At 39.3% G+C, this 141673-nt stretch overlaps 10 protein-coding genes, 6 long non-coding RNA genes and 2 pseudogenes across 23 annotated transcripts in view; 7 read left to right on the top strand and 11 right to left on the bottom strand.

Annotated features, from left to right (window-relative positions):
- Window positions 1–3389: 3389 nt before the first annotated feature.
- On the bottom strand, window positions 3390–4018 carry LOC131316389 (transcription factor MYC4-like). Its single transcript, XM_058345735.1, has one exon. It carries the CDS (start codon window positions 3976–3978, stop codon window positions 3421–3423), a length of 558 nt encoding a protein of 185 aa, XP_058201718.1. The 5' UTR covers window positions 3979–4018; the 3' UTR covers window positions 3390–3420.
- A 7105-nt stretch (window positions 4019–11123) lies between these two features.
- On the top strand, window positions 11124–14130 carry LOC131316706 (small ribosomal subunit protein uS2-like; annotated as a pseudogene).
- A 2539-nt stretch (window positions 14131–16669) lies between these two features.
- On the bottom strand, window positions 16670–19850 carry LOC131316705 (small ribosomal subunit protein uS2-like). The gene is made up of 5 exons (XM_058346141.1): window positions 19575–19850; window positions 18217–18479; window positions 17816–18013; window positions 17297–17492; window positions 16670–17030 (listed from the first exon to the last, which is right to left on the bottom strand). Exons 1-5 carry the CDS (start codon window positions 19711–19713, stop codon window positions 16939–16941), a joined length of 888 nt encoding a protein of 295 aa, XP_058202124.1. The 5' UTR covers window positions 19714–19850; the 3' UTR covers window positions 16670–16938.
- Window positions 19851–23309: 3459 nt separating this feature from the next.
- On the top strand, window positions 23310–25092 carry LOC131316707 (small ribosomal subunit protein uS2-like; annotated as a pseudogene).
- A 4954-nt stretch (window positions 25093–30046) lies between these two features.
- LOC131316702 (small ribosomal subunit protein uS2-like) lies at window positions 30047–33007 on the bottom strand. The gene is made up of 5 exons (XM_058346139.1): window positions 32774–33007; window positions 31407–31669; window positions 31006–31203; window positions 30678–30873; window positions 30047–30410 (listed from the first exon to the last, which is right to left on the bottom strand). The coding sequence occupies exons 1-5, from the start codon at window positions 32910–32912 to the stop codon at window positions 30319–30321; spliced, it is 888 nt and encodes a 295-aa protein (XP_058202122.1). The 5' UTR covers window positions 32913–33007; the 3' UTR covers window positions 30047–30318.
- Window positions 33008–34387: 1380 nt separating this feature from the next.
- Window positions 34388–35737, top strand: LOC131316704 (uncharacterized). Its single transcript, XR_009197236.1, has 2 exons — window positions 34388–34737; window positions 34987–35737. It is a non-coding gene; the product is annotated as an uncharacterized LOC131316704 (long non-coding RNA).
- A 3226-nt stretch (window positions 35738–38963) lies between these two features.
- On the bottom strand, window positions 38964–40889 carry LOC131316687 (uncharacterized). The gene is made up of 2 exons (XR_009197229.1): window positions 40460–40889; window positions 38964–40405 (listed from the first exon to the last, which is right to left on the bottom strand). It is a non-coding gene; the product is annotated as an uncharacterized LOC131316687 (long non-coding RNA).
- A 6324-nt stretch (window positions 40890–47213) lies between these two features.
- LOC131316448 (mediator of RNA polymerase II transcription subunit 10b-like) lies at window positions 47214–53430 on the bottom strand. Its single transcript, XM_058345818.1, has 5 exons — window positions 52910–53430; window positions 52241–52321; window positions 52022–52124; window positions 47888–47977; window positions 47214–47457 (listed from the first exon to the last, which is right to left on the bottom strand). The coding sequence occupies exons 1-5, from the start codon at window positions 53245–53247 to the stop codon at window positions 47386–47388; spliced, it is 684 nt and encodes a 227-aa protein (XP_058201801.1). The 5' UTR covers window positions 53248–53430; the 3' UTR covers window positions 47214–47385.
- Window positions 53431–55314: 1884 nt separating this feature from the next.
- LOC131316446 (methionine gamma-lyase) lies at window positions 55315–59672 on the bottom strand. The gene is made up of 2 exons (XM_058345814.1): window positions 58611–59672; window positions 55315–56052 (listed from the first exon to the last, which is right to left on the bottom strand). The coding sequence occupies exons 1-2, from the start codon at window positions 59386–59388 to the stop codon at window positions 55475–55477; spliced, it is 1356 nt and encodes a 451-aa protein (XP_058201797.1). The 5' UTR covers window positions 59389–59672; the 3' UTR covers window positions 55315–55474.
- A 5765-nt stretch (window positions 59673–65437) lies between these two features.
- On the top strand, window positions 65438–67100 carry LOC131316450 (uncharacterized). The gene is made up of 2 exons (XR_009197125.1): window positions 65438–66304; window positions 66396–67100. It is a non-coding gene; the product is annotated as an uncharacterized LOC131316450 (long non-coding RNA).
- On the bottom strand, window positions 66736–80588 carry LOC131316447 (embryogenesis-associated protein EMB8). Of its 2 annotated transcripts, XM_058345815.1 has the most exons (8): window positions 80148–80588; window positions 73958–74086; window positions 73413–73544; window positions 72461–72603; window positions 72259–72356; window positions 72086–72180; window positions 71093–71146; window positions 66736–67159 (listed from the first exon to the last, which is right to left on the bottom strand). In XM_058345815.1, the coding sequence occupies exons 1-8, from the start codon at window positions 80526–80528 to the stop codon at window positions 66944–66946; spliced, it is 1248 nt and encodes a 415-aa protein (XP_058201798.1). In that variant the 5' UTR covers window positions 80529–80588; the 3' UTR covers window positions 66736–66943. The 2 variants fall into 2 exon arrangements, with proteins under 2 accessions (XP_058201798.1, XP_058201800.1); XM_058345817.1 differs by lacking the exon at window positions 72461–72603 and having other exon boundaries at window positions 73408–73544; window positions 80148–80582.
- Window positions 80589–81620: 1032 nt separating this feature from the next.
- LOC131316449 (uncharacterized) lies at window positions 81621–82487 on the bottom strand. The gene has a single exon (XM_058345819.1). It carries the CDS (start codon window positions 82388–82390, stop codon window positions 81908–81910), a length of 483 nt encoding a protein of 160 aa, XP_058201802.1. The 5' UTR covers window positions 82391–82487; the 3' UTR covers window positions 81621–81907.
- Window positions 82488–85553: 3066 nt separating this feature from the next.
- On the bottom strand, window positions 85554–97367 carry LOC131316445 (allantoate deiminase 2). 4 transcript variants are annotated; one of them, XM_058345811.1, is made up of 12 exons: window positions 97047–97366; window positions 93238–93317; window positions 92174–92277; window positions 91746–91830; window positions 91519–91635; window positions 89273–89382; window positions 89093–89198; window positions 88896–88982; window positions 87762–88004; window positions 87024–87149; window positions 86787–86948; window positions 85554–85826 (listed from the first exon to the last, which is right to left on the bottom strand). In XM_058345811.1, the coding sequence occupies exons 1-12, from the start codon at window positions 97192–97194 to the stop codon at window positions 85704–85706; spliced, it is 1491 nt and encodes a 496-aa protein (XP_058201794.1). In that variant the 5' UTR covers window positions 97195–97366; the 3' UTR covers window positions 85554–85703. The 4 variants fall into 4 exon arrangements, with proteins under 4 accessions (XP_058201794.1, XP_058201793.1, XP_058201795.1 ...); XM_058345810.1 differs by having other exon boundaries at window positions 93238–93327; window positions 97048–97365; XM_058345812.1 differs by lacking the exon at window positions 97047–97366 and adding an exon at window positions 94278–94431.
- A 3724-nt stretch (window positions 97368–101091) lies between these two features.
- Window positions 101092–107621, top strand: LOC131316444 (rab GTPase-activating protein 22). 2 transcript variants are annotated; one of them, XM_058345808.1, is made up of 5 exons: window positions 101092–101524; window positions 102934–103069; window positions 103175–103224; window positions 105839–105892; window positions 105974–107621. In XM_058345808.1, the coding sequence occupies exons 1-5, from the start codon at window positions 101226–101228 to the stop codon at window positions 107277–107279; spliced, it is 1845 nt and encodes a 614-aa protein (XP_058201791.1). In that variant the 5' UTR covers window positions 101092–101225; the 3' UTR covers window positions 107280–107621. The 2 variants fall into 2 exon arrangements, with proteins under 2 accessions (XP_058201791.1, XP_058201792.1); XM_058345809.1 differs by having other exon boundaries at window positions 101117–101823.
- A 3431-nt stretch (window positions 107622–111052) lies between these two features.
- LOC131316198 (uncharacterized) lies at window positions 111053–115094 on the top strand. Its single transcript, XR_009197035.1, has 3 exons — window positions 111053–111577; window positions 111973–112149; window positions 114143–115094. It is a non-coding gene; the product is annotated as an uncharacterized LOC131316198 (long non-coding RNA).
- Window positions 115095–116019: 925 nt separating this feature from the next.
- On the bottom strand, window positions 116020–117238 carry LOC131316184 (uncharacterized). The gene is made up of 2 exons (XR_009197030.1): window positions 116493–117238; window positions 116020–116448 (listed from the first exon to the last, which is right to left on the bottom strand). It is a non-coding gene; the product is annotated as an uncharacterized LOC131316184 (long non-coding RNA).
- Window positions 117239–128843: 11605 nt separating this feature from the next.
- Window positions 128844–130841, bottom strand: LOC131316689 (uncharacterized). Of its 3 annotated transcripts, XR_009197232.1 has the most exons (5): window positions 130769–130841; window positions 130336–130650; window positions 130100–130227; window positions 129358–129435; window positions 128844–129111 (listed from the first exon to the last, which is right to left on the bottom strand). It is a non-coding gene; the product is annotated as an uncharacterized LOC131316689 (long non-coding RNA). The 3 variants fall into 3 exon arrangements; XR_009197231.1 differs by lacking the exon at window positions 130769–130841 and having other exon boundaries at window positions 130336–130752; XR_009197230.1 differs by lacking the exons at window positions 129358–129435; window positions 130769–130841 and having other exon boundaries at window positions 130336–130748.
- Window positions 130842–137074: 6233 nt separating this feature from the next.
- LOC131315957 (anaphase-promoting complex subunit 6-like) overlaps window positions 137075–141673 on the top strand; it is a 4997-nt gene continuing 398 nt past the window's right edge. Inside the window, exons 1-6 of the mRNA XM_058345210.1 lie at window positions 137075–137200; window positions 137326–137466; window positions 138828–138910; window positions 139473–139586; window positions 140238–140336; window positions 141422–141457. Coding sequence (XP_058201193.1) covers window positions 137401–137466; window positions 138828–138910; window positions 139473–139586; window positions 140238–140336; window positions 141422–141457 — 398 coding nt within the window. The 5' untranslated portion in view covers window positions 137075–137200; window positions 137326–137400. The remainder of the gene's footprint in view (window positions 137201–137325; window positions 137467–138827; window positions 138911–139472; window positions 139587–140237; window positions 140337–141421; window positions 141458–141673) is intronic.

Genomic DNA, 141673 nt, shown 5'->3' with positions numbered 1-141673 from the left:
CACTAAAAACACACCTTACGTGTAGTATCAAATAAAAGCTAGATAAATGCAAGTTAAAACAACATAAAATGGGACTAGTCGCATCAAATATCTACAATATTGGGTGCTCATCAGCTGCACAGCTACGTGCTGTGCAGTGTGTTGCGCGGTCACCGGTGCCGCCTTGCTGGCATCGGCCCGATGATCGGAGACGTCCACTGCGTAGAGCTCGTCGAGTACTACAAGTGTACCAAAAATCAACCCGATCAAATATCGTTAAGTGCCTCATCAGAACACATATAATTCAAAAAGAATGGATTCAGTGGTTTTTATCCAGTGTTTCGTATCCATTAGGATTCATTTTTTTCCAAGATATATGTGTTCCGATGAGGCACTTAACGATATTTGATCGGGTTGATTTTTGGTTCACTTGTAGTACTCGACGAGTTTTACGCAGTGAACGTCTCCGATCATCGGGCCGATGCCGGCAAGCGGCACTGGCAGCCACGCAGCACGCTGCACAACACATAGCTGTGCAACATGCTCCCAGCATCCGCTATATGGAGTACCACAAGTACATAAAGTGGATAGAATTTATTCTTTTTTTCAAATTGAGTAATTAACTTTGTGGTTATAAACAGTCTGCTGATACAGTGTGTGAATGAGCAATTCATAATGCAACAATTAAAACGTACGCAGAGAGGGTATGAAGTGATTATGATATATCTCTTCCACTCCTACAATTAATGATGGTTGGTAGAAGAAACAACCAAACAATACATTGCTAACCGTAGCCGAAAGGGTTGTTAAGAAATTAAATTTTCAGTTAATTTGTCAGTATCCTCTTTTCCAATTAATGCTTTGCCCAAATTTTTTATGAAATCCATCTGGGTAGAATTCCGAGTTGGAATAATGTGCATATTTGGTAGCTTCTCTTTTACATGAAATCTATGTGGGTACCACACACGGGGTATCGGGGTATCACGTGTGCGGTATCCGCTGGACACTCAAAATGTCACGACCCAAATTTGATGGATAAAAATTCGTGATATGGCCAGTGATTTAATAAAAATCACTCTAGGTCTGGATATCACACAAAAAAAAGAATATTATCATTATTATTATTATTTTATTCAAAACTACTAGAACCGTAAATTAAAAATTAATGAAACATTATATTCAGAGCTATCTAGCGTGCTTATCGATTACAACTTTAAAATTCTATAATTGTGGCTCGCACACACAAACGCCACTCATTAACACATTATTTTCTTATTTGCCCATGACAACTGATATCTTTCATACGTAACGGATAAGCCTTATTTAATTCTGATTTCCTGAAAAGGTTTTATGAAATACAAATTCAGTAAATTACGATATAAAAGGCCACATAATAAACATGAGATTAAGTATGATAAAAACATAGCATAATAATCCATCAGCTGGCAAAATCGTAAGAGAGAGAACGATCATATTCAAGTTGCAATCACCACAAACGAGACAAAGAGGATATATCATTATCATCATATTCATCATATTATCATCTTGATCATACTTATCATCTTGACCATCATGAGCGGTAATCCAGTAGCTCGGGAAGCGACCACAGCAAAACAATGGAATTGATATCAATCAAATGGATATCCGGCCGTATCCTTTCCACAATCCATAGGAGCCAATTCAAACATAGCTCGTCAGAGCTCTTCGCCTAGATGTTACACCAATATCCATTAAACTTCCTTTTAAGAAAATTATTCCATGTCTTTTTTATAAAAATCTTTTTCTTTTCACAATTTTACCTATATAATTTATTTTTATTCAACATAAGGTTTCATAAAACAATCGCAAAACAAGATTTAGAAAAATAATATGTAGTCAGAGTATATTCGTAATTAACCTTATCCGAGAAACACAATTTACCGTGCGAATACCTACTTATTAATTCCGGAACCTGTTGGACCAAATAATTATACACTCACGTTAATTCATTGATTATCAATTATTATTTTAATATTACTTTTCATTGCTATCCCTACATCTATTTTATTACTATTATCATTATAATCTCTCTCATAGACTGTGTTGAGTTTGTTTAGAAAACCAGTCCAAACTTGAGCTTGAGTTTGGTCAGACTACGAGTCGAGCCAAACCACAAATTATGTGCGAAGCTTGTTTCATTTTCTTTTAGCCTTAGACCATATCCACGAACATAAAGGAATAAATTATATATGATCCATATTTTTTTTTCAAACCTATAAAACGAATCAACCCCAAATTGGGTTGATCCTACGGAATCATTTATTGAAGGCCATTTTTCTACTTTTCTTTTTACTATGAATTTGTATAGGAAATTAGAGAAGAGATTATATAGATTTATACAAGTGCAAGTGTGAGTGCGTATTTACGGCAGTAGGGGAAGTGAAACTCACCTCATGTTTTAATTTATTTTTTTTCCTTCTCCTAGGGAAGGAGCCTATTTATACTAATGGAAGAAGAATCTAGATCATATATAGAAAATCCTAATCATATCTTATATAATCTAAGTAATATCTAGCAAAATCAATATAATATCTAATAAAATCCAATATTATCTCACAAAATCTAGGAGTGCTATCTAATTCGATTCTTTCTGAATTATTCATTGAACCTTACGGCTCTCCGCCTCTCAGGGACTCTTGCCTCACTTTTGTGTCGTGATACTGTTAATAGGGTTGGGGCGATATATGTAAAATAAAAATTGATAGATACATTGAAAATACTCTAATTTTTATAAATCTTGAATCACAACTTAGTATACTCTCTAAATTCTAATGGCAAGTGACTTGCTAAATGTTAGTTTCTTATTACTATTATTATTTTCTTCTAACTCTTTCTAGCGTCTTATTTGTTTATAAAAGTCGGAGTGTTACACAAAAACTTCTCCTGTCCAAGAGTGATTCAACACATTCGTCACTCCCGATGCTAAAGAAGTTAGAATCTCACAATACATTCACTGCATGAGCAGAAAAAAAAAAAACCTATCAATGACAACCAATCCTCAGAGTCCGTTTTTATGCATTTATCAGTTTTATTGCAGTCTGAACGTTAGAGTGGTTGCTCTATCAAAAGGGAGTTTCTCTTCCAAGAAACTAGAAACTACGGTAGTTTTCATCCCATTGGGAAATACTCCCACCGTTTTCATTTTTTTTTATCCCTTGTTTCATTCTAACCGTATAAAACATTGATTATAAATTTTAATTGATAATATTTTTTATATGTAATATAGATTTTATTTGATAGATCTCAATGAGCTCTTTTAAACAAAATTTTCAAAGCACCTAAAATATTATAGATTGAAAGATATACTATAATTAATTAAAAAATACCACGAACTCCCAAAAAGATCAAAAAGAATTGGGACGGTGGGACTAGGTTATTTGGTGCGCTAACTGAATTGAAAACTTAAATCTGAAATCTTCTTTGAATAGCAGTTGTCAAGGCCTCTTGATCACTTGTAAATCCTTTAGGAACCCTAACGACAACATCTTGAAGCATAATTTCCTTCACCTTCGTCATGCTGGCGTGATAAACTTCAATATCTAATCCTCTAAGAGCTTCCATCAACCTTGCACAAGGGTAATTCGCGTCCACGCACTGCACCCGAATCATCGCTTCTGATCCTACTATCATCACCTCCACTTCGCCCAACGATGGCACCGCATGATGACCGCCGGCGATTGATGTGCTCGCGACACACACCTTTGCTGCGGTTTGTGATTCGACTCGGACTTGGGCCCCCAGTTCCTCTCTCTGTGCTTTAAGTTGTTTGATGTAGGCAACTGCATCGGTGAGTACAGATGCTCTGTCCATCTTCGACACGTTCGGCACCACACTTCGGAGTTCGTTGAATCGACAGTTTAGCTTCTCCCTCCGTATCCTCTCCGCCTCAACGCGGCTTATTTGCGTTTCGCGTGCCGCGATCATTTGCTTCTTTCCTTCCTCTCCGGAACAAATGTTCATTATAGAGTTTGAGAATAATTTGTCAGTAGAAGCCGAATCCTACGATAACTGGCCGGCCTTTTAAATCCAGTTTTCAATCCGTATTCCTTGAAACCAAAACGAAGAATGTGCATGAATCATGTGGGCGGCTTCATGGGACAGCAATCATTGGAATTTTGGAAACCAATTATATTCATGCGGAACCTCTCACCACCTACCTTAAAGTCCTCCTTGATCGTACAAGAACAACAGTTTTCTCACACTTTAGGCGTGCATGAACGTCTTCTAGAAGTACAGTAATAATAGTATATATGCGTCCAAATTCCTCAAACGATGGCGTGAAGTGTGGACAATGGGCACATCCAGGTTGTGTATTGAAAGTTGAAATGCTAATCGAAAGAATTTGGGTTTGACTTCCATCTGTAATTTAGGTTGAAAGCTTGTCTTTTCACGTTTTTGTTTTGATAGTAAGTGTGGACTGACTTACGCGCACAAACCGGTTCTGAATTAAAATCTGTGTTGTGACCGCTTTAGGTCTTCAAAAAATTTGGATTTCGGAGACCTCTCAAACTTTTTTACCTCTTAGAGCATCCGCAGTGGTAATAATCAAAATGTGTCACGTTAACATTTAATTATCTATTTAGTCCATAATTAAACTTAACAATCTCTACTCCCACATTGGTTATTTTTGCATCTCTAACCAAAAAATCCCCCACAATACACAATACACATTTGTCCAATCGCAAATGAGTTCAATCACGCATCCGATCACACCAAATTATTCGTCTCGATAAGACAATTCCAATGTGGGGTGTTTTTTGAGTTATTGAGTTTTGAGTTTGGTTATTGAGTTTTGGTTATTGATAAAAGTTGTTAAGTTTGGTTATGGAATGTGTGGAATTTGATTATTTGCTAAAAAGCTTGTAACTTTGCTTATTATAATGTGAAGTATTTTTTGAGCATTATTGTTAAATTTGTTTATCCATGCCCATTTACTTATCATAATGGGATGCTCTTATAATAGTCCAAAAAAAAAACTCACTTTTTAATTTTCTTTTTAAGTCCCTGAAAAGTCAGGATCGATTCTGGCCCCGCTTCTTGGGTGTTTTTACTGGATTAACTCGAAACTTGTAAACAAAATGAGTGCTTTCAGCACCGCAATATCACCGCAATATCCTATATTTATCTGCTTTTGTAACTTAGTTTAATGGGGTCAAAATAAAAATTATCACCCAAAATTTATAAATGTTGCGTTGGCCTTGCTTCTATTTAGTCTTGTTTGTTGGGAACTGCCTTGTTTTAGGCAAGAAACTATTTTGTTTTGTTCCTTCGATTTCCTGTTTGTAGATGTTTGGTACCTTGCCGAGCCCTTGCAATTTTCCTTTTGTGCTGCCAGGTGTCATATGATCGTCGGTGTGTATATTTAAGTGTCAATGTAGTTGAGATTTAGGCACCCGTTGGTTTACCGTTTCCCTTAAGTTGTTTTTTTTGTCTTTTATCCTTGTACTTTCTATTCCTTTATCAATAGTATTTCTTTTGCCTATCCAATCAAGATTTTAGCACAATTTTCAGACATCCAACATATTGCTTTGATATAGTCCTAATATTTTCACTTTTTCGTACCATGTCCACTTAATTTTATGCTTGAAGAAGGCGTTTCATTTGTATTGTCCAACTTTGTTACATGACTTTTACAAGAGATATAATTGTGATTAACTTGCACAATCGATTACCGAAAAGATTATGTTGTGCAAGAATGAGCACATGGCATGGCGCGAAGCGTGATGTACTAATTAACACTAGCGGTTATATATTTCCAGGCACATTAATGTTAGCCACCATATATATTATATATGCATGTGGGTCTCATGTGTAGAAAATTTTAGAGTCAAACCAAATCGACTTGTTTATATCCTGTAGTAGCTAGTATCTGTTTTAAAAAGCTTAATTATTGAACTCAACTCTAACCTGCAAGCTACTCGAGCAACCAAGAAGAAGGAATTATGTTGTGGGGCCAGCTCATGCAGATTTTTTCCCCGACTTCTATCGGGTCATTCGTCGGTGGACGGAAAAATTAGTTCCTTGTGAGAATTTACTTAAGTTAGCCCAAACACACTGAGTAATCAAAAAGAAGAAACAAGGGTTCTTCCAAGCTGACCTCATTTTGTCTCCGCGTGCTCGTTCTACCCCACCCAATGTCAAACCCTATACCCCCAAAATCCTCGCCTCACCCGCAAACACGATATGCCAAACCAAATTCACAAACTAATTGGAGTTCAGATTCACAAACTCAAGTAGGAAAACCAAATTCTCTCCTTCGACTCTCTCTCTTCTCGCGTTTGTTGTTCGGATCTGAATTCCATGAATTTGAGCATGGTGTCGAAGTCGTTAGGGTCATGGTTCTCCGACGGCGGACACCAGTACGTTACTGAAAACTCTCGTTTTTGACACACGTACGCCAAGCAAGACGCGGATGCATTTGCAAGCATTGGTTGGTTGCGTGCGGACGTGCCAAGACTTGTAGCGCCTAACTTCGGATGACGATTGACGTGAATCGTGACTTTTAACTCGTAGAGCGATTATGTGTAATCCAAAGGATAATGATCACAAAGAGGTTCGTGGTTTGCCACACGGTCGAAGACTTAGAACTTCCTAGTCGTATAGGAAATTTGAAGATCGTAAAACGTAGACTTTATTACATTGTGATAATAAAGTTTGAGTAAAAATAAAAGTAAAAAGGAGTGACACGAGGGCCGATGAATACTAGATTTTCGATAATCTACTTTGGTGAAAATAGAAAATTGTTTTGAAGCACTAGGCTTTAATTGGTGTTGAACCCCTTTTTTAGTCGTGCAAACTAGTATTTATAGGTCAAATCTGCACTGATACAGGTCTGAATAAGGAAAAATTATACTATGCTCCAAGGGCATAGCCATGTGGTGCCCCGGGGCTTTCTGCACCACACATTTCAGTGGCCCCCCACTGAAATGTGTGGTGCAGAAAGCCCCGGGGCACCACGTGGCTATGCCCGGAGGCATGAAATAATCTCTCCTGAATAAGATTTCCCCTTTCACCACGAGTTGACAAATATCCCATGTTTGCTCCATGTGCTGCCAAGTGTCCGACTTCAACTTCCCACTAACAATACTTGGCGGTTTATGGCACTCGAAGAAAAACAACTTACCCATGAACTCCACTTCCTTTTTCTTGTAAAATCATGGGGTAATGGGACCCCATAACTTGATTTTCTTCTCCTCCACGTGTAAACTAAGCATAATAGAGCTATTTTGACAAAGTCAAATGGCATGGGCCAAGTGATAACCGAAAAATATAACATGGGCCAAATTTCTATGCTAAAATTAACTGGGTCTTGGTCCAAATTACAAAATTAATGTGACTCATTAATTTTTATCCCGAAAAAGTAATAGGCATGCCCAATTTAATCAATACTTAATTAAATGACCATCCATCGTTGATCTAAGGTTTGGTGCAAAAAAACAGCAACCTTGCTAGCATCACATACACTTACACACCCAAACACACATCCACACTCACATGAGTAGTGGGTTTCACACACACTAACACCTCAAGTGTGTGTGGGACCCACCACTCATGTGAGTGTGGATGTGTATTTGGGTGTGTAAGTGTACGTGGTACTAGAATTATTGAAAAAACAGATATAAACAGTTACGAGTTTTCGCTTCCACGTCGTTCCGAACAGGTTGTTGATGGCGAGCCATCTGGAGTGGTTGCTGGCCTGGACGATGTTCTCGACGCTGAATCAAGGGCAAGAACTGGTGGTTACTACCGGCGGCGTCGGAGTTCCGTTTGGGGAGCCGTTGAATATCAACTTCGTGATGATCAAGAGGCCCGATCTGATGTTCAACCTGAAGATGTTGGTTCATGGACCGTCGATTGAAGATCGCCATGGTCTTTGAGATGGATGTGAATCGACGGACAAAAGCTACTTTGTAGGTTCTTCTGTTTTTTTTTTTTTTTTTTTCGAATCTTTGGCCGATCCAATGCTTTTATCTCACCGTTCGTGCCTTATTTATTTAAGATAATAATAAAGATAGGAGAATGAGGGGATATCTCTATATGTACTATGTATATATGTTGATGCAGCGTATGGACGTGAATTCTGCAAATAGCGTAAAATCTTGGGATGTGAATTTTGTAAAAAAGAAGAAGTATGAATTGTGGTAATATGGGGTAAATTTTGCATTTAGGAGTGTGAATTATGTAGTTTTGGGGTGTGAATTAAGCAGATCGGGTGTAAATTCTACAAAAGGGTGCGAATTCTGCAAAATTCACACCAAGAATTCACATCTCAACCTCAAAAATTCACATCAAGGCTACAAAAAGGGTGGTGTGAATTCTTGCAAACGGGTGTGAATTTTATAAAGGGGTGTGAATTATCGGAAGTGTAAATTATTAAGGGTGTGAATTTTGGGAGGTAAATTCTTAGGGGTGTGAATTATTGGGGTATGAAAAGAAATAAGGGCAAAATAGTAAAAACATTTTTAAAAAGAGTCCAAATGGGATAACACTTTAAAAAAAAGTTTGCATAAAATCCCATGTAAAATATGGACCGGTCAGGAATTTTCCGAAGAAACAATTATGCTGTAAATGTTTTTACTATTTTGCCCTTATTACTTTTACCGTAAATGTAAATGATATAAAGTGAATATGTAGGTACAGTGGGAGAGAGTTGGTAGTGGGGCGGAAAAAGGCGAATGTGTAGCTACAGTGTTCGATGCATGAATCAAAGCCATGGTGAGTACTGGTACTGTTCATCCGGGTTGGAAGTAGAGGTGTCAAATGGGCCGTGCCAGCACGATACGACACGGGCACGGGATAGCACGGCACGTCACAGATACGGTATTGGCCTGACACGGCACGACACAGCACGATTGTAGTGGACTAGGGGCAAGGCACGGGTACTGAAGTGGGCGGCACGGCACAAAAGTTGGCCTGGCATAACAAAGCACGACACGGGCATGGGCACGAAAAATGGACAGGAACGGCACGGCACGGCACGGTTCTAGCAAGGCACGAGCACAGGCACTAGCATGGGCACCACAGGGCACGGCATGAGGCACGGGAAAAAAAAAAAATAAGCCAAATGGCTTCTTTTTTTTAATTTTTAAAAAATTAAACAATTTCTATTCCGTTAAAAATATTTGTTTACTTTTTTTTAAAGATAAACAACTAAGATATTTAATTTTTTTTAAAAAACAATTTATTAAAAAATCATGTTTTTAAAAAATCATTTTTTTACTTTTAAAAAACTATCAAATTTTATTCGGTAAAAATATTTGTTTTGTTTTTGTTAGTAAAATTAAATAGGCTTTGGACCTTTGGTTTGCAAATTTAACATTACAATACAAGATAACAAGTAAAATTAAAAAAACTTATCAAAATATTTGTGGTGCAAGAGTAATTTAATATGAAACCAAATGTTAGGGCAGACTAAAACGATATGACTTAAAACGGCCCGGCCCGGCCCGATTCGACACAACACGATTAAGTAAATAGGTCGGCACATCTTGACCTGATTGAAAATGGCATGGCACGACATGATTTAAGAACACGGGCTGGCACGACACGACACGATTTAAGAAAACGGACCGACACGACATGACACAATTGAAAATGGCACGACACGACTTAAGAAAATGGGCCGGCACGACACGACACGATTTCAGAAACGGATCGGCATGACACGAAACGACACGATTGACAAATGGCATGGCATGGCACGACATGATTTAAGTAAACGGGCCGGCACGGCACGACACGATTGACAAACGGCACGGCACGACACGATTTAAGTAAATAAAGTAAACGGGCCGGCACGGCATGGCATGAAGCACGGTTAGCATGAAGTTAAACGAGCATTTGACACCTCTAATTGGGAGGCGCCCAAACCTATTGGGAAAATTAGCCATAAGGACCGTAAAATAGTTTTCATTTAAGGGAAGAACACCAGCAAAATAGTTTTAATTGGAGGTCCTTCAACTTTTTGAATTTTTTAGCCATAAGGCCGAAATCTGTTTAGGCACTTCCATAGGGTTTTAGAGTGCACTTTCCTATTATAGAGTTTTAGTAGTTTAGGCACTTTCATATATAGGGTATCCTAGGGTTTAGGCACTTTTATAGGGTACCATAGGATTTTAGGTACTTTCATAGACACATTTGTCTTTATGTTTGATTGCAAATGTATTTGTCATTAAGCTCAAAAATAATGAATATGAGGGACTTTTGGCTAAGTCTCCCAAACTATTTATGAAAATATGCGAAAAAGAAGAGCTTTTGGTATTCAGAATTTTTTGAATTTTGTAAAAGTTTACAACTTTGAAGAAACAAAAACAGCAAACCAAATATGTTTCCTTTAAAAAATTACAAAAACAAGAAACAAAAAAAACTGAAAACAGATTTGAGGTATGACAATAGTCTCCAAGTCATGGGAAATGATACATGGGATAATGGCTACAGGATTCTTGGTATTTCCAAATCATGCTTCCTAAGAGTCTAAGACTCTAGTTTGTGTTTTGATAGAGGTTTATGGGGTAATAAGTGGAGAGCGATAGAGAGATGAGAGGAGGTGGTTCTACTGACCCGAAGCGAACACAATCTAAGGCTCTAAGGGAGGGCTGCACACAATACTCCTAAAAAGTGAAGGCTAGTTTTGCTTGCTTCACGTAAGCACAAATCAAGGGTGTGACAACTTATATGGGGAGAACCCATGTTGGTGTCAACCCTGTTTTCATTTGTGTATAATTTCATAGTGAAGTACTGTTGATTTGTGCTTGTATCATGTGTATCATGGATTTTGACATGTAGAGATTTCTTGCTATGTATGGCACAGTAAGATGCATTGGCTTCTTTTGCCATGTAATTTGACCAGATCTAGTAAACCAAGAAGAATCAAGTATAGGGTGGAGATGTATCTACCTTTGTAAGACTTGGATTTTAGGTTTTCTTAGTTGAAACTGACGACAGTATAAGGATGCATCCTTATGTTCACGATATGGGTATTGTTAGTTGATAGCAAATTACTTTCCTTATCTTGTTTTTGGAAGTTCAAGACCGTAATGACTTGCAGTTATGTTAACAATGCATCGTTTGGAGCAACTTGCTTCGGGTACTAAAGATTGAGATTATGTATAGAATTGATGATGTGGTGTAATAATGTGCCTGCAAATAGTCTCTGTGATTCTTCTAGCATCTGGGTAAGCCCAATTTTTTGCATCTTGCTGATTATATTAAGCAATGTCTTTATAATATTCTCAGGCATTTACATCATCAACCTTGGCAAAACATGGGAGAAGCTCTTAATGGCTGCCAGGGTTATTGTTGCAATTGAGAACCCTCAGGATATCATTGTTTAGTCTGCTAGACCATACGGTCAGAGGCCGGTCCTAAAGTTTGTGCAGTACACTGGAGCTCATGCTATAGCTAGTCGTCACACTCCCGGAACATTCACCAACCAGCTTAAGACCTTATTTAGCGAGCCTCGTCTTTTGATCCTTAATGACCCAAGAACTGACCATCAGGTCAATAGACTCGATACCTCTTTCAAATGTTTACTACTTCCACGGTATTGAATGTTAAGTGGGTTATTGTTTTGGTACGAAGTTTTCCCTTGGCCATAGTTACACATGATGGGCAGTGGGTATACTTTTGAAGGCTAAAGTTGAGGACCAAATACTTTTCACGTTGTGGTCAACTTATGTGTTGTTTTTTCCGTTTTAACCTGGTTGATCAGCATCCGATAATGCAATGTAGGGTGAGCTAGTTATCTAGTTTTATTTAATTTCGTCCTTAATTATGTTGTTTTTAGTTATTTTTGCATGTAAGGTAGTTTTGTTTTGTTTTGTAGGAATTTTCCTAATAACAGGAGTTGTGAGGCCTAAGGCATGTCACAAGACAAAGGCGACCCGACGGCTCGCCAAGGCAGAGAGCAAGACCAAGAGCTGAAGTTAGACCATTCGGCATCGATAAACCAGGAAATCCTCCATCGGTACCTAGCATCTCAGTGGCAACAGATAACCTGCTTCGGCATTGATGGGAGGAGGAAGTTTCAATCAGTACCGAGGACCTTAGCACTACGGCTTAAGGTGTTCTGCATCGTTACCGGAGGCATCAGAGGTGGATTTTTTGGATCTCCTGGAAAATATTCCGTGTGCGTATCTTGGAGAATATAAAAGGCGTGATGTCACATTGTACAAACAACTTTTATATTGCATAATTTAGATCTAGCCTAGATTTACTTGCTTTTTGAATTGTTCTTCATTTTCTAGCACTTTAAATTTAATTTTCTGCTTTAGTTAATTAGTTTTTATTATTGTAGTCTTCATTAAAGTTATAGCCACTACTCCGATCTATCGTTTAATCTAATTTTCTTCTAGCTTTGTTATTTCAATTATGCTAAGTAGATTTTTGCTTGCTCTTATCTTCATAGATATGTATGAGTAGTTTTTCAAAGTTAGGTCATGGGATGATTAGCACCTCATGGCTCAAGTAAAATTGCATTTTTCAGCATAAAGTAAACCTTTGGTTCAAAAATTGAAGTGGGGTTCGGGTTTATTTGTCAAATTGCTAAGGTGTTAATCTCCTTGATCATGTGTCGGTAAGATCATTGCCTACTTACCACACATGATGCTCGGAGCTCTGTCGCTCGAGGTGTTTGCTAAATAAATTCTAGAGCTAGCTTGGTAATCGAATCATTCTATCTTCCAGATTAAGAACCTTAATTGAGTATCTTAAACTGTGTAATTTGGTGAAAATGTGATTTAACTCGAGTCGTGGGTGTTAGTAATTCCTAGACTTAACCTGCTTTTTATCCTAATTTATTCGCTTTTAATTTAGTCTTTTTACTTTTCACCGTAAACGTAAAACAAAGTTGACTGTCTAAAAGCCGAAAACCCGTGCTTACTTCTACAAATCCAACCAAGCCGTACTAATTATTCTCGTGGGTACGATTCCGGTCTTCCGGATTATTATGCTTCAACTGACATATTAAACCCTACAAACCCTACGCTTGGGCATTATTCCTTATATCGGAGCGAACGAAGCACTGGTAACCCAAACTGTTTGCAGCCTATTAAAGAGGCAACCCTGGGGAACATTCCAACCATTGCTTTCTGTGACACTGATTCCCCAATGCGGTATGTTGACATTGGCATTCCCACCAATAACAAGGGTAAGAACATCATTGGCTGTCTGTTCTGGCTACTAGCAAAGATGGTTCTTCAGATGCGCAACTCAATTCCTCAAGGGCATAAATGGGATGTGATGGTAAATATCTCGTGGAAGTATTTGCATTTTTCTTCAAGTGGTGTGGAATTTCGTACTCTTGATATCTATTAGTTTTTTTTATATAAATATTTTTCCTAGTTGTATATTTCCTTCATATATACCTGCTTTCCTATTCTCAGGTGGACTTGTTTTTCTACCGCGAGCCTGAGGAATCAAAGGAGCAACAGGAAGAGGAAGCTCCTGTCCAAGATTATGCAGATTATGGTGCTCCAGCACTTGGTGCATTGGACGCTGGTAACTGGTGTGATGCCCAGTGGCAGGGTGAAACAGTTGCACCTGCCATTGCTAGTGCTGTTGCTCTTGCTTCTGGTTGGACTAAAGAAACAGGTGGGTAAATGTTCGAATAGAATGTTAGCTGATATCCTGTGTGAGCTTCTTTACTTTGGTCATTTTCCCTTGGCTAACTACTGTTTTGGTTTCACTAAAGGTGAACGTTCAGTATTGATGATTATGTTTTTATTTTTGTGCATGTATGTTTTACAAAGATATCCCTTTGTTGCTAATTTTGGTTGGCATCTTATAAACTGTGCAGTGCCACCTGCTGGTGGCGGGTGGGATGCTGCAACTGCACCACCGCTTGCAACAACAGAAGTGGCCTGGGAATGAGGAATTAGTAAGGACTTTTGCCTGAGACTGATTTTAACTTCTTTTTTTTCCCGTAGTTTTTCATGAAATTTTGTTCTTTCCTTGATGATATGTATTGTTTAAAGTTTAAACAAAAGACTATTGGAGAAGCTACATTTACGGTGCAGTGGGGGTGTCAGTTCTAGAGAATTTTGAGGATGTTGTTACCATAAGATTGAGCTGTCTTTTTCCTTATTAGAAGTTATTATTGTGGTAGTTTGCTTCTGTAGCTTTGTTCATATTACTTTTTTGGTTTAACTATTGTCCTGGAAAGAAAAAGGAAAAGGCCATGCAGCTTAGCTACTCTTCGCCATTAGCTAAAGTACCAAACTACTGTTCGTCCATTTTCAAGTATTAGTTTTGCTGCTGTTGCCTATGTGACATGATTTGAAATTTCATGGTTCAATTGCATTGATGTTGGTTGAAAGGAGTAGCGAAGCACGTTCTATTAGGGCACTTTTGTTGATGCTTTCAAATCCAGCCTCCAATATCCCTGTGTAATTTGAGGCAAATTTGATACATTCATGAGAGTTATCACCTAGTTGAACATAAGCTATTTCAGTTAATCAAGAGTTGTATTTTTGAATCACGTCAAAGTTGAGTTTGATTCATCGAATGATAGTGTTCAGCTCACACGATCTCTATCCCAAACCAAATTCAAGTAAAATTAGTCAGTGACCTTGCCCCATGCCCTTCTACCACTATATGTGTGATTTAATGGCTCCACATTGACATCATGAAGAAGAGGGGTCTGATGCACCAATATAATAGAAGAGGGATCTGGGGCACCATGTGACGATATCTAAGAGCACTAAATTAATAATCTTTTTCAAACTAGACTTGCCGAAATTCTAAGGGCAGAGACAAGATACCAGAAAAACAAAGTCACCACAATAGTTGTCGCATTGCAAAAATATATTCCTCTGACCACAATTTCTACCACGAAATATATACCACATTTGCCAAAACTTTCCCAAGATTCCTCTTTCAAAATTATTCAAAAACTTTACTTTTCCGCTTTGGCTTTTGCCTTTACCTTACCACTACGTTTTATCATTTAACATGAACACCTATAACCAACTTCCTAAAGAGAAATTAAATGTACAATATAAGGACTGAAGAGGAATCAAACGTACAGCATAAGGACACTCATTAACTTCATGGGCCTGGTAGTGAATTACTTTACACGATCCCCATACATGTGTTCAAATGAAAATAGCGAGGATCGGTAGTTTTTTCCCTACCCCTTCCGCTGTGTAAAAGTTGGGGATCCGTAGAATACTAATGTTCGCTCTTGTATGCAGTTGCCCATCGACTTATACCAACTAGATATACACAGCAATACTAATGTTTGCTTGTGTATACAGCTGTCAATGTTGGAGATCCGTAGAATACAAATGTTCCCTCGTGCTTCTTGCTTTCAGCATTCGTGTAATATTGTTGGCATTACTGTAGTACCGCTGCAGAGTTCTAAGGAACTCCTGGGACTAAATAGCTGCTTTCCAGTGACCCCTGCTCTGGGTGAATATGTCTGACAATATTCATTCAAACACACAAGGATGGCAGAAAGTGTTGCCAAATCTATGACTATGTGCACCAAGAAAGAGACATAACAGAACCCAAATGACTAAACATATGAAGCAAGCAAAGCATTCGTGGAGCTTAATACATGGGACGAAGACAAACTTTTAAGGAGTTAAAGAGATCTTCAAAAATAAGTAACAGAAAATTTTGATTAGGGTCTTGTTTGGGATTGTGGTGAAAAAGGAAAAACACAAAACGGATTTGTGAACCCAGATCCAATGAAGATCCTGCTGTGAGCTGATTACCCACTTTGTGTATCATAAGATGGTGGAGGTACGAGAAGGAAAATGAACTTACAAGCTAGGTTAGAAAGGTGGAAGTTTGATGACAGGACACAGTTGTAATTCTACTTACACTTGTGGGTATTCTTGTTCTCCGAAAACCATCATGTTTGTAGTTTGTACGTGGGTGTTCAGTGTTCTTCAGCCAAATAATTTTTAAGAACAATATAGCTATACAACAGTAGTTCTTAACCTTAAAAATTTGAAAATGAAAAATACGACACAATTCATGGCGAAATAATGAACACCATGTTGAATTCCAAGACTCTCGATTTTTGGCAAAAATCACCACTATCCAATGACAACGCTTCTACTGGGGTTGGGGAAAACGTTAACGCCACTTAACTTGAAAAGGGGCTCCATTAATTCAAGGCAACAAGGACGTACAGTTCACTGTCATTAAGCTAAGATGGCGACCTCTAATTGTTGGGAGTACCACATGAGTTGAGTGAGCTGGTACTCCGGAACTACTAAATAATTTCCCGACGAGGAGTGGGGAAGGATCTGAAGATACTATGCCCTTTCACTGTTCAAAATTGAAAGCAAAATCTAAGAGATTCTGACGTGTCATCAATAACATACAAATCACACATAAAGGTAATTTGTTAGTACAATCTAAAAATTTATTAACAAAAGCTTTCAAGGAAGCCACTCCCATTGCATTACCAGGAGACGTTTCGTTATATGTTGTTGCTGAGTCATGGCCCCTACGTGCATGTAGCATTGCATCTAACTTAACCAATAATCTATTGGCAACTGATGAATTGCTTCCGGGCTTTAAATCTACAATGAATGTATAGAATTTGCCTCAAATTAGACTGGGTTATTAGAGGCCGGATTTGGCGGCATGAACAAAAGCACCCTCGAAGAGGGTTCTTAGATCTATAAGCCGCTACTCATTTCAACCAACCAACATCAATACATAACAAATATGAAATTTCAAACCAAGTCGCACAGGCAACAGCAGGCAAAACTACAACATTGCCCAGAACTACTCGAACTAACATCCTCAAAATTCTTTAGAACTGGAACACCCACTGCACGTTAAATGCAGCTTTCACCAATAGTCTGTTGTTTAAACAAGAAATATCACAACTGCAAGAACAAATCACATGGAAACCTAAAAAAGGTTTAAAAACAGTCTCGGGCAAAAGTCGTAGCTGATTCCTCATTCCCAGCCTGTTGCTCCTCCTTCTGGGGTTGGAACCGGACCAACCGGTGGTGGAGCTGCAGCATCCCACCCATCCCCAGCAACTGGCACTGCACAATTTATAAGATGCATAGTACAACCAAAATTAGAAACAAAGGGACATCTTTGTAAAACATACGCACACATAAAAACATAATCATAAATACTAACGTATTAGCGAAACCAAAACAGTAGTCAGCTAAGGGAAAATGACCAGACTAATGAAGCTCATAAGGGCTATCAGCTAACCATGCTACTCGAACATATAACAATGAAAGCTAGACAGATATCCAGTTTACAGTATTCAATAATTCAAAGGCAGAAAGACAATACCCACCTGGTTCTTGAGTCCAACCAGGAGTAACAGCAATGGCAGGGGCACCTGTATCACCCTGCCACTGGGCATCACCCCAGGTATCAGCGGTCAATGCACCAAGTGCTGGAGCACCATAATCTGCATAATCTTGGACAGGAGCTTCCTCTTCCTGTTGCTCCTTTGATTCCTCAGGCTCACGGTAGAAAAACAAGTCCACCTGAGAAGAGGAAAGCAGGTATGAGGTAAATTTACTAGTGTTTTAAAACAAGAAATTAATCGGCGATTAATCGCTGGCGGAGCCTATCCGATTAGGTCCGACTAACCATTAATCGCCGATTACTAACGAATATGCACCAATTAATTGCCCGATTAATCCGATTAATAGCTCGAAGGTGGCCGACCGCCCAACTAGCGCCTAGCGACTTTTAGAACATTGAAATTTACAACTAGGAAAAATACTTGCAAAAAAAATAAAACATTAAGATTGAGAAATTCCACACCACTTGGAAGAGAAATGCAAATAATTGAACAAGATATTACCATCACATCCCATTTATGCCCTTGAGGAATTGAGTTGCGCATCTGAAGAACCATCCTTGCCAACAGCCAGAACAGACAGCCAATGCTGTGCTTACCCTTGTTATTGGCAGGAATGCCAATGTCAACATACCGCATTGGTGAATCAGTGTCACAGAAAGCAATGGTTGGAATGTTCCCCAGGGCTGCCTCTTTAATAGGCTGCAAACAGTTTGGGTTACCAAGTTAAAACAGAAAAAACAGAACATAAGACGAACACAATGTGGAAAGTATTTGGTAATCCACTTGAGCCTTTACAATTATACCGATCACCCATCGTTGGGACTGTAGCTAAGTGGAACTTCGTGCCAAAACAATAATCCACTCAACATTCAATACCATGGAAGTTGTAAAAATTTGTTGACCTGATGGTCAGTCCTTGGATCAGTGAGGATCAAAAGACGAGGCTCGCTAAATGAGGTCTGAAGCTGGTTGGTGAAGGTTCCGGGAGTGTGACGACCAGCTATAGCATGAGCACCAGTGTACTGCGCAAACTTCAGGACCGCTCTCTGCCCGTACGGTCTAGCAGACTGAACGATGATGTCCTGAGGGTTCTCAATTGCAACAATAACCCTGGCAGCCATTAAGAGCTTCTCCCATGTTTTGCCAAGGTTGATGATGTAAATGCCTGACAAAAATATAAATGACATTGCTTAATATCATTAGCAAGATGAAAAAAATTGGGCTAACATATATACTTAGAGAATCATGGAGACTATTTTATGCATAACTTTTAACTTGAAGTACCAGAAGCAAGTTGGTCAGAATTACTAATTCCAAGTCAATACGGTCTTGAACTTCCAAACAAAAGAAGAAAGCAATTTGCTATCAAATAACAAAACCCATATAGTGCACATAAGTATGCATTGTTATACTGTTTCAACTAAGAGAACCTTAAAATCCATAGTACATGAAAATAAGGATGTCGATGTCAAATATCTCCAAAAATGATGAATACCAAATTCATGATACATGCATAAATCAACAGTACATGAAATTATACACCAAAGAAAAGAGAGTCGACACCAGCATGGGTTCTCCCCACAAAAATCTTCACACCCTTGATTTGTGCCCTTGGATTTAGGAGCTTTATTTTTCGCTTATGTGAAGCATGCAAAACTAGCCTTCACTTATGTATGTAGGAGTATCGTTTGCACTTGGAAATACCAAGAACCCTTTAGCCTTTTTTTTTTTGATAGACAACCCTGTAGCCATTATCCCGTGACTTAGGTACTGCAGTCTCACCTTAAATCTGTTTATAGTTATTTGTTTTGGTTTCTGGAAATTTTCGAATAAAACATGTCTGGTGGCCGTTCTTGTTTCTTCAAAGTTGTTAACGTTTACAACATTTCCAAAATTTCGGAAACCCCAAAAACTCCGGTTTCAATTATTTCGTAAACAGGTTTCAGCACCTCCAAACACGGATGAACACTACCCACTACTTACCATGGCTTTGTTCACGCATCAAATCTCTGTAGCTACAGCCTACATATTCCCTATGAGTGTTTTACTAGCGTAAACAGAAACAAGCTTGATAAACTGATAAACAGAAACAAAAATTGACAACTTTACCAAACAGAGTTTAACTATTAGCACTGTCTCAGATCTCAAATGAAAAAAAAAACACAATAGGTAACACGATTATATAGATATATACATATGCATGTGTTAAAGTGAAGAAAATGATAGTGATATAAGGAAGAAAGAGGCTAGGATAGTTAACCATCGTTCCTCCGCTTGAATACGTATCGCTGCATCTGAAAATCGACACTCTTTGTCCCGAGATGGACTTCGGCAGCCAACATCATCTGAATGTCGGCTTCCTTCGTCGACAGAGACCTCGGTGCTGCAGCAGCCTCCATGATTTTGCCTCTCTCTCTCTCTCTAGATTTGTCTTCCGCTTGCCGTCGTAGGGTTTCTCAACAGGGGACTGCGGAATGAAGAAATGGGAGTGGAAGAGAAACCCTGTCTATTGTTTCAGATTGCTGATAAATTGGACACCATATGGGCTCTGGCTCAGTTCGTTTCCAAGCTATCTGACCCATTTCCAATTGGGCTTGATGACAAAGAAAGCGCAAAGTTTGTTTGGAAAATCAGCCCAAAAAGATGAGTATGTAATAGGGGTGTGAAAAAAACCGAGCCCCGACCCGATCCGAAGGGTTTCGGGCGGGGCCGAACATGTGGTTCGGTCGGGTACGGGTACATTTTTCCAAAAAAATCAATTTTCGGTTCGGGGCTCGGGGTGCCTGTTTTTCTTACCCGACCCGACCCGACAAAAGGGCAACGAATTCATATAGTTTACTTCGGTTTGGGTTGGACCCGACCGACCCGACCAAAAAAATTGGGCACGCGGACGGTTACCCCCCACTCCTTCGGTTCGGGTTCGGGGCCGAACCCGACTCGTCCACACCCCTAGTATGTAACAAGAAAGAAATTTCTTATGAAAATCTTAGTCCTAGTGTGAATGGGCTTGCATTTGACTGAATAGGGGAGGGAATTAGTTGATGGCACGTAAGCTAGTCCGGGCATCCCTGACTATCAAAACATGAGAGAGAGTCCGTAACTGCTTCCAAAATCTGGGCATCCGCCTGAACCACTGGAACAACCCATGTGTGTGTTTGAGCAACGTTTTAAGTAGCGATAACAGGAAGATAGTGGTAATACGGAATCATATGTTTAAATTTGGATCCATAATCTTTCAAAATTAAATCAAGTCATTCAAGTTTTATGGAACAGTTTGAAAAAAATGAAATTTTATTCGAGTATTGTTTCTATCATATCATTCGACGACACACAGTATCATTCACTATAATTTAGTGCGCTCAAAATAAAAATTGTTCTTAGTTTTTATCAACGGTTGAGATATTATGATTCTTTTTGTAAATATTTGTAAAATTTATGCAAACTAAACTCAAAAAAAAAAAAAAAATGGATGAGGCCGGGAATGCTTTTTGGCCCCACGATAGCTCCATGGACCAGCATTTGTTAATGTGTATACCCATCATATTACTAACCTCTAGCAAAGTTTATGATTTCTAATTTTCGACGAACCAAAAATTAAAAATGCAAAAATTGGTATATATTCAAAATTTTAAGTAATCGACCAATAAAATGTTGGTATTGAAAATTGGCTAATTAATCAGTTGATATACAAGAAATACAAAATCTGGTAACAAAAGATATTAGTCCAGAAATAGAATATGGTAGGTATGAATTTGTACCCTATGGAGCACATCACTTTTTTTTTAGGAATCATAAACTTTATGATCACATATGAATTGGTACCCTATAAAGCACAATAAATTTTTATTAGCACAAAAATGAAGCAAAATAAATTTGTGCCCTATAAAAATTTTAAAAACTAAAAAGTGGAGGGCCCGAGCCCCACTGAGCCCCCTTGGTCGTTCCGTCCTGGAGAACCGAAAAACTATATGCAACGGGCCTAATGGCAAAAATTGAAAAACTGATGTACGTATAGCAAATAGATTACGGGGCCATTCGGCTAAATAAGCCACTTAGCTTTTTTTTTTTTTTTATTTAAATTTTTTTTGCATTTATTTATTTTTTGTCAATTTTTTGAGGATTATTGCTTCTTCATGATAAGAGAAATTTGTTTAAAATGTTGATCTCTAATTAAATTTTCAAATGAGATTATATTCTTTCCGTTGGTGGTAAAAAATTCAATTTTTTCACCATTGTCTTTTTGTGTCCTACCATGTTTATTGTTTATATGAACCGTCCATCTTGTTAGGCCTTACATAATAGTGTAACTATAGAAAAAATAAACTCATTTGGGCATCGATAGGTGTATCGAAAATTGAATTTATTTTGTAAAATAGACAGTGTATCTTTATACAAAATTGGACCGTCCATTTTATAAATAAAAATTTAAATTTTGATATACCAATCGATATCCGATTAAGCTGATTTTTTGTAATTACTACGTACTACGCGGGTCTTATAATACAAACGGTTTATATTACAATAATAAATGCTAAATGGAACCCACAATAGGCGGTGGTTGAAAAGTGGGGTTTTTCACCCGCGAGAAATACAATTTTTATTCTCCTTTCAAATTGGGTAGGCTATATATACCACAAGTACATAGTGCTATATGGAGTACCACAAGTACATAAAGTGGATAGAATTTATTCTCTTTTTTCAAATTGAGTAATTAACTTTGTGGTTACAAGAGCATCTCCAACCCATACTTCATTTTTTTATTTTGGAGGAAAAATATTTTTCAACCCATCCTCTAAAACTCTCCTCTATTTGGGAGGATGAATTTTGATCCTCTAAATATAGAGGATGAAGGAAAAAATAGAGGATCTCCTCCAAATATGTGTTGGAGTTGAGAAATAGAGTATTGGGTTAGAGTTGAGATAAATAGTACAATCCTCTAAATCTACTGTTTAAATAAAATAGATTAATTTGATCATCTCAAATAGAGATTTGGAGGGTGTTGGATTGGAGATGCTCTAAACAGTCTGCTGATACAGTGTGTGAATGAGCAATTCATAATGCAACAATTAAAACGTACGCAGAGAGGGTATGAAGTGATTATGATATATCTCTTCCACTCCTACAATTAATGATGTTTGGTAGAAGAAACAACCAAACAATATCTTGCTAACCGTAGCCGAAAGAGTTGTTAAGAAATTAAATTTTCAGTTAATTTGTCAGTATCCTCTTTTCCAATTAATGCTTTGCCCAAATTTTCATGAAATCCATCTGGGTTGAATTCCGAGTTGGAATAATGTGCATATATATTTGCCAGCTTCTCTTTAACATGAAATCCATCTGGGTACAACACACTGGGTATCACGTGTGCGGTGCCTAGGGCTGTTAGTCGAGATCGGAAAATTGATTGAAACCAGAAAAACGGATCGAACCGAATTTTTTAAACCGGTTGAATAATTTCGATCCGGTTCCGGTTTATAAAATTACCGGAAAAATAATTTCGATCCGGTCTATGTGTTTTAAAAACCGATCGAAATCGGACTGGTTATATATATAAACATAGGGGAGGGGTTGAATTATGGGTTTTTGGTTGATATTTTGTGGTGTATATTGGTGTAAAAAATATATTTATTATATAAAATCGATCATATATATATATATATACACACACACACACAAACTACGAGTATTTTTATGGGCTTAATTATGTTTTTATGGGTTTTTTTTTTTTATGTATTGGGCTCAAAATTGATCGTTTTTTGTTAGGCAAAAAAAAAAGTGTTGAATGATGAATTTTTGGTTGACATTTTGTGGGTTGAATTGTGAATTTTTTGATGTGTTGGGCTCAAAATATGACCCATATATGAATGAAAATCGGATAAACCGGACCAAAACCGGTTGAGCCGGTCAATATTCCATCTAAGAAATACATAGAGATTTCTTTCTATGTATGGCACAGTAAGATGCATTGGCTTCTTTTGCCATGTAATTTGACCAGATCTAGTAAACCAAGAAGAATCAAGTATTGGGTGGAGATGTATCTACCTTTGTAAGACTTGGATTTTAGGTTTTCTTATTTGAAACCGACGACAGTATAAGGATGCATCCTTATGTTCACGATATGGGTTTTGTTAGTTGATAGCAAATTGCTTTCCTTATCTTGTTTTTGGAAGTTCAAGACCGTAATGACTTGCAGTTATGTTAATAATGCATCGTTTGGAGCAACTTGCTTCTGGCACTAAAGATTGTGATTATGCATAGAATTGATGATGTGGTGTAATAATGTGCCTCCAAATAGTCTCTGTGATTCTTCTAGCATCTAGGTAAGCCCAATTTTTTGCATCTTGCTGATTATATTAAGCAATGTCTTTATAATTTTCTTAGGCATTACATCATCAACCTTGGCAAAACATGGGAGAAGCTCTTAATGGCTGCCAGGGTTATTATTGCGATTGAGAACCCTCAGGATATCATTGTTCAGTCTGCTAGACCGTACGGTCAAAGGGCGGTCCTGAAGTTTGCGCAGTACATTGGAGCTCATGCTATAGCTAGTCGTCACACTCCCTGAACATTCACCAACCAGCTTCAGACCTCATTTAGCGAGCCTCGTCTTTTGATCCTTACTGACCCAAGAACTGACCATCAGGTCAATCGACTCGATACCTCTTTCAAATGTTAACTACTTCCACGGGATTGAATGTTAAGTGGATTATTGTTTTAGTACGAAGTTTCACTTAGCCATAGTTACACATGATGGGCGGTGGGTATACTTTTGAAGGCTAAAGTAGAGGACCAAATACGTTGTGGTCAACTTATGTGTTGTTTTTTCCGTTTTATCCTGGTAACCTAAACTGTTTGCAGCCTATTAAAGAGGCAGCCCTGGGGAACATTCCTACCATTGCTTTCTGTGACATTGATTCCCCAATGCAGTATGTTGACATTGGCATGCCTGCCAATAACAAGGGTAAGAACAACATTGGCTGTCTGTTCTGGCTGCTAGCAAGGATGATTCTTCAGATGCGCAACTCAATTCCTCAAGGGCATAAATGGGATGTGATGGTAAATATCTTGTGGAAGTATTTGCATTTTTCTTCAAGTGGTGTGGAATTTCGTACTCTTGATGTATATTAGTTTTTTTTTTATATAAATATTTTTTCGAGTTGTATATTTCCCACATACCTGCTTTCCTATTCTCAGGTGGACTTGTTTTTCTACCGCGAGCCTGAGGAATCAAAGGAGAAACAGGACGAAGAAGCTCCTGTCCAAGATTATGCAGATTATGGTGCTCCAGCACTTGGTGCATTGGACGCTGGTAACTGGGGTGATACCCAGTGGCAGGGTGAAACAGTTGCGCCTATTTTGGTTTCACTAAACGTTCAGTATTGATGATTATGTTTTAATTTTTGTGCACGCATGTTTTACAAAGATATCCCTTTGTTGCTAATTTTGGTTGGCATCTTATAAACTGTGCAGTGCCACCTGCTGGTGGTGGGTGGGATGCTGCAACTGCACCACCGCTTGCAACCACAGAAGGGGCTTGGGAATGAGGAATTAGCAAGGACTTTTGCCTGAGACTGATTTTAACTTCTTTTTTTTCCCGTAGTTTTTCATGAAATTTTGTTCTTTCCTTGATGATATGTATTGTTTAAAGTTTAAACAGAAGACTATTGGAGAAGCTGCATTTACGGTGCAGTGGGGATGTCAGTTCTAGAGAATTTTGAGGATGTTGTTACCATAAGATCGGGCCGTCTTTTTCCTTATTAGAAGTTATTATTGTGGTAGCTTGCTTCTGTAGTTTTGTTCGTATTACTTTTTTGGTTTAACTATTGTCCTGGAGTGAAAAAGGAAATGGCCATGCAGCTTAGCTACTCTTCGCCATTAGCTAAAGTACTGATGACCCCATTCGGTAGTCGTTGAAGTTTACCAAACGGCTGTCAAATTCAATTATTTATTAACCGGACTACAACTAAAGATTTGAATAGTATAGCGAGAAAGTCCGAGTCGATCCACATGAAGCTCGAATATAACTTGTTCGGATTGTAGATGTAAGGGTTTGCGGCGTTTAGGGCGGCCAACTTTTAGTTTTCCTTTGAAGTATGAGAAATACTCTTATGAAAAAGACTAGAAAAATGAGTTTGGATTAAGAATTAAAGGTGGCAAGGCAAATGAGTCACTAACGCCCGTAACTTTAGCCATTAACAATTCTCAACGAAAACACGATTAAATCTCACGGCATAGGCTATCAACCGGAAGATTTAGCTATGAAACCAATAAGGACTAGAAGTGTAGTATGGAAAACAAGCGAGTTCTTTTGTTTTCTTGGCAAACACGAACCGAGACATCGCTTCGGAACCATGTGAGCAAGCACATGATCACCAGATATTAACATCGGCAAATTTTGTTACATAAAAGGCGAACCCTTCTCATTTTCCATACCAAACCTCAAGCCATGAGTTGAGAAAGGCAAGATAAACATAAGTCACAAGGCGTTATTCACTCCGATGCCAAACCTAATCGACTACTCACACATAGTAAAAGAGCAAGACATAAAGCTAAAAAGAGACACAAGATTTAACCGTAGGAAACGGAAATAAACTTGATATTAGGAAAGATCTAGAGAGTAGCTACAACATTAACAAACGGAAAATTAAACAAGACCAAATACTTACTTGAGTTCTTAAGGAAATTAACTAAGAAAGCTTGGAGCAAGACAACAATGGAACTTAAAACCTAAGTTAGCTACTTACCCCTTTACAAGGGAGAGAGAGAAGAGTATTTATACAACTCGGCATTTTCTTTCCACAAAATATCCCTGAACTTGCCAAAAGTGGCAAGTATTCCATAAATGGAAAGTCTAAAAAGTAGTAAAAATATATGCAGGAGACCAATGTTATCGATACCTATCAAAAGGGTATCGATAACATCACTCAAATATTCCCCCGGAGAAGACTGGTATCGATACCTACACCAAAGGTTATCGATACCCTCAGGCCTGGACAGCTTCTGGACCAAGATGGAGCAAATGGTATTGATACTTCCTTCATGTTATCGATAACAATCTGCAAAACTGCAGATTTCAGGTTGGCTTCAGCTTCAGCAAACAGCTCCCAGCAACTTCACAGCTCCTCAGCATCTTATTTTCATTCTCTAAACTTAAGTAAAGACTATATTTTAAACCTTTCTTTTACTTTTTCTTTACTTTAATTTATTTAATGAAAATAAGAAAGTACCATCCATTTGGAAACAATGGTATTACCAGAATTTTAAGATTCCAATTAAATCAAAATGTCAACTCCCCACTTTTAGTACAAAATAGAAAATTGCACATTTTTCTTAAGAGAAAATGACTCAAAACATGACCTCGCTCTTCAAATAAAACCTTACAATTTTGTAGTTGCTCTTAGAAAAATTCAAGGATCAATTACCGTCATTTTTAATCTCGAAAATCGATACTTTTCCAGAAAGTCATTTTTTTATACTTAGACAGATTTTAAGAGGGCGACAGGGTCTTCGGGTACTTGGAAGCATCCGGAGCATTCCTTGGCATTCAAACGTGTCTTATTTATACGAATTACCTGAAATACACAAAAACCAACTTTACGTGCAATATCGCTATAAAAGTTAAATAAACGCAAGATAAAACAGCATAAAGTGAGACTAGTCGCACCAAATATCTACAACATTGGGTGCTCATCAAGTACCAAACCACTGTTCGTCCATTTTCAAGTAGTAGTTTTGCTACTGTTGCGTATGCGACATGATTTGAAATTTCATGGTTCAATTGTATTGATGTTGGTTGAAAGGAGTAGCGAAGCACGTTCTATTAGGGCGCTTTTGTTGATGCTTTCAAATCCAGCCTCCAATATCCCTGTGTAATTTGAGGCAAATTTGATACATTCATGAGAGTTATCACCCAGTTGAACATAAGCTATTTCAGTTAATCAAGAGTTGTATTTTTGGATCACGTCTAAGTTGAGTTTGATTCATCAAATGATAGTGTTCAGCTCACACGATCTCTATCCCAAACCAAATTCGGCTAAAATTAGAGTCAGTGACCTTGCCCCTTGACCTTCTACCACTGCACGTGTGATTTAATGGCTCCACATTGACATCATGAAGAAGAGGGGTCTGAGGCACCGATATAATAGAGGATGGATCTAAGGCACCATGTAGTGATACTTAAGAGCACTAAATAATCTTTTTCAAACCAAACTTGCTGAAATTCTAAGGATAGAGACTAGATACCAAAAAACAAAGTCATCACAATAGTTGTTGCACTGCAAAAGTATATTCCTCTGACCACACTTTCTAACACAAAACATATACCACATTTGCCAAAACTTCCCCAAGATTCCTTTTTCAAAATTATTCAAAAACTTTAATTTTCCGCTTTGGCTTTTGCCTATATTTTACCACTACGTTTTATCATCTAATATGGACACCTGTAACCCACTTTCTAAAGAGAAATCAAATGTACAATATAAGGACTAAAGAAGAATCAAACGTACAACATAAGGACACTCATTAACTTCCTGGGCCTGGGAGTGAATTACTTTACACGATCCCCATACACGTGTTCAAATGAAAATAGCGAGGATTGGCAGATTTTTCCCTACCCTTTGGCGATCCGTAGAATACTAATGTTCGCTTGTGTATGCAGTTGCCCGTCGACTTATACCAACTAGATATACACAGCAATACTAATGTTCACTCGTGTATGCAGTTGTCAATGTTGGGGATCCGTAGAATACTAATGTTCGCTCGTGCTTTTTGCTTTCAGCGTTCGTGTAATATTTTAGGCATTACTGTAGTGCGGCTGCAAAGTTCTAAGGAACTCCTGGGACTAAATTGCTGCTTTCCGGTGATCCCTGCTCTGGGAGAATGTCTTGACAGTATTCAAACACACAAGGATGGCAGAAAGTGTTGCCAAATATATGACTATGTCCACCAAGAAAGAGACATAACAGAACCCAAATGACTATACATATGAAGCAAAGCATTCATGGAGCTCAAAACATGGGGACGAAGACAACTTTAAGGAATTAAAAGATCTTCAAAAAAGAGTAACAGAAAATTTTGAATAGGGTCTTGTTTGGGGTTGTGGTGAAACAGGAAAAACACGTAATGGATTTGTGAACCCAGATCCAATGAAGATCCTGCTGTGAGCTGATTATCCACTTTGTATATCATAAGATGGTGGAGGTACGAGAAGGAAAATGAACTTACAAGCTAGGTTAGAAAGGTGGAAGTTTGATGACAGGACACAGTTGTAATTCTACTTACACTTGTCGGTATTCTTGTTCTCCGAAAACCATCATGTTTGTAGTTTGTACGGGGGTGTTCAGTGTTCTTCAGTCAAATGATTTTTAAGAACAATATAGCTATACAATGGTAGTGCTTAACCTTAAAATTTTGAAAATGGAAAATACAACACAATTCATGGCGAAATAATGAACACCATGTTGAATTCCAAGACTAAATTTTTGGCAAAAATCACCACTATCTAATGACAACGCTTCTATTGGGGTTGGGGAAAACGTTAACGCCACTTAACTTGAAAAGGGGCTCCGTTAATTCAAGGCAACAAAAACATATAGCTCATTGTCATTAAGTTGAGATGGCGACATCTGATTGTTGGGGAGTACCACATGGGTTGGTTGACTACCAAATAATTTCCTGACGAGGAGTGGGGAAGGATCTGAAGATACTATGCCCTTTCACTGTTCCAAATTCAAAGCAAAATCTAAGAGATTCTGACGTGTCATCAATAACATACAAATCACACATAAAGGTAATTTGTTACAATCTAAAAATTTATTAACAAAAGCTTTCAAGGAAGCCACTCCCATTGCAGTACCAGGAGATGTTTCGTTATATGTTGTTGAGTCATGGCCCCTACGTCTCAAAATTTTTAGTCCCTAATTAAACTGTGTTTTGTATGTTAAAAAGTTGAGCAATTTCGTTGATAGACATAATCTTTTTATTTATTTTATATCTAAACTTACATCACTTTTTGAAATGAACATTTTAAAACCTTCGATAGAGACGTAAGACCAAAAAAAATCAAAGAGAGAGGTTTTGGTAAATAGAATTGGATCACTTTTACGTAGAGAACCACCGGAAGTTCAATGAAATTTGCTTTGTAATGTGATCTTGCCAACTACAATTTGACCGTTACAGCTACAATTTTCTTCATGATAATTCAGGGAGAAATAAGCCTTTTTGTATATCTCTAGTTGGTATAAGTTGTTTGGAAACTATTTACACGAGGGAACTTTAGTATTCCGAGATCTTGGAAAAAATGAATCAATGCTCATAGGTATTGCCACGTGATGCCCTAGATCCCATCTCTCTACCACACTGGTGGCCCAGACCCCTCTTCTACCTAATGTCAATGCGAAGCCTATGGCCTTAAATCACACATAGTCACAGCCACGCAGCTTTAAAATACAACAAAAGACACGCTCCATTCAAAGTAGTTTATTGTATAAAGTCCATGTGCACCTAACGGCTTTGAAAACAGTCATCACCGTATCCGGAGTTGTTATAGAGACGTGCATGTAGCATTGCATCTAACTTGACCAATAATGTATTGGCAACTGATGAATTGCTTCCGGGCCTTAAATCTACAATGAATGTATAGAATTTGCCTCAAATTAGAAAGGGTTATCAGAGGCCGGATTTGGCGGCATGAACAAAAGCACCCTGAGGGTTCTTAGATCTATAAGCCGCTACTTATTTCAACCAACCAACATCAATACATAACAAATATGAAATTTCAAACCAAGTCGCACAGGCAACAGCAGGCAAAACTACAACATTGCCCAGAACTACTCGAACTAACATCCTCAAAATTCTTTAGAACTGGAACACCCACTGCACGTTAAATGCAGCTTTCACCAATAGTTTGTTGTTTAAACAAGAAATATCAAAACTGCAAGAACAAATCACATGGAAACCTAAAAAAGGTTTAAAAACAATCTTGGGCAAAAGTCGTAGCTGATTCCTCATTCCCAGCCTGTTGCTCCTCCTTCTGGGGTTGGAACCGGACCAACCGGTGGTGGAGCTGCAGCATCCCACCCATCACCAGCAACTGGCACTGCACAATTTATAAGATGCATAGTACAACCAAAATTAGAAACAAAGGGCCATCTTTGTAAAACATACGCGCACACAAAAACATAATCATAAATACTGAACGTATAAGCGAAACCAAAACAGTAGTCAGCTAAGGGAAAATGACCAGACTAATGAAGCTCATAAGGGCTATCAGCTAACCATGCTACACGAACATATACCAATGAAAACTAGACGGATATCCAGTTTAAAATATTCAATAATTCAAAGGCAGAAAGACAATGCCCACCTGGTTCTTGAGTCCAACCAGGAGTAACAGCAATGGCAGGTGCACCTGTATCACCCTGCCACTGGGCATCACCCCAGGTATCAGCGGTCAATGCACCAAGTGCTGGAGCACCATAATCTGCATAATCTTGGACAGGAGCTTCCTCTTCCTGTTGCTCCTTTGATTCCTCAGGCTCGCGGTAGAAAAACAAGTCCACCTGAGAAGAGGAAAGCAGGTATGAGGTAAATTTACAACTAGGAAAAATACTTGCAAAAAAACTAAAACATTAAGATTGAGAAATTCCACACCACTTGGAAGAGAAATGCAAATAATTGAACAAGATATTTACCATCACATCCCATTTATGCCCTTGAGGAATTGAATTGCGCATCTGAAGAACCATCCTTGCCAGCAACCAGAACAGACAGCCAATGCTGTGCTTACCCTTGTTATTGGCAGGAATGCCAATGTCAACATACCGCATTGGTGAATCAGTGTCACAGAAAGCAATGGTTGGAATGTTCCCCAGGGCTGCCTCTTTAATAGGCTGCAAACAGTTTGGGTTACCAAGTTAAAACAGAAAAAACAGAACATAAGACGACCACAATGTGGAAAGTATTCGGTAATCTACTGGAGCCTTTATAATTATACCCATCACCCATAGTTGGGACTGTAGCTAAGTGGAACTTCGTGCCAAAACAATAATCCACTCAACATTCAATACCATGGAAGTTGTAAAAATTTGTTGACCTGATGGTCAGTTCTTGGATCAGTGAGGATCAAAAGACGAGGCTCGCTAAATGAGGTCTGAAGCTGGTTGGTGAAGGTTCCGGGAGTGTGACGACCAGCTATAGCATGAGCACCAGTGTACTGCGCAAACTTCAGGACCGCTCTCTGCCCATAGGGTCTAGCAGACTGAACGATGATGTCCTGAGGGTTCTCAATTGCAACAATAACCCTGGCAGCCATTAAGAGCTTCTCCCATGTTTTGCCGAGGTTGATGATGTAAATGCCTGACAAAAATATAAATGACATTGCTTAATATCGTTAGCAAGATGAAAAAAATTCGGCTTACATATATACTAGGAGAATGACGGAGACTATTTTATGCATAACTTTTAACTTGAAGTACCAGAAGCAAGTTGGTCCCAATTACTAATTGCAAGTCAATACGGTCTTGAACTTCCAAACAAAAGAAGAAAGCAATTTGCTATCAAATAAGAAAACCCATATAGTGCACATAAGGATGCATTGTTCTACTGTTTCAAATAAGAGAACCTTAAAATCCATAGTACATGAAAATAAGGATGCCGATGTCAAATATCTCCAAAAATGATGAATACCAAATTCAGGATACATGCATAAATCAACAGTACATGAAATTATACACCAAAGAAAAGAGGGTTGATGGGTTCTCCCCACATAAATCGTCGCACCCTTGATTTGTGCCCTTGGATTTAGGAGCTTTATTTTTCGCTTATGTGAAGCATGCAAAACTAGCCTTCACTTATGTAGGAGTATCGTTTGCACTTGGAAATACCAAGAACCCTTTAGCCTGTTTTTTTTTTTTTTGATAGGCAACCCTGCAGCCATTATCCCATGACTTAGGTACTGCAGTCTCACCTTAAATCTGTTTATAGTTATTTGTTTTGGTTTCTGGAAATTTTCGAATAAAACATGTCTGATGTGCTGTTGTTGTTTCTTCAAAGTTGTTAACGTTTACGACATTTCCAAAATTTCGGAAACCCCAAAAACTCCGGTTTCACTTATTTCGGAAACAGGTTTCAGCGCCTCCAAACACGGATGAACACTACCCACTACTTACCATGGCTTTGTTCACGCATCAAATCTCTGTAGCTACAGCCTACATATTCCCTATGTGTGTTTTACTAGCGTAAACAGAAACAAGCTTTACAAACTGATAGACAGAAACAAAAATTGACAACTTTACCAAACAGAGTTTAACTATTAGCACTGTCTCAGATCTCAAATGAAAAAAAACAAAAAACAGAATCGAACACAATAGGTAACACGATTATATAGACATATACATATGCATGTGTTAAAGTGAAGAAAATGATAGTGATATAAGGAAGAAAGAGGCTAGGATAGTTAACCATCGTTCCTCCGCTTGAATACGTATCGTTGCATCTGAAAATCGACACTCTTTGTCCCGAGATGGACTTCGGCAGCCAACATCATCTGAATGTCGGCTTCCTTCGTCGACAGAGACCTCGGTGCTGCAGCAGCCTCCATGATTTTGCCTCTCTCTCTCTCTCTCTCTCTCTCTAGATTAGTCTTCTGCTTGCCGTCGTAGGGTTTCTCAACTGGGGACTGCGGAATGAAGAAATGGGAGTGGAAGAGAAACCCTAGGTGTATAATGGTCCGTTGGGCCGTGCCTGGAGTCCACAGTAATTGTTTCGTTGGGCTTTTTTCTATTGTTTCAGATGGGCTACTGGGCTTTCGTTGGGCTTTTTTTTTTGTATTGTTTCAGAGTGCTGATAAATTGGACTCCATATGGGCTCTGGCTCAGTTCGTTTCCAAGCTATCAGACCCATTTCCAATTGGACCCTGATGACAAAGAAAGCGTAAAGTTTGTTTGGCAAATCAGCCCAAAAAGATGAGTCTGTAACAAGAAAGAAATTTCTTATGAATCTAATAGTACTAGTGTCAATGGCTTGCATTTGACTGAATAGGGAAGGGAATTAGTTGAGAGAGCGTAAGCTGGTCCGGACATCCCTGACTATCGAAAAACGAGAGAGAGTCCATAATTGCTTACTATTTGTTTGAAACTGCTATAAGAATTGGCGTTATTATACAATTTGGCATCCATTTCCGTCATTAAAAGTTTCAAATCTAACAAAAGAGGGCATTTAGAAACAGAGGCGTAGTCAAGAATATGCATGTAGGGAAACTATGAAACAAAAATTCTGGTGACATCTAACGTTGTGGTTGTTCGACAACACTGATCATTGGCCCATGACTATATGATTGTTGATGATTCGATGGTGGTTTGTGTGCTACATCGATCATGAGAACAAATGGGAGTACGAAAACTCCGCCAATGATAGATTATTGCTACCACTACCATATCTTACCGTAGGAGAGCAACATGATTTTGCCTTGAGCTCCAAAAGTTTTGCTAAAAAACTGGACTCCAAAATTCAAAATGCATGTGCCCATTAAATTAGGGGAAAATGATAGTAATTCCCTCCTAATAAGCTTGTAAGAGGGAAAAAAAAACTTTGAGGTCTTATGTGGAGGACCGATTGGGTTGTATGCAAAATTTCTAGAGGATCATGTGGTGTTGTACGTAGCAACAAATCTAACGAATAGAATGTGACGCATTTTTATTACGTGAGTGAGAGACAAGTGGTGACTCACATACTACGTTTTTTTGTGATTTCTCATTTGTGGATGGCACCATGTAAACAACTCCCTCTGACATCTTGGTAGTGGATAGCTTCATAAGCAAAAGTCAGATAAAAATGCTATATATCATTGCCCATTTTAATCGGAAACCATGGCTTATTAGATGGTGATGCATGATTTAATTGGGCTTCTCCTACAAATAAATAGTGGAAATGGACCTCATGATTAATTGAGGTGTGCATAAACTGATCCAGCCACCTGAGTTATAGAAAAAGGTGTGTGTGTGTGTGTTGGGGGGGGGGGGGGGGGTTAAAAGGCCAGAAATGCTATTAGTAAAGAAGCTAGCAAAGAAGACCACAAAGAAGTACGTGTAAAGTACGTTGGTCCCCCCTCTCTCTCCTCAGTCCAAAAAATTGAAATGGTACCCATTTCTCCCTCAAAAGACCCTCCTCCCCCTGTTTTGAAAATTTTGAAATCCGAAATTTTGAAATCCCTCATCATCGTGCTCCTTTTCTCCCATCTGGAACAAAATAGCTCTCTCTCTCTCTCTCTCTCCTCCCAAACCGCGATTCCAACAACCACCAACACACCACTACCATCTTTCCTCTCCATTGACCTGATTTCTCCTCCTAAACCGGTACAATATCTCGTCCATCTCTCCTCCTAAACCACCATCGGACACCACAGGCCATCGATCTCTCTCCCACAGGTTTATCTTTCTCATTTTCCTGTCCACTAATCTACATTTATATAATTTTTTTTTTTAAAAAAAAAAAAAGGGTTCCCCCCGATTTCACAAAATTGGGGTCTTCTAAGCCTCTCCAATTAGGGGTTTTTTTTTTTTTTTTCAGATTTCGTAATTACCTTTTGATTTATACCAGTTGTGAGCAAATATGTTGTTTTATTTATTGTGGCTTCTTTTCGCTGTCCTGTTCTTAGTTTTGGTTATAATGTACAGATGTTGAAGAAATGTTGTTACAACAACCGAGTACCTGTTTGCATGTAATTTCAGTGGTCCAAGAAAGAAAAGTGGGTCCAGTTTGTTGAACGTTTGGATTTGTGGTTGTGGACAAGGTCATTTTGTGTGATGAGAATGTGTTCAATTGATATACGCCCAATGATAAATTTTGCAATTTACTAAGCTGTTGTCGTTGTGTATTTAAACTAATTATTAGTTTGCTAATCTGTTGCCATTGTGTATTCAAACGAATTAAGATTTAAAGAGAAATGGAGAAATAGATTTACTGATCTGTTGCCTTCGGTAGCAATTCAAGTTCCTTTGAATCAGGGTATGGCATGAACTCTGATGGGTTTATCTTTTCTTTGGGAAATTCAAGATTTGTTTTTCAAGGTCTATTCTCAAGCCAAGGCTCTAATGCTAGTGCCGCCCAACCGAAGTCAAGCTCCGAGCCGAGGGCCATCTACCATCCAAGGTCCTTAAACCAGCCAAGTATCACAGACCCAATGGGTCTTCCATTTGCATCCTAAGGGATAAACAAGATGAACTCAGACATCTCTTCTTCTTTTTTGCTGAAAGTGATGTATTTTTTTGTAGATGGTATATTAATGAACTTTGCCAACACTTTGGTTGAGAAAATTGCAATTGGTGTACTATGTAAGTGGAACATTGGTTGGAAAACCCCGCAATGAATTTTGGCTTTATCTATTGCATCATTTCGATGCTGTACATAAGGGATTGCATGAGGAAATCTTCATTTCATTACAACAGTCCAAAAATTGTTCATATTACCACGGCAAGTACTGAATTACACCATTTTCCCAGTCATGGTTTGTTGCTGCTCATGCACACTAAAACGCCAAGATCAGTAGTATTATAAGCAGGACAATGGATTTAACATACTCCAAAATTCATCCTTCTTGAATTTTGTTTGGTTGGCATGGTGATTTATTACTGGATTTTGAAAAAAGTTTAATCATTGGAATACTACTTTTTGGGTGGAACACTTGGTCCATTTTCTCTTTTACCAGATTATAATTTGAGTGCAAAAATTCAAGCTTTTCCACCATAATCCTTGTTGCCCCATTACAAAATATTGCCTCAACAAACAACATCCACATACCCAAATTATTTCTCCGTTTCCTAATTTCATGCCTCACAGCTAACAATGTAAGGTTTAGGGTTGGGACATCTCCAATTTTTTTCAAATCCATTCTCGTAGTCCATGCATTGAAACACCAAACAGTGAACTATATTACATCCCAACAAGAAATAGAGCAGGAAACCCCCCCCCCCCCCCTTTTGTTTTTGTATATGAGAGGAGAAACAAGCAATGCAAAATGTGACTAGAATCAAGAATTGCAGATAGCTAATTTGATATATGTACAAGAGTTACCCAAATCGAATTGTAGAGCAAGACCAACGAAACACTTAGATTAGGAATCAATTTAAGTTCAGGTAGTAGAGAATCTCATCGGACCCCAGCTCAAACCCGAGAAAGCACAAATGGAATCTGGACGGCATCACGGCTGTGGCAACAGATCAAACTCGCAAAAAAGTTTTGCACAGCAGAAAACTGACAGACATCAACAAAACGGAAACAAACTAAAAAAGGAAAAAAACAACTAGAGAGAAGCCCAATACACTGAGATACCCACTGAGTCGCAACACCGAGTTTCCGAGTGAGACCAAGTTTGCTGTCAAGCCGCTTCCCCGGTAGAGGAACCAAGCTCCATAGCCGCCGCCGCCGCCGGCCATTCTCATCCAATATCTCACATTTTGACCAGCAAAAAGAAAGGGCCAAAACAGACCCTACCCATCCAAAGGAGCAACCGGGGAAGCTAAAAGGCAAAGAGAGACTAGCATACCTATATCAACCTTCCAAAGAGACTCTGCTAAGTGAGATTCAGATTACGCACATGGGTAATATCGTAATGTTGCATTTTACAGAATAAATATTAAGCTAGTAGAAATACAAGGGGAAATCGATATGGGCGGAAATCGATCCGGATAGAAATCGATATGGGCAACCGGCTCAAGCGTGGACTGAGAATGGGACTCCTTAAGGGCCGCACGATGGGGTCGGTGGCATCCGTGGTACTATGTGGGGCGTCGGAAGCGTGAAGAGGGCACTGGATAAGCTTCGCAAGGGAGTGGAAAGATGGTGGTGGTGCGTCGGTGGTGGTTGGAATCGCGGTTTGGGAAGAGAGAGAGATATTTTGTTTCAGATGGGAGAAAAGGAGCCCGATGATGAGGGATTTCAAAATTTTCGGATTTTGAAAATTTTTTTTCAGAACAGGGGGAGGAGGGTCTTTTGAGGAAGAAATGGGTACCGTTCAATTTTTTGGACTGAGGAGAGAGGGGGACCCACGTACTTTACACGTACTTCTTTGTGGTCTTCTTTGCTTGCTTCTTTACTAATAGCATTTCTCTTAAAAGGCATTTAAGTGTTTGAAGTATGGAAATGACGCTTCTCTATCTTCTGAAAAATGAATTGAAGACACACCAAACCAATGAGGCTCTCAGCTCAACACACCACTCAAGACCAGGGCTTTGTCAGTTTTCTTGTCGACCTAGGCACTGACGCCCCTCCCTCTCTCACACTCACCTTTCCAAATCACCCTTCTCTCTCTCTCTCTCTCTCTCTCTCTCTCTCTCTCTCTCTCTCTCATTTCCAGTACTGATGATCATGTACTACTACTGCATGCCTTGTGCTGCAGAATAACCCGTATGGAATGGGGAAAGGATCAGTGTTAAGTGCATCCATTGCACACTATGATCACATGTACTAGTGGGACTTTTTACTATTTCACTCTTGCATTTCATCTACCAAATCTTTTTGGTGTTACCACCTCTTGTAGAGTCCGTCCGTATGGATTTTAATTTCTTCCGACTTAAATCAGACGTTCTCTTGGATTGGTCGTCTAAAGATTTATTGAGGTACACATGAGTTTGTCCGAAAGCACTAAGTTAAACCGATCATTGAAATGCTTGCATATTATTTTGTAGCCGGCCTTCCAATATTGTTACACCTATAAACCAATAGGCAGTAGTAGTACCAAAAATTTGGAAGAGAACCGGCCCAGTTCCCCATTCGTATCCAGATTTTTGTTCGCTCTTGGCGGTTGCTGACTTATACCACTTTTAAAATTCTAGCTACAAAAGATAACTTTTTAAGAATTCCAAACTGCTATATTCGTGCTATGTCTCATTAGATATTTTGATACAGATCGATATACTATATATGACCGATATTGTTACGCAAGCTGCTGCTGTTATTTAAAATCTTATTGGAAGGTGTTTAAGATTAATAATGGTAAAATTCTCAGAACTTCAATACATATTTCAACTCATGTTTTACACCTTAATCATTGTCCCAATGTGCTATGGTAAGCATTTTCAAACTTGAAAATCATGCTTGCATTCAAGTTTTGAAGATAAATGTGATCAGACAAAGTGTATAAGTAAAACTGAGTAAAGTACTTTTTCTATAGATAAGCTACTTGAGAGTCTTACAAGATATGAATTCACACCCAACTTCGGGCCCTTTTTCTTTTAGATGATTGCTTCGTCATGACGAAATGAATGTAAAAAAAAAAATTATACTCTATCGAAACTATTTTTTTGGAATAAAGAAAAAAAAAAAGCCAACAAGCCTATCTTTTTCATTTTTATTCAAAAAAATCTAAGTTTGGACCATAATTTTTTACTCTTCCAATTATTCTCATCAAGTCGAACTAATAATCCACAAAATTTTGACGTGAAACCTATAGTTCAATAGCCCCAATGATATGATAAGCAAACATTACATCAATAACACTTTTCTTGTCAGTATGTGAATGAAACTTCAATTGTTGATCTGTTCATGATAATGAGATCAACTTGTTCAGATGGAAACAGACAACAGTTCATATCTGCATCCTCTCAAATGACTCTTACAATGTCCACAGAGTTCTCAAGCTGAAACACAGTCCAAGTTTCAAGCCTTTCCCATCAATCCAAAGTCACTTATAGCTTAAGTAAGTACAGTCAATAAGCATTATAGCCCTAGCTATATGTAACCATATGGAAGCAGCCTTACAATAGACAAAAATGAAATCTAGAATCCCAACTAGTAGTAAATAACAAGAACTGATCAATGCTAAGTTCAGCTTTCCAAAACCGCTTGGTGGAGTTAAATACTCCCTCCGTCCCGGTTTGTTTGTCATCTTTCTGAGAGTGTTTGACCTCTCAAAGAATTGTCTATAATTTTTAATTCGTAATATTTTTAATATGTAATATGGATCTTATTTGATAGATCTCAATTAGTTTTATTATACAAAATCTTCAAAATCATAAAAAAATTATAAAATGTAAGATATAAGTATATTTTTGAAAGATACGAATTTCGACAATTGGACAAATAAATTGGAACGGAGGGAGTATACACATCAGCGCTCGCTTACAAAACGTCCCCGTGTTTTCGATGAGACTTCAGCTTTGACCCCAAAATCGATGCAGTAGAGTCTCCTGCAAAATAGTTTCTATGATCGTAAAATGGTATTACATACATACTAATTCTAAGCATTAAACAAACACTAAACTAGGAGTTTTGTTGATTAGACTGCTAACTATAAAATGCTAGAACATCTAATGTATATGGAGTAGTATCATTTTGCACATGTTGTGGAAGTTATGGCTGCTTCTAAATACAAGTTGCTCATCAAGGGGAGAACTAAACCCACTTATGGAACCCTGAAATGAAACCCTAGCTAGCTAGCTGGAAAAAACCTGCAGCTGATGGTAATCATGACTATAATCATAGGGTTTGTAAAGTCAATCAAGGGTGAAAGGCAGATCTGGGAATAACAGAAATAGACAGTACTGATTCTTGAAGCCATCATTACTAAATCATTGCGGCATAATTATTACTTAGGAAAACTTAACAGAATGACTGACAAAAAGAAAACACATACCAACAAACCCCTTTTAACAAAATCTTTCTTAAAAAGATCAGCAATGCTAGGTACTCCAAACAGGTATTTTTTATCGCTCATAAAAATCTATTAATGGTCATAAATACCTGAGGGATAATTTCAAAGTATTTTTTTTTTTAGGTACCTGGCAGTATTGTAAAAAGATACCCCCAGTTGAGCAATGATGAAAACTTTTCCCTTCCCCTCTTCTTTGCAGAGTCTAATAAGTCAAGATCCTTCATCATTACACCAATCTGGTCTTGCCCACCTACTTCAATTTCTCATCAACTACACCAAAAACCAAAAGAAAAAACTTGTTAGAAACCAGCAATATGTTTCTTGGAAAAAATAGCATACATAGACAATGGAGAGAAGAAAATAATGTCTCCGGATCGATTTCTGTATCCAAGGATGAACACGAAGCGGACAAAATCTGGAAGCAGGACAATTGGGGGGAATGAAGCCTGGTCCGACGACACTAACGCATGATCAGAGATCTCTCTGTGTTGTTAGATCACATGGTCCGACGACACTAACGCATGATCAGAGATCTCTCTGTGTTGTTAGATCACATGATCTGGTTGGTGGCCTCGAGCCAGACAACATTCCCCTCAAAAGATCAAAACTTCATATTCTTCTCCGCTTCTTGTGATACATATTCATGAACCTCGTCGCATGAGAGAGAGAGAGAGAGAGATGGGATTATGCGAAATTTCTGGATGAGAGATATTGAACCAAGGGGCTGTGTGAGGAAGAAGGGGATAGAGAGATGGAGATGATAAGTAATGAAGAGTGAGAAGAAAAGAAGGGTTTTTGTAGAGAGAAGGGACAAACAAAAAAGAGTCATAAAAGCAGAACAACAGACACCCACCACGACCCTACACATCTCTACACCCTACATCATGTTCTCTCTCTCTCTCTCTCTCTCTCTCTCTCTCTCTCTCTCTCTCTCTCCTTTGCCATTCATTCTACAAATTACCATGCTAACTCTATTTATAGAATGAATCCACCTCTCTGTACAAAACCCCGAGAATCATCATGACCTAATCACATTGTCATGACCTATATAGATTAGGCTCAATCCAGCACTTTAATTGTGACTACAGATTCTTAGAGTTTTGTTAAATTTATTAGCATTTGATTTTAAGCCCCACCCAAGACGGAAAAAGAATCAAAATGAAATGCACCACCGAAACGCCAAGATGACATGACTAAATATGTCGGAACCGCTACGTAAGGATCACCAAGAGAAATGGAATCCTGATTTTGTAGATGCACTTAAGAACAGTGATCTGCCATAGGAGAAAATTAATAATTTAATTTGATGGGGTTTTTTTTTTTTTTTTTTGCTCAGCATTTAATTTGATAGGTTGGGTCAACAAAAGCAATAATAAAACGAGTTCAAATAGAAAACCAATAAAATGCTAGTTGAAATTCTTTTTGGGTTAGAATTGTTGAGAGAACTCTAATATTGCTTTAAATTTAATCGCATGATTCATGAATTACTTCATGCTTGCAATATAGCTGAAGATTGATCATGACGAGATGAAAACGCAAATACAAGTGTAGGGTTTATATATTGATAAAGCATAAACTATATGGAACATCGCAACTATGCTAAAACAATATGAACGAGTCTTGTAATTAACTTAAGATTAATATTCATTACCATAATCCTAGAGAACAAGACCACCTTGTACGTGTTCCATCGAACAATCCCCTCAAATCCTCAAAAAAATAGTACGTATCTATAACGGTGTGTTTAAACATATTCAACCATTAAATAAAGCGAACTCTCTCGATAAATATAACAATTTTTGCGTGATTCAATAATAAATATTCATGATTAATTGATAAAAATGCAACCAAACACCACTATAGATATAATTTTGGTTCCAAATTTGAACTGCCAAACAAGTCAAAATCAGTTTTTGGCTCTTTCTTCCGGGGTGCAGTACTATTCCAGCAATAATAAATGTGTTACATGAAAAAGCAGCCCTCGTTCAATGCGTAACTTCTTTTTCTACGCTCCCCCGGGAAATAATATCGAGAGAGCTCCTGTCGGTTCACGGGTTTGTTCTTCACATAATTAATTATGGTTTGATTTTTAGAGTCAAATTGCACGAAAATAATTTTTTTTGAATTTTTTAATCTTGACATGAATGATCTATTTTTAACCAAACTGAGAAAAAAATTAGTTAAAGATGTGCGTAAACTGACCCGTCTTTTTTACTGTGGAATCAAAAGAAAATGTGTAGAGAGAGGAGAGAAGGCCACTCAGAGAGGACACAGATGTGGCAGAGGGTTCTCAGTGACACAGTCAGAATTCCTTCAAAAAGAACTCAGGTGCCATCAGGTCCACTGATACCAATATGGTCTTCCCTTTCTGCAACACACTTATTTTCATTTTTACGCATTCACCCTTTTTAAGGATTATAATTCTGAATTCTAATTTAAATATAATTCTGTAGTCTGATAGCCCTCTTTTTCTCCTTTTACTTGACGTGATTTGGAGTTTAGATTCTCAATTCAAGTTTCCTCACATTTGAAAAAGAGAGAGGAGGAAGTCGCTCACCAACAAATCCAAAAAAGATTGCAGAGTTTGAGAAGGTAATTCTAGCTGTTTATTTTTGTTTTGTTTGTAAAGTTTTTCGCGTTCGTATAAATTACATTGATTAAACACACCATACAAATCATGAAAAATATTGAACGGTTAGTATGATTGTGAGAATAAACTTCAAGACAAACTTAACGAAACTAAGTGGCTACTACTTACTAACATCCGACAAGTGATTTTTTTGCAAACATTATGCATATGTATTAGCGGAGCCAAACAAAATGCACGGTTCCGATTGGAGTATTTTTTTTTCAAGATGAAGTTTATACAAGAGGTATAGCAAATCTATTGTGCCCCAAGTGTGTGTGGGTCTTTCGTTTATTGTAGTTGTAATCTTTTCGTGTAATATAAATGAGATGATTTTTCGCAAAAAAAAGAGAGAAGATGTTTAGGTCCACACCCACGTGAGAGTAAGTGCTGGTGTGTTGGTGAAAAGTTTTCCATGGTTGAATTGTCACCAAGAAGATGCATACAAAATTTAATCTCTACCCAGAATGACTTTTCTGTTCAACTAGACAATGGTACGAAGACTGATTTCATTATATTAGGCCCCATTTTGCTAACTAAAATACTTATTTTTTGAATTAAAAATAATATATTATGAATAAATGTTCTGTCTCGTAAAACCAAAAAAATAAGTACTTAAAAAATAAAAATACTAGCAAAATGAGGCCTTAATATCATAGAAGTTTTGGCTACTTGAAGAGTGGCAATATATGTCCCTTTCAGCATGGTCACAGTGTTCTAAATTCCCAACTACTAAACAAGAATCAAATTGAATGTAGTAGTTCAACCAACTAATCTCATAAATTTGCACTTTTGAATATTTCCTCATAAGCGAATTGCAAATTAAACCAAACAAAAGATAATTGTGGAAACCCGGGTCACAAAATAATTTTCGCACTTCATGTTTTTATAAATGCATTCAATTTTTTTTAATTAAAAATACACAACATACTTTTAAAGCACACTCTTAGACTATAAGAGCCAGCTCCAGCTGACCTATTTAACCATTCGCCTAACCACGTGGCTGAAAAGAAAGCACACTGTTAGACTATAAGAGCATCTTCATTGTAATAAGCAAATAGGTGCGGATAAGCAAACTTAACAATAATGCTAAAAAAATACCTCACATTGTAATAAATAAGATTACAAGTTTTTTAGCAAATAACCAAATTTCACTCATTCCATAACCAAATTTAACAACTTTTATCAATAACCAAAACCAATAACCAAACTCAATAACTCAAAAACACCCCCACATTGGAATCATTTCATCGAGACGAATAATTTAGTGTGGTTGGGTACGTGATTGGAACTCGTTTGCGATTGGACATAGGTACATTGTGTATTTTGGGGTTTTTTTTTTTGTTAGGAATGCAAAAATATAATTTGGTGTGATCGGGTACGTGATTGGAACTCGTTTGCGATTGGATATAGGTTCATTATGTATTGTGGGGATTTTTTTTTTGTTAGGGATGCAAAAATTAACCAATGTAGAGGTTGTTAAGTTTAATTATGAACTAAATGTATAATCAAACGTTGATGTGGCATATTTTGGTTATTGATTTTGATTATTCCCGTTGCGGATGCTCTAACAACCCGCTTCAACTGACCTATTTAACCATTTGCCTAACCACATGGCTCAAAAGATTAACATCAAGTTATACAGTACGTAGTTGGTCGGAATCTCTTATAAATTAATTACTTTACTTTTTTCCATTTCTCCGATGTGGGACTTATGGGCTTGGGGTCTCGATCACAATCTCCCAACCTTATGGTGCAACGTCCTCATTGTATTAGCTCAACAATCTTCTCCTGTTGGTCATAGTGTGACACTTAGTTCTGTACAACACAATCAATGTGCTCGTATCAAATTCTAGAGGTAACTCCCACCATATGGACCAGAGTTGTACTCTGATACTAACTGTAACGACCCGCCTTAGTTGACCTACTTAATCATTCGCATAACCATGTGACTCAAAAGGTTAAGATGAAGTTAATAATAGCTGCCGATTCATCTTTGCTTATAAACATGTTTCTCTTATTCCCAATGTGAGACTCTTAGCCTTGGGTGGGCTCCCACATAGACTGAATTTACTTTTTATAGTACTTAAAAATACACATGTACACGACATGCATATTTAAGTTTTTACAACAATTAAGTTTATACTTTTACGTTATCGAGTGTTCAAATTAGTTAATATTGTCTTTAATTGGTTTGACTTTTTATAGTAGTGTTTTTTCTTGTTAAATCTTTTAATAACAAATCAAGAATCAAATCAACACATACTGATAATGAATTTTGATAGCCAAACCACTCCACAAAATTTATAGAACCAAACCAATTCAAACCGTCAAAATAGTTATCAATTTGGATTTTGAACCACGGTTTGCCTAAACTTCATAGATCCAAACCATCAAAACACTGTTTGATTTGGATTTTGAACCACAATTTGCTTAAACTTGAGATATCATCTTTATAAAGTACTTAATGTATTTAAAATTGCAGAGAGAAATTAAACCAAAACACTTGTATGAAAACCAATTTTACTTTGGTGTATATAAAATATAGCAAACTATTTTGAGAGAAAATAGAGGCTAGCAAAGAGTGCTTATTATTGCAGGGCAAGAGAGATATTTATGCAACTTAGGTTTATATAGAATAGGAATATGTTTTGATATATAAAACTTTTGGGTATTTAGTCTTGGCATCGAAGGAATAGGGCAGTAGAATATTGGATAATTAGATTAGGCAATGTATTAACTATGGCTCAGCCTCTTTTTATTAGATTACACAATTCGGATCGGATTTGAACCAAAACTATTAACATAAATCTGTATACCAAACCATTGAACACAGACTTTAATTTTTTTAAATCGGGACCAAACCACATTACCAAAAAATCAAACCAAACTATTCGGTTTGAAAATGACTCACGGTTAGACTGTTCTTTCTCACCCCTAGAGTGGTTGACACCGAGTCCAGTGACTTCCTTTAAAAGAGGGAGATCTCTCTCTCTCTCTCTCTCTCTCTCTCTCTCTCTCTCTCGTTTAAAGGGGGAGCAGTTGAAAAGTAGAAAAGGTGAGGGCCCTTTTGTGCTTAGCTTTTATCGCCAACAAGCAAGCAAGGGTGTTTTGATTTTTTTTTTTTTGAGGAAAAGAAGATTCGTTTGCCTACAAAAAAACAACCCAGAAAATTAGGACCAAATGCAAACGTTTTGCTATTAATTCACGTAAGAAACCTTCATGGTCACCCACACCCACACACAAAACACAAACACCACGACAAACTTGGTTTTCGTTTGCATTCAATTACTCAAATGGAAACAGCCACAGAGTCTGGTGGGGGGTTGCTGTCGCTGTGTCTTCTGTCTGCTGAAGCTGATTTACTATATTTTAGTCTTGGGTTGGCACATATTTGGACAGCCTGTCCAATTCATCATTTTTTATTACTCAAGTGTCCGGGCCGGCATATGTGCATCTCGTTCAATTCTAGAGGTTTAATTTCATCGCTCACTTGTAGGAAATCCAATTAAAACAAAGCTCTGTATAGACTGCTCGCAAAAGAATTGATAAGTACATCTGAGAAATTTCGAACCTAAAAGTTTAAGAGAGAGTAAATATCAAGGTACTAAGCCTTGACCATCAAGCGAACCCCAAGGTTTGTCAAATTCATCCTTTTGTAGAATTTTAATTATAATTGAAAATGCATGGCTGTAATGCAAATTACTTGGTTATAAACTTACTCGATTCATGCATGTAATGCTGTTCCCTTCTAATTTTCCAATCATGAGAACATCATTACAACAAGAGGAGGTGGAAATGGAATTTTTTAGTAGGAGATGGCTACGGTTTATCATCTCACCCAGACAGTAGGATGTTAGGCATTAGATGTTTAGTAGTCACAACGGGAGTTGAACAAGTTGAACACCTCCTGTATTATAACTCTCTTAAGTCAAAACACTTCTACTTTAAAAAGGTGAATAACGAACGAACCACACTAGGTGTGGGGTTCATAACATATAGAGCCTATTGAGTAGGTAATTTCTTAAGGTACAAGACAAGTCCGTTGATCAATCAACTGCTTTGTTATTTTTCAAGACGAGTCGATTTGAGGACTATTAACCTTTTATAAACTTAATTTGTTGCATCTGATTTCTTCAAAAACCTCTACTAAGTGAATGGCTAAAAAATCACGATAGTTAGCCAAGATATAGTGTAGTAGCACTAAAATGCTGTGAGGTTGAGGGTTCAAATCCTATGGAGAGAAATTTGATATCCATTGTAATGGGTTGGGATAAAAGGTTAGTTCTATCGTATGACCGAAAAAAATTACTTGTTCTACTCTTTTTCACACTTTAGTAGACTAAAACACCATTATATACATGCCCAACTCTTTGGGCCAAGACAAAAGTATACTCATACACAAACCCCAACTATTAGCTAACCTATGCTATGCTTCAAGCAAATTTCTATGCACCTTCCTTAACTGGCCTCCCAACCTTGAGATCTGGAACTGGCCTTCGAACTAAAATTCACGTCGGATGTCGGATGTTCTCGTGAGAGAGACAGACACGAAAGAGAGGGGAAAAGAAGAAGAAAAACTATCAGACTCCGTCCACAAAAAAAAAAACCTAAAATGGCGAGGGAAAGAAAATAAAAGGGACTGTTGTTCACTTAAGTAACGACTGCCGAGTAGCATAAATGGCCTTGTAAACCACTGCGAGTGCATACATCTCTTTCCACCTACATTGAGATTACAGACATGGAATGCAACCAATTAGGTAGAGTTGAGTATCCTGATTCATCAACAAAAACGGGCTCTCAAAGCTCGGGTTTGACTTTCACGTCTCCATTTGGTAACATGCTCTGTGCTTGTGCAAGCCGCTTCAATTCCTGCATTAGATGTTTAGGACCTTAGTGCTTGTAACAGAGAGCGAAAACCAATTAAAAAAGATTAAGCAACCTATCTTGGCTCTGTTAAATGCAAGGAAAAAATTCAACCATAAGCAAAATTCAGTTCCAACAAAGCATGGACGTTGATCCTACAGCTTAGATAAATCCGAAACTGAGTCTTTGTAAGATCTAGGAACTTCCTAGTATTCTTCAGCCCGTAAAATGCACTGGATCAAAAGAATAAAAACTTCAAACTGTTATTTTTCTCATTTATTCTTACGCAAGACATGCATTTTTTAGTTTGTCTTAAATATTTCAAACCATTACAAGTTCCTTATATATATAAATATCAAAATGTATAACTGGATGAAGAAAGATGGCACCCCAAATCTTGAAAACATCAACACTGACACTTTAAAGAGAAACTTACAGCAGCAGAAGTAGCTCGTATCTCCCTGTAAGATTCCACTTCATCCGGAAATGCCTGTTCAAGTTCCTCAAGAAGATGCCTTCGTAGACCCTAATGCAAAACACAAGGAACAATCATAATCCCCTTCAAGATCAAAAGCACATGCAAAATAGTAATGCAATTTTCTTTACTAGTGATCTTTACAAACAAGAAGATTTCAAAAATAAAAGAAATTGGGTACAGTAACATAGAAATTCTTTGACACGGCAATTTAAAATAAAAGAGATACTCAATTTTCCAGCTATGCCACATCAAGCGAAAACCCGAACCATTTAACCGCACAAAAGGAAACTACAATAAACTTAGAAAACGCATGTTAGTAAGGACTCAATTGATACTTCGTACAAAAGGGGTACCATTTAAAACTTTCAAGGCAGAAGCAAGTAGTTGTGGATTTAAGTACGGGGCTGGAGAGGCATGTGCCCTTCCTCTATCATACATAATAACACTGGTACTCACTAAATGAGAAGTCTTTTGTTTTTTCCTAAAGAAATTCAGATCTATCCCTCTCTGAATTCTTTAAAATTGGTAACCATTTTCAGTTTTCCCGAAATTTATTGCAAATAACCCACCAAAGCTGTTAGATTCAGGACTTGGGTATCCAATTGCATCACTACTCCCAGAGGTCTCCATCTCCATTAATATTTGCTTTCTGAAGGGGCTTTTCCCTGGCGTTAGAGGTCTTGGCAAGGGGACCCTCTCTCCCCTTACCTTTTTATTTTGGTCATGGAGTTCTTTCCTAGAATTCTGCAGCAGCTTTTCTCTTCTGGGGGCTTTTCTTATCATCCTTATTAGTGTCAAGACTTGGGTATTAGCCATACATGTTTTGATGATGATTTGTTCATCCTGTGCTACCCAAATGACCAGTCCTTTCAGCTTGTGCATAGAGCTACAAGTTTTCTGGTTTGCTACCTAATAGTAACAAGAGCAAGGTCTTCATTGGTGGTGTTTCAGAACATGAAAAGCTCAGACTTTGCAACCTCGCGGGTTTTCAGCTTGGTTATATTCCTGTGAGGTACCTAGGGGTCCCTCTTACCTCAACCAAACTCTCTGCACCTGATTGTGCTCCTCTTATTACTAAGATTTCTGCTAAGATTGACCATTGGACCACTAGAACTCTGTCTTGTGCTGTCCCTGAGGCAGTTGGGAAACATATTGAGCTCCTTTTGAGGAACTTCCTTCGGTCAGGATCTACCTAGTATAATCACTCCCATAAGGTTGCTTGGGAAGCTCTTTGCTGTCCTAAAAACAAGGGAGGTCTTGGTATTAGGAGGAAAATGGATTGGAATTATGCTGCAATGGCTAAACATCTTTCGGCCATCTGCTCTCATCAGAATTCCTTATGGGTCAAATGGAGTTATCTGTATATCATCAAGAATCAATGCCTTTGGTCAATGAACATTCCCTCTTCTTGCTCATGGACACGGAGGAAGTTACTTCAGCTCAGACCTAAAGTGAGACCCCTTATTAGATACATCATTGGTGATGGATCTTCTACTTATTTTTGGTTAGATACATCATTGGAGATAGATCTTCTAGTTATTTTTGGCATGATGATAATTTGCACCCTGCTAGGCCTCTTCTTGATTGCTTTGGCCATCACTTTCAGTTGGTTTCTGGTGTATCTATGGCAGCTAAAGTTTCTTGCATTATATATAATGATATCTGGACTTGGCCTTTTCTCTCTCTTCCTCGTCCTGATTTCATGCCTCATCCCAATGTTCCTGACTCAGTCATTTGGGCTGGTTCTCCTTCATCCAAGTATCAGGCCTCTCATGCTTGGAATGCTTTTAGGATTCACTATCCTATAGTTCCCTGGCACAAGGTTGTTTGGTTCTCAAAAAATATTCCCAATCATAGTTTTATACTATGGATGGCTGTTAGAGGGAGCTTACGAACCAAAGATAAACTCCACAGTTGGGTAGTTATTGCTAGTTCTACTTGTTCTCTATGTGATCGGTTCCCTGAAACTCTGGATCACATTCTCTTTGACTGTCCCTTCTCCAGTCAAGTGTGGACTACCATTGCTGATCTCTGCTGCATTCCCTTAGGTCCTGCCCTTTGGTCTCCGAAGATTGCTTGGTTCTGTTCTAATTTCAAAGGGAAGGGTTTCTCTAATTATCTAAGGGGACTTTCTTTTGTTGTTGCAGTTTATTTTGTATGGGAAGAGAGGAATCATAGAATTTTTCGAGGCATTCAAAAGTCTCCTTCAGCTGTTATTGGGTAGGTCAGATTTGAAGACAGGATAAAAGGGTTAAAAGCTTCCCAAAGCAGGAATGTGAAGCCTACATCTTTATCCTCTCAGCTCTGCCAAAATTGGCACATTTCTCTCTAGTTGTTTCTATTGTATAGGCTTTAGTTTTTTTCAGTTGTGGTATATCCTTGTATAGGCTATGCCTTGATTCTTTGTAACTCTTGAGGATCTTTCCTTCTGCTTTCTAATAAAATGGTTAATTATCAACAACAAAAAAACACAAAAGAAAGCTGTAAACTTTGCTAAGAGCCACAAATTTATAGAAACTGTTAATAACACTTGTAAATGGAATCACTCTTCTCCCATTTTGCTCTCTAAACTCTCCGTTATCATGAATTCAACCCTTCAATATTGCCTTAGAGGCTCCATTAATGAAAATGCATGTAGTCATGAAGGCCATTGATAGAGTTTTTGTCCAACATCTTTAAGCTGCCGTATTATCAAGGCCATTGACGTGCTTAGTAAATTTCTTTGGATGGGAGGAAACAAAAAGGCTCTGGAGCAAAGTTGCCTACAGAAAATTTTGCACTAAGAATACAGGATGCATTCAGAAAGGACAACTATAACAAAGCTGCACTTACAAATCATGTTTGGCATATTTGCTCAAGAGTCCACATTCTGTACTGTGGCTATTCCAGGGATTGCTCATAGTCTTGGCCAAAAATTCTGAATGCTGAGACTTGAATTTCACAATTATTTTGAACATCCTGATGGGCTGACTATATCTCCACGGAATGATTACTGTTTTGCCTATGGACCCTATAGAGTTTGCAATGGGGGATGGACGTATACGCCCTTAGAGATTGGGTAAGGATGCTATTGTCGCAACTCGCAAATTCAACAGATTTATTATCCTACGCAGTGGATCCTTGTGGGTTGTACCATGTTGTTGATAAGGTGGCATGGACTGGTTCATCTACATGTATTTTCTCAGTAAAGATGGCTGGCAAGTAGACTGATCAAATCAAATGTTCCCGGGTACTATTTAGTTTAATGCAAACGGAATCCCTAGACATCTTTCATTCTCTGGTTCGCCAAACAAAAGGAGCTAAACAAGCATGCTAAACTCTCGGACCCCCTTAGATAACCCTCTTGGGGGTGGGATTGGCATGTTACCGGGATTGGTCATCCCGTTTTTATGTAACCTAACATCAATTGGCACTCAAGGACACACAGCATTGTCAAAATAGCTATAAAGATGTTCGTACTCTCTTCAAGAAGTGTTGGGTACATTTAAGAGAGACTTCAAAGCATTCAGGTTTTCTGAACACTCAAGAAACTGGTGGTACCAGCGTGAATGTTTCTTTTTTGTTTTCTATGAGCTGGGTCATTGGTGCTTCACTGGGGTCCTAGCTTGTTTCTTCTACATCCATTAGTATGGAGTTGTGACATCTTCTTCATCTTTCAGTAAACCTTGATTAGTTTGCTCTCTGCTGTTCTTTTGACTTGTTTTGGATGGCCCTCCAGTTCTGGGGCATGCCATATGACAACTGTAAGCTTGTAAAAATACTCTTTTCCTTTCTCATGAATCTTGCTTATCTAAAAAAAAAAGAAAAAAGAAAAAAAGAGAGGAAAGTACTGGAACTCAATACCCTACATAAGATTGCCAGGACTTGATCATGAATTGAGCTAAGTAATCCTTTTATTTAGCACTGAATTAGTAAAAGTTGCGCCTTTTGGCCTGTAGAAAAATGCCTAAAGTCTACGATCAAAATAAGCCCAATTACACTCAAGAAACTAGCCCCATAAACAATTGAAGGATTAGATGAATCATTTACAGATAAAGACACTAAGATCAAGAGAACTGGTGTTGAACGAAAAACTGAGAGCGAAAAACTAACCTTAAAGGCATCAGCTTTTCCTTTAGTTATCTGATTTTTGGCAATGCATTCATTCAACACATCCTTCGTGAACTCATCCGGGTTTTTCCCATCATCAATTAAACTACTCATACCACAAAAATAGAAAATTTATCATACTCGAACTATCAGAACAAAAACAAGTAAATCCGGTAACAAAATAAATTAACTCTTCAAAAGAAAGGAAAACGAAATACTCACTTGACGACCTGCATGGGGACTTGGATGTTGCACTTCTCTGCCATTTTAGTCATGTTGTCCAGCTCTAAAACAAGAGAATTCCTGCACAAGTCATTCCAATTACAAACTTACCAAAACCAAATCAAACCCAAATGAGCCTTAAGTCTCAATCCATTGGGTTGGCTACATGGTTCTGTTTACTTCATTCTTTTAGTTCTGCGAGGACATTGTGTCCTGTAATATCAAAAAAAACCTCAATCCCTTTGAACTACCGTTCTAACTCTAACAGCCCATTTGAATTGCGAGAAATGATGTGATAGGAAAGGAGAGCCATTTCTCACCAAATCTCAACAAAAGCGGAAGGAGCCAATAAAAAAGATATCCTTTCGTAATTTTCTCTCCATTTCTCACCAAATTACTCAATCCGAATGAGTGATTTGGCAAGAAAATCTAATCCTTTATTTTCTTTTCTTATCAAATTCCTCCATCCAAAAAGGCTGTAAAGTCAATTTTTGCCTGCCCTCTTCCTAATTCAATCTACCATAACTATATCACTCCACTACTGCATCTAAATATTGAAAACAAAAGAAAAGGAAACAATCAAAATATAGAAAGAAAGAGTGAGAATTTGGGAGGAAAAGAGAGGGAGAGAGAGAGAGAGAGAGAGAGAGAGAGAGAGAGAGGGTTTACAGGCGTTGGAGGAGGGGGAGCTGGGAGGCGACGTTGAAAGAAGAGACGGTGAGGGAGAGCTGGTGAATGAGTCCCAACGTCTTATGGATCGAGTTTATCACTTGGTTCAGGTTTTGCTTCGGATCGTCTGATTTCGGTTCCGCCGCCGCCGCCGTGGCTGAGGCGTCGTTGGTTTGAGGGTTGATCGCACCGTTGCCGCCGCCAGAAGCGGCTGCAGCAGAGTTGAGTGAGGAATCCATGGTTTCGGTATCGGACTTGCGAATCGGAATCGGATTTCGCTGGTGGTCTGAGGGTTCGTTTGGTTTCACCAGCTTCTGGTTTGGGGCTTTTCGCGACATCGGGAAAACTAGCGCGCTTTCGACCCCTCTCTAAAGGAGCACTTATTATGCGCGCTTTCGAGTTTTGATCCTAAAGGTTCGTGAGCGTGAGTGAGTGGAAGGGGAAGTTTGAGCGTGAAAATAAAGTACTCAAGAGAACGAACGAAGATTGTTGAGCGCAAATTGAAAATTAGGAGCGGAAATGACGTCAACACAGTTTGGTTTGGGTTTTGGAAAATATTTTTTAGAGTAATGAATGGTGAAAATGACGGCACAAAACGTATTTTGATAATTAATATTCGCCAAGGATAAGTTAAGAATATTTGTTAATATTAAAAATATCATTGACAAGTATTAATTATTAAAACACGTCATTAGCTGCCGTTATTTTTCTAAAAATTAAATAAAAAAATTTTAATTAAAAATCGTATGTACAAAAATTTTGAGACCCAAAACAAATAAAGTGCTAGGACCGATTGTTGGATGGACTAACACAGCCCGAATAGTGATGGGCTGTATTTGGGGTATGGTGCTTAAGCCCGACCCACCCACCGACTTTTCTCATATTTTTGTGGACCTAAACGGTGATGTCTTGGCCCAACAGATGTGTGGCAGTGAGTTTGTGGATTCCAACTCCTATACATGAAGGCTCAGTTTCGATGGCAAAAATTTTGAGAAGGAATAAGAATGGAGTGTTGCTATATGTACCGACCACGGGGAGGGAAAACGTACCGACGGCCGCCGGCGGGCCGTCTCCGGCCACCGGACGGCCGATCCGAGCCGTTCAAAAATTCTAAAAAATAAAACCGAGGGGGTCAACGCGGGAATCAAGGGCATCCGAGGTGTTTAGGGTGCTCGATCAAAGCACCCTTTTTTCGTGTATATATGTGTGTGTACATATATACACGAAAAAAGGGTGCTTTGATCGAGCACCCTAAACACCTCGGATGCCCTTGATTCCCGAGTTGACCCCCTCGGTTTTATTTTTTAGAATTTTTGAACGGCTCGGATCGGCCGTCCGGTGGCCGGAGACGGCCCGCCGGCGGCCGTCGGTACGTTTTCTCTCCCCCAATGGTCGGTACTCATAGATTTTTCGATAAGAATGTGACACCATAGTTTCATGATTCTGACGTTTATAAGAAATATGAATAGAAATATGATGTCACACTATCAGGATTTCCATGTTTGGAAGAGACATAAATAAGATTGTGATTCCTGATGACACATCTGACCAGGAATCACATTACTAATTAGAGTGGGAATCTAATCTCTCTCTTACTCCATGGGAATCTCAGATTCCTGGCTCAATCAATAAAAAAAGAAAATATTGACTTTGATAATTTTCCAAAAAATTGATTCCTGCATAAGATTACTGAATTAATCCAAACACTGGAATGAAATTACTTCAGTTATTGAATTCCTAGGAATTTCATTCCCAGTAATCATATTCTTATTCCCGCTCAATAAAATTCCTAGTAATCACATTCTTATTCTTATTGAAGATTTCGATCATCCAAACTGAGCGCCGAAGGGAAAGTTGAGATGCTTGCTGATGTTCTGAGTACGGGTGAGATACATTAGATTCTTGGATTGGGAGATGCTGCTTCGGCCGTTCATCTTGGTACGGACGGCGATCGGATCTTATCCAAGCACATGAAAATCTGTACCGTCCATTGCTCGAATAAAGATCCGAGCCGTTGATTGCAGAGATAAACGGCCGCTCGGCACGGCTGTCACAAAAGAGAGTAATGATTTTGTAGATCACTAAGCGAAAACAGTAATACCATGAAAATTTGTACTATGTTAGATCAAGAGTAAAATGTCAAGGATAAGCTAGAAATACCATCAAATTGTGAAAACCATTCTAAAGAGGACAAATCGATTTAACTTTTCAGTAGTTTGAGGGTCTAAAAGATGATAACTTGCCAAAAGGCTAATTAATCTGCTCTGACTTTGGATTAAGCACAAACCAAGTCAATACATTTGGATTGGTTCTTGATTCAATGAGCCAAAATTGACCGTAAGCTCTAAATTCCAGACCACAAAGTTATGTAAAGTTAAGAAATTCTATCAAGAGTAAAAACAGTCTGCAAAAGTGATCCAGGGTAGGCTGTTCAAACCCTTTTTATTATGCATAGACGCACAAGAGTATCCAACAAGAAGTATTATAGCAGCGGCAGAAGCCCATATAATTAACAAGTTACAAACTCGACAAACCATCTCAACATAAAAAGACCCGACACAACCTTCAATTCTTCGGGAATACACCCGAGTCCTGTATTCTTGCGAGTGCCTTCTCGAACTGACCCCATCTCTGCTCCAGAGTCCCACTATACCCAATAGACATCCTTACTAAACCGGGCGAAATTCCAGCCAATGCCTTCTCCTCCGCATTCATTTCACTGCTTGTGCTACTACCAGAGCAAGACATGAGGGTCTCGTGGTAGCCCAAGCTAACTGCCATGAACCCAAACTGGGTGAAGTTTTGTAATTGGTTCATTAACCGGTTAGCCTTATCCTCGGTTTCCATGTCCAAGCAGAGAAGCCCACCGTAACCATAGTCTTTGTTGGCCAAGGACTTAAGGAGACAGTGGTCCGGGTGATCGTCGAGACCCGGGTAGACGACTTTGAGGCCCGTCTTCTTCATTCTCCTTGCGTAAGTCAAGGCCCGGTGGCAATGCTCCTTCATTCTCAAGCCCAGGTGAGGTATCCTCTCTGATAGTTCAAAGGCAACCTTGGCATTCATTGTTGGGCCAAGTAGCATCAGGGCCCCTTGATGGAGGTCCATCATGGAGTTCACAAGACTTGCTGGCCCACAGACGGCACCTGTCCATTGTCGATTTGTTCAAAGTTGTTTGTTACACCTTTGGGAGTATCATACTTCGGAATATATTACTATAAAATATGTACTGAAAAGAGAGTCCTTTTTCCAAATACCAATTCTTTTATATATTATATAGTAACAAACAAAACAAGAGTCACTATGGGGCCTAGTGCCTCCTGTGTGTTCTGGGCATTTCCATATGTCACTGGTTTTCGTGTAAGTATTATTTCTTGGAAAAAGTACATGTACAAGGATTTTAGTTAGTGCATAGTTCTATACAAATCCCTGTCACAATTAGAGATGGGTCCCACAGGGGGACCACGCATTATATATGACTCAACTTTCAGATAAGTTAATCAGTGGTCTTGAGGCACCACTATTTGGTACTCTAATTATTTTATCTACCAAAAATTTCCATAGAGTCCACCCACAACTACCAAACATTCAACCTTTACTCACTCCGTGCATAAACGACATTCAAGGTACTATATAATGCGTCTCTAATGCATTGGCTGAATTGATCTTTCTTGTGAGGTTTCAAGCAATGCACATGACATATCAGGTGTGACACCAAAAATAATTATCAAAATCCGTTACTATAGAGCTGTGCTATTTCCAACAAATTGCAATTAGCCAAATTAAAGATGCTATTCTATCTAACAATGATACATCTATAGAGACTTCAGTGCATAAGTCAGGATAAAGATGTGTGCAAAATCATCTGATTCACGTTAACTCATCTTAATTTTGAAGTACCCATGCGCATCGTACGATTCAGAACACATCTATACTCGAATATGTATGTCCACCAATTAAAGTCTGTGCACCTAAACAATTTTAGTACACAAACTTCACATGTATGATACTATGACACCCACAGGACCCACACTAGTGGACCACATCAATACAAGAAAAAAGTAACACTAGTTCATCTCTTCCATGTGATCACATTCCTAGTTGTTGCACTAATCATGTGATGAGCAGTTTTAGTAACAGCTTTTCCTCTACTTTGTCCCCATTTCATGATCAGATCAAACTCGGGCCCCCCTTTGTATATATACATTGAATCTTGGTTAAGATATTAAGGATATACCTTGAATATCCTTATACTATATATCCTGCATACTGAAAAGGATAACCCTTTTGATTGTTTCTCAACCTTTTCTGACTATAGTTCAACGCACATGTCAAGCAGGGTAATGTTAATAATACTAAAGTATTAATGATTATGTCTGATCATTATGTTGTATATTTCTTTTGGGTAATTATGATCATTTTATATTGCCTACGTACTCGCCAACCAGGATAGTGTTGATATCGATACTTTCTTCAATACTTAGACACAGATTCAGATGCATAAGCTACGGCCGCTTTAAGTGTGCTGACACCAAAAATAATTTTAAAAAATTCATGACTACTATACCCAATTCTCGAGTACTCCCGCTACTGCTACACCTTTAACGCTTATCACGTGCTACGCAATCTGTTACCGCTATTTTAAAACCTTATATGCATTATCTGAAGCAAAGCCAGTGGCAAACTTTAAACTTCAAAAGGTTCAACCAAAACTATTCAATTAGGGAAACGCACCATCTCTCTCTCTCTCTCTCTCTCTCTCTCTCTCTCTCTCTCTCTCTCTCTCTCAATTTTTTCTATTCTGGGTTTGGGAGGGATAGTAATTTTGGTTGGCCAGCAACAAAGAAACAATATTTCGTCAAGAGCAGAACCAAGTACTCAGAACTTAGCCTAACAGATCAGTAATATTAGCCATAGAATTCGTTGTGCCAATTTCTTTTGGTATGGATTGGAGATGCTCTAACACTTCTTAGTCCCTTCTCCAATTAATTTCCAAAAAATACAGTTCTATCATCACAACCTACGATCAAAAAACTTAAAACCCGAGAGTTATGAATTTGCTCCTAAGAAGTCTCAAAACCTCCCAAATGTAACTCTTTACTTATAAGACTAGTATAGTAACTTGTTCCAGATTTAATTGGCTAGTCGGTAGTGGACAGGGAAATTGGCCACTCGGAATTAAGCGAAACGCATATAAATTGGCACACATATAATCTATGAAAATGGTAGGTACATGAAATTCATCCATAAAAGTGTACAATGTACATAAATGTACACTTTTATGAATGAGTGTCATGTACCCTACCAGACCTCTAGTAGATGATCTCATCTATGCGTTAAACACCCACTAGACCTTAATCAATTCAATTATGCTACTACCATACACACAATCACATAAACTCTCACATTAAACATAGAGCCCACACACACTATACACATTGGATGTGTGGGCCCCAGATTTGATGTGAGAGAATTCGTGTAATAGTGTGTAATAGTGTATGTGGGCTTTATGTTTAATGGGAGAATTTGTGTGATTGTGTGCGTGGTTAGAGAATTATTGTAATCAATTTTGACGAGACTAATGCAAGGAGATGATTAAATAACAAAACAAGAATACCACCAAAACAAGATAACCTATCCAGAACGTACGTTTGGACATTTCTGCATTAAAAAACGACGCCACGTCTACGGTCGACAAACATACCTGCAATGATGTCGGCCCCACCGCTGATAAACTTAGAGATACTATGAACGACGACGTCGGCGCCGAGCCTCGCCGGCGAAAGAACCATCGGAGCGAACGTATTATCCACGACAACCATCACCCCCTTGTCGTGCGCAACCCTGCAGAGCTCCGGCACGTTAGCCACCGCCAGCGTAGGATTCGCAATCGACTCGAAATACAACACCTTCGTCCTCCCTTCCACCATCGCCTCCTTCACCATCTCCAGATCCCCCAGATCGACAAACGTAGTCGTTATGTTGCACGCGCGGGGGAAGAAATGCGTCAGCAGCGCGTGCGTCCCCCCGTAGAGGCTCCTCGACGCCACCACGTGTCCCCCGCTGCTAACGAGTTGCAACAGAACCGAGGAAATCGCGGCCATGCCGCTGGACATGCAGTAGGCGGCCTCGGTCCCTTCCAAGGCCGCCATCTGACGGCCGAGGTTTAGGACGGTGGGGTTGAAGTGGCGGCTGTAGATGAAGAAGTCGCGGTCGGGTCCTAACTCGCCGGAGAACATGCGGCGCATGGTTTCCGGCTCCATGACGGTGAATGTGGCGGAGGCCTCGATGGACATGTTGACGCCGCCGTGCTCGCCGAATTCGTGGCGGGAGTTGGCCAGCACTGCGGCAGGATCCTCCCACGATGGCGGCATGGTTACGAGCGCCTTTTTCGATGACATGTAATCGTCGCGATCGATGTCATCGGATCCGGCTCGCTTCTTTCCTGAGAGGCCGACGTTACGGACGTCGGTTTCCGCCATTGGTCTAGATTGAGAAGGAGATATTGAGGGGGGGGGGGGGGGGAGAGAGAGAGAGAGCTCTGGGGCAGGGTTGGTAGGAGTAGGGAACTAGAGGTGAGGAGGGATTTGGGAAGGAGGTGGTTTTGTAGTGGTATATGGCAATGCAGGTAGGCAGGATTTATATAGAGAGTTTGGCGATACTACGCCAATTATTGCGTATCCCGAGTATCATGTAACATTGTTATGTGGTATTTCTGGTGTGGAAAAAAAAAGAGGGCCACCATATAACATGGGTTACGATCCTGGGAATGGTGCTGTGCGGCATCCAAGCTGTCTGTTCGGCAATCCTATGGTTCAGATTATATATCAACAATAAACGGCTCGAAAGCTACACGGTAGAGATGAGAGCTGAACCGTCGAATTGCCGAATGAACTGCTTGGATGCTACACGATACAGCATGGTGTTATGCCGCGAGTGCATAGCACAATCGCCCAGTTGATGGGTTACTTATTGAATTGGGTGGTGGAATTTGGTACGAATTCAATTTGTTAACATGATTTTGTGGATTTACCGTTAAAATTTGGGATAATTGGGTTGGTACAGTGAATCTGGTCATTATCTTTGTATATATGCAGCCCCCACTCGAAATTAAACAGTTATTTTAGAAATTTCAAATATTTCCATAATTGTGTAAGTTTTTTCCCAAGTTAAGAGTATATTTTTAATTATATTTGTTGAAAATAACGTATACCTCTCATTTAATGCTTTATTTAAATAGTTATTGTCCCCTTTAATTTTCGTGTCGTCAGGTCATGGTTTATTCTTGTTTGTGTCAAGAAAGTAGTCGGCCCAAACCCTCTAATTTCGTGTTGGATTCTAATCGTGTTTTCTTTTTATTGTGTCGTGTCCGAAATTACGATCTCTAATATTTAGGTACATTTGCATATATAAAATATCCATTATAAGCTTTTGTTGTCAATAATGAATGTCAAAGTGTAGTCTCACCTGCAGTTCAAAAAAAGAAAGTCTAGTAGTATCACCTCGTTTTGTTTTCATGACACTATAAATACTCCAGTTTGTAGTGAAACAATGGTTCTATAGCCCCTAGCTAGCTAACATCTTCTCTGTCTTTCTTTCGATATGGATTTTGATAGGAGCATTTGCTATCATCGAAATGAGTGGTTTTTGAAAGACGCTTTTATGATTTCCCTCGCAGTAGTAATGAAATTATGTTACTTAAGATAGGACTGCCAGTTCTCCCAACTTGCATAAACCAAACAAAAGTTTCGGCCTACGATCCTAAATTTCTCGTACAATATTTCATGCAATTAATCTCCTAGCTTGCATGCGTCTATGCCTTTGCAAGAATCTCCTAAATATTTTTTATAAGAAACTGCATGCTCTCATTTGCATGCGTCTAATGCCTTTGCAGAGTAGTTTTTTTTTTTAAATGTCTAAGCATACAAATGAGAGCAACATTTATATTCATCGGATTACTCTTCATTGCTTTTCTTACCAAATCTCTCTCTTCTTTTTTTCCGTAATATTTATTTTTCCTCTCTATAGCTATCTTTATCAAGTTGGATTAATATTCGTTAAAATAGTAGCGGGCAATGTGATTGGAAAAGAAACAAAAAAAGAAAATCTAATTATCGCTTTCATTACCAAATCTCTCCCTCCTTTTTTCCCGTAATATTTATTTTTTCTCTCTATCTCTATCTTTATCAAGTTGGATTACTATTCGTTAAAATAGTAGCCATGTGATTATAAAAGAAACAAAAAAGAAAACCTAATTATCGTTATCCTTAACAAATCTCTCACTCCTTTTTTTCCGCAATATTTATTTTTTCTCTCTATCTCTATCTTCATCAAGTTGGATTGCGATTCGTTAAGATAGTGGCCACGTGATTAGAAAAGAAACAAAGAACCTAATTATCGTTTTCTTTACCAAATCTCTCCCTCGTCATGTGTAGGGCACAGTGCAGAGTGCATCCGGACTGTTTATTTCGACAATCAATAGTTCAGAGATCATATGTTTGTTGGTTAAAGAAAACAAACATATCTGAACCATTAATTATCGAGATCGACGATCCATATGCATCATACAAGCCCTGTAGGGGGGGCGGGCATCCCTGCCCTGCAGAATCTCCGGATCCAGATAAATCCATAGTAATACTCCGTAAACCAATGCAACACGATATCGAAATCAAAATGTTATTTTTCTCTATCTGTGTCAGTAGCATGACTAGTCTTGCTTTAATTACCACGGCAGCACCAGATAACCAATGACGTCGGATTCCAACCATATATGCATGTGTCTTTCGAAGAATGTTCAAAAAGTTGTCTCGTACGTACGCGGACTACTTGAAAAGACTAAACAAGGAAATAAACCCATCTTAATCATCGGACCCATCTGACTCATCTTTCGTCCCATACTTATTAACCTTGAGATTAATTTGTTCTTATCAACTACTCCTTGCTCGGCACTCCAAACTTTCAGAGTTCTAAGATTAATAATAACTTAATTTCCTTTGTGTCCAGTCTTGAGCGATTACTGGTTGGAGGAGTGAAGAATTGAAATTCACGAGTGAGTGACGCTGGTCGATAAGAGTCCACTTTTATTTTTACTTATCTTCCGCAAAAGTGTGAGGATAAAGGTTGCGCGTGTATTCTAACGGTAATTGTGCAAATATCAAATAGACATTCAGAGACTTCCACTGCACTTTTACAAATAGTGAGACAATGTTTGCGCATTAGCTACTACGTACGGCGCCCCAAGGACATGTAGTTAATTAAATTAGCACTCTCTATTGTCAATACACACACATATTAACTGGTAAATTAATAGAAATTGATCCCGTTGTCAAAAATTCTGACTCCGTTCTGAGATGAAGTCAGACCATTTTTTCACCATCTTTCCTAAATCAATTGGAGTTAGGGAGGGCTTCAATTAAGCCATTTATGGCATTTGACATCGCACCCGCAAGGCTGTTTTTAGAGCGATTGCAGAAAGTGATATTGTGTAATTAAATCTATAGGAGCACTCCGGACCAAACAGATGGATAAGGTGAGAAAAGTAGGATAAGGAAAAAGAGGAGAGATGAAAATGGTTGGGTGGCCGGCGGAATCAGTCAAAGCTGGAGTGATCAACTCTGCTCCAAACTAGAGGGAACTCTATCTCCAACTGGCTTGGGAATGGGAGCAAGAAAATGGAAAGACAAAAACCAAAAGAAATATGGGGAGCCCATGCCCATAATTAAAGAAAGAAAGAACTTGGCCACTATATGGTCCACATCCGATTGGAACGTGCATTTGGTGCGGATTTAATGATTTTATGGTCCTCGTCCAAATCATGCTTCCCAAACATTAATAAGGATAAGGCTCAAACAACCACTTCTTCCCAAAATTGATAAGGCTCAAACAACCACTTCTTCCCAAAATATCTCTCTCTCTCTCTCCCCCCCCCCCCCCCACTTTAAGTTGCATTCATCCATAGTTGCCATGCCAGCACACACGTCACTCTTTTTTTTATAAACGGATCTCAGTTTGTGGGCACCTCGGCTAATTCCGGCACCTTGGAGTGAACGACTAGACAGACTCGACAACAATCCCGAAGTTTGAAATATTTGGCTTTCGTAAAATTCGAACATGCGACTTCATGGAGGACAATCACTTATATTTTCTATGTTCACTTCGCCAAACCCATCGGGGTTCACGTGTCATTCTTGGTAGATCGTAGGAGTAGATAATTTTTGGGGCAAATGACTGGTTCAGCGCCTCCCACAACTGAACCATTACTATATCAAATTAAGTGGTAAGAAATGTGGTATGATCATGACCTCGATCTTCATATTTGCAAGCACGCGTAAATGCAAAAAATGTGTTTGAAAATACACAAACACTGTTTTGGAACATCAATACATGATAGCAAGAGGCCTTTGGCCCGACGACATCATGAGTGTACTAAGGTGCTAGAAGAAAAGAGGTCAGGAATTCAGCTTCCCTCCATATGCTAAAGATTTCATATTATTTTTTCTTGTGAACGATAAGACTTGAATTTGAATGTATAACCTAGAAAGGACTAACTTTATTCGTGGACTAACTAGGTCTTTTCTTAGTGAGCTAATATGAACTAACTTAATTTACATTTTAGTTAATTAGTAATTTTCCATTGTTGGTGATTTTATAAATACCGATAAACACATTTCAAATTTGTCTCGAGACTAAAAGTTTAAAAAGTAGATAAAAATGAACACAACATTTAGGTTTTAGTCATAATTTTTGTTTTGTAAATTCTTCTCGTTAAGATGAATGAAAAAGTACTAGCTAATTCAAATTCCAAAAAAAAAAAAATTACATAAAAGTTGGACCACAAAGATCCTAAATCTCTAATAGTCATCGATGTAATTGTCTTGAAGATGGTGACAACGGCAATAATACCAACAAATTCCGGAGAGACATACAACATGGTTGATGGAGGCAGGGGCAGCCAGCAGCCACGACCCCCAAATTTCAAAACATCAAGAAGTATTCTACATAAAGGTATATATTCCAAAACTAATAATTTGATATCAAAATATTACCATTACATCTTTAAACCATGAACAATATTATCTTAACCCTTTAAATTCTTAGTTTTTTTATGAACATCCTCTTCATGAAAATTCAGTTTCTTCCGCCACTTGGTTTACGGATGATTAGGCTCTTGATATTTTTCAAATTTGTCTTGAGACTAAAAGGTTTATGTAGGCTCTTGATATTTTCTTACTTGCGGATGCCCCAAGATTTTGTTTCATTATATGTGAAGATAAAATCCTCAAAAAGTAGAACCACCAAAGGAAATCCATTGTTTTCTTCCTTTTCTTAAACGTTTTGTTAAAGAATTTATTTCCCATATCCAGGGCAGATGGGACAGGGAGAGAGAGAGGCAAAACACGTTTATTTGAGCTGCCTAAATTCTCTGGAAACCTGTTTTGAAGGATGGCTGCCAAACACTCCAAACTTGAAAAATGGAAAATGAAAAGCCCGGCAGCCAAACACCCTCTAAATGGGAAGCGGGGGGGCTGCTGCCCCAAGGCGGCAGCATTGTGCTGCTTTGACCCGTTTGCGGGCCCACCCCGGTCTCGCTCCGATGATCGGAAACGTTCACTTTGTAGAGCTCGTTGAGTAGAACAATTATGCAAAAAATCAGCTTAATTGGATATCATTAAGTGCCTAATCGAAACCTTTTTATCTTGAAAAAAATGGATCTGAAACACTGGATCAAATCCATTGTAACCCATGGACCGAGAGTTATATGGGCTCCGATCAGGCACTTAATGATATCCAATTAAGCTGATTTTTTGCATAATTGTTCTACTCGACGAGCTCTACAAAATGAACGTTTACGATCATCGAAGCGAGACCGGGATGGGCCCGCAAATGGGTCACAGCAGCACCCCGCTTCCCTCTAAATGGGGCTCTTTTTCTGTTTGTCTACAATTATAGGGATTTCTTCTTTCTTTTGTTTTTTTCTTAGCCACATAATCTTTCAAAATGTCATCCCTTCTGCTCTCAATTTCCATACCGCACTTGCACTCTCCATCTTTGATATCTTATCGGTGAATGTTAGTAGTTTGGGGATGTTTTTAATGGATGTTTTCACGCTTGCCCTACCGCCCATGCACGTGCACAGAAATTATGTACTTCATTCGTCTCTTTTTAAGTGTTCCGTTTCGTAACTCCAACTTAATATCATCATTACATTTTTCACATCAACTTTTACCTCAACTTTCCCTACTTACCATTTATGAAAACATCATCATTACACTTTTACTCACTTACTTTTTAAAATAGAATATACTTTTAGGGGCAAAATGGAAAATGTATCCACTTTTACCCACTAACTTTATAAAATGAACACTTATTAAGAGACAGCTCAAAATAAAATACCGAATACTCCATTAAAAAGGGGATGGATGGAGTATTTTTGATTTCTTCTGCTCCCACTTTTCTTCTTTTACAGATTCCAGGTACAGCACGTGATCAGAGGGCCCACGCCCACCATATGCCGTCCATTTGTTGTATTCCCCATGCCCGACAAGGTTGGGTCCTCCACGTTCACATCCATCCAGACCCATCTTTAAATTGCCAAATACCGTCCGGACCTCAGTGACATAATCCTCCCAAATCCCGCGATCCCGCTCTCAATTTCTGCGATGTGGTTGCACTCTCAATTTTTCCTCTCACAAATTTCAATAATTTGAATTGTATTTCAAAGGCACTTTCACACTTGAGTTTCCGCTCTCGCACGTACGAATGTCACTTAGGTTCAGACAGAATGATTCTCAAAAAACTAAAAACAAGAAAGAGTCCAGACAGAAAATTACAGAACCATGGTAAATGCTCAAATCGTAAGCACGTTTTTCTGTCAGATTTTTGTGCAGAGAGAAAGTCTGTGAGTTCCTGAATTTTGGTTTCTGCATTGCATATTTAGGACTTGCAAAATAGTATCAAATAAGATGGAGATTAGCATCGTAAACAACCGAGTCATTTTATATTAAGTTTTTGCTAACCTCCACCCATTAGACGGAAGATAATATGTATATAATGATAAATAAATTTAGATTTTAAAACACATTTCACGGATATTAATACATTTTTTTTAATATCGATACACTTTCTATCTATTATCCCCGTCAAATAGACGGAAGTTTGCATTTTCCTTTCTATTATTTTTCAGTGGATAATACAAGATCTCGAAGTTATTGATAGGTACAAAGTGATTCATGAGGTAGGATAGTGGTGATGGTGGAAGGTGGCAGCTGTGGAGAGATAGAAATGCAAGGTTGCGGGAAGATGGCGGCGGTGGTTTGGAGAGGTGGGTGGCTTACAATTTCCTGTAAATTCAATCAGAAGTATGAAATCTTTTTTTTCTGTCAAAGAAGAAAGTGTTAGGTATGTCATACCGAAGCATTGCCCCGTCACATCATACCGCAGACTCTACCGAACCTAAAGACTCATGGCATGCGGCTGGTGTTTGGAACAGGTTCGACCCCAGCAAGGCGGGCTTAGGAGACTCATACTCGGACCTTATCCAACCAGGTTCGACTTTTCACTGTTGACTTATCCAACCAGGTCGGACCTTATCCAACACGCCATTGGTGTAAAGTATGAATACCAGATTTATTTTTTACCACTTACTGCATTCAATTTTGAGTGCTGAATCGAATTATAAACATCTAGAAAAATCTAGGACTGAAGGGACCATGTGCAATGCGTGACATAACTGCACCCTCACTCAAATCAACAAACAATTGCCTTATTCCTGTAATCTGAAAAGGAAAAAAAAAAACGCGCGCTGGGGCTAGCTTCAAAAAAAATTGCTCTAGATAATACAAAACCATGACGATATTGATTGGTGAGTTTGATAGTGTACACATTGTCTCACTGCCAAATTTTTAAGTACAAAAGCTCATAAAATTTCAATCAGAAGACAATAGCTTTTGGCATGGACTTCAATATTGCAATCCCACTTGAAAGACCAGATATCAATCAACAGTTACAACAATGTGAATACAAGAATCATGTTGATAGCTATACCTCTACCCCATGCAAGCTCTCTGCGTTTTGCATCGCACTGTCGGATTTACTACAAGATTCACTGGTCCCGGATCCTGTCTTTTCTAAATGTTGCAGGAAATCCATCACCAGAGGATCAGTCCATGGAGCGCCACGAGGAGCCTCGGCGCCAGCAACCCACCCTAAATGGCCCCCTTTGGGTGTGACTATTAAAAGACAGTTTGGGTTTTCCTGAGATAGCAGCACATGATTCTCAGAGGGTTAGGAAGAGAAGCGTTACATCAAACTGAACAAAGCATGTTTACTAATTTAGGCACAAAACACATGCTCATCTGGCATGTCGAAAAGTATGACAAAACTTTAGATATGGGGACGTAAAAGAGGATGTACAGTTTGAAAAAGGGTTTTGCATTCCTGCGAATGCTTGGTTTTCGCTCGGGTTGGAGTCATTCCCTTGTTCTCATATCTAGTTTTGTTCAAATCCCAACTCAACCGCTCACAGAAGCGAAAAAGAAAATAGAAAAGCCTTATTGGTTGGCAGTTCGACGCAACCCTACTAAACAAAACCGCACCTCAAGCTCGAATATTGAAACTTCTAGACTATCTCCTGCAGGAGATACATACGAAAGAACAAAAAGAAAGAAACCTTTTCTAGCCAGAAAATGGCTCCAACGTTGAAAGAAAACAAACATGGGATAAACTCATTAACACAATAATAGTACAACCATGCAAGCTTGTCGTCACACGATTTGTTGGGTAAAAAACCCGATCACCCGCACAACGGAAATGTAACGAAAAAACAATCACACACAAAAGAGACCCAAGATTACGTGGTTCCCCAAACTCGGGTACGTCCACGGAGAGAGAACAACTTCTACTAATATTGAATGAGTACAATGAGATACAAAATACCCTACTCTAGCTCTCAAGCTCTCGGTATTTTTATACCTCCCACAAACTCACCAATATTCTCACACAATTTTGCTCTCTGCCTTTTTTTCCTTTCACTCACACAGCACACTTGACTTTTCTCTTGGTTCTCTGCCTTTTTTTACTCACTTGTCACACACGGCACAGTAAGCCTATTAATAGGCTTGACAAAGGCTGGCACACGCCTCTTCATCTGCCGAGATATATCTTGAACTAGCCACAAATGCTCCTTGGGACTTTCCAAGCACAGCCGGCTAATTAAAGAGAGAATTCTAGAGCCAAACAGCCAACCCATTTCACTGCTGCACCACCGAACCAATTAAAAAACAAACTAACCATAATTATTTCCTTTTTCTTTTTCAATATCACATGGGCAAAACCCAACAAACACCCCCTTTTGCTCATGTGAAATTGCACCCCCTTGCTCAGGCACCCCGCACCCCCTCACCGGGTGTCTAGTCGAAAATATCGGAGACCAAATTTGGTGTGAAAGAAACCCTCTTCCTTGCGGACAAATTTCCTTCAACTTTTTCAAAAACCAACAATTGAGGCACTTCCTTCTCAATGTTGCTCTCCACACATAAGGACTCGCTTGTTTGCGCCTTCACACGCCATACTTGTGTATACCGACGCCCATAATTTTTGCTTGCTCGGTATCTACCATTTGCACGCCACACTTCAACTCGATCTTGAAGCTTGTATAAATTGCCTGCCATTTTTCCTTGCAACATCACTTTATCATTCTTGAAAACCTCAAGAACATCATCCCTTGTCGCAAAACTACAACCCTTTGAATGTAACATTCCCAAAGAAATTAAAATTTTCCTTAGTCCCGACAGATGTCGAACTCCGGTCAACCTCACAACTCTTCCATCGGCCATACGAAAACATACCATTCCTATGCCAACAACCTTATTCACCGTGTTGTTTGCCATCCTAACGGTACTTCCATCACAAGTCTCATACGAATAAAAATATTTTCTATTTGAACACATATGGAAAGAACAACCGGAATCCATAACCCAATCAAAATTCTCCATACCTTCCGAAGTCACCGTGAGCAAATCACCTTCATTTTCGGTGGAGCTCTCAACCACCGCCGCTTCGGATTTTTCCTTCTCTTGCTCTATCTTGGCTTTGAGCTTTGGGCAAAACTTCAATATATGGCCTTCTTCGTTACAAAAATAGCATTTCCTTTTGTCAACGGCCCGCGACTCGCCACCTCGTGAGTGTGAACGCCCCCTTGGCTTGGACCCATTTTGCCTTTCGGTCGTCCGCCCTCTAGCTTGACTACCGGAAGATGCAACCATGGCACGATCCTCCGATATCCTCTCGCTCTCCTTCCTCCTCATCGACTCATGGGATAGGAGTGTAGCAATAACCTCATCAAGTCCGAGAGTGTCTTTCCCGAACAACAATGTAGTTTGGAGATGCTCATATGATATCGGCAAGGAAACCAATAAAATGATCGCCTTATCTTCCTCCTCAATCTTTGCGCCAATGGCTTCCAACTCCGTTATTAGCCGATTGAACTCATCCAAGTGCTCATTAATATTTCCTCCCTCGGACATACTTAACGCATACAATTGCTTCTTTAACGACAACCTATTCGTCAAAGACTTGGACTTGTACCTACTCTCCAACTTCGCCCAAAGTTCTGCCGGCTCCGTTTCATTGATGACTTCTCGGAGAGTGCTATTCCGGAGATACAATTGGATGGTGCTATTTGCAAGCTCTCTCATCTCCTCCCATTTATCTTCCTTCATTTCTTCCGGCTTTTCGGATTTCGGCTTGAGTGCCTTCACCAAACCTTCTCTCACCAAAATATTCCTCACCCTTTGTTGCCAAAGAGTGAAATCATTGTGCCCATTGAAAAGCTCAACCGCGAACCCGGTGCTTTTCCCCGCCATAACGTAGCTCTGATACCACTATTGGGTAAAAAACCCGATCACCCGCACAACGGAAGTGTAACGAAAAAACAATCACACACAAAAGAGACCCAAGATTACGTGGTTCCCCAAACTCGGGTACGTCCACGGAGAGAAAACAACTTCCACTAATATTGAATGAGTACAATGAGATACAAAATACCCTACTCTAGCTCTCAAGCTCTCGGTATTTTTATCCCTCCCACAAACTCACCAATATTCTCACACAATTTTGCTCTCTGCCTTTTTTTCTTTTCACTCACACAGCACACTTGACTTTTCTCTTGGTTCTCTGCCTTTTTTTACTCACTTGTCACACACGGCACAGTAAGCCTATTAATAGGCTTGACAAAGGCTGGCACACGCCTCTTCATCTGCCGAGATATATCTTGAACTAGCCACAAATGCTCCTTGGGACTTTCCAAGCACAGCCGGCTAATTAAAGAGAGAATTCTAGAGCCAAACAGCCAACCCATTTCACTGCTGCACCACCGAACCAATTAAAAAACAAACTAACCATAATTATTTCCTTTTTCTTTTTCAATATCACATGGGCAAAACCCAACACGATTCAACTCACTGGACTCAACAATTGTTGCAGTTTCCAGCCCCCTTAGCTTATGCTACTAAACATTTAAAAAATACTAGGACAGTAGGACCTGATATGGCACATATGTAATTACGATTGGCACCATTAGTGAAGGCCAGAGGCCGAGCCAACAAGTACAAGCAATTTCACAAGAAAACTCAAGGACCAGAGAAGGCCAAATCTAAGTAGAGGCAAAAAGAGATGACAGATGGCTAAGGAAGAATGGGTTTGAGCAGTGAGAGGGATGAATAACGAAGTGAATCCACACGGCCAACCAGGTAGTTGAAAGTGGCGGATTACCCTAGTTGATACAGAACTATACATTTGGACAGCACCAATAAGAGGAGAAAGAGAAGACAAATGTAACGAAGGATTATCAAACCACTAGGCTACCTCATTCTACGTTTCTACCTGCAGTAAGAAGACATATAATGGAAAATCTTGAAACCTAAACAAAAAAGAATTCCTCACTTCACAAATTTTACCTTTTTTCCTTTTAGAACCAATTCCGTGAAAGATAAACTTATATGAAACTAAATGATCCTCTCACTTAAACTTTGTTTTCAGAGAAACTAAGATCAAAAAGGAAATAGCAACCTGCCACAAGAGAGATTAAAACAGGATTGCGTATAGAATTTATGTGATCACGTAATAAATGATGTACAAAATGATGCTGTAACACGAGAGATGATCCTGCATATAATTTGAGAGAGAGACCTGAATATCTTTCCGAGGGATTCCTCTAGATGGAGCAATTGGATCATTTGCAGCCTGTGAACCATGGAACGAAATGCATTACAGAACAAGAAATAATGTTCCCCCTCTTTTGATTTCCACTTGAATAAGTGGCACATCCAAAGTTTGACTACTAATCATTTGAGAGTTGTCTCACTTTTGATTCTGAACTCAATCAAAATGTTTCGCAATAACTGAACATCTATTGTAAATTACTTCTTCTTCCCTTTACTCTATCGTCTCACAAGGTTGCAAGCATTTTGCCAAGTAGTGTATGTGTCCAGTTGTAGCTACAGCTTGGCAAGAAAATAGAAACAATGGCTGAATATAACTACATTTAAAACAACAAATCTTCAAGTCCTTTACAATCTATGGACATATCAGAATACCACACATGACACAACCAATAGGTCCAATACTCTCCTAACTCTAGCGAAAAAACACTTCTTTGATGCCCAGTTGCCCACATTCATGAGGGGTAGGTCAGTTGGTCTACAACTAACCTAAGCAAGTGGAGGTTTTGCATTTGACACTTAAAAGGTCTAACTCCTCTCTACCCTTTGGGCCACCGGCAAAACATAACCATTCTCAGGGGTCTCGGGTTTGCCCAGTATTGTGGGTGGTGGCCCTGGTGGGGGAGTACCTAGACCCACGGTTTCCACTCAAGGAGTTCCTCTTCAAAAAACATAGTAAACATAGACCATTCGAAAGCTTAGGAAAGAACTGGACCCACCATATCCTGATCAAACTGAACCGAGCTGAACCAAACCCAAGTCTACTCTAAAGTGAAGAAGCTCAAAAAAACGAGCCCTCAAACGGGTCTTTAATAAGAATGAAAACAAAATACAGTGCTGGCCGGACCACAGAACAAGAACATGACCAGATTTTTATATCAGAAATCTTACAACTTTATCAGTAAGTAGGTAGAAATTACCACTATATAGTATATAGTATCTGAAATGGTACACAAATTACCTGAATGCAAAGCAAAGGTGTGCGCACGTGCTTAATGGAATCTGAACTGCTTGAGTTGGAATAGTACTCATCCACTGACTTGAAACCAAATGAAACTGCCAAGATGAACAGACAAATTATGAGGAGACAGCATGATGTAAAAGATGCTGTTTGAAATTATGTGATAATCATACCTCGGGTTAACCCATCATCAAAATCCCTGACAGACTTGGCATTTGCAGCCAATTGGATATTGTATTCACCTTCCATCTCTTCAAATAAAAGAGCATGCCTACAAAAAAGAAAGACATGACAATTCCAGTAGCCGATCTGTAAATAGAGATCTCCACTATTCATGTCAAGAAAGAAAAGAATATATACATATCACATGATTACTTCTTGAAAATTTTGCATAGAGAGCTAGCAAGAGCTTTGTCATAGACAATGTTAAATCCCTTACGAAAGTCCTCATCCGCAATGACCAAATTGAAAGGATTACACAAGGACACAGCACCAGAAAGTGGGCAACTGTGGGATTCCTGCAAGAACATGTATGAACTTATGAATGAAATAAAAGAAACATAATCACGAGGAAAAATATGAAGGGAATAAAAAGAAGACGGAAGAATAGCTCATCAGAAGCGGCTCAATGGACTAAACTCTCGCATCAATTAATCGCAATGTCCACAGAGTTCACATCCAAACTTTTTCCCATTTACATACTTGCGATCACTCTTCCGAAAAGCTATTCAGGTTAGATGAACTTCCCATTATCAGTGACCCACAATCGTTTTTCACTACCACATGAACCTTTACTCTCTGAATTTCTCTTTAGTTCTTGCAAAGCCTTCAATTGAACCAAAAAGTAATCACAATCTATTTGGCCCTAGAGCATTCATACACTAAAAGGATGCCTTTTGAATTGAGTAGGGGCTAAAAAGGGATGTGTGTAGTGTAATAACTTGATATAACTGTTTCTTAAGCTCAAGTCACCAAAAATCAGGTCCTCTATCACCATACGATAACTATAACTCGAAAAAAGAAAGAAACATGAACTCGAAGACTGTAGAGAGGATCAGTATCAAATGTACTTCTAGCGAGGGCAGATGCTACACAGAGAAAATATGCACTTAGTGCATGTTACTGTTTTTTTTTATAAGCATAGTGCATGTTACCGTTCCACAAAATACCTGTAAATATGTAAGATAACCGATTGGGATTAGATCATCTGACGGTAAAAATTGGCTTAGCTATTTGAAAAGCACAGAAACGGGCAGGAGCGATAAAACCAAACACAAGGACAAAGAAATGGGAAAAATTAGAGATCACTGGACTTTCATTACCTCACCTGGCCCAAATAGCGAACAAGAATATTCGCACCAAGAGACCAACCAACAGCATATAAATTGGCATTTGGATACCTAGCTGCTACATGAGCCACTACTTCACAAAGATCTTCCAGAAATGAAGCTGAATAGAACTGCACATCAGCTAGTGCCATTAAATAAACCACAAGATATGAGAATGCTTCGCTGCATTCAAATTGCATAACTTGAAAAATACTTGCAATTACTTTGCTTTTCCACGCCAAAAGGATAGGCAAAATCAGAATGGAAACTGCCTTGAATTCATTTTACAACAGAATACATGACTATTGGTTTACTTCCCCTTTATACCCCTACTGACCACGTATGATGTTTATGATTGAGACGTTAAGATACCGGCTAATGGGGATTTTCATTCTATTTATCTTGGTCCAAAATAAATCTTTTAGGCTAACAATAGTTTCATTATCAATGATGTATTTAAGGAAGAAAGTGCATTTCAGTGTGAACAATAGTATGAATTTCTGCAAAAGAAAGAGAAAGCTAATTACTATCCACGATTAAGTACCTGCGGAGTGGTGACAGGGCTACCTCCACAACCACGGCTATTAAAGACGACAACTCGCCATCCATTGTTTCTAGCTCTTACTAGCATATGCCTGACATAGGTATCATCACTCCCTCCTGTAAGACCTGGCTGCAACTATCCATTGTTAGCACGTCATATTGCATACTATCCTTGCCAATATAAACCAGCTTCATTTGGTTTGTTTAGAAAAGATAGTTTCTTGGCTTGTTGAGGACCAAAATTCACTTATTCCATTGTTTATCCGTAAAAAAACCCATCAGATTAGCCTGAAAAACTCAATGACAATCAATTAATAAAGCTCAAATTCTTTATTAAAAGGCCAAAAATTTAACTTCAGATATCTCAAACAGCTTAGATTTTTTAGCAGAAGTCAAAAAGACCAAAAAAGCCAACTTTCTTTTACATCCTACACCAAGCCGGAATCCAAGCCTTCACTTGGAATTGGAGTGCAATTTCAGTCAATTTCCCATTGAGATGGTTTCAATTCCAATTATACTGCTTGTGTGTAGCCCGTGATCCTCGATCTTCTCCTCCGTTGGTGGCTTGATGGTTGAGTCTTCTCCTAGCCTGCACAGTAAGCGCACGACTAAAGACCAGGCCGGGGGTTGTCCCGACAAGGCCCTCCGGCGTGAGGATAAGTAATGTGCAGAGAGAGTAGGCAGAAGATTATGAGAGTCAGTATGTAGTAGCATGTACCTGTTTAGGGTTACCATTGCTAGGTATTTATAGAGCTCCCTGACTTGCCCTCCAAGCACGGGCATGTGCCTTGCGTGGGCTAGGCGGCGTCGTCATGACGTCACCGGATGAATCTGGTAACCGTTTTGGTGTGAGCTGGCACATTCCTCGTGCGCTCATGATTATCCTTTGGTGTAACCACATCAGCACGCGGAGCGACACGTGAGTGTGCAGGTGGCCGAGCCCGCAAGATCGCGGGGGTAGCCGAGCCTGAAGGGAAGCCGAGCTCGAAGGGAATTCGGGCTAGGCGAACGTCGTCTGCGTAGCAGCCCCCAAATGGTGGCCGAGCCCAGTTGCTTAGCTCTGGGCCAAGCCTGAGCTTCGAGGGAGCATCGAGGGAGACATGGCCGAGCCTAAACTTCAAGGGAGCATCGAGGGAGACATGGCCGAGCCTGAGCTTCAAGGGAGCATCGTGGGAGACATGGCCGAGCCTAAACTTCAAGGGAGCATCGAGGGAGACATGGCCGAGCCTAAACTTCAAGGGAGCATCGAGGGAGACATGGCCGAGCCTGAGCTTCAAGGGAGCATCGTGGGAGACATGGCCGAGCTTGAGCTTCAAGGGAGCATCGTGGCCTTCCATCAAACGTAGCGACTGTGGCCGAACCAGAATATTCGGACCACTACAATAGCCCCTCAACTTCTTCTGCTACAAAGAGTACAGGAGAAGTTGACAATGAGTCTGGCCGAATATCAGTGGCCGAACCGTGATGAGAGCCTTTGCTGGTGCAAGGGCCAAATGTTGTGCGGACTCTAGAAAGCCCCTTGGCGTGAGAAAGTTGGCCGACCGCTATGAGGTCTTCGATGGGGCAAGCGCCGAATGTCATGTGGAATCTAAAAAGCCCCAACGGTTTTGAGAGTTGGCCAACTTGATACGAAGGTCATTGATGGCATAAGCCTCTAAAATGCCCCGACGGTTGAGTGTTGGCCGAAGGCCGTTGATGGCGCAAGCGCCGAACAGTCGATTGGACTCTACAAAGCCCCGACGGTTGAGAGTTGGCCGAAGGCCGTTGATGGCGCAAGCGCCGAACAGTCGATTGGACTCTAAAAAGCCCCGACGGTTGAGGGTTGGCCGAAGGCCGTTGATGGCGCAAGCGCCGAACAGTCGATTGGACTCTAAAAAGCCCCGACGGTTGAGAGTTGGCCGAAGGCCGTTGATGGCGCAAGCGCCGAACAATCGATTGGACTCTAAAAAGCCCCGACGGTTGAGGGTTGGCCGAAGGCCGTTGATGGCGCAAGCGCCGAACAGTCGATTGGACTCTAAAAAGCCCCGACGGTTGAGGGTTGGCCGAAGGCCGTTGATGGCGCAAGCGCCGAACAGTCGATTGGACTCTAAAAAGCCCCGACGGTTGAGGGTTGGCCGAAGGCCGTTGATGGCGCAAGCGCCGAACAGTCGATTGGACTCTAAAAAGCCCCGACAGTTGGGGGTTGGCCGAAGGCCGTTGATGGGGCAAGCGCCGAACAGTCGATTGGACTCTAAAAAGCCCCGACGGTTGAGGGTTGGCCGAAGGCCATTGATGGCGCAACCGCCGAACAGTCGATTGGACTCTACAAAGCCCCGGCGGTTGAGAGTTGGCCGAAGGCCGTTGATGGCGCAAGCGCCGAAGAGTCGATTGGACTTTAAAAAGCCCCGACGGTTGGGGGTTGGCCGAAGGCCGTTGATGGCGCAAGCGCCGAACAGTCGATTGGACTCTAAAAAGCCTCGACGGTTGAGGGTTGGCCGAAGGCCGTTGATGGCGCAAGCGCCGAACAGTCGATTCGACTCTAAAAAGCCCCGACGGTTGAGGGTTGGCCGAAGGCCGTTGATGGCGCAAGCGCCGAACAGTCGATTGGACTCTAAAAAGCCCCGAGGGTTGGCCGAAGGTCGTTGATGGCGCAAGCGCCGAACAGTCGATTGGACTCTAAAAAGCCCCGACGGTTGAGCGTTGGCCGAAGGCCGTTGATGGCGCAAGCGCCGAACAGTCGATTGGACTCTAAAAAGCCCCGACGGTTGAGGGTTGGCCGAAGGCCGTTGATGGCGCAAACGCCGTTTGTATAGGTGTGACCGAAGTCATCGTTTAGATGCTCGGCCTATGCCGGTGTGGAGGAATACTTGGATTGAAATTGTGGTTGCACTCAGCCGTAGAGAAGAACGTCAACTTCAGCATAGGTCGATTGCTTGTAACCATTCGTATGAACGTCGTCTGCGCCGAACCAAACATGACCAAACCTGGCAAACTCGGTCAGTGCCTTGATCGTGTCAGATAAAACTTAGTTGCTCTTATGGACCTAACGGCTATGTCGCCGAAGTGCGGTAGCCTTGAACACAGAGAGTTGGCGGACGGATATGAAGGCCTTTGATGGAGAAAGTGCCAACCGTTGGATCAACCTTCGTGTTGATTCCAGATCGTAGGTTCTAACGTCAAACTGCTCAATCCGAGCCAAAGCATAAGCCCCAACCGTAGTGTGGGGTTTAGGTTCGGCATAATTGTATGTCTTGGGGTGCTTCTTGGTTTGCAAGTGTTGGGTGATTACTGGTGCCGGCAGTTGGGGTGCGGCCGAGGTGAAGGATGCTGTCAAGCTCGGGATTCCCTGGGCCGCACGGTCAGCATAAAACTCTTCAAGAGCACAGAATCTCTCCACGACGCGCATCAACTCTCCCATGCCGTGCGGTGGGCGGATGGCGAGTTCGTCTAGGATCTTGCTGCCGGTTTCCAGACCGTTTTTGAAAGTGCGCGCAGCCCAATATTCATCGATTCCTGGAATTTCATTGAACAGCTGCCAATAGCACTCGGCATATTGCCTGAGAGTTTCGGATGGGAGTTTCCTCATTTGAGATAAGGACTCAGGCTCTTTGGCCGTTTTGTTGCTTGTGATGAAGCGTGTGTTGAAGGCACGTTCAAGGTCGGCCAGGTTCCGTATGGATCCAGCGGGCAACTTGTTGAACCACTGGAGTCCTAGGGAGCCGAGGCTGGACGGGAACGCCTTACATTTTACTTCATCCTTTAGTGTGCAGAGCTCAATTGTCTGCCGGAAGTGGATTAGGTGAGCGTAGGCCTCGCAGGTTGCTGGGTCGAACTTAGTGAATTTGGGCAGATGGAAAGTTGATTCCGGCGCCGTGTTGATGATGTGGGAGGTGAAGGGAGAGACGCCGAGGTCCTTCAGTTTTCTTTCAAATCCTAGGCGCGGCGGTTTGCCGTGCTCGTCCGTCTTTGTTCTCTTTGAAACCCTTTCCTGGTTCTCCTTTGCTGACGCCTTCTCGGCGTCCCTGCGCCGAAGCTTGTCTCGAAGGTCCGTCGTTGTTCGGCGTGGGCCGTCGACGATTTTGTCCTTGTTTCGGCGGGTTCTATTGTCTTCGTTCGCACCCTCGGTGCGTAGGGCCTTCCCGTTTCGCCATGCATGGTGTTCTTCATCTAGATTCTCAGGCGGAATGTTCCCTAGGCGTTCAAAGACATGCGGTCTGGTCCGTGCGGAATCTCGGCTGTGGTGCGAAACAGTTGTGCGAGAGAACTCCGCACGACCAGTTGAGTACGAACTTGTAAATGACTCGGTATCCCTCGTCCTGGTCCGCTCGTGATGGCTTCTAGAACGGTGTGTTTCATATGCGGTGGGTTGCTTGTAGAGGATTATTTCTCTGGCGTCGCCCGGTGCCGAGGTGAAGCCTAGGCGATCTTTTACGGATCCGCGTTGGCCTCCCTCGTTCTGACGCCCATGTGGTGGTGGTGGAGGTGGTGTTTGTCTTCCCCTACCCCCGCCAGATCTTGATGTGGCAGGGGTAGCGTCTTGCTGCACGTGTTGCTTCATTTGGGCCACCTCCGCCCTTAACGCAGCCAGCTCGTTGTCGCGTTCGTCGTCGCGACGCTGTAGTAGACGGATGTAAGCCGCCGTCACGTCGTCTGAAACTGGTGAGAGTCCGGATCTAGGGGCGAGGGAGATGGACATATGCCTTTCGTGGGGTGTTGGGGAGATGACATTTCCACAAGCGTCTTTGGCCCCCGAAATGGCTGCGTCCGTCAGATCTCCGCCCATGGTGAGTGGTTTGGTCGTTGTTTTACGAAGGAGTGAAAGGGTTTGGAGGATGTAAGAGCCGTTTGAATCAGAAGCGCTTCACGTCGGGTTCACCAATTGTGTGGCCCGTGATCCTCGATCTTCTCCTCCGTTGGTGGCTTGATGGTTGAGTCTTCTCCTAGCCTACACAGTAAGCGCACGACTAAAGACCAGGCCGGGGGTTGTCCCGACAAAGCCCTCCGGCGTGAGGATAAGTAATGTGCAGAGAGAGTAGGCAGAAGATTATGAGAGTCAGTATGTAGTAGCATGTACCTGTTTAGGGTTACCGTCGCTAGATATTTATAGAGCTCCCTGACTTGCCCTCCAAGCACGGGCACGTGCCTTGCGCGGGCCAGGCGGCGGCGTCGTCGTGACGTCACCGGATGAATCTGGTAACCGTTTTGGTGTGAGCTGGCACATTCCACGTGCGCTCATGATTATCCTTTGGTGTAACCGCCTCAGCACGCAGAGCGACACGTGAGTGTGCAGGTGGCCGAGCCCGCAAGATCGCGGGGGTAGCCGAGCCTGAAGGGTAGCCGAGCCTAAAGGGAAGCCGAGCCCGAAGGGAATTCGGGCTAGGCGAACGTCGTCCGCGTAGCAGCCCCCAAATGGTGGCCGAGCCCAGTTGCTTAGCTCTGGGCCGAGCCTGAGCTTAGCTCTGGGCCGAGCCTGAGCTTCGAGGGAGCATCGAGGGAGACATGGCCGAGCCTAAACTTCAAGGGAGCATCGAGGGAGACATGGCCGAGCCTGAGCTTCAAGGGAGCATCGTGGCCTTCCATCAAACGTAGCGACTGTGGCCGAACCAAAATATTCGGACCACTACAGCTTGCATTTGCATGCTACGAGTGTCTTAAATTGTGTACGTGCAGAGAAAAACGACTACCACTTACCTGTAAAATGAGGGCGGGAGAAGTTATCTCAAGCATCTTATTTCTTTACCAAAAACCCATAAATCGTAACTTTAGATATCTCAAACAGCTTAAATTTTTTTTAATCAAAGAGTCCAAAAACAAAAAAGACAACTTTTTTAGATGAAAAATGCTAACTAAAGCCCATTGCACTTTGCATAACAACACCTGGAAACTCGGGATCGTAAATGGATTCGAGCAAAATGTGTATTGATATCCCTTAGAAGTGCATAAATATCTGTGAAAGTTGCATTAGAGTTCTAACCGTTTTGTCTTTTTGTGTATTATCTCGTGCTCAATGTGGTCACATTAGCCGGACCCTTTTTAGATATCCTAAACCAAGCCGGAATCCAAGCCTTCAATTGGAATTAGAGGGCTAGTTAAGTCAATTTCCAATTAAGATGGTTTCAATTCCCAATTCCAATTCTACTGCTAGAATTTTCATGCTTACGTCTGTGGAAATTGTGTCTGTTCAGAGAAAAAAAGGAGTTCAAACCGCTAACCAATAAAATGAGGACGGGAGAGGATTCCGTCAGAAGACGATCGTCACCGGCGACCCAATCGAGAGCGACGGCCCCGTCGTCCTTGGTCCTGAGACACTGACGGCGGAACCTGACGGCGGGACAAGAGCGGAAGAAGGCGGCGAAGATGGTCTCAACGTGGCAGTTCCAACCGATGATAGGATACGGGTGGTAAGGACGGTCGATGGTTTTCAATGCGGGTAGGAATGAGTCCCCGACGACTTCGAGCGACGGGTGAGGGCGGCGGTCGTCGGGCATTGCGACGGCGGCGTTGGTGGTGGCGTGGAGGGAGGTCGGGGTGGGGCGGCGGATGAGGCGGAAGGAGGTGAGTGGGGATGTAGAGCCTACGGAGGCTCTCGACATTCGTAGTGAGTGGCTGTTTGGGGAGAATACTGCAGGGTGTATTTCGGTGATAATCTAATCGAAAAGGGAAAATTCTATGTACCCCGAAAAAGAGTACCCAGAAATTATTCCGAATTTGAAAATTAATTGTTCAGATTCACTCAATCGAAAAGTCATAAAGTCGGATATGTTTGGAACATGTGGAAAAGAAAAAAAAATGAAAGGAAAATGAGAGAAAAAAGGAAAAAAAAATTATTATTTTTAAAATTTAAAATTGTTATTTTATATTCTCTTTCTCTTTCAACAAAATAATAGAAAGGAATTTTTTTTTCTTTTCCTTTCCTAAAGTTTCAAAGAGAGCCTCAGTGCGTGTGAAAGAGAAAGTGAAATCTAATGTGATCCGAATTAATTAGTCAACTAATGATGTCCAATGAGACGTGTGCGTGCATGCTTTTATTATAAAATCAGTGTGGCATCCATTGCTTTTATTATTTTATTATAATACTCTATCTTTTGAGTATTAAATTAAACCTTACTCTCTCTTTTGGTCAAAGAAAAATGATTTTCATTCATGAGAAGCCCAATGGCATTTACAACAAAAAGTTTTCATCCAAAAATTCTGTGATCAGAAACTAGTAAAACCAACTCGAAAAATAAGAGACAAGCAAATTAGTATTGGAGAAAATAGATTTATGGCATTTTTTGAGCTTTGTTTAAAGTGGGTACCACATGTTCATGCGGTCGGACCCATATACTGTTGCGTTCGTCTTCATAAGGAGATTTAGAGCGAACATGTGGTTGGCTAAAATCAATTATTGGTGAATGAAAAATTGACCATAAAAATGCCCACATGAACATTAGTAGATGAGGGGAAAAAACCTTAAACTCCCAATAAGTTGGGATGGAGGCATGGGTAAAAATGCAATCACCATAGAGCCAATCCTAAATGGGAGTGAGAAGGTCGGGGACGTATTTCTACCTCAAGTTGGACACTAGGGCTCGGGGATCCTGCAGTGTGGCCTTGCATGGCAGGGATTGTAGGGCACAAAAACTACTTTTATTGGTTATCAATAAGCTAGGATATTAACTGACAGAAAAGGAAAAAAAAAAACATCCTTCAATGCACTTTTTACATTTTGCAATATATATTCACACACTCTTATACAATTTCACACATTTAAATACACATTTTAAACCTTAATGAACAGTCTGATAGGCTGTTTTTAGCATTTCCAAAGATGACAGAAGAAGGAAATTAATTGCTGAGATGAACGGCCATATCGGCCGCTTGACAGCATCTCCCAATCCGGTGTAACATCACTTAAATTGATCAACTCCAACAAGTATCAACATTGTCGAAAGTTTTTTACTATTTCTTTCTGTCTTGAGGCTTTCTTCCTTCATTTGCGATTTGGTTTCTCCAAATGCTTGTGCTTTTCCTCATCAGACATAAACGCAGTGACTGGAAATGTCTTCCTGATGCCCATCGGAGTCTTGAACTGAATTTTGCGGCTCTCTGGATCGTCAAAACAGATCATCTCGGCTACAGGTACCCATACCAAGAGCTGCTTGGTCTTGACACCTCTGATCTTTTTCATTCTGTTCTTCTCTAAATAAGCTGTCAACTCCTTGGCATAGCTCACTTGGGTATTAGCCCCTTCGAAAAAGTGCTCAATCGGCGTCTTCTGCTTCATCCACACGAAGCCCGTTTCGTGCACTCTTCCGCACTCTTCCATGTCTCTGAGGGGGAGGATTCCTTTCGGAAATCCGAGCTCTTCAAGCAGCTCTGTGGACTGGCGAAAGCATGGTTCCGGTCCGTACACAATCTCAGCTCCTTTGCGTTCGTCGTCTCTGGACTTGTTGCTAACCATGGCCATGGCCATTTTCCAAATGGGAATGCAGAGAGGCTAGAATTAAGGAGTAGTACTCCTTTGTTTGACTTAGTATGATATTTCAATGGGTGTTGAGGTTGAAAAGGTGAAGTCCAAAATGTTGTAATTGCTTCTTATATTATTATGATGATGCCACACGGTTGGTGGTATTCACCTACCACATATATAAATATATACACACACATACACACACGATGATAAAAAGAAACAAAACCTACGTTATGATTACTGATAGGAGGGAGTGAATATTCATACACAAGATAGCCACATTGGTCATATTAGTTAAAATTTTGCAAGTCCTTGTAGAATGATGATCGTGTCGTTTTCGTATCAAAAATAATTAATAAAACGAAACAATTACTACTACTCAAATGAACAGTGGTAAATATTCCGAGTATCGCTCCACAGGGATTATAAGGCTGAGTTACAGTTTTTCCAATTAATTTCTATCTTAATCCAAGAAAAATATGATTGATTGATAGTTTCCTAAAATTATTAAACAGTAATTAAAGTGTAGAAAAGAGTTGATGGGAAAAAGCTCTAGGGTTTCGAATCCACTTTTCCCCCTCGTAACATAAATATGTTTCGATTATAGGTTAACTATTCGAATCAATTCGGATACCGTAGGATTGCAAGCCCTAGCGATATCTCCTAAAGATAATTTATGAATCACCAATCAGTATGGACTATCTTCGCCTAGCATGAATCGTCTTATTAGCACGAACTGTCTCTAATCAAGTACAGATCGTCTCATCGGCACGACTCGTATTACATAGTATAATCCATCTAATCAGTTATCACAAAACAATTAAAACCGTTATATGAACGTGCATAAAACCTAGGATTTCATACATAAGATTTGCTGGAAAGAAATAACATCATAAACAAATCCTTGAAAGTCATACAATTGTGATTCGAATAATAAAACCTAAATCAAAACATAAAAGGATTACTCAGAGTTCGAGTTTCATCTACACCCTAGAAGAAGAAGTTAGCCGGCCATGAGGATGAGCATCTCAGTTGATGTTTTCCCACTCGAAGCCGCTGCGTCCTTCGGTCGTCCAATTTCTTAACCCCGTTCCCAAGCTGACTGCCGAAGGCAGGGGGATGAATAGTACATATATTAGGGTATTACCATTGTAATCGCATAGTGGGTCCCTTGGGCTTTATGAAATAACGCATCAGCAATTCTTCATTCAACCATTTTGCACTTTGAGCCCAACTTTCATTAAACTCTTCTTTTTATCCAATTTCTTGGACAACAAGCTCGAGCAACCTATAAACAAAATAGAAGCAAAATAAATATTAGATAACAAATATAAGTGACTAACAAGTATAATTTGGAGAGCCAAAATATCAATATTTCGGCACTTATCAAATGACTTCTTCCTTTTTTGATAGCTAGCTCGGTTGTTCGGGTCATGCATCGACTAATTCCTGAGAAACTGATCATACCGTCCACTTACAAGACACCCAATTAAATCCATGAAAAAACTTTGTATGAACTAGTCCTACAAGAGGTGATGGTGCCTAAAACGTTTCCACCTTGTATGATTAACCTTTGATACAAGCAATGTGCTAGTTTACTAGTGTTGGGAAATTGTGAATGAATTGGGTGACCATTGGCCTTCTAAGGCTTTTGGCTTTCCCAGGCTCATCAATTTCCCTTATTCATGGTGGAGGTTTTTTCTTTGTTCATTGCTGTAAATTCACGGCTCGTATTCATGGTGGAGCAGCTCAAAGGTTTTCTTGTCGCTCTATAATGGGCAGTCCCATCTTAGACTCAACACACCAACTCCGAGTTCCATACTACTTTTACTGAGTTCATTCTTTGTGTGAGAGAGAGGCAGACGTTGATTTAGTCAGCCAAGGCTACTTACGGTGGTGTTCTACGGGTAATGTTCCGAGCCGGATCAATTTTGGAAGATAGACGCCGATTAACCTCAATACCTTCCGGTAGGTGATGAATCTATTTTAAGGACACTGTGTGAAACACAGATTTCGGTTCACAACTCTATATTGTATTCGGTTCACTTTTCTGTATCGATATTTGTATCGCTTTCAATTCAATTGTAATCGGTAGCGTTCAGTTTCTGACTTCTATTATTCTGGACAATTGGATATGGAACGACGGTGGTATAGTTGGGAGACAATGCCATGGATTTGGTTACACAATGTCATTTCTTGTGATCGCTCTAAAAACAGACTTGTGGGTGCAATGTCGAATGCCATAAAAGACTTAATTGAAGCCCTTCCGAACACCAATTGGTTTTTAGGAAAGATGGTGAAAAAGCGATCCAACAAGTGGTATCAGAGCCAGGAAGTCATGAGTTCAAGGCGCGGGAGTGTCATCGTGAGAGAGAGATTGTTGGGCCCGGAGTGCCCCCATAGATTTGGATACTCAATGTGGCTCCCTGCGACCTGCTCTAAAAACAGATTTGCAGGTGCAATGTCGAATGTCGTAAAAGACTTAATTGAAACCCTCCCTAATACCAATTGGTTTTAGGAGAGACGGTAAAAAAGCGGTTCAACAAGTGAATCATGTAAACGTACCCTTCCTAATACCAATTGGTTTAGGAGAGACGGTAAAAAAGCGGTCCAACAAGTGAATCATGTAAACGTGTTGTTTTGGTTACTGATGGTAGCTCAAATCAAAATGAACGTGTTGTTTTGGTTACTTATGGTTGCTCAAATCAAAATGAGTTCCAATAGATGAGGAGAAATGTATATCGCTGCTGCTCTGAGGAAGACAAACAGGAGAGAGAGAGAGAGAAAGAGAGAGGGGGGGGGGGGGGGGGAGGGGAGAGTTTGCCGACTAAGGGGTAGAATGGGGAAATGAAGTAAGATATCGTGGCATTATCGCCCTCCCCTGGAAAATCCTAGTAATTGTAAGTTATCCCTAGGAGAGAGGGATGGGGAAGGTGGGAGTTGAACCCGCCACCTGGTGAAGGGAGGTGCCTAAACGGGCTAGCACGATCACTGTGTGCTATCCTCGCCTTCGGGAGGTCAATATAGTTTACCCGAGGAATTTTGCCCCCTCTGTTGCGATGGGGCTAAAACTTTTCTACTTTATCTGGTCAAAACCAAGCACTCAACAAATTTGACCAGTTTGCAAGGTCACAAAACTCTGTACTTAGTCTATCCACCAATTCAATTTACAGTCAAATGGCCTGCTTCTTATTCCATCTAGTTGAACATTGTATTAAGTACCAGGGGGAAAAGAAAAAAAAAGAACACTGTTTTGCTTGCTTTGGATTTGAGCATGTACAAAGCACTACTAGTTCAAAAAAGAAGAAAAATGTATTTACAATTGGGTTTCTAGGAATGAAAGAATTGCCAAGCCAGCAGCCCAAACATCATCATCCGATACATGCTCTGCTGGAGAATGACTAATGCCTCCGCGGCAGCGAACAAACAACATTCCAACCTGTTCAAAATATCGAAAATGTTAAATATACACCAGGAAAGACAATAGGTTCGAGGAAGACTGTTTACTTAGCTTAAAATTTGAGTTCACAAGCTTTTTGGTAACTCAAAATGTCCAAGTCAACTTATGTGTACCTTGACTAATCCATGGAGGGCCAATCCCATTGTCCACTAGCGGTATTAATTCTATAGGGTGATTGGTTCGACACTTCCACCACTTTGAGATAATAAGCTTTCTATTTCTATAGCTAAAATCTTGGAAGCAGAGAGTTTTTTTAAGATAGGTTTTCAAAATGGAACACATGGGTGGCGGCTCCAGGAGCTTTGTTTGATTGGGTCACTGTGAACTTTTTTTCTCGAAAAGTTTAGCAAAATCGGAATGGGAGGTCCTGCTGCTGTGAGGCCCATTTCTGGCCAATTCCAGGCCTATGAGTTTGATCTGTTTTTGTTTTTGTTTTTATTTTTATTGGTATAAGTTTGATCTGATTTTCCCATTTTCTTCAGCTCGTCGAGTTGGTGAAACATGCCAAAAATCACATTCATTGGATACAAATAAAAACGCGCTTAGTTCACGTAGGTACCAAAATTCGAGTAGGATGATGATTATTTGCAGTTATCACCAACTCGACAGTGAAACAAAACGAGTGGTTCACGGAGCAACCCCAACCTCTACTAAACGAAATTGTGTCAGAAAAACATATTTTTCAAGTTGAACTCAAAGCCCTCCAAACTTCAAAGAACGAAATTGTGCCAGAAAAACCTTTTCTGTTTGAGTTGTTTACTAGATTGACCCCAAAGCAGCGAAAAAAAGGTTAATCAAATTATGCAGAAGACCAGATAGACCCATTTCCCAATATCCAATAGCTACATATTGTTCCATTTAGCTTAATGGGCCACATGAGAAATATTAGAACACTTAGACCGCCCCTAGGGCTACCATATGATGTGGAAAGGAACAAACCTTAGTGAGATGAGACATGGCCATTGCGTCATGTCCTGCTCCGCTCATCAGTACCGGCACATCATCTGAAACCTCACCCGCCATTCTCGTCATTGCAGTATAAGCTGCAGATTTCAGCTGTGAACTCAATCCAGTATCACAAGCCACTGCATTGGCATCGTGCTGAATGAAAACCATATATGATTCAGTCATCCATTTCATTTCTGTTAAAACACGAAAATGACAGAATTATCATACCTTACGCTCAATAATGCAGGAAACAGAGCGCCGGTCACATATTTGATGCATCCGGTTAGATAATTCATATATGACAGCCTCCCGTCCCATATTGTCCATTGCTCGTACGTCAACAGTGAAGATTGTCTGCAAGCATATTGTTCAATTTCCCTCCATTAATGAGTACATCAATCTTTCATATTGTGCTTTTATCATGGATTTGCTGAGGAACTCAAAGGGAAAATGTACAAGATAAAGGAACAAAATAAAAGACAACGGCACAAACAAGCTAAATTTATTTATTTGCTTATTCTATTCCCTTTTCCTTGGAAGTCAGAATCCAGACACAGCCTTTCTCATAATAGAATATAAAAAAAAAAGGCTATTTTCCAACTTTTTGTGGTACATTTTTTAGCTCAAATTTGTCTTTTCTGAACTTTATTCAGATTTCAGTTCTAGGTCAAAGTCTTTGGATCAAATGTTCGTCCCGACAAAAGCAATTTGAAAAGAAAATAGAATTAAAAAAAGTTCACTAAAGATGAATATAATCAAAAATTTCTAGCTTATTTAGTCTTTTATGAACCTTTTTCAAAATACAGTTCATATTTTCGTTTCTTGGAGACAAATTGACAATTCCTAATGTATTGAGCACGAATTGAAACAATATCATTAACGACCTCCAAAAAAAAAACAAAAAAGGCCAAAGTTGAGTTAGTCCAAACTTAGTCATGGACAGTCACAAGAGATCTGAGTACTTGCCTCTCCAGGAATGACATTACTTGCACTTGGCCAGCATGATATCTCTCCAACAGTACATACAAGGGATCCCACAAGAGATTCCGCTGTAACCCCTTTGCAGTGACCATCGTAAGAGAGAAAATCATCTGGATGCTTACAAAGACTCTCCAGAAGCATTATTAATTCAGCGGCAGCAGCCATAGGATCCTGCCGCATAGACATAGGGACAGTTCCAGCATGTCCCTGTGAGCCCCTCACTGTTACCTGCAAAGTGATGGCAGGCAAGTCTATTCCTGTAATTTGAGTCTGTGATCTACTATAACATATTTAATAGGTTAGATTTGTCTTTCAACACAACAAACTCGCAACAATAGATGTTAGACCTAAGTTACTTGGACAGTGGTACAACTATTGGCTGTGGGGGTGTGCATCCAAGCATCAGACCTTGGCAAACATCGATCATAGGATATTAGATATGCATCCAAAAGTTAGATGAGTAAGGAGATTCCGAACTGTATTGCGCATTATACAATATTTCCAGATAATATGTTGTAAACTTTTGAGATATCTACTTGAAATCCAATGAGATTAAAAAGCAAGAAATTTCTCTCCCATGGAAAAAAAAAAAAAAATTCTCTCCCATCCATGTGAAGCTGATGTCTTATATGTGGACATGGGTACCAAGGGGAAAATAGAAGAGTCCATGTAACACTGCATTTGACAATCATGGGAAGTAGATAAATCGGAACACAACCAGGCAGAATGTTGGGGGAAAAAAAAGGCTGCCAAAAGGGGTTTCAATACAGAAGGTGGATAAAGGGATTTCAAATTTGGCCATCAGAGGCCCTATCATGCAGAACACACAGAGATACTGAAGTATACACTCCAAAACAGTTACAGAAAGAGACAAAGTGTGCATGAAGCAAAAGATACGGATACAAAAAGACTCCGAAGGCTATAAGGGCCTGACGGACAATAATGCTTTGGGTTCAAACGACGACTATTCAATTGGCTTCCGTTCAATAAAAACTAGATCACTTGATTGAGTAAAAGAAATGTCTGGCCAAAGATAAGAAAATCAAGTTGGCGCAATTCATTGACATGGAAAATTCCAAAAAGAGAAAGGTTTTGATCCATTGGTAGTATGACAAATACCTTTAATCTTGTCTGTCCCGCTATGCCTTTCACCACACCAAGAGGAAGGCCAACCGATTCTAGCACAGGTCCTTGTTCAATGTGAACCTGCAGCAAAAAATTAGCAAAGGCAAAATAGGAATTCACAGTGCCAAGAGCAAAATGGAATTCACACATCCATGGTGTAGAATTCCAGAACTCAATACATGCTGAAATACCTCAATATAACCCCAAACAGACTCTGAATTATACTTGAGCTGAAAGAAGCTTTCCTCCGAAATTTCTATATAATTCTCCTTTAGAAGATTTTGCAATGTTACACCACTGAAAAGGTCTACCCATAAGTTGACTGAACACAAGAAATTTCAGAGATAATTATGCAAGCTAATGATGACAACCTTTTGTCCTGTATCTGTAATGCTGAAACCGGTAAAACACCAGCAAGAGCAGCACTTCCTAAAAAGGTGGATTGAAATCTAACTCCCTCTTCGTCACTAAATGCAATCATCTGCAAGGTTCAAGAGAATGAAAAACAGCATTGTAGGTCTCAGTTAAATGTCACAAAACCCCATGACTACGCCCTTCTATAAAACAAATGGTCCTAAATGATCACACTTCCTCAGTTAGGGAATTACATGCAAGATTCAAGAGCAGGGAAAGGACGACATTAAGGCTCCGCTTTTTCCGACATAGACTAGTTTCCAGTAAAATAGATTTATCCTTTTCTATTGTTTTGTTGGACAACATGTGAGTAAAATATTTTTCAACAGATAATGTTTTCTGTTGAAAACTGAAATCCGGCTTCTGTTTCAAATCTCAATAAGTCATTTCTCATGGCTTTAGGTTGGCATGACAGGACTATAATCGTGACAAGGATGTTGGTGGTGATGCAATATTTATGCTCCGACATCGGTTGTGTACAATTGTTCAAAGAGTTGTGGAGTGGGGAGCAAAGGTTTTGATGAGTTTTTAGCTTTCTTAGGTCGGTCAACTTTGTTCTAGAAAATTCCAACTGGCTACTTAACACAGGAAAAATCTAGGAAAGTAATTTTTGTGCAAAATTGTACTAAGGTCCCAGTTAAAGGTCATGATAACCACAATATTTATGCCTTAATTTACGAATTTATCCAAAGGGCCTGCTCAAACAGTAATAATAAATCAAACAGCCTCAACCCTGTGATCAAGGACAACAAAATCACTTTTGAGTACATATGATTTGAGCAATCATAGACATTGAAGTACGTATTAAGCCTTAGAAGAATGAACGGTCAAGCAGTTTGTAAGGTATTATATCTGCCAATATCAAGTGTTTTTTCTTTTGGTTTACTCACCGAAAGATTTTCTACTTTATTGCCAGGATCTAACAATCTTTGCTTGTTCAAAAAACTATATATAGTATGGTGTTGACAATTGTTAAAATTATATTTCCAAACTTCTACAGCATCAGTAATCACATCCCTCAGATGGTTCCACTAAATAACCCTTTGGCAGGAAGTTGTACATAACATAGGTAAACTTCAGCCTATGAAGCACCGACACCTCTGGAGGTCGACGTATCGCAGTGTTCGGACAAGCGTGAGACACGTGTCCGACATGCCACGTGGCGTGTCAAATAATTTAATTTAAATTTTTGAGGGGGACACGGCGGAGGTCAAACAATAATTTTTTTTTTAATTTTCGGGGGTCAAACTGTTATTACTATGGATGTTTTGTTTTCAATTGGGTTGTGTAGAACTTATAGATGTCTTGTTTTGTTTGAATGGTATTGGAACTATAGATGTTTCGTTCTGTCCACATTTTGCCATTTAAACTTGGAAAAAAATTGAAATACACACACACACAAATCTTCTTATAAGGGCGCCCTTACCATAATACGGTAAGGACGTCCCTTTCCCGACCAATTTGCGATGATCTGAGTGGCTCAATGTGTTCAGAACATGATTTTATCGGGGGTCAAACTGTTATTACTATGGATGTTTTGTTTTCAATTGGGTTGTGTAGAACTTATAGATGTCTTGTTTTGTTTGAATGGTATTGGAACTATAGATGTTTCGTTCTGTCCACATTTTGCCATTTAAACTTGGAAAAAAATTGAAATACACACACACACAAATCTTCTTATAAGGGCGCCCTTACCATAATACGGTAAGGACGTCCCTTTCCCGACCAATTTGCGATGATCTGAGTGGCTCAATGTGTTCAGAACATGATTTTAAGGGTACCCGCAAGAATCAGCAAAACTGCATTTAGTTTTTATGAAAAATTGCTCAGATCAAGCCCTTCCCGGTCATATTTTTTGCCGATTTTTCGCATATTCCCTTAAAATCAAGTTCTGCACACATTGAACAGTTCGGATCATCAAAATTTGATCGGGAAAGGGGAAGTTCTTAACTTAACAAGTTAAGGGCACCCTTAGTAGAAGCTTGGCGTATATCGTATATATAAATAATAAATATACACGTGGCGTGTCCCCCGCCATGTCCGTGTCCCCATTTTTTAGAATTCCCGTGTCCATGTTCGTGCATCATAGACTTCAGCAATTCAAAATTACCATAACAAAAATATAGTAGAACCATGAAAAGATCAGCTCAGGCAACTTTTCTACAAGCATACTATGATAAAATCATTTCTGGTATTTAACTACCTCAACTGGCCGCTTTAGTTTTCCTAACTGCCCATTGACATTCAAAACCTTCATTGCAGATAATGCAGAAATTATACCGAGCGCACCATCAAACATCCCCGCATCAATTACAGTATCCTGCAGAATCAGAGAAAAGTCGAGCACAAGTGCAGATGTATGTTACTCATACTAAATAAATTGAATGGAAAAGATAACATAATTAAACTTAGAGAAGTAAATTACTGCACCAAATGAGAGCCGATTAACAGAGCTTTGGAGCTCGCATTCATCCCTTCAACACGACCATGAATGTTTCCCATTTGGTCCACCCACCTAGATAATAGCCATAATAATAATCAACTTTCTGGAGAACACTCACTAAGAGTGATGGTTACCTACCAAAAGAAAAAATAAGGGCCCGCTTGTTTGATTAGACCAGTATTGCAGCGATATCTAGTCCCATAAGATATGTAATCCTCAGGGAATATTTGTAATGGTTTTAATGATACTGCATCTCCCAAGTTATTATAAATCCCCTTTCTCAGTGCAATTTCATACATTAACCTGACCACAAAAATTTCCACCAAACGTAGAATACGTGGTCCCCAGAATTTATAGCCCATATGCTCAAATCTGGGCAACAGACCCTAAGAGTGATCGAAGATAGAAAGCTCACGTTCTCAAACCAGCTTCCTCCATCCAGCCGCGAATAAGACTTCCTGCTCTGATTGAAGCTGGGCTCAAGTATGTCCTCTCAAGATAGCCATCAGCATCACTTACCTGTCAGAGTAGGAAACTAATATAATCACAGGTAAAGAACCACATTTAGTCCAATATGATATGTGAGAAGAGTACAGAGATAACCATCACCAACCCGTCAAATTCAATAAAGTGTGTCTATAATACCAAATAACAACTTATGTTCTCCTTTTATAAACCAACACTAGCATTTCTTAAGTCGGCTTCCAAGAAGTGATACTTTCTCTCATGTTAATTTTCCTATTTCATAGACAACATCTTTTGCTGGTAGGGTGTCTGTTCCCCTTCCAGAGTCATACTCACATGACACCTTTTACCTTGGTTCTACCTCCTTTGGCACTATTTTCTAGCTCAAATGGTTATATTGTTCCATTCATGAAAAGAGGTAAAGAATTTTTTCAATTGCGATCCCCTGTGAAACCACAAGTTTGGATTAACAACCTTTGGCTTCCTTGTAGTGATGATTTTAGTTAAGTTGTATCAAATATGAATGATGCATAAAATCAATCTCTTGTGAACCATTTGGCTTGACAAGATTTCTAATGCAACATTGTCTTAGTTAAGGAAAGACCTCCGTCAAAGGTGGACATGCCAAAGCACTCAAATGGCTTCCAGGCCAAAAGACATCTATCCATAGGGAACAACCATTCTATGTTGTGACTTGGCAGGATTCCTAATATCATTCAACCTTGCCCTATGGCACTGGTTTTGAGTCATCAGAATTAGCCTCCCTAAGAAACTGTGGGGATAAGGATTCCAACCTACTGCGTCCCCTTTGATAATGTAAGCAAGGGCCTTGTGTACTATCTATGTTCTGATAGAACAATTACTTAGTTTCAAGGAAACTATATCCTCCACAACATTGGAAGCTGAAGACGCAAAAAACTGTTTAAGTTCAAATTTTGGAAGTTTACAAAAAAAAAGAAGATGAAGTTTAAGCATATGATAAAGCATATGATAAGGTGAAGTATGGATTTGTACCTTTCCAAGCTCAGTAAGTCTCGCCACTGCCTCAACCCTTAAAATTTCCGGAAACCAATCATTACTGATGCCTTGTGTATCTTCAACACCGAATGAAATAAAAGAGCTTTTTAGAATATAGAACAATTATAAGATGATGTGCTGATTGCGGCATTGTCTGTTACAACGGCCGTCAGTGTTCTAGAAGTCTCTAGGCGCTAGTCGGGCGGAAGAGTAGTGCCTATAGCCGACCAGTCGGCGCGTAGGCCGATTTTTATCTAGCCATTGGACCCCAGCCTAGCCCTTAAGAGCCAACTAGTCGGTCGCCTAGACTGATTTTTAGATCAGAGACAACTGCAATGGTAGTTGTTGCAACTTAATTTAACAATATTTGACAGTAAGACCAGGTATCATTTGACCATCTCAAAAGATATTATTCCTTATTTTCTTTCTTCTGCCTTGCACCTACTCAAATGTTATCCAACCCAAACAAGGCACTTGTCCTTGTTTAGAAAATTCTTTATTGCTATGATTCACTCACCTCAAAAGTTGACACATGACAATATCACCTAAATTAGAGTTTGCTCATTGAGGTGACTTATATGAAATGGAACTTTTACTCAAATTTGTCTTGGCACATAAATTCCAAGCAAGGACTGGAGATGCTATAACAAGATTCACTTATAGCTCCTTCAATATTCAAGCTAATCCCATTCGTTTTGGCCGTTGGCTCAGAAAAAATGACTTGAAATGAAAGGAATAAAGCATTTGATAGCAAACAAATACAAACTAATTTTCCCAAGAGGTAGCAAGTTCGAATCAACGAAGGCCAAACATTCCAAACTTTGGGCCACTGGACCCGGTCGTTAACTTCACAGTCCAAAATTAGTCGAGGCGAGCGCAAGCAAACCCGGACATCCAGTTATAAAAACACAAAAGGCAGATACCAAGCAAAAGGAAACATGGTTATTTCATCGGACCCAAAACTAAAAACCCAAAAAACAAAGAAGAAAGGAAAGCGAATTTCATTACCAAAATCTTTCCCAAGATGAAGAAATTACCAGAACAGAGGTGGGTAGAAAGTGCGGTTGATAGCAGAGAAAGCACAAAACAGGTAGAGAAGATGGGTAAATGGTGAGTGATCACCATCGTCATTTGGATATTCGGATAAGGTTTTGATTGAAGGCAATTGGTCTAAACTCTTTAAGTGGAGACAATTGGTATATTTAGCCCAGCTTAGGTTTTTATAAGACCTAGAGTCCATCATTTTAAAAGTGCTCCTGTTTAGAGTCCTTTAATGGACAGAAATACCCCTCGGGAACCACGATCGAACATTGTTCTCTCCCGCTATCTCGATTTCTTTCTCTGTTCCCGGCAAAAATGGTAGCCGCACCATACTCAGACCCCACCTCAAACACCATTACCACCAGAAAACCACCAATCGCCCACCTACTCTTTGTCAGAATTCAGAAACAATCTCGTTGATCTAGCTCTAGCCAGTCTCAATCTGCCTGTGAGAGGACAGCAAGTAGAGAGAGAGAGAGAGAGACAGAGAGTGACAGCAGCGCACAGTTGTGCCGCGACGGCGGCGGCGATAGGTTCGGTCGGGGAAGAAGGAGAAGGGGAAGGAAAGGCAAAGAGGGTAGGAGAAAGAAAGGAAGAAGAGGGACGGAAGGAGAGGAGAGGCGAGGTGAGATGAGGTGGCGGCGGAGATGGAACCTGGCGGCCATGGTTGCCATACGTATACCATCAGAAAACCACCCCTACGAGACAGCAGCAACGCACAGTTGATAAAATAAATAAAATGAGGTCAATTTTCTGTGTAACCTTATATACTGAGTAATAAGAATACAAAAGTGGGTAGTGGGCCAAATTAGCACAAGTAGACAAGGAAGAATGGGATTCACTAAAACACAACATGTGTATAGAGTAATATTTAGATTATTGAAGCAAATAATTGTGTGATGGTATTACTTGGGCACATGGTTTCCAGACCAGAAGTTTTGACACCAGCTTAATTAATTGAATTAAATATTGAACTTTACTTAGAAACTAAAGGATAGTGATTTTCACACTATCCTTATTTATATCAACAAACTTTGTTGGCTTTGTTTATGAAAAATAATAATAATAATATTGTCCTTTCAATTGTTCAATTTTTAAAAATATTTTCTCTTATGTAAAAATTCACAAACAACACAAACAGATAACGTTATATTTTGAATTGTTATGTATTCAACATTAGGTGAATTTCATTGCATTGAAAAGATAAGCTTATGTGTCGTCAAAAGTTCAAATAGATGATTTTATATGTCTTGAGAAATTTCATTTACTATAAGTTTATTAATGTATTTGTGTTTCACGTCAAACAAATGCTTATTTGTGTCCAAAACACAAACAGATAAGCTTATATGTGTCCAAAATAACAAATAAATGTATCTATAATAGCTAATGTTATCTGTGTTAATTTATTCTTTGTATGTTCTAAAAGAGAAATAGATAACTTTATCTTTGTCAAACAATTCATTCTCTTTTTAAAATAAAACAACAGATAACTGTATCTATGACAAATAGATAAGGTTATCTGTCTTTATTCTCTGTATCATCTAAAAAAGATAAAGTTATCTATGTAATTGATTCTATTTTTTCTTTGCAAAATAAAGCAAAAGGTAATGTTATTTGTGTTACTCTATTTTTTGTATCTTTTAAAAAAACAAAAAATAGCATTATCACTGTTAATCGATTTTTTTTCTTTTCAAAATAAAGCAAAAGATAAGAAGAATAGATTAACACATATAACATTCTTTAGAGAGGACTTTCAAAACAATATTTAGAGAATAACACTTTGGCAAAAAATGGATTGGGGTGAAAAATAATTCTGCAAGCCGTGTTGGCAAGCAAAGGTTGATTAAATAATCCAAAATTTACTAAAATGCAAACCTCCCATCATCTTAGGTAAAACATATATGTAAACATTTCATCCAATGAATCCCCTTCCCTCTACCCCCTTTCCAAGGAAAATTATAATTTACAAACAGTATCTATAAACCTTGTTACCGATTTTAGGATGACAAAATAACATAGACAAAATTATCTTTTTATTTTGTGTCACACTAATAACATTTATTTGTGTGTCAAAGTAACACATATAAGGATTCTAAAGTTTTCCAATTTTAGTTCACTTCAAAAAAATTCTAGATCTATCAGGATAAAAACCTAGCTTCCAAAAACAAATAAAAGAACATAGAAAACTTCTCCCCCTCCTCTCTCTCCTCTGCAAACTATATATACACACACTTTACAGCTCTAAATCGTTAGCATTTTCTTATGAACACAGTTCAAAAAACAAATCCTTATTCACATTCCATGTCGCCAATTCGATCATCGCAATCAGCACATTGCTCGGCACTTCCTCAATCAAGACGGCATTTCATCTTCTTCTCGACGACTACCAGAGCTGCAACACCGGCGGCAGCAACGGCGAGACGCCGAGCTTGTCTCAGAGTTACTCGACGAGTTTTTGGGCTCTTACGAGCGGTTAGATTGAAGATTTTGTCCATACCGTTGCGACTCGAATGGCTAGCTGCACGTTTAATGGTTTTCTCTATCTGGGCTGCTCTGGTTTTATCTTTTCTAAGAATGGAGGGTATTTTTGGAATGGAGGTGACGGATGGACTCGCGGCTGTATTAAATTAGATGATGGATCAACTACAGTTTTAACCCCTATACTATGGACTGTTCGCTGAAGCTCTCAAACTAAAAACCCAAAAACAAAGAAGAAAGGAAAGCGAATTTCATTACCAGAATCTTTCCCAAGATGAAGAAATTACCAGAATAGAGGTGGGTAGAAAGTGCGGTTGATAGCAGAGAAAGCACAAAACAGGTAGAGAAGATGGGTAAATGGTGAGTGATCACCATCGTCATTTGGGTATCGGATAAGGTTTTGATTGAAGGCGAGGAATGGTGAAGCGAGGGCATGGCTGCGAGCTTGCTAGCGGCGAAACAAGCAAGAAAAAGCAAAAGCAAAGCAAGCCACACAACTCTCACCACCTCTCCACTGAAATTTTGGCCTTCCTAGTAGTCGTGTGGGTTTGTGGCGGGTTGCGTTGGTGTGGGTCCCTCCCATCCCAGATTTCGGAAAGTATACAAGTAGTCGCACTAGTGCTCGCCCCACAGCACTTTCCCCCAGAAATGCCACAGGTAGAGCAGCTGCTCTACGGTCCCGCAGCCTAAATTTTGAAGCAAAGTTAGATGATTCGTAAACATTCTTCCTGATATCGGATTGAAGTGATTTTTTACAGGAATCCTAAACGAAGTATTTTGAACAAAATGAGCAGCTCTGATCATCTTTGCGGGATCCGAAACAGACGCTAAAGGGATCTGTGCGGGACTACTGTACAGCCGCTGCTGCTGGAACTGTAGTAGCGTTACTTTTCCCCTTGCGTTATTCCAATATTGATCTTGTGTGTGTGTGTGCGCATACGCGGTGCATGGCTCCTCTTCCATCTTCACACTTTACCCCTCTCTACTTCTCCAAACTTCAATTTGTGATTTTCATGTGAGGCTTATAGACCATGGCAATTATTTATATTGTTCGTGAGATTCTAAATAAAAATAATATCCAAAATAGAAAATCAAATTGATCAAATGTTGATTAACTTATATAACATTTACAAGTAGATGCATTAGGAGAAGTTCCTGTGTGGAGTCTATTGTCTCGGTTTACATCAACAACAAGTAAATCCGATAGGCTTTCACAAGGAAAGGTTCAAGGCCGAAAACTATTTATCCTATGCAGGAATTATCTGTTGTGCTCTCTATCTATCTGGTTCTGCTTTGTAGTTCATGTCAGATATTGTGCCAGCTTCATTCATGCAGGGGACTTGTTAGAAAATTGGGAATGAATTGGGTGACCATTGGCCTTCTAAGGCTTTTGGCTTTCTCGGACCCATCAATTTCCCTTATTGATGGCAGAGGTTTTTTCCTTATTCATTGTTACAAATTCATGGCTCGTATTCAAGCCTATGGAGCAGCTTAAAGGTTTTCTTATGGCTATAGAATGGGCAGTCCCATCTCAGACTCAACACATCAATTCTGAGTTCCATACTACTTTTTTTTTGAGTTCATTCTTTGTGTGCGCGAGAGGCAAACTCTAATTCAGTTTGTCAAGACTACTTATTGTGGTGTTCTGTGGGTAGTGGTCTGAGCTGGATCAATCCTGAGAAACAGACGTCGATTACCTCAACACCCTCCGATAGGCAGTGAATCTGTTTTAAGGACACCGTTTCAAACGAATTTCGATTCACAACACTATATTGTGTTCGGTTCGCTTTTCTGTATCAATATTTGTATCGCTTTCAATTCAATAGTAATCTGTAACGTTCAATTTTTGATATTTTGTAATGGAATTGTATTCAAGAAATTGTCGATTTAATTTTCCCAACAACTAGTTCATCTGACAAATTTATAGTTTCTAGGTCATCTTTCACAAATCTTCAGAAGATCGAAAACTGCATCTCATCCATTATTGTGCTCGCAAATTTGAATGCAGCATTTGCTTATAATCTTTCTCTCTTTCTTTTTATAATACAGATTGTTCCCAGACCAATTTACGCACACTACTGAGCTAAATCTCTATGACCTTCCACCAGCCTATGGGACATTTTGTTATGGGAGGCCATGGGGTAGCCCTTAAGGAGACTCGAACTGGACCTGGGGGAGCAAACCCCAGGCCTTAACCAATTGAGACAACCCCTTGGGTTCATTTGATTGAAATATTTTTTTCCTTTTATCTGCATTTGCTTGTAATCTTGGTTCTTAACATATAACATGATAGGCTTGGAATGTCCCATATATCAGTCAGTATGCCATCCCAAAAATTTAACGTAAATATGATTTTTTTTTGGAAAAGAAATATTGTCTGGTACTGGAATTAATTTTCGTGGGATTCTATCCAACAAGAAAAGAATATTAGGTTTGAATGCAGAACCAATTAGTCAAAATATTTGTAGATGAATCTTGGAGAGAGAGTTACCTTCTATTGGAAACAACATTCGCACACTGCTTTAATTTAACCTTTCATTCTCTCCCCCTCTCTGTTCTTTCTTTCATTTGGCTCACGTCTGTTGATTAATTAACATTGACATAAAACGCTGACATTTTCTTTCTTTCTATTCTTTTACTTGGCGAAAAAAAAAAGAATGCATCATATGTCATACTAATAAACTAAAAGCATTACGAGGATCAACCGCTATGTTTCTATAAAAAAAAAAAAAAATCCCTACATGTACGGTAGATACTAATACGGTACGGAATAAACTGTTGACAATAAATTGAAAAAGAAGAAGAAGTCTTCTTCTACTGTTCGCACATCTATATTCTATTTGTTACACATGCTTAATTTTCATTGGCCCCAATTACCATGGGGTGCCTACAATTACGTATTAGTACTAATATTAATATAATCTTACTTAAAAAGATGTGTCTATAATCGTAAAAGTAGTCCTGAAGGCAATGTGGATTTGAATTTGAGCAAAAGAAGGCCTCACGTATTACATGGCGGAAACATCCAATAATCCTTTTCTCTTTCAAAGGCACAACAAAATTGAACAAAATGAAACTTATTGAAAGAGATATTATTGTATTTTACAGGAAAACATCTTAGCACGAAACAAACGGCGCCAAAATTTTTCTCACCAACCAATCACTAAAATTTTTCCCGTTTTTGGTCGGTCGAATCAAACGGTGCCAACCATGTGTAGTAAAATGGGCTTTTAAGCAAGCAAACTCGTCTCAAGAAAACTCAACCTCGCAAATGGACTTAACCAGAAAAAGACTTGGCCCAAATAGAACTAGACCACACATCCCCGCGCCACGGCATCCCAGTAATCTCATCTCAAGATTCGTCCCTCCCACCTTTTTTGTTTTTTTAGAGGCATGCATGTGCGCACTTTGTTTTAGTTCTTCCAATTCCTTCCACAGAAATTTTAGCGTAGGATAAGGTGGTTCCAAGACTTACGTCCGGTTCCGGAATGTAAAATAAGTTTTTATTTTTTAAAAAGACAATTTCAAGCTCAAAAATAATGGATTTATTAAAATTTAAAAATATGCAATATAGATCTAATTTGAAAGATCTCGATGAGATCTTTTTATACGATGAAAAATAAAATTAAAAATTATTTATTATTTACACTATTTTTTTAGTTTAAAAATGTGAAATAAGTACTTATTTTTTAAGAAAGTGTTCTAAAACGGGGCCTTATTAACAAGAGAATCGAATCTAAAAACTTAGGATGAGGTAGCTCCAAAAATTATTGATAAGATAATCGAACTTAAAATCTTAGAATGAAACAAATACTTAAATCCAGGGCTGGATCACTTGGGCAACCTTGAAGCTGGTCCCTCCCCCTTTTTCTCTTTTTCTTTTTTGACGGGGCAGTTTATGCGCTTTTCAATTAATTCCCTCACTGTTTCGGTGATAGACAAATCATTCACGTCGAGATTAGGAAATTCACAAAATATTAGTACTATTTTCTTGCGGCTTTACCTCAAGAATCGAACTCTGATCAATTGCGTGGAGAGCAAACTCACCAACCGACATGAGTAATCTTGTGGGCTCCGCTAACGGGCTTGTAGCGCAACAATACTTTCTAACCTCCCCCACGCGAAAGGTGAGGATTTGATTCTCGCCAAGAATGTGAATATTTCGTGAAAGGTGAGGATTTGATTCTCACCAAAAGTATGAATATTTCGTGTGATTGTGTGATGCTTTTTGAACTTGCTCCACTTCTATGCCGCTTAACGATACCCTTTCTCATCCCGTAGAATTAAGCTGGACATCTAACGAGAAAAAAAAAAAAAATTACTACTCCTAAAATCTTGGGCTCCCACTTTTTCTTGCTTTTTCTATCACGTACATAAAGATCAAGAGAGAGAAAGAGAAGAGAGAGAAAAGACAAGTGATACCAGAGAGTAATAAAGCAGTCGGTGGGGGTGGGTTTCAGTTGGTGATGGTGTTGGGTCGATTGCGATTAACCACGACAAACCCCGTGAGAGTAGTTTCACCTGTTGTATTGGTCGCTCTCTCCTTGATGTTCTTTTTCTCCGGCGGTAATGGTCGGAGAGGAGGGATCATCTTTGTCGAGGCAGGCAGTGGAAGCAGCGGCGGCGGGAGGAACGGCGGTATCTTTGGCGGCGGCGGCGGAGGAGGATTTTGGTCTCCTGGCTCTCCTTCCAATGTCGGAATAGCCGTTGCCGTGACGGCCATGGCTGGCCTCGCCTTGGCCGCCACTGTCGTCTACTCTCGTAGGTAATCGAATCGATCAATCAACTAGATCTTAACATATCCATCTTCGTTTCATTCAAAAGCCTATGAAATAGAAAGTAGAAATCACCATTTGAACCCTAGAAATAGATCAGGAGTAGGACCTACACATAGATGTTGACTCAACAGAAACCCTTGAAGAGGGCTCTCCGGCGGATTAACACTTCCTCGTCGCCGTCGTCGTCGTCCGCATCGAATTCGTCGGCGGCAACTTCGTGGATTCATTTGCGATCGGTCCTCTTAGTAGTTGCTTCCTCACAACTTACCCAACTCTCCTCTGATCGGTGAGTTAACTTTCTTTTCTTTTCTTTTTTTTCTCTCGTCTTTCGTCGCTTTGTTTGGTTCTCTTTGCTCTTCAGATCTCGATCTCGTTAGTTTCTCTTTCATTTTGGTTCGAATTGCTGTCACCCGGAGTACTCCCACACTCTCTTGATCTTTCTGGTTATTGATCCTGCTTGTTGGGTTATGTTCATTTCAGTGGTATGATTGTCTGGTCTACTTCCTTTTCTTTTTTTATTTTATTTTCTTCCGATAACTTATGTATCTGGCCAACTTTCGCGCACCTCGACTAATCCTTGGGGTCCAATCCCACCGCAAATGAGTGGGGAGCCCAATTAATTAAAGCTGAGCCCTATTAAAGCTAGAGTAAAGCTTGGACTGGTCCCAAAAGAGTGAGCATTTCGAACCTGAGATCTTTGGAGGGAGCAAACCCCTAAGTTTCAAGTCTAGAACAACAGGCCAACCACTTGGGGTTGTCTGCTCTACACATACAGATTGTCAGGTGTACTTTCTTTGCTTAGTATAGATTCTTTCTACACATATAGATCCTATTGGGATTGCAATTCATATTTCCATTCCTTTCCTGGGCTAGGGCACGTGCATCAGAGGTTTTGTCCAAGGATAGGGTGGTTTGAGGAAGATGTGTTGTGGCTAGAACTCTGTTTCTGTTTGAGACTGGTCCTGATAGCGTCACCAGGGGTTTGTTGTACAGTTATTAGTCATTACGCAACAAAAGATTGGAACTTGATGTTTTTGCAATGAAGTAGTGACTTTTCCCAATGTTCGTAATTTCATCTAATCCCACCCCTTTTTGTTGGGCATGGCGCATTACTACCATGGCGTCTTCATTTATCACTCAGAACTTTCCCGTTGAATTGGTCGTAGATCAGTTGATTTGCGACCACTTGAAGTTTGTGACTTGTGCTACTTATCAGGCCATAATGCAGTTCGTGATGCATACTAAGATAGATATCTTAGTTTTCTATAGAAACAAACGGAGCACATGCCATTTTACTGAACTGTATCCTTTCTTATTGTGCTTTCTTTTGTTTTGCTTGTGCTACTTTTATCCATCTAATTGGGGGAAATTATGAGTTTCGTGTGATTATATGCAGGGGTAGCCTGAAATCACCTTGGTCCCGGAGGAGAAGGAAACATGCCCTTCTGCCAAAACAATGGAAGAGCTTATTCGATTCAGATGGAAGACTCTGTGATGGTGGAGTCAAGTTCTTGAAAAAAGTTAGAAGTGGGGTATGTTATATAATTATTTGTTCATATGCAGTTCGATTAAATTGAATATAATTTATTTCCAAAGCATTTATGTAATTGTATTCACCCCTCGTGTCTTTATTGTAGGGAGTTGATCCAAGTATAAGGGCAGAAGTTTGGCCATTCCTTCTTGGAATGTAAGCATTTGCATCTCATTTCATGTTTGCCTATTTTAGTGATTTATTTGACACGTCTTGCACTAACTTCCAGACTGTTCTCCAGACATACATTGTAGTTATAGTTTGCACCCTTAAATTACACAGTTGGTAGCTGGCATGAGTGGCTTGTGGTGTCTTGCGTCGACCTTGTTAGCTGCAATTGTGCTTATTTGTCATTAATTGTTCTCTCCAAGTAGTTTATTTCTTTTTCCTTTTTAACTTTTATCTCATCTTGCTCATTCAACTATACAGTCTATACTTAATATTGAACATGTGGTATGAACGTGGAAAGGAATTTACCGTTCGTGTTCATTAAATTCTTTAGTGAAGAGGCTTACCTGGAAACATACCTTGTTCATTGCTAGATTTATCTCTTCTGAAATTTATGTTTCTTGTCTCAACCTATAAGATGCAAGCCATTTATATGCTAACCAGTTGGATATCTTAGCACCATTCATTCAAATATTTATAAGATCGTTGCTTGTTGGCATGCTTTACTTTTTTAAGTTTGATGAGATTCATTTACTGCAAATTATCAAGTTTAACCAAGTGATGGAATTTAAAAATTTCTCATGGTTGGGCTGACTTTGGATGCATGGTCTGTTTGTTCTTTATGTTGAGTCCTTTTCCTAGGGCTTGCTATAGTGGTTTTGTTGTTGGTTTGTTTCATTATCCACCGCTACGTTTTAGGAGTTGACTGGCCTAACATCGTTATTGGAAAACAGGCTTGTAAAGGTCATGACATAGGTTGCAGTGCCGGTCCAGTTAATGTACTAGGCTTTATTTGTATTTTTGATGGTCTAGAAGATTTTTGGAAGTCAAAGTCTTTAGCGTTGATTTTAGACACATATAACCTTTTGGAATATGAAATTTTAGAAGTAAAATATAGTCACATATTCTGTTAAATTATCAAAGAAAAAGTTTGCAGATTTTTTCTGACTTTTGAAGCTATGGTTGGAATTATGTGATGGAACTGCAGCCATCAGTGTGTCGCCTACGTGGATCCAACTTCGACACCTTGATTTTTTTTCCATACTTTTTTCTTGTTTTCATTATTATGCACTTCTTTATCCTGTTAGCCGCCAAATAGGACCTCTGTAGCCTTCTGTCTGCATTAGAATTGCCCTTTTTTTCCCCCCCTGGCATTGCAAGCCCTATAAACCCATTCATCAGTTTATCTGGTTGTAATTAACGTAAGCAACATTTTGCAACATTGCGTTGCAATAATAATGCTATCGTTGCTTGGTGGGGAGTATTGTCCGTGTGCTACACCAGTGTCACTTTATTTCATTTTACTGATATGCACAAATGGTACGATATTTCATTTTGAAGTTTTGCAAATGACAATAGTAAATACTCCATGTGCTATGTGGGTCCATCAGATGATGTGGTCAATTGTATTACTATTAGGTTCCACATCATATGGTACTTAATGTGATATATGCAAATATGGTGTCCATGGCAGTATTCTCAAAAGAATTCCTTGGTAACTGTTGGGCAAGGAGAATGGGCATGTGCATGTGGAACAGATTTTTCACTCCATAACTTTAACTTCATTGACAGCATTCTTACTCCTGCCTTCACCCCATGATGCCCTTCATTCTGGTCACTATGGCGAAATTCTACTCTCTAAATGACTAACCTCAATACTTTGGCATGGCTACATATAGTGTCCATATTGCTACCCCTGATAGATATGTGATGAAGTCATCATTTTGTCGTGTACCGAGCATCTCTGCCCAATCTTCGTATCTTGATTTTGGTTCTTCATATCTGTGTTCTTAAGTATTCTCCTTCTCCAACTGTGTTTCATTATGGTTCTTCAAATGAAGCAGCACTTTTGATTCGCGATATGTGCAGAATCATTCAGCATGTGAAGAACATTCCTCAAATTATTTTTATAATGTGAAAGGTAACTCATTTTATCAATTTCTATGAACTTAGTACTATTGGAAAGGTACTCCCAATACAAATGAGACTAATGGCCAATAAAATTAGGTTCTATTTTAAAATTAATATGGAGTAAGCGCAGGGATAAAAAATGAGGAATGGTGGTGATTAGAGGTATATCTTGAGTGTGATTAGAGGTATACTCCAAATGCATTTTTTGGGTTACTATTCTTATTGAGTTATTGTGAGTCTTCACAGTGAAGAATTGAGTTGGAGATGCTCTAAGGACCCACAACTGCTCTTTCCTGTCAGGGCCTTTCTTTTCCTTTGGGTTCATGATGGAAAATCTTTAGCCTGATGCTCAGAGTGCCACTGATTTAGCTTAGTTTTGTTGGGGAGCTTTTTCAGATTTGTATTTTTTTCTATTCAGAGTTTTGTAGGTATTTGAGCTTCTACATGGAAATGGCCAATGCGAAAGTGAACACTCCATGTTAAAAGCAGAGATAACCATTGCAACCGGCAATGAGTTGCCATATGGACTCTATTAGAGGAACTAATCACTGCTTTTGTATCTTTTCCCTTGTGTAACCGCATTTACCTTTTTCATTTTGGTACCTCTTTATTTGCTATGTTTAGCATCTACTTTTGCATTGTGCTGAAAACTTCTCCTTCCTTGAGTTGATGATTTGTTTGTTACCTACAGGTATGATCTGAACAGTTCGAAGGAAGAGAGAGATTCTATTAGAGTTGAAAAGAGGTACTTTCATCATTTTTGTGGTCTCTCTCTCTCTCTCTCTCTGTTTGAACTTCGAAATCATTTCGTCTGTTTACATCGCAGAAAAGAATACGACAACCTTCGGAAACAGTGCCGACAGCTGTTAAAACACAGTGGCAAGAGTTTGGACTTGAAGGAAACATCTGGAAACAATTGCTGCGAGGACAGCGGAGATTGTAGTCAAGGTCTGGAATCTCCTGGTTTAGAAGAGGTAGTTAGCCCCAAAGGTTCCATTTCTGCTGAGGGAGCCGAGGATCTGGGTATCCCTATGTGCAAAGAAGAGGAAGTCAGCCCCAGAAGTTCCATTGCCACCGAGGGAGCTGAGGATCCAGGTAACCCTAGGTGCAATCCTCCCCTTCAAACCTCTGGTGTATCGGAAAAAGGTGGTGAGAGTGGGATCACTTGCGAAGATGCCTCTGAATCCGAGAGTGAATCGTCCAATTCTGACGACTCTGAAGAAACTGAGAATACACAACCTTTCCTTGCCCCAGAAGGAACAGAAGAAGATAATCTTGACAAGCACGAGAAGTCCAGTTCCTCCAAATCAGAAGGTGGGTCCAAGTCCCAGAATGCTGAAGATTTTTTCACGTGGCAGCGGATCATCCGTCTTGACGCCGTGAGGGCAAATGCTGAGTGGGTTATTTACTCACCATCTCAGGCTGCAGTGTTAGAGACCGAGGCACGGCGGCTGGCTGATAGTGTGGGACTTAAAGACTATGACCACCTGGAGCCTAGCAGGATCTTTCATGCGGCTCGCCTGATTGCCATCCTTGAAGCCTACACATTGTACGATTCTGAGATTGGATACTGCCAAGGGATGAGTGATCTACTCTCCCCTATAATCGCCGTGATGGAGGAGGACTGCGAGGCCTTCTGGTGCTTTGTGGGTTTCATGAGGAAAGCTAGGCATAATTTTCGCCTCGACGAGGTGGGAATTCGTAGGCAACTGAATATCGTTTCTAAAATTATAAAGGGCAAGGATTCTCATCTTTACAATCACCTGGAAAAGCTTCAAGCAGAGGATTGTTTTTTTGTGTACAGAATGGTGGTGGTTCTGTTCAGGAGGGAGTTAAACTTTGAGCAGACGCTTTGCCTATGGGAGGTGATGTGGGCTGATCAGGCTGCAATTAGGGCCGGGATTGCCAAATCTGCTTGGGGGAGGATGAGGCTACGGGCTCCTCCTACGGACGATCTTCTACTTTACGCGATAGCAGCATGCGTGCTGCAAAGGAGGAAACTGATCGTAGAGAATTACAGCAGCATGGATGAGATCATGAGGGAGTGCAATAGCATGGCTGGAAATCTTGATGTTTGGAAGCTTTTAGATGACGCCCACGACTTGGTTGTCAGACTCCATGACAAGATTTAGGACAACCCTTCCGCAAAGGCTTTTGGTTACTTTGTTGTCTAATGTTTACTTCGCAAAGGCTTTTGGTTACTTTGTTGTCTAATGTTTACTGAACTCTCTCTCTCTCTCTCTCTCCTATTTTTGGATTTTGGGTTTGGTCGTTCCATTTTACGTGGAAACTGAGGGGGATCTCCAGTCCACTCCAAACCTGCTTGGAGAAGCATTTGATAGGAATTCTTGTATCTGAGTAAATTATGCGATTCATGATGTATAACTGTTGCCCGCACTCGGGCCTCATTCGAGTGAAGTGGCAGCAAACGGAGTTTATTTATCCAAGAGTACCACAGTTTTTATTGCTTTTTACTGCTACTTGTTTTCTCTTTCCTACCCTGTAACTTGTGAATCTAATTCCAGTTCAACCCATCCATACTATATTCCTCTATGATCTTCAGACGGACCATTGAAAAAACCTCACATATCCGTTCCAAGACTTGTCCAATCCTTGTTCCTCGCAAATCACTCCTCCAAATCCAGCTTGTCCTCGGTTGCCATTCGCGCTTCTGTCAATGTTCCTTCTTTGTCTTCCTGCAACCTGAAAATTTCCAAGTTATCAAATTTTGTCACAATTTTCCATTGTACTATTACCCTTATAATGGAAAACTTATGCAATTTCGGAAGTTACCATGGACAATGGATTCTACATTGATAGATACGTGTCAAAGCACCTTTATTTTTTTGGTCCCTCTACATACCCAGATGTTCCACAATCCACAGTACTACTAAAAAATAAACCAAACATTCAAGTGGCAGTCCTGATGATATTGATAACATTTTGTGCAGCTCTTTGTGATCCAGTTCACCCAATCTAAATTTGCATAGTTCTTTATTTTCTATCAAAATTAAAATGATGTCCATTCACGAAGGGCTTTTTTTACCTTTTGGTCCTCAAAGTATTAGCTAGCTGCCGATTTGGTCCCCAATGTAAAAATTTAACCAATTTTATCCCCAATGTTTAAAATTTGTGTCAAATTGGTCCTCCTCTCCAACGCGGTTTAGGCTCTCCGTCAAAAGGGGGGCATTCTTGGTATTTCAACCCCCTTTGCACTTTTTTTTCCCCAAAACGTGAAAGGATGTCATTGCACCAAGCCTAATTCATTACACCAGCCCTAATCTCGTTTTCTCTTACCAAAATTTTCATAATCTGGGGAATGTTTGCATGAATCTACTCGATCAAGACTGAATATGGAGCATCAAGAGTGGAATGAAGAATGCAGAGGTATGCATTTACCATTTTAGGTGGTGTTCCACTTTTGTGGAAAAAGTATTTTTTTGAAAAAGAAGGCAATTTTAAGCTAAAAAATTATGTGTTTACGTAAATAATTTTTCTACTAATATAGATCTTGTTTGATAGATCTCATTAAGATTTTTTAAACGGTGCAAAAAAAATTGAAAAAATATTTTTTATTTTTATTATATTTGAATTTGAAATTATATTCGTTTAAAAAAAAGTATTTTTTAAAAAGTGGAAGACCTAGTTCACTTTCACTGCTTTTCCTTTCCCGTTGAAGCTCTAGCGTGTGGTTTGGGCCCCATTGATGGCTTTATGCATATAACTCTGTGTAAAGATATATAAATGTATGTGTGTGTATATATATGTATATATCTCAAAACTCATCTGTGCACTTTACCCGGATTTGGACAAAGAGTTTTTTAAAGGGTTTTGCCTGTACCCATGTTTTTTTGGGACGCATTAATTCTAGAGGTGTAGACCACCATTTTTGTTCTGTTTTGGGTATGATTTTGTGTTGTTAAATGGATGTACTTGGGCTTTTGTGCAGGGACTTGCAGGGACCCTCCTAATTATGTAATGGAAGTCCACCATGGGGGTACATTTAGTTTTAGGCCCATGAGGGTTTACACTGGGGTAAAATTGACACAGTCCATGGGCTAGAGCCTGACTATATTTCTTTGCTTGAGCTTGATGCTATGGCCAAGCACCTTGGATACCATTCTACTGTGGCCTTTTACTATAAGATGCCTGGCCTTGATTTGGACAAAGGGCTTATACCCATGACCAAGGACAAAAATGTTTTTAATATGTTGAACTATTCGGACAAGAATAGGACTGCTATAGTGTATTTGGAGCACATAGGAGGAATGAAGTGTCTTGATAGTGCAGCCCAAGAAACTGACCCATATAACCTTGTCAGTTGTCACTAGTAGATGGAGATGGCAGAAGCCCATCAGGAGTTTGCCTCATAATTTCCATAATAGCCCTATTACACTGTCTAGGCCACTTCCAAACACCTTGATCAATGATAGATTAGACCTTGGCCTGTAATGCTCTTCCCCTATGAGCCACCACATTCTCTCCAAATCTCTTGTATAAGGCCCCCACAGGATGCCAATAATCTGTTCATAAGAAAGTGTGTGCCATTACCAATGACATACCTAATCCACTGTTGGCAAGTATCCCTCAGCTTCAGCAATTTTCTTATCTCCCAAGAAGTCTCACAAGGAATCTGAACCCCCCACAAACTCTGACCTCTTAAGATATAAACATGAACCCATTTAACCCATAACGTATCAGCTTTTTGACAGATGGCCTAGAGATGCTTCATGTTGACAGCTTTGTTCCACTCTTTAATGGATCTAAAACCCAAGCCTCTCTCATTCTTTGGGACACAAAGGTTGCCCCAGCTAACCTTAGCACCAATGTGCCGCCAAACCATAAGAAAGCACAAAGCAAACTCTCAATTCCTTGATAATTTTCTGAGGCAAAATAAAGGTTGCCCTCCAGTAACTCTGGATATTAAAGAGAACTGATTGAACTAGTTGGGCCCTTCCTCCATACGAAAGAAATTTCTGGGTCCAACTATGATTTTTCTCCAAAATCCTCTCTTTCAAGACAGCACAGTCAGATGAAGTTAGCCTAGTACTTATTAAGGGTACCCCCAAATACTGCACTGTAAGTTGTCCCACAAGAATGCCCAATGACCGAGACAACTCTTGCTGTGTTGTACTAGGGGACACCAGCAAAATAGATTGAATGCACTCTTCAGCAAGTTGGGCTGCATTCCAGGAAACCCATGAAAATCCTTCAAAGTCTGCAAAATAATCTGCAAGGTTTTCTCATGAGCACTACTCAAGATAAAAAGATCATTTGCAAACACAGCATGTAAAAATGAATATTGTAGTAAAAATGAATGGAAGGCTGAATGAATTATGACCATATAACTCATTCCAAACTATATGGAGTGGAGTGTTGCATATTGGTATTACTCTTTGGTCCAAGAAAGTGAATAAAAAGTATGAGTGACTACGAATGTATGCATGAAAATGGTAGCAAAAAATTGAACTCACAATTTGGAAATTGTGTTAGCATTGGATCAACATTCTTTTCCTTCTCATGCTGTTGTGAGCTTTGTTTGAAACCTCTTTTCATGTTCAAGTTTCTCAACTATTTGTTCTCTCTCTCTCTTTTCTCTTTATACTGAGAGTGTATTCTTTCATTTTGTGCTATGCAGATCTATTTCTGTCTTTGAATGGTGAAAATAGTGCATGGCAAAAGGATCTGTTGTATGATCATAGACCTTATCTACCGAATAAGGATGATTATTGCCTTGTACTAAAAAGAAATGTTACTCTTTCATCCTTTGTTGTGTTAATTCAGAAGCTTCACAAAGCTTAGCTATGGTTATGTATTTGTGGTTATTGTTCTTGATGTGTTTTCACAGGGAGCTAACTATAGGGACTTGCTTGGTGTTCGGGTGGGCCCTAACAAAGGCGGAATTGGATCCATCAATTGAAAGACTGACAGTCAGTTCTGGAAAACCTCTGGTATTGCTTTGCATTGTTGGCTGCAAAATCTCTTTTTCATTTTTACATTCGTCATAATTCTTGTAAGATAATCTTGAATGAACGAAAACAAGTGCCGGATTATGCTCCATCATTTGTCCAAGGGACATCAACGAAGTATGTGTATTTGTGTTCACAGATTCTGAGGATATTATGTTGCTTGGTTTTCCATGTTTTGTAACATATCAGCTAAATAATGTAGGCTGTTTGGTCGCTTGTGGTGGGATGAATTTGTGCATACTGTAGTAACAAGAGCAGAGCCTCACAGCCAAGTTTTAGCCCTTCACATCCTTTATCTTTCAAAAAATCTTTTGAAATCTTGACGAAAATACTAACTTGGTTAAATATACAAATTCTTTGGATTCCTTCATCCAATGCAAGATAGAGTGTACCGTGCGTAAAAACGCTCTGTTACAAGGATTTCCCGACTGGTACAGGCTATGTGGGGGTGTCAAAGAAAGGTATTCTTTGCATCCCTTCCTTCTTTTTCTAGTTCTTGCTTGAATTGATTCAGAAATTGCTAGGGAATGAACGATGCTATTGAATAGGAACCCATTTATTTAGCAATTGTAACTTTGAATATTTATTTAGTAAGAATAACTTATGCTTATGATTAATTATCCGATAAGATGGATGATTGCGAAATGAGATTGGAATGCTTGTGTTCTTAATTGTTCTTTGTTAGCCTTTAGTAATTAAGAATTCTTTGTTTTTGGTTTGGCCTCCATTTTTTTTTATGTCTTTTCCTTTAATTGCTTTGACCCATAGTTGCAGGTTGTCTACAACGATAAAAATTTCCTTGTTGCAGTTTTTCCTTGTTGGTATCTGATATATTTTGTCTTCATGAATATGACAGGTACATACAGGTAGGAAATGTTGTTGCATTTCCGGTGTCTATTGCTTTGGGGCAGATGTTGGCAAAGGCCAGCTAGGGAGTCCCTAGCAAAGAACCAGTAATAGAGATTCCTGTGAAGTTCCTTCTTTGTCTTGCGGTACTCTTGGAATGAATAAATTTCTCTGTTGATTAATTCTGGTTAGTAGTGGTCGTGTTTTCTTTTGGCACTAATGTAGAGTTCGATTCTTTTCATTCTTCTGTTTTTGATTGTTTTTCATAGCGAGAAAAACTAGTGTTTGGTGGGTGTTTTTTTTTTGCTCTATCCAGCTATGTCTAGATGAAATAAGTTCATAGGCCACCTGAGTTCGAAGCAAATTATATTGAACTGTTTGGTTTTCTGCTGTAAGCTGAGGACTAAACAGCTATTGGTCGGGTCTTCCACTATAGTTTGGCCTGTTTTTTGTCTTCTCTTCTGTGTTCTATTTGTTCAGAGTGGAAAATATGCTTAGATGGACATCAGTACTTCTATATTGCATCCTAATCTTAGTTTGCTTAGGATATTGAGGATAATATTCTCATGGGGAAGAAGAAAGTTGATGTCATGTTTCCTGTTTCCTGTTTTGAGTAGTCCAGAGTTGAACTTTTCATTCTTTTTGTATTTTGTTTCTGGTTTGATTGAGAGAAATCGTGTTGTGTCATTTAGTTAAGCCATATACGAAATATTGTAATTTGTAGTACAATGGCCTTAGTTAAAACATAATGAGACATTGAACGATTTGTCTGCTCACAAATCTTCCACTATACTTCAACTAAACTACCTTTCTTTGGCCTACTACTTTATTCTTCTAGTAATAGTGTAGAAAGACTCCGGAACAATGTAAGTCCTGCTATTGATGTTAGCTTTAGGGTAAGCAAAACAGTATTCAACCATTATTCATCGTAACAAAGTCTCGTGAAAATACAATGAGCATATCTTGTTTGATGTCTCTAGGGGTGCATGCTGCCCCGATTAGTTCTGCACATAAATCTAATAACTGGACCTTTTTGTATGGCCTGCTTTTCCCTCCACCAAAATCTTTGAGATAAGTTAAACTCTATTATTAGCAATTTCTGGTGGAAGGGGGATCTGGAGGCTTTGGGCATCCATTGGCTTAATTGGGAAGCTATGCCTTTGCCAAAATCAAGTAGGCGAATGGGGTTTACAGACTTCACACGGCTTTCGATAATGCTCTTCTTACTCGACAAGGGTGGAGGCTCATAAATTCCCGAATGCATACCGGGCTCGAATGATGAAAGGAACAATTACCCAAACTCTGGCTTCTTGGAGGCAGCTAGAGGAGCCAGGGCTTCATGGGTTTATCCTTGGTCTAGTCTCATCAAGGGCAGGGATATCGGGTCTGGAGTCCTTCAAGATCAAATCTGTTAAGCAACAGCAGTGTTCAATGCAGGAGGCATCCTCTTCAAGGCTCGACCCAATCTGTCTTTGCTAAAGATTTCAGCCACAAAATAGTTTAGGCCCTCTTCAGTTTATCCAGAAGGCATCCTCTTCAAGGCTAGATTTCCTTTCTGTAACAGAGGCTGATTGCGCATCTGTTTCTAGTTAACAAAGAGAGATTGTTAATCAGGAGAAATGGCGATAGGGGGCGTTTTAAAATTACTTGTGATGCAGCCATGAAAAAGGATGATTTGGCTGCCTCAAAAACAGTGATTGTTTCGAGATTGGAAAGGTAAGCTTGTGACTGGTTTTGCGAGGAACATTTTTGCTTCTTTTGTTGTACAGGTTGAAGTAACAGCAATCCGTTATGCTTGTGTTCTTGATAAGGCAATGTACTTATCAATCACTGAATTCAAGGAGACCACAAGCAAGCAATTTTTGTGTGTGTTTCCGAAGACGATCCGCCTTGGGTATGTGCTAAAGTTATTTATGATGTTTGTTTGATGGAGAGTCGTCTCTTTCTTTCTCCTGGATTGTAAACGAGAGCCATGCTTTATATTTAAATAGTGAAAGAGTGAGACTACTACTAGTTTCAAACGTAAAAACATCTTCCTATTTTTAGGGGACAGGACTTTGATCATATTGAATATCTTTTTTTACAATATATTGATGATAGATGCAATGATGCATTCCGTGATTACAATTTACAATATATGTTCCTAACAAATCATATTGATCACGTGATGAAATTAACAGGAAAAACAGGGTTCATTGCGGGATTGTCGATTACCGCTTGCTCAAGGCACAATAACTTTGTTCAGCTCCAAGGCTGGTTTGCTTAGAAGGGAGAATTGCTACTTTTTTATGAGCTTAGGCCCAATTGGAGTCTTGATAAATTCCTGTACCAAGAATCTGAAGAGGGGAATCCCCCATAGATACAATATTGCAGTTGGGTTGGCCTGCATAAGAATGTGAGCCACTTGTGATTCACAGAGGCATAAAGACTAGCAACATAATACTAGATGCGAGTTTCTACCCGAGGCTTGGTGAATTTGGATTAGCTAGGTTGATGGATCATGACAAGAGAGCCTTGTGTCGACTGTAACGGCCGGAACCATGGGGTGTTTGGCTCCAGTGTATCTTCAATATAGGAAAGCAACTTAGAGAACCGATGTTTTCAGCTATAGAGTTGTGATTCTTGATGTGGCATGCAGAAAGAGGCTGATCGATATAGAAAATTGTTGCCAAAAGATGGTGAATTTAGTTGATTGGGTGTGGTGGTTGTATTCAGAAGGGAAGGTGATTGAGGCGGCAGATGAGAGGCTAAAGGGGGAGTTTGAGGAGGGGTAAATGTAGAAGCTTTTGCTTCTGGGCTTGAGCTGCGCAAATCCTGATAGCTTGGCAAGGCCTTCTGTGAGGAAGGTTTCGCTGATTTTGAACAATAAGGCAGAGATGTTTGTCATGCCGAGATTGAACCCGAGTCTCAGTTTCTCTTGTGGAGTGTCATTGAGTCTGGAAGACATTGTTTCGGTTGCGGAAGAGGAAAATCAGACACCAAGGCCCATGTGGTGACATAGTAGTGGTCATTTTCCCTTTTCATTCTTTTGTTTTTTGTATGTTGTTCATATGGAGAAATAGTGTCTGGTGTTCTTTTTGGTTCTATTTGGCCATGTCTAGATGAAATAAGTTCATCGGCGAATTGGTTGGTTTTTCTTCTGTATGCTGAGGAGGAAACGGATTCATGTAGCCGACCCTAAGTGATTGGGATGCAAGGCTCGGTTTGGTTTGGTATGCTGAGGACTAAACAGTGTCATGTTTCCTGTTTGAGTAGTCCAGAGTTGAATTCTTTTCTTTCTTTTCGGTTTTTCGTTTCTGGTTTCGATTGAGAGAAAGTGAGTTGTGTTGTTTAGTGAAGCCTGATATGGAAGATTATAATTTGAAGTTCAATGGCCTGAGTTCCAAACAGATGAGACATCAACCCATATGTCTTCTGCTCCCAAATCTTTCACTGTAGTTCAACTAAACTACCTTTGTTTGGCTTACATCTTTTCTTCTGGTTATGGCGTAAAAAGACTCCAGAACAATAGAAGTCCTCTTATCAATGTTTTAGTAGCTCTTGGCCAAGCAAAATAGCATTCAAATATGTAATTCATGATATCTTGTTATATGATTCTGAACCATTTTTTATTGTTCTCCATGAGGTCGCATGCTTGAATCCGATGTAGGTCAAACATTCCAAACCTTGGGGTCACTGGAGGGTTTCCCTAGCTATTAACCTCAAGTTACTAAATTTTTGAGGTGGGCTCAAATTGGCCCGGACATCCGGTAATATAAAAAAAGAAATCTGAACCATTTTGAATGGTTTTAAGAAGCTGAGAACCAAAACCTGACCTTTATTCATACCCAACTTGACCAAAATCAAACCGCAATACCAGTACGGATTTGATTCAAATTTCAATTCTTCCTTGAGCATCTAAACACTTTCCAACAAAGTTAGTACATAAAATCGCAAAGCAGTTGCCAGATTTGGCACACAAAACAACCCATAAACATAGTTATTAGCAATGTCATTAAAACTCAAATCCTTAACTACTCCCCGGAGAATCAACAACCGTTAAAGCAACTCTCAAAAATAGACTCAATCAACCCATTAAATAGCTAAAAACAACAATGGAAACTGTCTGAAAATAAATTCCATACCTCCAAGTCTGATATTACAACGAAAAAAGTTTCATAATTCATAAATAAAAAAGCAGTAGCACACCTAAACCAGAATAGCAACCTGAAACAGCAGCAACCCCCGAGTCCGGAACAGCAACCCGAAACAGCAGCACCAACTTCCTCTTCCAGGTTCAAAACAGTAGCCCAAACTTATTCAGGGATCACCATGTTTGTACTTGTCTGTTAGGAACTAATACACCTGCTGAACTCTGATGCAAATTCAGAGAGGGTTGGCTAAATAGAAATTGCAGACATAACAACCACCAAATATAAAGAGTACGAACCTTGTGATGATTCAATCGTGAAGGTACAAACGGGTCCTAAGCAACTTCTTCCACGACCTGCCCATCTTTACGGATCCTTCCAAAGATGTCCCCCCAAGGACCTGCCCATCTTTACGGATCCTTCCAAATATGTCCCCCCAAGGGTATGAAGTAAAAACACAGTGGTGAACTTATAGCGGTCGAGTAAAAACACTATTGGGGGCTCAATTCAAGTTCAGAAAGATAGAATAGAAATACAACTGAGGTACCTTCATTTACTAACTGATTTAACTCATTGGATGGGCTATCAACTGGAATTTATTCCATAAACAGAAGTTTTGGCTAACAAAGCAAAAGCACAAAGTGGAAGTGTAGTTTTCATACATTAAATTAGTTTTTGTCACCCAAATTGACTATCACATCCCACCAAACTGCAAATAAGATTCAAAACTTCAATCCTCAATGGCAGTGAGACCACTCTCATCAATTCCCAATTGTCAGTTTACCGGTGCTCACAACAAAATTCACATAATGCATGTGCGTGATTGTGTCAAAGAGTCTTTAGAAACATTCCAAACTATAAAAATTTGCAAGAGGGGAGCATGGAGCGAGGATTGAGAGTGAGTGCTAAGGGTCCTATCCTATGTCACTAAGCGGGCCCACAATAGGTCAAACAGTGGTAAACAAGTAGTTGACAAAGCTTAATTAAGTTAACTCAATTTTAAACAGGCAAAGGAGCAGAAAGCCTCCCCCTCTTCAAAAACACCATCAACAAATTCCAGTGACCATGAAATCCCATTTTTTACATAATTGTTGCTAAATTCCAGTAATGGAGTAGTGAGCAGTGCTTTCCCATGTCAATAATATTACCAAACCAAACCAAACCAAACCAAACCAAACCGAGCTATAAGATTAGAAGAGACCTGTTAGTTACGAGACCAATCTCATCAATTCCTTCCTTCCTTCCGTCTGCTGAAGAACCAAGTACCAACCACCGCATTCTCTCTCTCTCTCTCTCTCTCTCGGAGTGCATAAAATATTCCGTAATTTTACTGTATAAAGTGGGTTTGATCAAGTGTGGCTAAATCTATTTTCATAAAAATAAAATCACCAAAATTGTCCCTGATTATGTACCAATCCATATTCGATCAATACGATCTTCTAAAAGATTTATCTAATTGACAGGCTGTTTCTCCACAAAATGCTTCAAAACCAGATTGGCTTGGAATGCGGGCGTGTCAGGGCAGGATTGCTGCCCAAATTTGTATCAAGGCCTGGAAGCCTCAATCTGACTTCTAATTGGACGAAAGTGCACGGCCTAAGGGTGGAGACCGTGAGGAGGTTCGTGGTTTGCCATGTCGGGATAAGGACTTAGTATTTCCTAACCGTGTGAAAAATGGAAAGAAAAGTAGAACAAGGCCTAAAACAGAATTAAAAGGACTTTATTAACGGTTTAACAAAGTCTGGTTACAAGGTAATGAAATAAAACCTAGGCTTGGCTAAATTGAACTGGAAAGTAAAGATAAATGAAAGATAAATTGGATAAGCCGTGGGTTTGATGGTCATGGACCGAAAGATAGAAGATAATTAAAAAATAAATTTGCATAAGCTGGGGGCTTGATGGTCGGGGACCTTTGCCAAGGCCTGAAATTCTGGTATTTATAGGAGCTACAGGCCTTGAGTTGCTTCAATTGCTCTAATGCAGGGCTGCCATGTGGCCTTTTAGCAGAGGCTTGGGCTTGAGTAGCTTTGAAATGCTCCAATGAGGGGTTGCTCCCTGAACAAAACGTGCCTTCTACTCAAAGAAAACAGCAAAGGCCTGAGAAATCCTTTTTCTTTGTGTAAAACTTTGCAAAAGGGCAAAAAGAATTTCAGTTCCTGCAGCATCCAGGCCATTTGAGCTACTTCAATACTCAAGCTATTGCTTGAATGGACTCCTTTCAGGCCCACCACAGCTGAAGACTAATATTACTCCAGGCCTTCCTATCATTTTATTGGGCCTTGCACCTCTTGTGGGCCCTTAAACCCTTTGAGCTTGATTCCTTACGGAAGAAGGATCGAGAATCAAAAGATCAAACAGGTCTGGGTGAACTGCTTGTGAACAGCTTGCTTAGGTCTGCAAGAGTCATTCACTAGCATCTTCATGGGTTGCATGTACGCCACCTGTCCCTGGCCTTGCATCATGCTGAAGAATGGGGTCCCACCAGTTCACACCTTGAGCTGCTTGTAAACAACTTACCTAGATCTGCCAAACAAGAACATTATAGGCCTTTGAGCTGCTTGTGAGCAGCTTGTGAGCATGGATGTTTATAAAAATGGATATTTGGGCCCACCAAGGCCAAAAACGCAGGCCTGATTGAGCTGCTTGTGAGCAGCTTATATGATGTTAGATAGAGGCCTTTGAGCTGTTTGTCCAGGCCTAAGCTGCTTGTGAGCTGCTTGGGATGTCTCCATGCATGGTTGCCATGTGTCCCAAGCCTTGCTTCATGTTAAAGGATAGTAAAGACTCAGACCTTGAGCTGCTTGTAAGCAGCTTACCTAGATCTGCCCAGCAAGAACATTCTAGGCCTTTGAGCTGCTTGTGAGCAGCTTGAGACCTTTTCCCTGCCAACTGAAGGCCATAGGTGACGTTTTCTTTAAGAAGTAGGCCCATCTATTACTTGGGCCTGAACTTGAGGAGCATCATAGGCCTCTTCTCTTTGTAAGCCATGCGAGCCCAAGTTTGGAAAGAAAACTTGGGCTTTAACTGATTTAGGCCCACTTAGAAGGCTTTATTATTTCTAAGAACGCCTAGGCCTAGATAAAACACTCAGATCTAGTGGGTCAACCCAAGTCTTCGGTCAATCTTGGGCTTGGGCTTGTGATAACGAAATCTTAGGCATAATTTGGCCCAGGCCTTTGAAAACTCAACTCGATCAGTGGCGTTTAAATCGGCCCGATTTCGTGGATGACCGATCATGAGGCTTTTTAACACCTGAGACTTTCATTCAAGGCCTTCTTCTAACTAACAAATTGATTTTCTGAATTTTGGCCCAAAATGGGTGTAAACACAGGCACCAACACTTGAACAGTCTCAATCAAGAAATAAATTCGAAATGAGTTTGCAATTTATCAGTTAGTCGTCGTAGTTCGTAAAATGGGAGCTTTCAATAATTGGATGCCGTTTCAATGTACCTCGCATATTCAAGGTGCGAGGTGCTTTTTATCAAGTGTATCCATATCTATTTTCCTAAAAAAAAAAAAAAAGATGCCAAAATCATCTTAGGTTAATGTTTATGTATCAATTGACATCTCAACAACATGATATCTATCAAGTTATATCTTCTTGACAAGATCTATCACTTGAACACTTTCGATCATGAAATAAACTAAAAATAGTCTGCAATTTACAAACGTTTAGGCTTCATAGGACTTCGCAGGTTGAAAATGCGAAGTCTATGTGAAATTCGACCAACATCGTTTGGTGGACCTCAAGTGTTGAAGACGCAAGGTCTCAAGAAAGACCTCGATCTGCCCAGGTGAGGAAGATCATCTCTAACAGGTCGTCGTCGTCGTCGTCGTCGTTCTCTCTCTCTCTCTCTCTCTCTCTCTCTCTCTCTCTCTCTCTCCATGTTATATCTCACCACACCTTTAGTCACAACCGATCATAAATTTTTTTTGAAAACGACCGTCAATTCTCTGCGAATTGATTATGGCCTCACATTTCAAGTACCCAAAAGCTCAATTTTTATCTGAATTGTACATGATTAATATTAGGCTATCGATTTCATCATTTCACGTTACCTAATTTAATTTAGGTCGATTCTCTTTGTTGGGTGCTTGGATTTTGTGTTTGGCAATTCTTGTCTTCATCACCAAAGCTATCATTTTTCATTTCTTTAAGGTGTACTTCTATGGGTTATATGGAGTGTTTGAATAAATTTCTGTACATGCAAACTGCAAAGGGTAGGAGCCCTGTGTTGATTATGTGGTGGATCCTTGGTTGTGGTCGATTCTCGCAGAAGAGAGCTCGATGATGTATAAAGCTTTGGTTTTTCTTATCAAGAAAAAAACCACAAAGCTTGCAAGGAAGACAACGCCAACTTATAAACTAAGAAGGTTTTTTTTTGATATGGTACTTGGAAAAATGAATATAATTACCAACTCAATTAACCTTAGCTGGTGAAACGTTAACCCATTCAAGAAAAGAGGTGGATGCATCTGAATGGTTTGGAATTGTTGACTGCATTCATTGAGCTTTCATGAAATTTCTACCCTCTAGTTCTCCTCCGTAATTATTTGTTACGTACGCCATTCACTGGCAGTCTAGCACCTGCAGAATTCTTCCCTGGAATTGCTTTCCACTCGCTCCGAAATGAACAGCAGAGCTAAGGCATGCTAAAACTAAGACAAGTACCATAGCATTGAAGTGGAACATCAAGTAAGTAATCATTCATAACTCAGTGGGGCACCATCCAAGTGAAGCGAGATAAAAATGGAAAGACAACTGATGTACCTTCATGTACAAAGTGAAACCGGTACAAGGAGTCAATTGAGGTTATTTGGCACAGGAACTCATTGGATGAGCAATCAACTAATACATAAAACTTTTAACTGTCAAGCAAATGTATAATGTGGAATGAGGGTGGGCTCAACATTGAAATATAGTTTTCATTTAGTAAAGTTGGATTTTGCCTCCAAAATCTATTATCCATCCCATTCCACTACACTGAAAATAGGATTTAAACTTCATTTCCCACTAAAATACTGTGGTGGCCATAGTGATGGAGGTGGTTGTGAGTTGAATATAAAAATTCTTAAAAATACAAAATTTTATATTTCTCGAACTTCTTTAAAGTATTAAGAACTTCACAATTTTTTTTGATGTTGGTGGTGGCACCACCACTCAACTTTTTAAAATTGTCAATTGTCAAATAGTCTACATGTGTTCTTTGTTTAGCGGTTATTATGTCACCGAAAATGATTGAAGGTGGTAGATTTTAATATTGCAATCATTTAAAACTTATTTAGTGTGTTGGGTGGTTATGAAATAAAGATGGAAGTGGTGGTGAAGCGACGGTGGTGTAGTACTTGAGAGGTTGTTGTGGTGATAGTGTGTCAATTGATCGGGTGGGGAGGAAGTGAAAATATAGTGGTGAACGTATAGCGGTCGAGGTACTTGCAACTGTATTGAAGGGATGAAAGGGCGGTTTTCAAATTCCGAAAGTGGTGGTAGCGTTTTATTTCGAAACGATCAAGTGACAGTGTTGGTAGCGTAGACGATCAAATTTGGTTTCGTAAATGTACATGTCTCGCCTTGGGCGAAGCATTATGATGAAACGATTTCTGACGATTTAATGATGTGTGGAAAAGCCCTATAAACTTTGTGAAACTCTTGCGGAATTGACGAATAACTTATAATTAGGGATGCGCATGTTGAATGGAACTTAGAATGCGTAGATGGGCGTGAAAACGTATTTTAGCCTTTTGGCTCCGGTGATCTATGAATGGGCCTCCTTTTGACCAACTTTTCATAAACTAAACTTTATCATTTTCATTCTTTGTTTTAGTCATATTTTGATACTTTGAAAACCTTATTTATTGTTGTATAGTTGGTCATGATCCGATTAAAAATGGGAGAGATGTGAGCATTTGACCAAAATGAGTAGTTCTTTTGACCCACTGAGAGCAAAATGGTGATGTCTTTTGATGTAAAAATAATTTTTGATCCAAACTACTTGGGTTGGAACATGCGTTGAACAAGCTTTCTAACGGATCAAACCACGCGCTGCATTGAATTGCACTTGGCCACATCGAATTGCACTTGGCCGCATCAAATTGCTCTTGGCCGAATCGAATTGCAATTGGCCGCATCGAATCGCACTTGTCTACTACGAATTACTCATGTCCGCCTTGATTTGCACTTGGCCGCATGAAATTTCACTTGGCCAAGTCGACTTACACTTGGCTGCGTCGAATTGCACTTGACAGCTACGAATTGCATTTGGCTGAATGGAATTGCACTTGGCCGCGTTGAATTACACTAGACCACTTGGAATTGCACTTGGCCGCGTTGAATTGCACTTGGCTGCATTGAATTGCACGGCCAAGTGCAATTCAGGCGGCCAAGTGCAATTAGAAGCGACCAAGAGTAATTCGACGTGGCCAAATGCAATTTGACCCGGCTAAGTGCAATTCGACGAGGCCAAAAGGAATTCGTAGCGGTCAAGTGCAATTCGATGTGGCCAAGAGAATAATTCGATACGACCAAGTGCAATTCGATGCGGCCAAGAGTAATTTGTAGCGGCCAAGTGTAATTCGATGCTGCCAAAACTAATTTATCTATAGCTTATCTCACTTGTTGTAATGACTTGGATGCCCTCAACCTTAAATCTCCCTCTAATTTAGAGTTTGGATTAGGTTATTTTAGTTGTTTGTTGGCAGAAGATCTAGTAGTTGTGCCCATACTTATATAGAAGTGCAATTCGATGCGGCCAAGAGTAATTTGTAGCAGGGAAGTGCAATTCGATGTGGTAAAGAGTAATTCGAAGCGGCTAAGTGCAATTCAATGTGGCCAAGAATTATTCTTCGCGGCCTAGAGTAATTCTTTGTGGCCAAAAGTAATTTTTCGTGGCCAAGAGGCATGTAAAACACAAGACCCTCAGGAACCATAGGAATCACAGGAATCGAACCTTGCTCATGTGCGTCGGAATATATAAGGGAGACACTAACTGCAATCAACTCCACTTGTAATGGGTGTCATCTTATTTTTCTTTTCCTTAATTAAAAACTAGTCTTTTAACGTATAAACAAGCCAAGGTTTGAACATGTTTTGAAACTCATTTCGAGTCATGTTTGAGTTAATTAAATTTGACTTTCATTCAATTCAATTGTAAGTACTTTAAGACTAGCCCTATTCTACTACGTTTTCTTTAAAAAAAAAGTAATTATTTGTAATTTTTAAATTTAAAAATAATGTATTTGCTGAAATAATTTGTCAAAATAAAATAAAAAAGAAAAGGAGTAGTGTACCAGGGATGGAATTAAATATGCATTATTTACAAACAAAAGTATTCGGTTATTCGAGAAAAATTAAGATACTCTTGGCCGCATCGAATTTCCCTTGACTGCTATGAATTACTCTTGGACGCATTAAATTGCACTTGGCCACATCAAATTGCACTTGGCGGCATCAAATTGCTCTTAGCCGAATCGAATTGCATTTAGCCGCATCGAATCGCACTTGGCTGCTACGAATTACTCATGTTCGCCTCGAATTGCACTTGGTTGCATGGAATTGCAATTGGACGCGTCGAATTGCACTTGGCCGTTTAAAATTGCACTTGATCGCATTGAATTGCACTTGGCCGCATCGAATTGCATGGCCAAGTGCAATTCCAGGCGGCCAAGTGCAATTAAAAGCGGTCAATAGTAATTCGACGCGGCCAAGTGCAATTCGACGCGGCCAAGTGCAATTCGTAGCAGACAAGTGCAATTTGATGCGGCCAATAGTAATTCGTAGCGGCCAAGTGTAATTCGATGCCGCCAAAACTAATTTATCTATAGCTTATCTCACTTGTTGTAATGATTTGGATGCCCTCAACCTTAAATCTCCCTCTAATTTGGTGTTTTAATTAGTTTGTTTTAGTTGTTTGTTGGCAAAAGATCAAGTAGTGGTGCCCATACCTATATAGAAGTGCAATTCGATGCGGCCAAGAGCAATTCGACACGGCCAAGTGCAATTCGATACGGCCAAGAGTAATTCGTAGCAGAGAAGTGCAATTCGATGCGACCAAGAACAATTCGATGCGGCTAAGAATTATTCTTCACGGCCAAGAACTACTTTGCGGCCAAGAGTAATTCTTTGTGGCAAAAAGTAATTCTTCATGGCCAAGAGGCATATAAAACACAAGAGCATTGTAGCCTAGCATTTGGCATCCAGACGTAACAAGTGAACCTAATCGCAATCAACTAATCAAATCAAACATCACATATACCTTCGCTGGCATAATTGTAACAAGTTGGCACTAACATCCACGCTCTCATGTTCATAGTTTTTGTTTCGGACCAATTAAAATATGGAATTTTGTCAAACTTTCATTGAATGTCATGCAGTGGCGGAGCCAGGGTCTTCACTCGGGAGGGGCCGAACTAAGATGAATTTTATTTTTTATTTTGGCAAAAATGAATTCAGATTGATTAAGTATATTAAAATAGAGTTTAAAATTTAATTAAGTATGCTAAAAAGGGCTTTAACCATCAAAATGATAAGATGTGTTTTGTGTTTCTTTTTTTTTTTTTCTTTCCAAAAATGAAAATTTGAAATGACCTATGAGAGTGTTATTCTATTTTACATGTGGCAAATTGAGTGACAACCAAATGATGAACAAATTATGCTCCTTTCATTTTTCCAAAATGAAAAATTTGAAATGACCTATGAGAGTGTTATTCCATTTCACATGTGGCAAATTGAGTGACAGCCAAATGATGAACACATTATGCTCCTTACACTAGGTGAGGGTTCAAACCCCACCAACTTCATCCCCTTTCTCCTAAATTAGTACTAATTTATTTTGTTTTTTTAAAAAAAAAACTTCACATGCAAAACTCAAAAAAAAAAAAACACTCAAGGGGCCTTGGTCACCCCCAGCCCCTTACTTGCTCCGCCATTGGTGTCTTGGTAGTGGACGGCGTGATCAATCTCTCCAATTTTCTCATTGGACCACAGACCGAGTTATAAAGCAAATGACATTGACACCCTAATGCGAGGTTAAGCTGAGGAAAGTTTTCTGACACTCAAAAAATAAACAAAAATTACTAATAGCATTGAGTGTCAAAAAATTTGAACCCCTGCTTCCATTGATCTCTTATACCCTAGCCAACCATCCATGGAAGCTGGGGCTCAAATTTTCAATTCTTCTATTTCTATTATGAGGGTGCCACTTAGGGCTTCACTAATGTGCCACCTCATCTTGTGATTCAGAATAGGAAGGAAATCTAGATGGAGAAATCACAATCTTCCAACGATAAATCTCCAAAATAAAACCAAAAACCTTTGGTCAGATAGGCATAATCAGAAAGCAACTAAAGGGCTTTCATCCAAGAAGTCCGAATTTTTAATATCATGAAAGCTAGACATTCCAAACCTTGGGTTACTGGATGTTTGTTCGACCATTAAACTTTAGCACTCCAAAATTAGTCGGGGTACACGCAAGTTGTCATAGACATCCGGTTTTTAAGAAAACGACTAATCTCTACAATAGAAGAAATAGGTGGTCTTGATAGGAATTAACGTACACGTTTCCAAATATATTGGGTTTCCTGTGTTCCAGAGTCTTCCACAATTGTATAGTACCATTCCATTTTAGCTTTGGAAACTCGTATACACCAGATACCACATGCATCACAAAAGATGGAATTTCCAAACTTATGTTTGGACCTTTGAACTTGTGGAGAAGACTGAAAAGTGGAGGAGAAATGTAATAGGAAAAAAGGGTAAACGTGAAGTTGCCTCCCATCTTAGTTGGTAGAGTAGGTAATTGACACTTAATTTGGTGAGAGTTCAAACCCTACCCCCACATTCCTTTCTCCTAGTAGGATTTTCTTAAATTGAAAATAGATGTATTCGCTTCGAACAAAGAAGGATTGCCTTTTTTCCATAATAAATACATGCGCGTGAAGTTAACTGCTTGGAATTTTTCGCTCAATACATGAGTTTCAAATCTCCACAGTTTGTTGGAGAGAGTTAAACATCTTCTTTAACGCTCATATCACGCGGTAATATCTTAGCTTTGGACTTGAAATAGATGCATTGGAATTTCCTACAATAGCTATGCAATGTTGAGACATCTGCAAATTTAGTTTATGAAGAAAATTGCTTGTGACGTAATAGGGGTGGTTTTTTTTTTTTTGTCATTCGTTATTCCTAATCTACTATATTCTAGGGGACTTCAGGAGAGGGATGGGTGCTTACCGCAGGAATCGATCCCTGCCCATGTGCGTCGGAGTATAAGGGGGACACCAACTGCACTCCACTCCACTTGCAATGGATGTCATCTTATTTTTCTTCTCCTTAATTCAAAACCAGTCTTTTAATGTATGAACAAGCCAAGGTTTGAACATGTTTTGAAACTCATTTCGAGTCATGTTTGAGTTAATTAAATTTGACTTTCATTCAATTCAATTGTAAGTACCTTAAGCCCCATTCTGCTAAGTTTTCTTTTAAAAAATAAGTAATTATTTGTATTTCAAACTTAAAAATAATGTATTTACTGAAACAATTTGTCAAAAAAAAAAAGAAAAAAGAAAAGGATCAGTGTACTAGGGATGGAATTAAATATGCATTATTTACAAACAAAAGTATTCGGTTATTTGAGAAAAATCAATATACTCTTGGCCGCATCAAATTTCCCTTGACCGCTACGAATTACTCTTGGCCACATCCAATTGCACTTGGCCACATCCAATTGCACTTGGCCGGATCAAATTGCTCTTGGCTGAATCGAATTGCATTTAGCCGCATCAAATCGCACTTGGCTGCTATGATTACTCATGTCCGCCTCAAATTGCATTTGGCCGCATGGAATTGCACTTGGCCTCGTCTAATTGCACTTGGCCGCATCAAATTGTACTAGGCCGCTTGGAATTGCATTTGGCCGCTTGGAATTGCACTTGGCCGCATGGAATTGCACGGCCAAGTGCAATTCCAAGTGGCCATGTGCAATTTGAAGCAGCCAAGAGTAATTCGACGCGGCCAATTCCAATTCAACGCGGCCAAGAGTAATTCGTAGCGGTCAAGTGCAATTCGATGCTGCTAGGAGAGTAATTCGATACGACCAAGTGCAATTCGATGCGGCCAAGAGTAATTGATAGCGGCAAAGTGTAATTCAATGCGGCCAAAACTAATTTATCTATAGCTTATCTCACTTTTGTAATGACTTGGATGCCCTCAACCTTAAATCTCCCTCTAATTTAGAGTTTGGATTAGGTTAGTTTAGTTGTTTATTGGCAGAAGATCAAGTAGTGGCGCCCATACCTATATAGAAGTGCAATTCGATAAGGCCAAGTGCAATTTGAAGTGGCCAAGAGCAATTCGAAGCCGCCAAGTGCAAATCAATGTGGATAAGAATTATTTTTCGCGGCCAAAAGTAATTATTCGCGGCCAAGAGTAATTCTTTGTTGCCAAAAGTAATTCTTCGTGGCCAAAAGGTATGTAAAACACAAGAGCATTGTGCATAGTAATTACACTTTCAAAACTTTGCGAAGAAGGCTTACTAGAACGGGACCTAAAAAAAAGGATAAAAGTAATGACCATGTTCCTCAAACTTGGATTGTGTGATTGACTTGTTAAAAGTTGAAGCAAGGTGTGTAAGCTGGCTCCCCGTAAGTTGGTGGTGAGATTGGGCCCTCTGTCAAATCTATTTATCTATCTCTGTTTACATACTACGGTAAGAAAATACGTTGTTGAGATATCTTTCATTTCTTTTTAATTTTTCTTTCAATTCCCATGCACATATAGCACTTGTTCATGCTAGTTTAGTGTTTTTAGAAATCATTCTTCTCTAGCAATTATTTTCTTTGGTAATATCTGCTTCAATGACCGAAGCCGAGACCATATGTAGTTGCAAAACCACTACAGGATTACTGGACAACAACCAATGCATGTGGTGGTTGGTCGACCAATTGAAGTTACGAGAAATCCACAATCCACCATGGAAGAGGTATTCAAGCTAATTACACTGTCATATATGTATGTGTTGCATTACGTAGTGATTATCTGTCCGAGTTGACGCCTTCAGATCGACACATTTCAATGGGCGATTTCAAAGTGGGAGAGGTGTTTAACTCCCTATTTGAAGGGAAATGTCAAAACTGAACACCCCCTCCTCTCCAAGTTGGAATGTCAACGTGATGTGTGCTTTACTTTGCCTACAGAAATATATATAGCAAATTGTCCACCAAAACGTTAATTTGATTGCTAAAACGAATTCTCTTTACTCGAAATTCTGTATTTGCCTCTGGTTTTTTTTGGTAATTCCTTTTTGTTTTTTTTTTATTCAATATGGGACTAATGGTGGTGAAGGGATATATTATATGGGTTGTTTATTTGCCTCCTGATCTTCTTTGGAAGGTGAAAGAAGTGCACAGCTAGTTTGTCGAAGCGCGTCAAGACCTTTTTGAGAGGCACAAAGCAAGGGTGGGCTATGCTGATCTTAATTTGAGAGTTCTTTGATCAGTGCTTTGATTTCGCCGCCTCCTCCCTCTTCCCCGTATCTTCTTTGTTGTCCATGCCATCTAAAGCCTGAAGGTAAGGTCTATTCCCTGCTCATGGGGTCCTCATCAAAAGCCCTGAACTTCTCCCAAACAAGCCTCCTATTGTCAATAAAAATTCGATTATCAGTATCACTTGGTCGAATAGTGCAATCCAAAAACACCACGATCATAGGTGCCACTGTGGCTGGGGATGTGAAAATGATTTCCACAATTTTGTTAAATTGCAAGTAATGGCTAGAAATTTCATTTAGCTTCTTCAAGCACAAAAATATTTGCGACTACAAAAATTCATTTGAGTTAGAAAGGATAAATTGTATGCACAACATACCCAATGTGCGTGAGTGTAAACAGGACCACGTCCGGAAGTTACTATGTAGACATAGAAGTATTGTGTGACAAACAGGCTCATGAAGATTGAATAACCTACTATGAACTTTGTTCTGAGCTTGTTGAGGTTGCAGAATTGAAGTAAACCAAGACTAGCAGAAGCTGCACCAAAATGGTGAACCACAGTTAATAGTTGAAGGTAAAATAGGCATTTAGAGATGAATTGGAAAAGCAAATGACTATCATTTAGAGATGAATTGGAAAAGCAAATGACTATCCTATATCAGTTAAAACAACCATTTATAATTGTCCTCCCTTCGTAAGAAATTTCTTTTCCAAAATAAGCACCGAGTTTTGGGTAAACATAAAGATTTATCTCCAATGGTTACCAAGATAGAGAATTCATACTCATGTAAGCAAACAAGATGCAGTACAGAGCTCCAAAGATCGGCAATGGAATAGATGGTAGAACAGCCCCAAATTTTTCTGTTTATTGATGATACAATCACATAGTTAGCCCAAATTCAAATCATCACTTCAAATTTTTACTGGTTTGCAAGCGACGCCAGACAAAAACATAAAATTATAACGCACCAAACACAACAAAGAAAAGTATAAATCCTGCTGATATTTGAACCACCCTTCGGCTTCCAGATTGCATTAGTGCCAAAAGATCTACATTTTCACTGAACATTTTGCAGAATATAAAAATCTCAGATTGGTAGGATACTCATACTTGGATGAGGACATCTGCTCCTCAGTGGACTATTCTGCAAGATTAATCAAAAACTAATGCCCATGAATTGAGGGCTCGTGACACTTTGATTGGTCACACACTAACAATAAATTTATGCATTAAATCAATCCAAACAAATGATCTACACAAGCATTTGGATATGTTTTGGTTCAGTACAATACTGTCCAACACAACAAAACTCCAAACATTGGAAATTGAGGCGTCTGACTCAATATCCAAGGCCCACATGCACAAAAGAAACACCAACGTTGACAATTTTCAAAGGTACGAACTTTAGATAACATAGTCACGACAATACACAGCTAAAAAATCCATAGAAGCAACAGAAGAAAGAACACAACAGACAACACTGAATTGACACTACACTGACCGAATGAACACGAATTCACCTACCTAAAGCATGCCACTTTTGCTTCGGCTGCTCATCATTGTCACCACTGCTCTCCTAACTTTGTTTCCCTCTCATCAAGTTCGTCCTCTCCCTGTAGCCCCAGTGCACAACACCCAAGAACCTCACAAATCTGCAACACCAGAAACCAACAAAACTTTAAAAAAAAAAAAACCTAACTCTTACACAAATTCCTCAACCAACCCCGAAACACGCTTTACACAAATTCCTCAACGGTTACCTCTCGACGGCAAGCAGCAGAGCAGAGGAACGAAAGGAGCCCCCAAAACTCTTTTCCATTCGGCGTAGAATTTGGATATGGTTCCTAGGGTTCCTCTCATCCTCATATATGTTTCCTCTCAACCTCATATCTGTTCCTCAACCTCATTCTCAGCACCGCCATCGATCTCCCTCTATTCTGTCCAGCGTCCGATGAACTCCTTGTTGTCGATCCTCCTCTTTTCCGTCCGGCATCCGATCTATTTGTTGCCGCCGAAGGAATCACTAATAGCAACATTAATCTCATCATTGATAACAGTAGCTACTCTCTCTCTCTCTCTGAACCAGACGAAGGAAAGGAGAGGAGGACGATCGAAAAAATGCATAATCACAGAGCACAAGGAAAAAAAGTAAAGAAAAGAAACGAAAAGAAAAGAACAACAGACACAAGTTACCTCTCGATTCTCGACGGCAAGCGGCCGAGCAGAGCAACAGAAGAAACCCCTAAAACTCCTCTCCCTCTCCCTCATCCCCTCCTCTCTCTCTCTCTGAACCAGAAGATGAAGGAAAGGACAGGGGGGGAGACGTGCCCTAATAACGTTCACGCATTCTGGATCCAACCGGAAAGACGAAAAAACCTAGCTGGCTAAGTTTGCACTGTTTCCAATCGAGGGGCAAATGTGTCCCAAATTGAAAATGTGCCATCTGAAAACTCCTCCTTTATAAAAAATAAAAAAAAAGGGTAGGATAAAGGTGTTGGAGTTTGTTCCACACCGGTTAATTATTCTTCCAAAACTAGTATATGAGCCTGGGCGGCCTCTCTACTCTTTGCCAATTAGTTTGGAGTTGGACGCTTTAACAAGGTATCAGAGCTAGGGTAGGTTTTGGAGGCTTTTTCCCTTTATTTGTGCCATAGTTACACTATCTTTTGTTGTGATCTGTGTGTTCCGGATCCTTACGTGCCGGGGGAGTGTTAGAGTTTTTCCCACATCGGTTAATTCTCTCCTCCAAAACTAGTATATGTGCCTGGGCGGCCTTCTACTCTTTGCCAATTGGTTTGGAGTTGAATGGTTTAACAAAAGGTTTAAACACTCAGGGCACCCATTATCAAGAAACCTCATGAAATTGAATAAGCACTAATCACCCGAAAAATGTCTCATCCAAAGATCAACTGATGTATAAAATTACACTCCAAACCTCCAAAGATCTTCCCCATCAATCCCTATTCAAATCCAACTCAACAATTTCTTCACAAATGTAGCTTCCAAAAGGTAGGTTGATTTCTAAACTAAAAACTGACTCTTTTAAAATAGAAAAACTTGTCTTCTTAAGACCATTTTGTGCAATGAAACTCTTCAAAAGCGAATGTAATGATTAATTCCAAAGCACTTGAATTTCATGTATTCCTTATAAAAACCATCTTCTCGGATTGTCGTAAGATTCACCCTCTTGAGTCTTGATACATTCAAACAGAAATAACAATAGAATGATGGAAAAGTACAATCAAGAAACCTCAAGAAAGTGAATGGCGTTAATGGAAAAAAAAATCTCTTCGAAAAAACAACCCATATGTACGAAATTACACTCCAAACCTTTAGAGATCTTCCCCATCAATCCCGATTCGAATCCAAGCAAACAAATTCTTCACAGATGTAGTATCCAAAAGGGTTGATCTCAAAAATAAAATTAGACTTTTAAACATATAATTTGTCATCTTAACACCATTTCGACAATGAAGGTCTTCAAAAGTGAATGCAATAACTAATTCTCAGAGCACTTGAATTTTATTCATTCCTTCAAAGGAAAAAAAAACCATCTTCATGGAACGTTGTTGTAAAAATTATAGATTCATCCTCTTCAGTCTTGATACAATATGACCGAAACAAAAATAGAATGACAAGTTGGGATTTTGCGGAAGTTTGGTGATGCCCACAACACACTCATATTGAGATCCAATACTTAATAAGTATTGTCACAAAGAAAAACAAGAGTGACCCAAGTGATTTACGTGATTCGACCCAAAACCGGCCAACTCCACGGGAGATAGATACTCCACTATATGAACAATACAGAGCTTTACAACACCAAAACAGGAGCCCTGAAGTTATACACACTTCCCCGCTCACCCGGTGTCCATGAAAGGAAAAAAAAACCATCTTCATGGAACGTTGTTGTAAAAATTATAGATTCATCCTCTTCAGTCTTGATACAATATGACCGAAACAAAAATAGAATGACAAGTTGGGATTTTGCGGAAGTTTGGTGATGCCCACAACACACTCATATTGAGATCCAATACTTAATAAGTATTGTCACAAAGAAAAACAAGAGTGACCCAAGTGATTTACGTGATTCGACCCAAAACCGGCCAACTCCACGGGAGATAGATACTCCACTATATGAACAATACAGAGCTTTACAACACCAAAACAGGAGCCCTGAAGTTATACACACTTCCCCGCTCACCCGGTGTCCATGAAAGGAAAAAAAAACCATCTTCATGGAACGTTGTTGTAAAAATTATAGATTCATCCTCTTCAGTCTTGATACAATATGACCGAAACAAAAATAGAATGACAAGTTGGGATTTTGCGGAAGTTTGGTGATGCCCACAACACACTCATATTGAGATCCAATACTTAATAAGTATTGTCACAAAGAAAAACAAGAGTGACCCAAGTGATTTACGTGATTCGACCCAAAACCGGCCAACTCCACGGGAGATAGATACTCCACTATATGAACAATACAGAGCTTTACAACACCAAAACAGGAGCCCTGAAGTTATACACACTTCCCCGCTCACCCGGTGTCCATGAGCCCCAAATCTCATGGGTTACCCGCTCATTAGTATTATTTCTTTACCCTCACAGTGTATCCCCGAAGTACCAAAGGGTGCTGCCCCATCTCTCTAAATCTCCATCTCTACACTACAAATACACGAAATGGAAGGGGAAAAAACAAGACAAACATTAATGGTAATCATGCCTGAGATTTTCCAGATTTGGGCGTGGCTTCTTGGGTCAAACAAGGCTGCCAAGTTTTTTCCTTTTCACAGATGGGCTGATTTCCAATATGACAGACAAGCGCGCACACACACTGACACAAGAGAGTTAAGGATTAAAAAGTAGTTACCGATTCCGAGATCTGGATGAATGAGGGCGATGCTGAGACCGGAGCTTCCCTTCTTCTCCATCCCTTTGTCGCCTCTTCTCTCTCTTTCTCTCTCAAAGAAGAGTATTCTTTCTCCCCTGCGATAAATCAATCAGTCTATGGCTGTGGCCAATTTACAAAAAAGAACTGGTAGTTAAGTCGTGTTCCCACAATGCGAGGCGTCGGCGCGTGGATAATGTGGTTTGATCCTCTGTGTCCAAATCTATTTTCGTAAAAATAATTTCACACAAATCATCTCCGATTATGAATTAATCAGCATTCAATTAGTATGATGTTTGATATGGTTTGTCTTCCTGACACGCTCTACAACTTGTACAGTTTCGATCTTGAAAATAAACCAGAATGAATTCAAAATTTACGAATTACATGTTGGAGAGACACCATATTGATATTGGATTTGATCAGGTGAGGCCAATTCTATTTTACCAAAATTAAATTGATATCTTATTGACAAGATCTGCAGCTTCAACAATTTCGATTATATAAATAAGGAGGAAGCTATGGTACACATGGTATACAGTATGCCTAAATTATGACAATTTGTGATTTTCATTATGCCAATTTTTGATTTTCTAATGCATATTTATGATTCTAGTTACGACTTGTACATTAAAATTTATCTGTTGAACAGGTCATTAGCAGGTTACCCATAATTAAAAAATATTGTTATTATGTAACCATAATTATTCGTACTGAAATCCATAATACTTGTATCCTGACCAAATATATGCGTACAATATCAACAATTAAATAATGTTACCCACAAATGTTATAACAACACTATAAATTGGCATTATCTTACCACAATGAATCGTACCAATTTTTTTTGACTCGTATGATATTCCGTAACAAAATCAAAATATGTCGTACCAGAATCAACAATTGTTATACCCAAGCCAAAAATATTTGTAAAATGCCACAAATTTTAGAAAATAACCACAATTATTATGACAACACCTAAAATTGTCATTTTCTTAACATAACGTGTCATATCAAAAGAAAATATATTTAAATACCACAAATTTTATAACAAACCATAATTGTTATGACAATACCGTAAATTGACGTTTTCTTACCACAATGTGTCATACCAAAGGAAATTAATTAAAATATTCCGTAATAACACATGTCTAAAATACTACAAATTTAGTATATAACCAAATTTGTTATGACAACACCATAAATTGACGTTTTCATATCCACAACGTGTCGTATAAAAAAATTCAATCAGAATGTTCAATTAACGGTAGTTACAATCAACAAAATATCATACCTCAAATTCATTAATATAACCAAATTTGTTATGACAACACCATAAATTAACGTTTTCATACCCATAACGTATCGTATAAAAAAATTCAATTGAAATACTTAGTTAACGATAGTTATTATTAGCAAAATACTATACCGCAAATTCAGTAATATAACCAAATTTGTTATGATAACATCATAAATTGGCGTTTTCAAACCCACAATGTGTCTTATAAAAAAAATTCAATCGGAATGTTCAGTAAACGATAGTTATAATTGACAAAATACAATACCACTAATTATTTTTAATTCTTGCCACATTATTTTTTCAAATTTTAAAATTTCCACCAAATTGTCTTAATTTTCGATTCCCTCTACACTAATTTTTCAAATTCTTATTTGTCCCTACACAATACCTCAATAATTTAAACTAAAAATGATGTTTTCGCACAAAATTTTCATCCAAGAAATTCACCAAAAAGTAAGTACTATACCCAAATTTTTGAATACAACTACAATTTCCTCTCAAAATATTAGTCTAAATCAAATTCTTTTTATACAAAATTTAATTCAAAAAATCAAAATTCATTTGTGGAAAAATGAGAGGTTACGAAAAAAATAATTATCCAACTATCTCAAATGCATACACTTTCAACACTAAAATGAAGTACAGAAAAATAAGTGTGAATATCAAAAAATAGAGTGTGAAAATTACTCTCCTTTTTGTAATTGGTGAAATTAATTATATTAATACCCAATCTTATCAATATTTAGGGCGGTGCACTTAACAATTGGCACTATATATTTAACACATGGGTCGGTGTCAAACCTTCACCCTATGCGTACCAATCCAAATTTAATGGTGGTCCTTGGAACTAGGTTGTGGAAGTAAAATCTAAATAATTTTGTAAATTTATTGTCATTGTACTTTCTTTCAAAAAAAATTATTATAGTCGACATTTTGATTTACACCAATGACATAGCTATAATATGATCTACAAGTGCAGACCCATCACTAGGACGGAGGCATTTGAGGCCTCTGTCTTCTCAAATTTTTAGCCTGAAAATAAAGCCTTTACATACAAGAAAATATTATATAATTAATAGCCTTTAGAATTACAAATTCTCAATTGTGTACCATAGTGATAAGGTGTTAAAATTTGGACATTTATCTAAAAGATCTGGGGTTCAAGTCTTAAACCCTTTGTTCCTATTTTTTTTAAAAAGATTGTTGTTATTTTTTAGAATAAATCACATAGTTAGTCATTGAAGTTTCATACTTCAACAAATCTCATCGTTCAATTTTAATACAACATTAAAATATAATAATGCACCATCTGAGGCTCACGTAAGGTGTTTATTTTATTTTATTTTTTATTTTATCAAAATCGTCTATCTTTTACATAATATTAATTAGGTCATTCGTATCAAGAATGAAGTTGATGGCTTATAGCTAGACACTTAATTAAATGAAAAACATCATTCTATTATTCAATTTGGGTGCCGATGATGGAGCTTCCTAAACTTGATTGAGACAAAAAATTACGTAAGTGACTTAATCAACAAACATAAAAAATTCAACGGATTTGATCGTCATTATTGTGTCACAGTCGTATGGCTACATTACATTCAACTACAATAGAGGACTAGGTTTCATACCAAATATAAATTGACTGTACAATCTAAATGTCGTTAATGAGTGTATTTTTAAAATGATCAATCAGGACTGTTAGGATGTTAAGCTATACAATATTTAATTTGTGATATTATAGACATGTATTTTGTTTGGGTATAATAATTATTGATTGTGCAACGATATATTTTGGTCTTGTATCTAGTATCTTTTGATCGATTTCTTTTGGTACGACACATTGTGGTAAGAAAGTGTCAATTTTTTGTGTTGTCATAACAATTATGGTTATGTTATATAATTTGTAGTATTTTACACATGAGGGAGAGGGAGAAAAAGTTAAGGAAGAGAGAACAACCTGTTACCTGCTAAGCCATTTTTTTATTTTATTAATTGGTTTAATAAATGGGTGGTCCGGATTATTTACCTTGAAATCCAAGAGTTTAAAATCATGATGCGTTCGGTACATCCCTTAATAAGGAGTGTGTACCATAGGACTACCCTATAAATAAACAAGATTGAGTTCGCAATTTACCAATTACAGAGTTTCAATTGACTTCTCATGTTCCACCTGCAAAGTCTGAACGAACCCGGCCATACCTAGCATGTTCAACTTGCGAAGTATTAATAAGGACGACGTCGTTTTTCTAACCTCGCGTCTGTCGAACGCGAGTTCGTGTTGAATTCCTTGTCTTTCAAAACAGCAGGCCTTTAAAAATTAACCTCTGTTTCATTTCCCAAAAAATAGCGAGGAGAGAGATGACCGGAGAAGAGGTGGTGGGCCCCGCCGGCCCAAAGCTCGTTCGCCTGCTCTACTTCGTCGGCGCTGGATGTAATGATGTTCTTCTTTTTCCTCTTCTTCTCCCTTACGCCTCTACTATCGATCAATTCGTATTGATTGTTGATAGTATTCAGCATTGTTGTAATTAGAAACCCTTTTGCGCGATTTTTTTTCAGACATATGCACGGCGGCGATCAACAAGTGGAGAGATATTCAACGGAAGTCCTTTCAATTACCGGAGAAGCCGTCAAATGCGGTACAGAAAGCAGTCGAATAACAATCAATCGCCTCGTGTTTTAGGGTTTCATCAAAGCTCAGTGAGTAATTAATACATGATTCAGTGGCTTCTTTGCTGCAGAAATTTGTATTTGGAGATTGAAATACCTAGGAGTTTTTTTTGTAGACAGTTCGTGATCTAATGCAACTGAAGTCTGGACTTTTTTTTTTTTGTGATTTATACTTATCAAAAAAAAAAAAAAAAAGTCTGGCCTTTTCGGTGCACATATGTATATATATTTGCTCAAATTTTCAAAATGTCGATGAGGGTCGGGGAAAGTTAGTTTAGTTGATTTGGATTTGGATTTTGGATGTTTCGATGATGTTTAGGTAATGTAAATCTAATGAGAATGACGGAAGTGGTTGAATGTGAAGAATTTTGCGATGAAGTTGTGGAATTATGCCTCGTGACCGCCTTGCAATGCTACTAATGGTTAGAATGACCCTAATTATTTGCTGAAATTATTAGGTGAGACTAGCCAACATAAACGTTTACAACCCCTTTGGCAATGGAGGTGAGAAAAGAAAAGAGAGGGGAGTGGTCTCCCTTATTAGTGAGAAAAGAGAAGAAAGGGTTGTGGTTTCTCACCCACCCACCCACCCACCCATCCAAACAACCTTGATAATTGTTTAAGCATCCTGTTAGATTGTTTTCGAGTGTAGAGTTGTAGGACTTCATTCTGCATTTTTTGATAACAAACAAATGAAACAACATACTGTCCTGACTTTGCCGAAAAAAATAAAAAACATCCTGACTTGGAGCTTGGACGTACGTTGCCCCACTGCAAAAGCATGGGTCATCTTAGCTAAAGTAAAACGAGTGGGCTCTTAGGGTATCGCGAAGTGCTATTTTATATTAAACGGTATAAAGTTCATGAGCATTTTAGAAAAGCATCTCAGACCAATTACCAAACTATATTAATTTGCTAACCAATTTTATCACCACAATTCTAGTAATGTTAAGGGTGCAATGAATTGTTGACTCTTTTGTTCTGTCAGTTTAGCTAAATGCTTTTTTCTTCTCATAGGTGGAGTTTTAGAACCCTTCTTGTTGCATGTTCCATCACATTATTCTGATAAATAAATTGACCTGTCAAAATTAATAAATTTTAATACTAGCAGCTCATATAGCGTACAAAATGATAGGGTCAGCACGTCAACGGAGGATAAAATTATTAATGGCACTGACTTTTTCAATTATTATTCTTTCATTTCATGGTATACCTAGGCTGGTTTATGCAGCGACAGAAAATTTGCCTGAAATAGATGTATACTATTTTTGTTTTACGAAAACTACTTGTAGTACTCCATTTTCTCTGTGTGCTTATCTTTTTCGCTGCTTTACATTGACGTTCTGGTGGCCTTTTGTATGTTCAGTTTTGTGATAGTATTTTTGTTTCAGTTTTTCATGCAGGCAAAGACAATATGTCCCTCGGATCCACATGTGTATAACAAACTTGGAGTTGTTGCTCATCATATGAAGGAGTAAGCAAAGTTTCTCTTCATGAAATTTTTACTATTGATATAGTTGGTCGGATGCATGTATCAAAAGAGCCATGATTTTGTAGTTGCTGAAGTATTGTCAAAACAAATGACTCAGGCGGTCTGAACTGGTATTTTTTCATGTTCCATTGTTTGTTTGTCTGTAGATCCTAATATACAGCAATGATAAGTGTGATTAACCCCTTATGTTCTGGGAGAATCAGATAAAATCATCAAACTCTCCCCTCTCTCTCTCTCTCTCTCTCTCTCTCTCTAATGTTCTCTGCTGTTTCCGTCCTGTCACACCTGCTGGTGTTGCTTCAATCAGTGTGTTTTAGTTACCAAAATACAATGTGCATCTAAGTAGCATGCTCAGTTGAACTTGTTATACTGCTGGAGATATTCCTATTGCTAGTATAATATGGACATTTTTCTTCTGTTAGTTTTTGTCGTGGAATGTGATGCATATCTTGGGTAGCTCTTCACAAAATGTCCTCTGCATTTGTTTTGTCAATATTTAAGTAGCTGCTTTCATTATCATAATTGTCATTTAATGCTATTTCAGGTATAAAAAAGCTGTGCGGTGGTTTGAGAAGACTTTGGCTCACATTCCGTCATCGTTAAGCGAAATGTGGGAACCAACTGTGGTTAATCTGGCCCATTCATTGAGAAAATTAAAGTACGTTTAATTGGCTTCCAATACTTATCAGAAACAGTATTCCATTGTGGTTTCCTTATGCTTACTCTTTGAAACTAATAGGGTGTTGGATTGGTAACAATACCAGCCAGCATTTTCTCCTTAACTTTTATCGTGTGATGTTGGTCCATGACACAATTCACCCGACTTGTTTTGTATTAGCATCTTATAATCTAAAGTTTAGCTGGCTATAGATTACATTCTGGTTAGGTTTGGCAACTCCGTTCCTATTTAGTATTTACCTTGCCATGCTTTTTTTAGACCAAGTCCAAATATGTGTGATGGTTGTGCACATTGTCGTTTTGGTTTCACAACAGAAAAGGTAGTGAGAGTGGAGGGAGTTTACTGAATGCTTGCAAACTCTAGTGTGATGGTGGTTACATTGGTGACAATGAGAGACAAAATTGCATCAGCAAAGAACTTTCTTTTTTGCTTAGGAAAAAAGAAAAATGTACTTACAATTGAAATTGTTTCGAAAAGTTGGAGTTCGTAGGAGTCTGAAGATGTTGAGGATGCTGAGAACACCATGTTCATATCATTCCTTGACTTCTCTTTGTAACGTGGCCTCTTCGCGATGATCTTGCTTTTGATGTCTTCTTCCAAGTTCGCTTACATAGTACTACTGTATTTCAGGAGGTACCATGAGGCGATTACATACTATGAGAAAGCACTTGCACTATCAACCGGAAGTTTGAGCACCTATGCAGGTCTTGCCTACACTTACATTTGCAGGTACATATTATTTGCACAGATTTTAATTATTTTTCGCATCTGGTGTTAATATGATACTGAAGAGGAAGTTCTACTTAAATATATCCTTGTGATCTTCTGCAATCAACTTGATCAATTGCATCAAGGAAACTAGTGTTTTTCGACAGGAAAGTACCCTTTTCTTTCTATGGGAACTGTGAGCATCCGCATTGTAATAAGCAAATTGATGTGAATAAGCAAACTTAACAATAATATTCAAAAAACACCTCACATTGTAATAAGCAAAGTTACATGTCTTTTAGCAAATAACCAAATTTCACCCATTCCATAACCAAACTTAACAACTTTTACGAATAACCAAAACTCAATAATCAAACCCAATAACTAAACTCAAAACTCAATAACTCAAAAACACACCACATTGGAATCGTCTCATCGAGACGAATAATTTGGTGTGGTCGGATGCGTGATTGGAACTCATTTGCGATTGGACATAGGTGCATTGTGTAATATGGGATTTTTTTTGGTTAGGGATGCAAAATAACCAATGTGGAGATAGAAGTTGTTAAGTTTGATTATGAACTAAATGGATAATCAAATGCTGACGTGGCACATTTTGATTATTGATTTTGATTATTCCCATTGCGGATGCTCTGAGAATCACCCGTTTCGTTGTTAACTAGAATAAAATGTTAGTTTTTGGCATGTTGTGAATCTGCATTTTATATTGCAGTGCTCAAAGAGGATAATAAATGTGACTTGTTTGGTTAGTTTGTTTCCAGGATGATCTGCTCCAGAGTGAAGTGATAAAAATCATATGGCCTTAAATAGATATGATGTTTCAATTACCAAATGAAAAAAAGAAAGGTTATTCCCTGACTTTTTAGTCTTGGACTAACGTGGTTTGCTGTCTCTGAATGCATTGAATTTCAGCTCTAAGTAACTTGTATGGTTGGGTAAACGAGCTTTTAAGGGAATGCTAAGGTTTCATGTGAGAAAGTGACCAGACTATTATGGTCCGCCACTTCTATATTAAAGTCCCGGCTTTGTCTCCGCTTGCCTTTTGGGATGAATTTATCATGCTGATGATTTCGGTGCTTCTGCAGGATAATTTTACTCCAGCAATTACCTACTATAACAAGGTATGTACCGTATGTTACTCCTAACTTGAGAGCTGGAATGAAAGACATCACATATTAAAACATTCTCTCTGTCCCATTTTGTGCCCTTTTTTGGAAAAAAAATTTCTATGGTTTTCGCATCTTCCCCTCCTCTCTTGACCCTTCAATTGAACTGACAAATCCAACTTGAATTGAAGGGCTTTTTGGAAAGTTCAAGTTTGTGAAGTGCAATAAGTT

The sequence above is a fragment of the Rhododendron vialii genome, chromosome 2a (assembly GCF_030253575.1).
Source record: "Rhododendron vialii isolate Sample 1 chromosome 2a, ASM3025357v1".
Classification (NCBI taxonomy): domain Eukaryota; kingdom Viridiplantae; phylum Streptophyta; class Magnoliopsida; order Ericales; family Ericaceae; genus Rhododendron; species Rhododendron vialii.
This window is presented reverse-complemented; position numbering and strand designations above follow the sequence as displayed.

Coding starts and splice junctions, on each gene's coding strand:
- LOC131316447 (XM_058345815.1), bottom strand. CDS start 80,528: ATGTCGAGAGCCTCCGTAGGCTCTACATCCCCACTCACCTCCTTCCGC. Junction 73,545..73,957: donor GCCCTGTCACCACTCCGCAG/GTACTTAATCGT, acceptor GCTGATGTGCAG/TTCTATTCAGCTTCATTTCT. Junction 72,604..73,412: donor TTGTTCGCTATTTGGGCCAG/GTGAGGTAATGA, acceptor ATGTTCTTGCAG/GAATCCCACAGTTGCCCACT.
- LOC131316448 (XM_058345818.1), bottom strand. CDS start 53,247: ATGTCGCGAAAAGCCCCAAACCAGAAGCTGGTGAAACCAAACGAACCC. Junction 52,125..52,240: donor GTCCCCATGCAGGTCGTCAA/GTGAGTATTTCG, acceptor TGGTATGAGTAG/TTTAATTGATGATGGGAAAA. Junction 47,978..52,021: donor GAAAAGCTGATGCCTTTAAG/GTTAGTTTTTCG, acceptor GTTTTGCATTAG/GGTCTACGAAGGCATCTTCT.
- LOC131316445 (XM_058345810.1), bottom strand. CDS start 97,194: ATGCCCTCGCTTCACCATTCCTCGCCTTCAATCAAAACCTTATCCGAT. Junction 91,636..91,745: donor TGTTAATCGGCTCTCATTTG/GTGCAGTAATTT, acceptor CTGATTCTGCAG/GATACTGTAATTGATGCGGG. Junction 89,199..89,272: donor TTACAGATACAGGACAAAAG/GTTGTCATCATT, acceptor AGACCTTTTCAG/TGGTGTAACATTGCAAAATC.
- LOC131316702 (XM_058346139.1), bottom strand. CDS start 32,912: ATGGAGGCTGCTGCAGCACCGAGGTCTCTGTCGACGAAGGAAGCCGAC. Junction 30,874..31,005: donor GGCATAAATGGGATGTGATG/GTAAATATCTTG, acceptor TCCTCTTCTCAG/GTGGACTTGTTTTTCTACCG. Junction 30,411..30,677: donor TGGTTGGACTCAAGAACCAG/GTGGGCATTGTC, acceptor TAAATTGTGCAG/TGCCAGTTGCTGGTGATGGG.
- LOC131316446 (XM_058345814.1), bottom strand. CDS start 59,388: ATGGCGGAAACCGACGTCCGTAACGTCGGCCTCTCAGGAAAGAAGCGA. Junction 56,053..58,610: donor TGGGGCCGACATCATTGCAG/GTATGTTTGTCG, acceptor GACAATGGACAG/GTGCCGTCTGTGGGCCAGCA.
- LOC131316389 (XM_058345735.1), bottom strand. CDS start 3,978: ATGAACATTTGTTCCGGAGAGGAAGGAAAGAAGCAAATGATCGCGGCA.
- LOC131316449 (XM_058345819.1), bottom strand. CDS start 82,390: ATGGCCATGGCCATGGTTAGCAACAAGTCCAGAGACGACGAACGCAAA.
- LOC131316705 (XM_058346141.1), bottom strand. CDS start 19,713: ATGGAGGCTGCTGCAGCACCGAGGTCTCTGTCGACGAAGGAAGCCGAC. Junction 18,480..19,574: donor ATTCAAGCGGAGGAACGATG/GTTAACTATCCT, acceptor TATTTTTGTCAG/GCATTTACATCATCAACCTT. Junction 17,031..17,296: donor TGGTTGGACTCAAGAACCAG/GTGGGTATTGTC, acceptor TAAATTGTGCAG/TGCCAGTTGCTGGGGATGGG.
- LOC131316444 (XM_058345808.1), top strand. CDS start 101,226: ATGGTGTTGGGTCGATTGCGATTAACCACGACAAACCCCGTGAGAGTA. Junction 103,070..103,174: donor TGAAAAAAGTTAGAAGTGGG/GTATGTTATATA, acceptor TCTTTATTGTAG/GGAGTTGATCCAAGTATAAG. Junction 103,225..105,838: donor TGGCCATTCCTTCTTGGAAT/GTAAGCATTTGC, acceptor TGTTACCTACAG/GTATGATCTGAACAGTTCGA.